The 144,179-nt window shown below is 43.7% G+C and overlaps 2 protein-coding genes across 2 annotated transcripts; both read right to left on the bottom strand.

Moving 5' to 3' along the window:
* Window positions 1-49,716: 49,716 nt before the first annotated feature.
* CARTPT (CART prepropeptide) lies at window positions 49,717-50,793 on the bottom strand. Its single transcript, XM_074994230.1, has 3 exons — window positions 50,644-50,793; window positions 50,349-50,432; window positions 49,717-49,824 (listed from the first exon to the last, which is right to left on the bottom strand). Exons 1-3 carry the CDS (start codon window positions 50,791-50,793, stop codon window positions 49,717-49,719), a joined length of 342 nt encoding a protein of 113 aa, XP_074850331.1.
* Window positions 50,794-62,165: 11,372 nt separating this feature from the next.
* On the bottom strand, window positions 62,166-140,398 carry MCCC2 (methylcrotonyl-CoA carboxylase subunit 2). The gene is made up of 17 exons (XM_074995414.1): window positions 139,987-140,398; window positions 131,187-131,253; window positions 127,564-127,648; window positions 127,197-127,298; window positions 123,849-123,976; window positions 119,814-119,926; window positions 106,572-106,685; window positions 95,227-95,291; window positions 92,741-92,840; window positions 87,680-87,775; window positions 85,097-85,169; window positions 84,788-84,868; window positions 79,553-79,615; window positions 79,199-79,355; window positions 78,546-78,660; window positions 69,226-69,311; window positions 62,166-62,553 (listed from the first exon to the last, which is right to left on the bottom strand). Exons 1-17 carry the CDS (start codon window positions 140,116-140,118, stop codon window positions 62,436-62,438), a joined length of 1,695 nt encoding a protein of 564 aa, XP_074851515.1. The 5' UTR covers window positions 140,119-140,398; the 3' UTR covers window positions 62,166-62,435.
* Window positions 140,399-144,179: the final 3,781 nt, after the last annotated feature.

The following is a 144,179-nucleotide window of genomic DNA, read 5'->3' as shown; positions in this document are numbered from 1 at the left end:
CCATTTCCTGTGAGAATGAGTTACCAGCCTCACTCCCACACAACAGCCCACGGAGGAATAAGTGGGTGGGATCCTGAGTCTCCCACCTCCCAGAGGGTATCCTAACAGCTAGCTACAGTGTCACCCACACACTTTCTCAAGCCCAGTGACTCTTTAATTTACTACCCAAAGTAGAATGCATTCAACAGGAGAGATCAATGGAAGCCTTTAATAGAGTACACCATAGCTCAGTTGTTACAGCAAAAAAAGTATTAGACCCCTGTTTAAATCTTCAGGCACAAAGAGGAATTGAACCTAGGCTCTACTACGCCCAGGTGAGTGCCCTAACCACTAGGCTAAAGGAAACAGAGTGAAAAATCACATAAGCCACTTCTCCCTGATCACAAACACAATGGTTCTGATTTTGCACTTAGTTACTCCAGCATAGCGCCACTGACTTTAATGGGGTTGCACAGGCGTAAATAAGTGTTGTATTACAGCCTGTGTGAGAGACTGGGGAGAAGTGAATGTTATTTAAACAACAATTCAAACTGACTACTGCTTTCATCCACAATTTAAATAGACCCTGATTTCTTTTAAGAGTTTTGATTATTTTCATATATATATCTGCACTGCCTAATGTTGGTCAAAATCAGACGTATCAAACCACAGTGCTTAAAGAAAACTTTTTTTTTGGGATCTACTTGCAGGCTGGCAAGAGCCAGGAAATACTGGAAGCCTTCCGGACCCATTTTGTGAGACTGCCAGACCAAAAAGATGCTGTCTTTTTAAAAAGAATTACTCTAAGCTCTGGGATTTTTCAACACAGCTTGTCTTCTTGGCATCTCCGTTTTAAGCCCCAATCCTGCAATACATTGTGCATTTCAGTGAAGGAACACATTGCAGGATCAAAGAAGTATCTTACAAGACTTCAGGACAGCGGTTGTCTTTCTTGTATGTCCTATGTGACAGAGAACCTCCCCTCCCCACCCCACCCCCACCACTCATTCATCTGACAAAGCAGAACTTTGCCCATGAAAGCTTACGCTCCAAATTATCTGTTAGTCTACAAGGTGCCACTGGACTTCTTGTTGTTAATGAACTTACTGTCAGCTCTTAAATTAGATCAACAGAGACACAAGCAGATTAATACCACATATATGTTTAAAATGTTGTTTGGCAAATAATGTGTTTAGGGGCCCCATCCTGCTACCATTTAATATTAATCGCACAACTCCCATTAACTTCAGTGGCTACAGGATTGGGACAGTAACTATTAAAACTAGGGGAAAAACAATCATTCCACTATTACAGACCAGGGAGGTGTATAAAACAATTAGGAATATTAACAGGAAATGGCAACCGAAGCAGATGGCGATCAAAGATGAGAACGAAATGCTCATGAACAGAACTAAGATTGTGCAGCAATGGGCGAGATATTGCACCGATCTATACAAAGCACAGTTGGACCCGAGTGTCTCAGAGGGACTGACTGAAGAACTGAAAGAGATCTCTCCACCGAGCATCGAGAGCGAGACTGACATTTCGAAGGAGGAAGTAGAAAAAACAGTAAAATGACTACAGAACAACAAGAGACCTGGAAATGATAAGATCACGTGAGAGATGATCAAATATGGTGGAGAAAGCATGATTCAGAAAATACACCCACTATGTAATATAGCATGGAAAGAAGGGAAGGCACCTAAGGAATGGACAAGATCTGAGCTAGTGACAATACCCAAGAAAGGAAGTACATTGGAGTGTAAGAACTACAGAACGATTGTCCTCATGAGTCATCTAAGCAAGGTGCTGATGATGATACTGACTGAGAGACTAAGATCACAGATAAAAGAACATCTAGCAGACAAGCAAGCAGGGTTCAGAAAAGACAGAAGTATCATACAGCATATATTGGCACTAAGACTGATAGTGGAAAAAGCGACAAAAGAACAAGAACATATACACTTGCTTCATCAATTTTCTAAAGGCATTTGACAGTATAGATCAGAAAGTGACTTGGCTGGTGTTGGAATCATACAGAGTGGATAGCAGACTGATACAGTGGTCGAAGGATGTCAATGACAATGCGGAGGCAGCGGTGAGAACATGCAGGGAGTTGGGAAGTTGGTTTAAAACAAGTAGCAGTATGAGACAAGGAGATCCAATATCACCAAGTATCTTCATCGCACATCTGGAGAGAGTGATGGACAAGATCAAGGAAGAGGTAGAAGGGATATTTGTGCACAGGAAAAGAATTAACAACTTGAGGTTCGCGGATGATATAGTTATCATTGAGGAAGATGAGGAGAAGCTAGTGAAAACGGTGCAGGTGTTAAACGAAGAAGGGAAGCAGTATGGACTAATTATGAACATTGATAAAACAAAAACAATGGTATTTGGAGATAAGGAAATAGGAAGGAAGATCAGTGTCGACGGTATTGAACTAGAAAATGTACAGAAGTTCACATATCTGGGGAGGAACATAACGTATGATCTAGACTGTAAGAAGGAAATAGTGACTAGAATAACGAAAGCAAGAGAGCGTTTGAAGGCGATGGATAAGATCTGGAAAAGCAAAGTGATTAGCTTAAGAACAAAGCTGAGCGTCTTGAAAATGTGTGTATTCAGCAGCATGTTGTAGAGATGTGAGACACAGGTGATAATGAAAGATTTGAAGAAAAGAATATTGGCATTCGAAAGGAGTTGTTATAGAAAGATTCCGAGAATAGGATGGATGCAGAAGGTAACCAATTGGGAATTATATAGAAAGATACAGCCGAAAGAGAACCTGCTGCAGAAGATTATAAAACTGAAGCTACAACTATCCGGGCATATTTGCAGAATGAATGATGAACAAATAACCAAGACTTTGGTATTCGGCATAACGGACGGTTCGAATAGGAGAGGCAGACCCCTCAGAGAATGGATAGATGATATAGTAGATTGGTTCGGAGCTAGTCTACAGAAACTAAGCCTCTCTGCACTGGACAGGGAAAGATGGCAGGAAATAGTGAGAGAGGCATCAGACACCAACAGGGCCTGAGCCAATGGTTATTGATGATGATAATGATGGTGATTGTTTTTGCTTCGCATTCTTCTCAGTTGGGGTAAGAGAACCAGTCTAGTCATTTCCACTTTTATTTCTAATCAGGATCACACAAGTTCCCCTGCACTGACCTTGTGCTTTTCTGTTAGATTTGGAGATGCTAGAGAGCCAACTTAGTTAGGTTTTTCAAAATGTTACTTTATTAGATTTTGCTTTGGAGTAGATCCGTGGAAACATTTCTAGTTGCCTCATGTTTTGAAACAGCTGCTACTTCCCAAACAACTTCTAGGGCAAACTTGACCTAGCAGTGCCTTTGTAATTACATGTATTTCTCCTGAACACACACAGGGCCAAGTGTGTCCTATCACTTTAGATATAACAAGGCGAAGTGTCACTGTTCTGAGCACATTTCCTGTGTGGTGGAGTGCAACAGAAGATTGAAGATTCACACGATGGCATCCAAGATGGTGACTCATAGCAATCACCATGGGAAACTCTCTAGTCATTAAATTTTGCAGCATGGAACCAATACAGCCAACACAGACTTCCATTAGTGGGTCATAGGAAGGCAGCATGTAGAGTACTGTGATGAGAAAAAGATTATATTTAGAATGGTTGCTTTTCAGGTTACAAATAATGTGCTTGATTATGTCTCCCACAATACAGGTTTACTTGATGGTGAATGGGTACAGGTCTCCCTCTTTACCTTATGCCAGGGCAGGGGAACTTTTTCAGGTTGGGGAGGGGCAGTGACCCATAGGCAAAACAGCTGGGGGGCCATCCAAGTGAGAACCAAAAAACTAGAAAAAACAAAAACCCTTCACTGATGTGGTCACTGCTGTAGGGGTCCAGAGCTATGGGATCTGAGTGGGAAGAAGGGAGCAGGAGCAGGCTGGAAACTGGGGGCCTGGGTAGGTGGGAGGATTCAGGAGCAGGCTGGGGATGAGTGATCTGGGTTAGAGTGGGGTGTAGGTGCGTGATCTGGGCAGGACAGGGTGTAGGACAGGGCTGGAGGTGTAGGTCTGGGGTGGACTAAGTTGCAGGAGACTTTGGAGTGCAGGGTCTGAGTGGGAGGGATCAAGGTGAGGGGGAGGGAGAGGGAGAGGGCAGGAGCAAGGTGGGGTGGGGATTCAGGGTGGGCAGGAGGGTGCAGAAGGATGCGGGGGCACAGGAGCAGTCAAGTGGCATGGGGTCTGGCAACAGGGGTGTAGCCTACCTGTTCACCCCCAGATGCATATGGCTTTGCTCCCACTCCCTCTGCTTCCAGGCACTCCCCTCCGCTGCTCTGATTGGCCAGAATCTGGAGTAGAAGGCAGCCCCAGATTTCTCCCAGCCTCCCGGGGCCACCACAGCAACACTCCTGAGAAGGGAGACAGGCCCCTCGTAGGACAGGAGGCTAAACTGGTGTTATGAAACCCACTGGGGCAAGAGAGATTGTGGGAGTTCTCCCACCAACGCCCTTGCTAGCCTAAGATGAAAATGACTCAGCAGGCTGTGACCCTTGCCTCTAGAGAGAGGCTACACTGAGGGTCGCAGTGAGCCCCTGAAGCAAGCTTAATCTGCCAAGAAATACAAGGTCAGAGCCTCATCACAGCAGTTTATCATCTATAGCTATATCCAAGGTGACTAACACCTTGGAATCAATGGTAGGTAACTGATAAGCTGAATAGTAACAAGTCTCCAGGACCAGACGGCATTCACCCAAGGGTTCTGAAAGAACTCAAATGTGAAATTGCGGAGTTATTAACAGTGGTTTGTAACCTATCCTTTAAATCCACTTTGGTACCAAACGACTGGAAGACGGCCAATATAACACCAATATTTAAAAAAGGCTCTAGAGGAGATCCTGGCAATTATAGACCGATAAGTTTAACATCAGTACCAGGCAAATTAGTAGAAACACTAGTAAAGAGTAAAATTGCAAGGCACATAGAAGAGCACGAATTGTTGGGCAAAAGTCAGCATGGTTTCTGCAGAGGGAAGTCGTGTCTGTCTAATCTATTAGAATTCTTTGAAGGGGTTAATAAACATGCGGACAAGGGGCACCCAGTGGACATAATATACCTAGATTTCCAGAAAGCCTTTGACACGGTCCCACACCAAAGGCTTTTATGTAAATTAGGTGGTCATGGGATAGGAGGAAAGGTCCTTTCATGGATCGGGAATTGGTTAAAAGACAGAAAACAAAGGGTTGGAATAAATGGTAAATTTTCACAATGGAGGGGGGTAACTAGTGGTGTTCCCCAGGGCTCAGTCCTGGGACCGATCCTGTTCAACTTGTTCATCAATGATCTAGAAAATGAGGTAAGCAGTGAGGTGGCAAAGTTTGCAGATGACACCAAGTTGTTCAGGACAGTCAAAAGCAAAAGGGATTGTGAAGAACTACAAAAAGATCTCAGCAAACTGAGTAATTGGGCAGCAAAATGGCAAATGAAATTTAATGTGGGTAAGTGTAAGGTAATGCATGTTGGAAAAAATAACCCAAATTACACGTACTACATGATGGGGTCAAATTTAGCTACGACAGATCAGGAAAGGGATCTTGGAGTTATAGTGGATAGTTCTCTGAAGACATCCACGCAGTGTGCAGCGGCAGTTAGTAAGGCAAATAGGATGTTAGGAATTATTAAAAAAGGGATCGATAATAAGACAAAAGATATCATACTTCCCCTATATAAAACTATGGTACGCCCACATCTCGAGTACTGCGTGCAGATGTGGTCTCCTCACCTCAAAAAAGATATATTAGCATTAGAAAAGGTTCAGAAAAGGGCGACTAAGATGATTAGGGGCTTGGAAAGGGTCCCATATGGGGAGAGGCTAGAGAGACTGGGACTTTTCAGTTTGGAAAAAAGGCGATTGAGGGGCGATATGATAGAGGTATATAAAATCATGAATGGTGTGGAGAAAGTGAATATAGAAAAATTATTTACCTTTTCCCATAATACAAGAACTAGGGGACACCAAATGAAATTGATGGGTAGTAGGTTCAAAACTAATAAAAGGAAATTTTTCTTCACACAGCGCACAGTCAACCTGTGGAACTCCTTGCCCGAGGAGGCTGTGAAGGCCAGGACTCTATTAGGGTTTAAAAAAGAGCTTGATAAATTTTTGCAGGTTAGGTCCATAAATGGCTATTAGCCAGGGATAAAGTATGGTGCCCTAGCCTTCATAACAAGGGCAGGAGATGGATGGCAGGAGATAAATCACTTGATCATTGTCTTCTGTTCTCCTTCTCTGGGGCACCTGGCATTGGCCACCGTCGGCAGATGGGATGCTGGGCTTGATGGACCTTTGGTCTGACCCAGTATGGCCATTCTTATGTTCTTATGTTCTTAGGTGTCATACAAAATCAATTATTGTCACCCTCTCACGAATACGTTTCCCCATTCCATTCTATTTCCTCCTCCACAACTTTCCCACGCTGAAAAGCCCTAAACCTTCCCAACAGAAAACGGTGAGGCACAGATGTTGTGATAGGCAGAATTTAAAGAGCTCTATCGTTAATCACAGTGAGATTTCCACCAATAATTTGGATTGTGACTATCAGTCGAAAACCACAGTCATTCAAGCTTATGTGTGGAGTTAATTAGGGGCTGGTATTTCTCTTCTTCAGAAGAAACACTGATCTAGTGGGAGATCTAAACTAGAAGTATGGGGTTTAACCTTAGTTCTGTCTGGGAACTCACAATGTTATGAAAACTTTAGACCCAAGTTTCCACCTTAGGCCTTTCTCTAAGCCAAACCTCTCCAGAAGTTGAGACATGTGGTTCTCTTCCAACCCTTATTAAAATTAATTTCCCTAGAGAGTCATCGCTTGGTGATGTCAGAATTTTTTCTGACATTACTTTCCAGGTCTCTTTTCTTCTCTACTCCCCTTGGAAACAGGCACTGCCCAATATTTTGTCCAGAGAATAATACTATCACTCATACTTCCATAACCCCTCAGTCTGCCACGGTGGCTATGGCTGTCGTGTCTGCATAGTATTCATCACCATAATGCCACACAAAACTTTTTACCATTGTCTGGGCAGGACTTGGCTCAGCTCCTAAGCACATTCTTCTTAAAAGTCTCTGCAACACAACAGAGTGCAGCAACACCAGGTAATAGCCCCAGATAAGTCAGTGAGCATATTTCTAAGGAAGTCAGTGCATGTTTCTAAATGCCCAAAAGACTTTAGGGCCAAGTTTTTAACATCTTAGTGAAGAAAAGCCCCTTCTTTAAGTTATAACTACTCAATGCTTTAATTACAGAATGTGAGCATGAAATAACCTGTTAGAAAATGGCAGCCAGTGTAAATTTATTTAAGATCATAAAATGGAACTGTGTCTGATGCTTCTCTTGCAGATTTCAATTCTGCTGCCTGTGGAGAAGCTGCTACTTACACCTCAGCCCTACTGAGAGTTTGTGTTCTGCAGAAAAGAAACTTTAACAACCATCTACAGAGAGAATGTTCGGAGCTAACATTTATATTCAAATTTGACATATTAACATATGGTTTGAACAGGGACAGCAATTACCTGACCCACTATAAGGCCTCTTTTACATACTTTGATGTTTCATCTGACACTTACTTCCCCCCTCTCCCCACCCTTGCTCTTCTATCTGATTTGCCAACAATGATAATTTTTCTGATTTGTCAACCTTGATAACAATTTTTGGACCTCTGTGCTTTATACATGGAGTCTGTTCTGGTAGGGCTGTAGATCTGAAGAAGTAGGTCTGTCGCACAAAAGCTCATCACCTAATAAATTATTTTGTTAGTCTTTAAAGTGCTACAGGACTGTTTTTTTGTTTTGCTCAGCCCTACTGTTGTCAGTAATACACAAGCTGTGCCACTGAGAAAGGAAGTGAATGGTTCTTTTACGTTATTTGAGTTCTACCTAACAGCCAGGCTTGCGTGACTTTTCTGTGGGACTTCGGTGTTCTACTGAAGCCTTGTATACAAAGAATGGTGCTGTTTCCATTGCTCTGCCTTACAGCCATGTCATATGTTTTTAACAAATGAAACTGAAATTCACATGGCTTAGGTTTTAGGAAACAAAATCCTAGCCCAGGTTTAGGACCTGCCTCCATTTTCATTTGCCGGCCTATATTCCACCTGTGCTTGTGACTTTAAAGTCACTCACTCAAGGCAACTGCCCAAAAGCAAACTGAAAATTCTGTGTATGCTACTTGATGAAGACAGGAGGAGACAAAATATGGAAAAGATTTGCTTGTGCAATGAGTTAAAGGATTAGAACATTTCCCTGCCTGACAACCTCTTATATCCATAGCTATTGGTTTGTTTAAGGCTGATTAATCTTGCCTTAGAATTCAGCAGTTATCTTGACAAGTGACATACTCCCATCCCGTTTCCAGAGTGCACCCTGGCCTGGATCCACAAAGGAACAATGATAACCATCAGAACCCCTAACTTTTAGGCACATAGAGAATCACTGGAACAAGAATGGGATCCACAAAGCTTGACTTAGGCACCAAGGGTCCCTATATATGCAATGGGGAGAGACAAGTTCCTACTACTGCAATTACAAAAGCCAGCTGGAACCCACTCTCCTAGACTTAGGCAGCTTTGGCAGCTAAGCTGTTTCCTGCAAGACATGCCAAGAGGTAGTGTGCTACCTCCTAACTCTTTCCCTAGGGGTAAGAGCACTTTCCTGGGATGCGGGAGACCTGCATTTAATATCTCTCTGTCTTATTGATGTGGAGAAAGGATTTCATGGGATCTTCTACCTCTCTAGCCCTTGAGCTATGAGCTGTTCTGATGGAGGAGAAGGCCCCCTCCATCTCACATACTGAAGCTGTTCCACTGGGTCATCGAGAGAGAGAAGGAAGCAGTGAGACTGACTGGAAAGCCTGATGGTTAAGGCATCCACTTAGGAGGTGGGCAACCCAGGGTCCAATCGCCAGCTCCAGTACTCAAGTATTTGTCCAAAATGTATCAGCTTCACTAGCAGAGATTGAGAGAGTCCCACACCAGAATCCCCCTTGCTCTGGGGTTAGAACATTTTCAGAGAGGTAGGAGACCCCTATTCAAACCTTTGCTGCCATTCAGGGAGCAAGGGGAACTGAACCTACCTCTCCCACATCCCTAACCAACAGTAACAAAGAGGTAGCCATGTTAGTCTGTATTCTAACAAAACAAACCAGCAGTCATGTAGCACTTTAAAGGCTAACAAAATAATTATTAGGTGATGAGCTTTCGTGGGACCGACCCACTTCTAAGTGGGTTGGTCCCACGAAAGCTCATCACCTATAAATTATTTTATTAGTCTTTAAAGTGCTACCTAACCAACAGGTTATTTTAAGGAAGCACCACCATCAGCTCTAGCCAGATTTTGAATAGGGCCCAAGAGCAGCCATGCTTCCACCAGGTCTGCCAGACAAGATGAGCTTTCCCCTGACTATTGTCCCCTGAATTGTGGGTGGCTGTGGCATATTGTATCTTAAAATAGCATTCTGTGACACACACACACACACTCACACACACATTCACCACTGATACATGATTATATGTTTGATACAAAATACACCTTGTGAGATATCCTTTGAAAAATCATCTGTTGAACATTATGAGACTTGAATTATATGTATTGCCACTGTATTGAAATTAGGCTAGTACTGAGTTTGGAAGATGCCCACAGCAAAGTTTCAGTGGCAAAGGGCAAATAATACCCACAAGATGGAGTTATATCAGAACTGGCCAGGCATGTGTCAATGGTACATTAACGAGACTCTACTCTCCCAGTGGGCTTCTCCCCAAGATTCCTGAGGGAGCACCCACAGGACGGAGGTGTCTAGCCCCTGGCGTGAGCCAGAAACTTGGGCAGCTAGGGAATTTAGAGAATGAACATTTAGGCCTGGAGTGAAATTAGGCAGTAGCTGAGTGAGGGTTGCCATGAAACCTACAATCAAAACAGGTGTCTGTACCACACAGTTAGGTCAACATAAACTGCTTTTCATTGACAGCTATGGAAGTGTACCCCCTGCAGTGTTCATCCCACCACTTGAAGACTCCTGCTACACCGCCCTAATAAAACCACCTAGCTTTTCGGAAGTGGCTGGGTACACACCGTGCTGCGCATGTCACCTTAAACTGCGCCCAGGAGGTGTCCTGAAATGACCCCCATGACTGCTCTGGTCACCATTTTGACCAGCCCAGAACATAGGCAAAGCAGGCCTCTCTCCCTTTAAAGCCCCAGGGAGCTGTGAAATTTCTTTTCCTGCTCGTTCAGGGTGGAAAGCAAACATAACTGTCCAGATGACCATGCTGGCTCCATGCAGCAAAGGTGCCCCTGCCTGGAGTATGCAGGAGATGGTGGATCTCCTGGGACTGTGATGAGAGGAGGCCATGCAGGCATAGCTCCAGTCCAGCTGCAGGAGCTTCAGTATCTATGGCCAAATTGCTCTGAGCATGGTGGAGAAAGCTATCACAGTGACATGCAGCACTGCTGTGTAAAGATCAAGGCGCTGAGGCAGGTGTAAAGGCAGGTAAGGGAGGCAAATAGCTTCTGTGGTGCAGAGCTGCAAATATGCCATTCCTGCCAAGAGTTGCATGCCATCCTCAGCAGCAGTCACCCTACCAGAGGCAACTAGTGCACAGACTCCAGGGGAGCACTGGCCATGTGCCCCCACCCCACCCCTCCCTGCCCATGCTCTGAGCATACCCCACCCTCTTCCCATGCTATGTCCTCACCCACCTCCTCCTGCAGAACCACTGCACCACTGCCAGGGAATGCTGGGAGACAGCCCCCACCCCTCAGGTAGAGTGGCACAACCCAAGAGCAGCGCAAGCTAGGAAGCGCGCACTGCTCTCAGGCTGCGCCACTCCATGGGAGGTGAAGGACTGGCCCTGCACTCCCTGGAAGCAGCATAGTGCCAATAATGAGTGTGGGGAGGGGAGGCTGACACTGGGGGGGGGACTTGGGGCCACCTGTATATCCCCCAGTGGGGCCAACAGCCACCACAGGCCCCAGAGCAAGGTGGGAGGGGCCCCAGCTCTGAGCCCCCAGAAGGGGCAGGGTCAAGGGTGGAAGGGGTGCGGTTTAAGGCAATTAACCCTAAGCACTGTTCAGACTCACACACACCCCTGCCCTTAGAGCCGCATGGAATGGCACAGCAGCAGCCCTTCTTCAAAGTGCCCAGAGCTCCAACCACTGCCGCTGCTACTTTGGCAGCACTGGCGGCTGAAGCTCAGGGCCCAGGGCAACTGCCCCCTTTTTCATCCCTGCCCCACTGATCACCACCACTATGCATTGCTTAGGGACTCTATCCTCACTGCCAAGACCCCCACAGATACAGAGGGACAGTTTCCATTTGCTTCTTATTCCCCTCTTTGGCTAGACAGAGGGAGACCTTGGGAACAGTTTGTTTATGCACACCCAGACTGTCACATGAATCCACCACCACAATCTCTGAGAACCATTTTGTGGAAGGGCTCCTTTGTCTGGCCCTTCCTGCCCCAGTAGGAATCTTTGCCATGCCACTCAGCAATTCCTGCAGCAGAACCATGCCAGCATATGGTTCCTGTCTGCAGACACATGCATGCAAAGATCTGGATGCTTGCAGCCTCAGTTAATTGCAGTCCTTTATAGCAAGAGGCAATTAATACCCTGCACATTTGCATCACTTATATTCAAGATGGAATGACTACAACTGAACACAAATATTCAAGGTGAAGGTGTTCTATTTGCAAGATTTCATTCACAGCTTTTGTAGATTGGCCTTTTTTTTTTTTTAAATGGACTCTACTACCTGCTCTTCCTTTACCATTTCTGCACTAAAGCAGCTCTTTTCATTGAGTTGTCCACAGTGATTCTCAAGTCAGACAATAATTATATCCCAGCTGCACGAAACATGCATAGTATTTAACTAACACACAAAACACTGTCAAAGTAATTGAGGCGCATCATAGTTGGGGTGCTTGTTTTTCTCAGTCAAAGCCTGAGAAGCTGAAAAAGTGAGCTTGCTTTATTCACTATAGGAGATGTCTCTTGCATGCAAAAGGAAATGGTTAGGGCAGGGCTTGGACCAGTATTACAATTATAGCAAGTGTTACAAAACATGTTAGTTTAAAAGCTCAAATTCTTCTAAAAATAAACGTGAGCACCCCAAGGATACGTCTACACTAGCCAAAAACTTGGAAATGGCCATGCAAATGGCCATTTCGAAGTTTACTAATGAAGCGCTGAAATATATATTCAGCACCTCATTAGCAGGCGGGCGGCCGCGGCACTTTGAAATTGACGTGGCTTGCTGCCACGTGGCTCCTTTTCGAAAGGACCCCAGCAACTTCGAAGTCTCCTTATTCCTATTTGCTCATAGGAATAAGGGGATTCTAAAGTAGCCGGGGTCCTTTTGAAAAGGAGCCCTGTCTGGACGAGCCGCACGGCGACGAGCCACGTCAATTTCGAAGTGCCACGGCCACCCGCATTCTAATGAGGCGCTGAACATATATTTCAGCGCTTCATTAGTAAACTTCGAAATGGCCATTTGCATGGCCATTTCCAAGTTTTTGGCTAGTGTAGACATGGCCCAAATGTTGCAAACAAGTTACAGTAGTTGAAAAAGTGGTGTTTTCCACTTACTTATGTTGTGAGCATGGGTATAAATAAGTATTACCAGCAGCTCGGCTTTGTTTTTAGAGTAATCTATAGTATCTTACAGTTGTGAAGATTTCACATTTCTATGCAGTTCATTGAGTGGGTGGTAACTACTTCTTGGGACACATTGGTCACAATTTACATTAAGATGCATTTTTGAAATAGTTTAAAACACTTATTGACTCTTTATAATGAATGATAAGTAGTTACAGCCTAATAGATGAATGGACTGTCTATAAGCTCGTGAGGTGTTTCTAGCCATCAGTAATACATTGGTCGTGTTTGTAACATTGTTATGACACCCATCATTAATCCTTTAGGAGCTATTTATAAATGTACCCTAATGATAACAGTGACTATTAGGTTTGTTTGAGCCTGTATAAAGTGTAGTGTTTTCAGCAAGCCAATAAAGAAGCTACTCAATCTGCTATACTGTAGGGAACAGTTTTACACTGGTGGATGTATGCGGGATGGTTATCAGTGATTACCACACTTCTGTGAATTAAGAGCAGCAGTTTGGTACATCCAGAAACGAATTCAAGAGACAAAATGGTCCAGGCGCAGAGCCTGTGGGGGGTTTACTCTGCCTGACATTCACTCAGGAGAAAGGGGCTTAAGGCCTCCAGAATTGGCAGTTCTGTTATGGGGAGGACAGGCAACTGCAGAGCAGGTTTCCAGCAGGACTCCACGTGCCCATTCACTGGGAGATCTGGGCTCCCTTCCAATTCTACATAAGCCACCGCAGAGTTAAAAGGTATGATCCTACACAAGAGCCCTGCTGATTTTAATAGGGCTGCTTATGCAGCACGATACTGCTCAGTGTGAACAAGGGAAGCCAAACCTGGCCTTCGAGTAGTCCCAGTGAAAGCAATGGATCCACCCATAAATAATCATTTTGGAGGATACAGCCGAATCTTTTCTCCAATTCGGCATAAAGGATTCTAAGTCTATGATAGTGCAGAATAGCAAGTTAATTACAAACTTAATGAAAACTTAACAAGCTGTCCTGTAGTACCTTAGACTAACAAATGCATGCATTAGGTAATGATCTTTCATGGGTAAGACCCACTTAAATCTCACTGTGTGTGAGGGAATGGTTTTTGTTTTAATTTTATAACCTTTGTATTCAATTTGCTACTATTCATATGCCAGTTTGGCTGTACCTTGTTAATGTTTATAGTCAAGTTCTCCCCCATCATTATATTTTAGATTACTCCTACTTTCCTAAACAGATCTATCTGATCAAAAACACTTAACATGTAGAACAATGAATACATATACAGAGATGGGCTGCATGAAACTAGCAGTGAAAGAAGGGCTGTCTTTAACAGCCAAGTTAGACGGACCCCTTGCCATCAAAGACTGCAAACCCCGAGTTAAGAAGAAAAGAGATATATTTGTTCTTATTGTCTCTTATTGCCACTGTTTTTCAAAGAAGTTCTGCACTAAGTACTTTTTACTAGATCCAATACGTAATTAGCATTGCTGATAAGTATATTACATACAGAGTAATAAAGAAAAACAAGCACTTAGTATTTCCTCTTGAGATATTTTGACCTAGTCTAAACAAGTCACTTAAATTCAGCTGTTTATTTTATTTAAGGACTTCAGCCTTGTGAGATATACAGTATACTACTGGTTTTAATTATGCGAGTAGCCTCTTGCTGCCCTTCAGTGGGAGATACTGTTGCAGCACTAGAAATAGCTGTTTTTGTTTGCAGGAAGAAAGCGTTTGCTAACAAAATAAAGTTTTCGTCATACCAAATACTATGCAAAGCACTGAAAAGCTAAAGCGTGTGTTCAGATTTTAGAAACCATCCATGTTCATTGCTAAATCCACTAGAAAACTAGAACAGGAACATCTTCCACAAGAACTCTGAGCTTCAATGTGTTATGTTTCTCCTATGACCGCTCTATAAGCTGTACTTCTGAAAAAAAGCACATTTGATTTCACGGGTTACACAGTTTCCTAATAAAATCCAATACATTGATGTTGACCAAAAACAGTCTTTAAGAGAACCATAGTAAGTGTCATGATGTCTCACAATAAAGTGAAAGCAATATGTATTTTAAAAAAAAAAAAAAAAATGTAGATAAACTGTTACATAATCCGTACTTTGGAAGATTTCATTCTGAACAGGCATACGTTATATTGTATGAAACGGAGTGTAGGCTCCTCATTTGCTCCCACACTACAGAAGTTCCCTGCACTGGCATGAAGCACCACTGCAGTAAATATCCCTCTGTCCCCACTTGATACACAAGCCATTGCTGGATCTTTACTGCCTAGACCTAAAAGCCTTTATGGAACTAAATATTGCCACTGAAGGGCTTGCAGAACTGGAACCTTAGGTGGATGTAATTTGTTCCAACATGAATTTCTGGGTAATTCATAAACTTCCGTTTTGCTAACCTCGAAATCTGGGAACATTATGCACTTGATTATCTTCATCTGTTGGCACAACAGAATTCTAAATTTGTTAATACTAGGATGCACGTCCCTGTGCAGCCATGGAGGATTTAGAAAAGAAAATAAGACCTCCTCTTCCGCAGCCTGTCCCAACAGAGACCACATTGGTTTTCCTCTTCCCCCGTCCCTGAAAGAAGCCTTTCCACTGGGCAGCCTGTGTGCTCTAGGAGGTGACAACCTGAGTGTTAAACCAAGGAGATGCCCTGGACAGCTACCTCCACATTCTCTCTAACCCTCTGGATTTTGCCATTTTGGTTGGTGCTGACCTGTCAACAGCACCTTGCCCACCTTTCTTCTGTGCTGTGGAGTCTCCTTTGGGGGAAAGGATGGCTCACAGATACCACTGTAGGGCCAAAGGGCCTCCACATGGCTAACCCCATGGATTCAGTTAGTTCTAGGGATCTGGAAAACAAACTCATTGCTTTATTGTGGGAGTGGATACAAGTCATGTGCTTAACCCAGAATGACAGATATTCTACAAAGGCGAATTCAGAGTTCTGGCCCTGTGCAGGAGCAGAGAATCAGCTGCCAGGTGCAGCAGGCCTTAAGGAAAACCTGTGGGCTCAGCCAGGCGCAGTAGGTGCTAAAGAAAGCCTGTGGGCTCAGCTAGCCTCGCTCTGTCATACCTACAGCCAGTGCTAGGCCTGAAAGAGAGAGAAAAGTTGGGATCTGAGTTTAGACAAAGGGTGAGTGGTAAAGAGGCAGGAGCTCTGTCTCTGCCCAAAGGCACAGCAGCAACCTGTCTGCCAATGCAGCTACTGGGAGCAAGGTAGTCTCTAGGTGTCAAGAGGAGTCTGCAGACAAGCCTAAAGGGTGAGGAAGTTGGACTGGCAGGACTATGGCCCTGACTAAAGGAGCAGCTCAGATACTGACTCCTGAACCCATCATGGCAGGGAGTAAGATGCATCTCTCCTGCCTAGGGAATATGTCTACTCAAAGGTTCGATCTCCCAGAGTTTGATTTTGCACATCTAGTAAAGATGCACAAAACCAACCTTTGAGATCTGCAGTCAATCCCCTGTACTTCTGCTCAAGGAGCTGGGGGGCGGGTCAACAGGCAAAATGCTCCCGTTGATCTCCTCAGTGAGGACAGGCCTTACAGTTGACTGCAGATTTGTCAGTTCTAGCTATGCAATTGCCATAGCTAAAATTGCACATCTGCAGTCATCTGTAAGGTCTAGTGTAGTCCAAGCCTAGAAGTATGAGTAACCCAGGACTTGAGGGAAGTTTCTCCCTACCAACCCCTAACCAACAATCTGTCAGTTGGGCTGCCTGGGTATTGGAGATGTATGACAGGCGCCTGCACTGATGTAGCCTCTGCAGGAGCCACTATTCTCACTGCAGCTGCTGAGGAGGTTTTCAGATTAAGGTTTCAATTCAAAATGTGACTTTTTTCCTGATTTTTGGTGACACCACAGATTGCGGAAAACATGGAGAATAAAGAGAAAGCAGCATGAACATTTCCCCCAAAATATAATCGAGAAAAACAAAGCTTAACATGCACATTTAAAAAAAAAGCCCTCTCTGGGTATTTCACAGCAGCAGGTTTTTATAGTGCTTTACCATGTGTGCTGCCAGGACTGCAGTGTCACTGAACTACCCACCACACTTGACCAGGATTGAGTGTTGGGGCCAGATACAGATGACCCAGAATGCACTGCTTCTAAAAAAAGGGATAGAACAGACAAAAACAGGTTCATGAGTGCCAGACAGGTGCTGCTGTGTTTAAGTGCAATACCCAGGCCAGTCTGCCCCAAACTAATGCTCTTGCAGGATTCAGGAAGTAACAACCTAGGGGGTTTTATAAGATAAGGGGAAGTAGTCCTCAAGGCCAGACCTGCAATTTGTTTTCCTTTCAAGAATCATACAAGTTCTGTAGCTCTGCCACATGTGGGGTGGTATAGTCCTAAGCCTGTGGGCGGGTGACTACAAAACACCACTGATCGGTGACTACAAACAAGTTCAGCAGTTCCTGTTCTGCACACCACCTCCTCACAGGAGCCATGGTATAGAAGTAAGGTCACATTCCTCTGACCATATAGGCTAAAAAGGACTAAAGGAAACTATTTGTTCCACCAGTACTAAAGCTTATGGCCCTGTTGAGAAGTTCTCATTCTAGCCAATATCAAAAACACGGACATGATTGCAGTCCACTGTGAAGTGGAGGGATGCTGAGTCTTCCTTCTCAGCTGAGAAGAATTGCGAACAGTTGCCTGACTGCCATTTTAGCCATAGGCTTCTCTCTAGACTCTGCTATGGCCCCAGAAGATGATTTTTGTTGGACCAGGCCTGCTTCAAAACACCCATTTCCCCATCCTAACGATAACAAGCCTCCAGATATGTTACTTGTTGTGCCCTTGTTAGGTGTAGGAATAGACAGAATGAGCTTCTGTCATGTGAGGATTGATAGAAACACAACTGGGCTTGGCTCAGCTGAGCAGAAGATGGTCCTGGTGATATATAGTACGCTCCAGGGGAGGGGGAGGGCGTTGAGATGGAAGTCACCCACAGGCTTCCCTTCTGCTGGGCCTACAGTCAGCAGCTTCAAACACACAGAGATGCTGACTGGGGAGAGGACTTGGACAGCCCAAGATGTACTGTTCAGTGCATTCCTTGGGCAGCGTCAGCTAAAGGGAGTCACTGTGAGCCCCGTATACAAACTAAAGCCGCTCCGCCTGGCAGATGATGCAGAGTAGGTTCTAGTGCCAATGCTGCATACCTTCCCTGAGAAATAAATCCCCCTTCTACAGCAGCCATAGCTAAAATGGGGTAGGGGGAAGGGGGAAAACAACTTGCATCCCCTGCCTCAACCAGGACGAACTGAGTCAACTGAGCGGTCACAGTACAAGTACATCAACTGAAAGGAAGATTTCCCCTTTAAAAACCCCCTACAGTTCTAAACCAAAGGCCCTGTTCAGCAGAGGCATCAGGCCCCTAGCTCCACTTGCTTTGCCCTATTTTGATTCATGCAGCAGAGTCCCAGCAAGCCCATACAGCTATGTAACAACCGTGCACACGAAAACACCTAGGCTCAAGTAGGTCCCCTGGAGACTCCTGCAATGAAATCGAAGGAAACTGACACTGCATTGCCGCCCTACCACTGCCCACACTTGGTGGAACACACCCTCCCTGAATTAGATACAGTTCTTCACTTTATAAATTTCTTGTAAGAATAATAGGTTGGGTCAGGGATTTCTCCAAATAATCCGGCCTGGAGTCAGCATTAACCACATCGGCCTGTTAATTGTTGGCGTGAGGGTTAGGACATCAGCCAGCCCTGCTGACATTCCTGGCTTGGAGAGATCCCCTCACCGCTCCCTGCTCTGCACATGCCAGATCACTGGGTTAAACGCCATGCCCATGTGTTACGACGCTGTGCCCCAGTCACAGTAGGCCAGTTCCACGAGAGTTCCAGCCAGGGAAAGACAGCACAAAGCTGCCCTTAGCATAGTCATCCATTTACCATCACTCTCCTTGTTGGCAGCACCACCAGCATTTTTCCACCTGATGACAATTGCTGCAATTAAGGAGCTAAAATCATATTCCAGAACAGTGAAGTATGACATGATAGAGGCATAGAAGACATTGGAGGGTGCCAGCAAGACAGACCGTATCAAAACAAAGTCTCTGGGAAACCTGTGAGGAACATATGGGGTGGCAAACGTATGGGGGACAAATTTAGTGCCCACAGGCATAATTTGCAACTAGCGAAAGCCCCTGGCCAATGGGGACAACAGCACAGAGTTAAGGGGACAAAGCAAAAAATGCAGCTTGTGCATTTGTGCAGAGAACCATACCACTAGGTTTAGAGCCCCAGTGGACTCCCTGTTTTATTTATTGCTATTAAATTAGCATAGTAGGATATCTGCAATGAGTGGGATCCGCATAGAGCTGGGCAAATAGGAGAAGAACTTATTCAAGAACATCTTAAACAGCTTCTAAATAGAACTATTTCAGGAGGGATCGTGCTCCGCTCCATTTCACTTTCCTCAAGCATCAAGCAAGCAAAGTTCTTCCTGTACAAGTATATGCAGGAAGCAAGTGACAGGCTCACAGCAGAGGTTCATTTAATTTAATAAGACTGGATTAGTGTCAATGTACAAAAAAAAAATCAGAATGGAGGGAAGCCAAAGTAGCTTCACCACACATTGCACAGGCATAAGGCCCAAATCCTCTGGTTACTAAGAAAGCCTCGTCCCCACTGCTTAGGGGCGGAGACTCTGCTGATTTCCGGCTCCTACTAGAATGAAAAAGAAATCCTAGCGCAAGACCTGCTGCTTTGATTAAGGCTTTTAAAAGCAGACAACTACAAGAAAAGACAGACCCAGAACATAGACGTTTGCCCCCTACCAGCTCTCCAGGCAAAACAGGCGTTAATATTAACTGACTAGCCTCTGAGCTCCCCATTCCCTATGCCACAACAGTCTGTAGGTTGTACAGTTCCTTACTGGCAAGGAACCAGGCTTACATGCTGACAAACCCTTTCAATTTGCCCTGCCTAGTCTTGAGTCACGGTAGTAGAGGCAAGGGTAGGGTGACCAAATCTTCCATCGTCACATACGGAGGGGGTGGGTGCTCCCCTTCCCCCTTCTGAGTCCCAGGGAAAAGGCAGGGCTGGAGCAGTTGAGGTGTGCTGCCCCTCCCCACCCCAAACCTCAGGGAAGTGGCTGGGACAGAGCCCTCCCCAGAGCCTCAGGGAAGGGGAAAGTAGCTAACCTGCTGGCTCCCTCTGTTGTGGGGAGCACATACTGACGTACTCCTTTTTTGGTGTCCCAAGTACGGGACCATCCCACCAAAAATGGGATGGATGGTCACCGTAAGCAAGGGTGGAGGGTTTTTTTTTCCTTCCAGAGATCTTTGAACAAGGCTTCGAAACATCCACCTCCAAAAGTACAAAGGGCAAAGGACTAGTATATCCTATCAGACACTGAAGTAGTTTAGAAAGGTTGGGTCATCCAATCAGGGAACAGATACAGTACCACATGACTTGGACATCAATCATACTGCTCAAACTTTGGATACTTTAACAAATATTCAGTGAAGCACTCAGAAAAAAATCCTCATCCTGAAATCTCTTCACGTTCATGGAGCAATATTGAAGATAAAATTATGAAGATCCTGGTGCATTAGTGCATTTTAAGGGCCCAGAGCAAAATTCTGAAACCAAACCCCTGCCCTCCCAAAAATGAGAGCTGAGAGGAAACTGGTAGAGTGGGTGTTGGAGAGAGCGCCAACATCTCATTTACCCTGCAACATCTGCCCAGCTCCTGTCCTGTCAAGCTGGGCCCACCTTCCTGCTCCGGGTGGTGCAACTTAGCACGCAGGGTTGCTGTGCCACTCAGGTGAAAGACCACCTGGCCAAACCCAGAGGGTCCTACAACACCATGTCCCAGATTGCAATCCCAGTTTGGGGGCCATCCCATCTGAAGGTGGGGAGTGGGATTCTACCCCCAGAGGCTCCATGGTTCACAGACATCTAGAAAAAACAGGGAATGCTAGTGTGACAGATTGTTTTCTTCTAAGATCACCTCCATCTTACCTTGGTTCAGCTTCAGCCAAGTGCTGTCTAAGCATATGTCTACACAGCAGCCTTATTTCAAAAACAGACTATTCCAGAAGAGCTCTTCGGGAATAGTTTATTTTGAAATAATGCTGCTATACACAAATGCATTTAGGAATAGCACTTAGCTATTTCAAAATATATCCAAACACAAACTATTTTGAAATAGTCATTGGCCACACTATGGCTTATTTCAAAACAGATGCTATTCCTCAGAGTAAGGTTTACCAATTTCAAAATAAGCCAACCCCATTTCAAAATTTTGAAATGGTGGTTGTGTTGTGTAGTGTAGGTGCTAAGATAGTTATTTTGAAATAACTTTGCTTAAATGAGGGTAGGTCTACACAGCAGTAGGATAGTTGTGAGGTAGATGCTGCTACTTGTAAAGGAGATGCAGAACTAGAATAGGGATTCCCAACCTATGGGTCAGGACCCAAACACAGGTCACCATTAGATTCTGAGGGTCACCAGCTGGATGGTTCTCATCTAAATGTGGCTCTTTAAGGAGCCATTTGAGGCCCTCCGCTGCTGCCACCGCTCACTCCCTCCAGCTCCCAGTCCCTGCCCTGCCATGCTGAAATGGAACTCAATTTCATTGGTCTGATGTCCAGCAGGAGGAATCCAGACATTAAACCAATTAAATTGAGTCCCATTTCAGTGCAGCAGTGATGGGAAGGGAGTAGGAGAGCGGGGGAAGCTGTGCAAAGGAGACAGCAGCAGCCTGGTGAAGGAGCAGCAGCGACAGTGTGCAGAGCTTGTGTGAGGTAGGTGTGGGGGGGGGCAGTTTGGGGCTGAGAGGGGTTTAAGTAAAGGAGTGGAGGATGCATTTTGCCCAGGGGAGACCCTCCCCCCATTTTGAATTGCCTTGGGTCATAAAGTCTTACTGAATTGTTAGACTGGTTCCCCATCTCAAAAAGGTTGGGAACTGCTGAACTAGGAAGATGGAAATGATCTATCTTCTCCCTTTCCCACTAGTGCCCCAAGACAGGTAAAGTGCCCAGAGCACTATATACAAATATTGTAGAGCTTACTTGAAGGAAATGTCTCCAGTGCCCCCTTCTCCTAGTGCAAAGCACACTCCTTTGACCATGCCTTCTCTAATGTGTGTAGTTGGGTATGAATTCAAAAAACCCTGTCAAAGCAAAAAACACACAGTTCTCCTCAGGAGAGAATAAGAGAGCACGCGAACTAAGGTGCTCAGGTGATAAGGGTGTAAAGAACCTATAAAGAATAGAATCATCTGGAAGCTACTCTAATTTGAGTCCAAGGTGTTAGCTTACATGCTCTCCTTTTATCACCCATCCAAAAACCCAACTCTGCAATTCTGGCCTCCCACATTTAAACTGGAAGGGGTGCAGAGAAGGGCTCCTCAAAGGAACTGAGAGCCTGCTTTAAAAAGCTCAAAGACTGAGGGGATGTATTCAGCTCTAATTAGAGAGGGATAAACATGAGGGAGGGAAAGGAATTAAGTCAGGGTCAATGCCCACACAAAAAAAACAAAGCTCACACCAACCAGCCATCAACAAGTTTAGGCATGAAGTTAGATGAAGAATTCTAACCAGCAGAAGAATAATGTTCTGAAGCAGCTCCCCAGAGAGGGAAAGGGAAGGGCTTGTTTTAAGACAGCTAATTAAATTTATGGAGGGGTTGGTGTGAGGAGGTTGTTCATCATGGCTTATGATCCAGCAATGACTGCTATTAGCAACTATCTACAATGGATGGAGGTGGGACACTAGAGGGAATGGCTCTGTATTCCTAAAAAGAATTCTTCCCAGGGGGAAGACTGGTATGGCTTGTTCACATGGTTAGGATTTAAGTAATCAACATATTTGGGGTCAGAAAGGAATTTTCCTCCTATGTCAGATTGGCAGAGGCCCTGAGTGGATGGTTGTCTTTATCTGCAGCGCTGTACACAGGTCACTTGCTGGTCTGAACCAGAGTTAATGGTGAATGCTTGGTAACTTGACATTTTTAAATAAAGCAAGATTTGAGGACTTAAGTAACACAGCCAGATGCTAGGGGCCTATTAACAAAAGTGGTTACTTAGGTTCTGTAGCCTACAATCTTTCAAGAGATCAGAGAAAATGGTCATGATGGTCCCCGAATCACTTTATGCCCCTGCCAGCACTTGGGACTCTCTCTCTGCATCTTCCAAGACCCTAGTGACTGTTGCTGTATCACTCCCAAGTCCTTCTAGGAAACTGGCCTTCTCCTGCAGTTCCCTCAAGTCTCTGCCTATCTAATGCATCCCTCCCTGTGTGCCACCTTAAGCTTAGAGATAAAACAAGCCAGCAGTCCTGTAGCACTTTAAACTAACAAACTGCTTCATTAGGTGATGAGCTTTCATGGGGCAGACCAACTTGGTCTGTGATTTTGTGATCTGAAGTAGTGGGTCTGCCCCATGAAAGCTGATCACCTAATGAAGCATTTTGTTAGTCTTTAAAGTGCTACAAGACCTCTGGTTTGCTTTGTTAGAATACAGACTAACACAGCAACCTCTATCAGAGAGGTAGCTGAGTTAGTCTGTATCTTCAAAAACAAGTAGTCCTGTGGCAGCTGATAGACTAACATATTTTGGAGCACAAGTTTTGGTGGGCAAAGACCTGTTACTTGTAGAGACAGACAAATGCTGCCATCTGTTGTTCATCTTAGAGTATGGCTGCCTTCCCAAATTGGGGAGACAAGAAAGAAGCAGAGACGAGCAAAAGCTTAGCCTCAGAAGGGAGCTAGTTCAAACATGGAATGTGTTCTTATTTCCCCACCTGACCTGCAGTGAGAGAGATGGCTTCCCCAGCTCCCCGCTGCCAAAAAAGAATCCCTTTCTGTTGGGGCTAGATCTTGTTTCCCCCCTCTAAGTCACCCTGCCCAGTTTGGCTTAGCAGAGGCAGCTGCTGGTGTGCTGATATATCTGCGTTTCTCTGAATAAGTATTCGTGGAGGTGGTCCTGATGAATTAAGATTGTTTGAATTACCCCTTCCTCTCTACTTTAATTACAGCTCTCACACAGACCAAGGGAAGTGAACAAAGGAAGAGCTTATGAACATCAGCTATCCTGCTGCTTTAGCTATTTAACACTGCAACCGGGACCTGTGAACAATGCCATTAGCAGACCCAGTTTAAACAGAGCAGCAGTGAGTGCCCACTTCAGCATAGCAGAGTATCGCTTCACAGCGCAGCAGAGAACACCAGCAATCCTCCTGCAACAAAGAGTGGACATCGAACCAGTGGCCATAGGAGCAGCACCCTCCTGTTTTATGCAATGTGGTGGACTCCAAATGTACAGTGCCAGTTCTCAAGTCTGAATACTGCACATTATCTGGATACTTCATCGCTCTGCCCTCCTGGCGTGGGGGTGGCAGGGAGGAGGGTGAATCTGATCATACATACTTCCATCCCCTGCAACCCACAGGAGGGTTCATGGCTGTAGGATGAAGCCACTGCTGAATCATGGCTGGTGCTGGGTCTTTGTTTCATCTGGCTCCTGATATCCACAGTTTCCTCACGTCGTTCATACATGGCCATTTCCCAGTGGCGCTCTGCACTACTGAGGGCAACCTTGTTTTGGCATGAACCAACTAGCCAACAAGTGCTACTCCTATCATGGAATGCTAATTATATATTCAACCACTAGGGGGAGCCCTGTGTAACAGACCTTACCAGCCCTGAGAACAGCCATGGCTGGTGGCACATCACATGGTCTTAAAAAAGCAGTCCAGTAGCACTTTAAAGACGAGCAAAATAAGTTATTTTATTAGTCTTTAAAGTGCTACTGGACTGCCTTTTTGTTTTGATGGTATATAGACTAGCACAGCTCCCTCTTTGTTGCTATTCCACATGGGCTTAAGGAGAACACATTTTTGTACCTTGCTGGGGTGGGAGCTCTGTAACCACGCCATAGCCAGTACATCACATGCTCTCTGAATGCCAAGCACTTGTCACCACAATGACAGAGACAATTCAGACTAGTACCAGGGCTAGTCAGGGCTGCATTCTGCCACCTCCTTAGCTAGAGCCTGGAATTGCTGTTCCACGTCTCACTCTGTTCATCTGTGGCTTCAGACAAACAGAATCTGATGAAGTGGGTCTTACCCACGAAAGCTCATTACCTAATAAATAAGATTGTTCGTCTTTTAGGCGCTACAGGACTGCTTCCCCCACCCTCGCATCTCTGATAGCGTCCCCTGAAGCTTAAAGTTCTGCGAGATATTTTACTAAAGTTTCTATACATCTCCATCAGAGGCCCTCCCATTATATCTCCTTTTTGCTCCTCTGCCTGTGGAGACTGGCAAGGTTTGGAGTCTTCGGGGAGAGACTGCTGAGATCTAATTGTCCAAGTGTACCTCAAAGGACATAAGTACACCATTTTCCTGTCAGGGATTAGAACAGAGGGAAGCATCTCCCTTCAACCTTTAAAAGCAAGGTTTAAATGGCAACTTTTATCTCTACGCCTTTATTCCTCTTCAAAAAGAAAACTGCTTTCCAGCTGATAAATTCCAGGGAGCCGATTCTCAAAGACCCTTTCTCTCAGGTGGGCGAAAGCAGAGCGTGCACAGTTCAGACAATGCTGAATTTCTGCACCAATGTTGACTTTAGCAGAAAGATGACTTTCAAGGTATGGGAAGTGCTCCCCACATTTTCTAGCAGTTTTCCATTGACTTCAATAGCAGGTGCATGAGATTGTCCCATCGATGAAGGTAGGTGGAGCGCTTTGGTCCTTCTGATGTTCAGTGTGAGGCAGAGAGTCTCATATGCTTCAAAGGCACTTAAAAAAAACTGTCCCACCCCCCTAAAAAGCTACCAACCCCTGCCTCTTCTGTGATAAGACCTGCAGTTCCAGAATTGGGCTAATCAGCCACCAATGGCCTCACAAATAGGAGGTGACATGAAGATGTTCTACTTGTTATCAAGAGACCACCAAGAAAGATTCAGGGATGCTGAGCATACTAACAATGGTAAGAGGCTTATCAGTAAAAATAAAAGTTTTAAACCATTTGGGGTGCTTGAGTGCATAGCGAGGAGCCGGGCTGGGACAACAGAATGTTACCAGGGATGCCCTTTATATTTTGGGATGTGGGAACATCGGAAAATGCTAACCTGCTTCAGATGCCTCAGTGGATCAGTTACTTTCTTAGCAGACCAGCAGATGGCAGGCCTCTGCAAGAAAGCCCTCTGTTTATACGTATCAGAGGGGTAGCCGTGTTAGTCTGGATCTGTAGAGCAACGGAGGGTCCTGTGGCACCTTATAGACTAACAGAAAAGTTTAGAGCATGAGCTTTCGTGAGTTAACTCACTTCTTCAGATGCTGATCCTGATTCTTCAGCATCTGAAGAAGTGAGTTAACTCACGAAAGCTCATGCTCTAAACTTTTCTGTTAGTCTATAAGGTGCCACAGGACCCTTCATTGCTCTGTTTATACATTAGCCTTCTTTTGTCATCCCCTGATTAAGGCCCATAAATGCCTGTTGGGGAGTGGTCAGCTTTGGAGGGATATTGGGGCAGCCTAAAAATTTGAAGAACCATTTGGAAAGGCTGCTTTGCTGAGTTCTGTTAACCAATACCATAAGCCAGGGGTAAAAAATTCAGGCTAACAGCCAAGTTGCTGAACTGGATGCAGGCGAATCCATACAACACACTTGTTCCTTTCCATCCCACTCCATACCTCTGCAGCAGTTCGGAACCCATCCTGTGCTTCTGAAGTGCTGTTATCCGTACACTGCAGAAAGGCCTGGGCTGACTTCCTGTGGCGGTGGTAACAGTTTGGACCACCTCTTCAGATGTGGAACTGCTGCTGCCAGTGAGACAGGAAGCATGCAGCTTGCTATGCACCCCACAGTTCATTGTATGCTCCCCTGATTCTGTATTCAGGCAATTACTATGCCAGTTTGTCACATGTGCAGCAATGTGCTGCAGAATAAATCCATCTGAATTACCAGCAGGGCTGACAACGACCACAGCCCCAGAGGCAAGTTGGCAGGGTGGGGGGTCCGGCTCCCCACCTCAGAAGGGGTGGGGTCAATGAAGGAAGGGACAGGGCTTAGGGCACTCAGCCTTGATCCTTCTCATGCTCCCTCAGAGCTATGTGCGGAGCAATGGCACAATGCTGCCACAGCATTTCAAAGGCACCCAGAGCTCTGGCCACCACAGCAGTCAGAGCTCCAGGTCCCTGCGAAAGGCTGGGTCCCAGGGTAACTACCCCTTTTGCTCCCTCACTCCCTGGTCGGTGGACCTGAGAATTATTACATGGATGAGGTAACATCTTCCATTGGAACAACGTAAGTGGAAGACAGTGTTGGTGGGAGACAAGTTGTCAGTGCATTCTTGGGGTCTGTGTAATGTGAAAGCTTGTCTTTCACCCAGAGAAGTTAGTCCTGTAAAGAGGCATTACCTCACCCACTTTGTCTCTAATATCTGAGGACAAATGCTGCAAACAAATAATCAGAATGGCTAAAAATTCCATTGCTAAGAATCCATGTTGGAGTTGGGAGCATTGACCAGCAGAGGGGGAAGATGGAGGTTATTGTGCCCAGCAGGGAATGCAAAGGCTCCCTTAATATATGCTGTGGGAGGCAGAGGATGATAATTCCCCACTCTTGGAAAAATGTTTTTGCAGTGATCCAGAAGCCAGGCTCCTGGCCTATGTGGGTGGGGGTGGTAATGGAGGTTCCACTATGCATAGCAGTAACTGAATCCAGCCCTCCAGACATGAAGGTTGCTGGTTCTCATGCCCAGAAAGGAGGGAAGCTACAAGCAGCACCTACCTGCCCTCTACCACACAATAGCTTCAACTGCATTGATAGGCCCCCGTGTCACTCTGTCCCACCCCAACCATAAGAGGAATGGGAAAATGAGTCTTACCTCAGTGAAGTGATATAGGTTCCTCTGTTACTTCCTCCATCTCCTCACTTCAGTCCCGGATGTGGCAGAGTAGCTGTCGTTCGCAAGGAAAAGTACCAGCATTACCTCACTGGAGCCCTCTTTGGGTGCTCCTGGGAGCGGGGTCTAACATGGGTGCCAGAGAACCTTGGCTGAGCTGTTCATAGTACAGTGAACCCATCAGTGCTTAACCAAACATGCAGTTCTAATCCTTTGCCTGACAGTATGTGATCTTTTCCCAGTACTAGTGGTGACCAGGCCAGTTGCTCCCTTCAGACAGTTTGAGCTCTTCTTGTCTATCTGCTTATTTCTTAATGTTTAGGTCCAAGACTAAAGTCCCACTGGCATCACCACCACAGTTTGGTGTCACCTGCAAGCCAGGGAGCCATAGGCTAGAGAGAGAATTTTCTACAGGTTGCCATCTGATGCACTACCAAGAGAGGTGGAGGAATCTCCATCCCTAGAGGTTTAAGTTCTGGCTTGACATCGTCATGGCTGGAATGATTTAGATGGGGTTGATCCTGCTTTAGGCAGGGGGCTGGACTAGAGGACCTCCTGAAGTCCCTTCCAGCCCTAGAATTCTATGAAGTATAATAGCAGAGCAAGAGCAAGTATTACAGATGTGGTGTGCAACATGTAAGTAGGATCTGACCCTTGCGGTGTCATTTATACTTAACTTTCCATCCGGAGGCAAGAGAGGGGATAAACAAATATGCCTAGTCAGGATTTGAGGCACACTCACCCTGCACTGAGCCAGGGAGGGGTGGGTGGGATAGCATTGCACTGAGGGCTGAGCAAACCACACCCCTTCCATCCTAGTGGGCATTCTCCAGCTGCCCAGGTATAAAAGCAATCAACTCAGTTCAGCTGAGGCTGGAGGGAGAGGATATGCGCTGCCTGCTCCAGGCAAGCTGCAGCAGCACTGCAACCCCAGCTGATGGTGAGAAGCTCCCAGAGGCCTTACAAGGACCAGAGATGCACAGGAGTGGACACACACTGAACCAAGGAGGAGAGATGGAGACCACTCAGTAGCTGGGGGTGGGGGGTGTCAGTGGAGGAGGTAGTCCAGGGAAAGGTGCTAACTGGTGAGTGAGCCAACACCAGCAGTCAGTATGTTTCATCTGAAGCTTTTCCCTGCTGACTCAGTGGCTGGAGCTACAGCCATTATCAGGGCCTAAGACAGGGATCCAGTAGAGTGGAAGGGTCTGGACTCCCCTGTGAGGGATGTAAACCCTCTCCCCTCCCATCTGTAACTGGTGAGTTATATTGCCCTACAAAATGGGCCAAACTTACTGACTCTGGCCATCAGGCAGCACTGCCTTGCAGATCAGTGGGAGCTTAATCATTTTGGCCAGGGGGACTCACTACGCTGCAGATTCAGATAAATGTAGTGACTTTGGACAGTGTCACCCAACCCTGCAGCTGTGGGTGGGGAGAACAAACCAGGGAATTACACACACACAGTAACGGTGCGCACACCCTGCACAGGGTGTGGTCTTCCCCAGCTACATCACAGGAAGTTCTAGCAGTGGCAGCTGCAAAGTTTTCTACATTATTACCTCAGCAGCACTCAAATCTCATCCACATTCCCAGCAGGCTAGTTACCTGAAGCTTTAAAGCACCACTTACCAAAATCTCTAACTTACATGGACAAAAGTTGACTTGGAGCACACAAGTTATACTTCAAATTAAAGAGACAAGCCCTCCAGGTGTACTGCTGTGCTAGGTGTAACAGCTGGGGTCTCCCGGGCTCCAAACCAAATGCACAACTATATTCATAATCATAAATCGGCAACAAGGGGTAAATGTGACTCACCCTCATTGTCCAGTTCCTCCCAATCTAAGGAGTTAATTTCGGACACCACTGCGATTTGAAAGGCCAAAGAAAATAGTCTCAAATAAGCTTGCGGGACTGAATGCAGATGGAAGAGAAAAGTCTCTTGTCTTCCAGAATCTGAACCAGATGCACTTAAACCATCTCAAGTACTAACAGACTGGAAAGAAGTCTGCCAAGAAAGGCAAGGGAACAATGGAAAGGCTAAAAGCTCTAGTTGGCTGCCACTCTGGTGTGACTAGTTTTGTAAACACATGCTGTTAGAAATTCTGCCTTGAGCTCCCAGAAATCTTGTCACTGTATGAGTGAAAAAATCCCCAGCAATCTGGCATTAAAATGGTCAATGAGGAGCTCATTTATTAAAAACAGATGGCTAATAAAGCATGCAGTGAGAACAGCAGCATGCAGTATCTTACATTTTATATTGTGGCTTTGTCCATAAGGGTTTAAAGAACATTGTTTAACCAGCTTCACCTAGCGCTAGAATGCAGCCAGACACGATGCAGAATCTAACAGCTGTTAGAAAGCCTGCACAAGCCCAAGGAGTCAAGAATACCAGGCCAGATTCTGAGTAGAGTGAAGGCATTGAGGCAGAAAGAAGTTGATCCTGGGGACAGTTCTGTGCCAGACTGGTCCCTTGCCTAGATTAGAACCGTTGGAAGGCTGTTGTAAGCTACAGTGTACATGCACAGTCCTCAGGAGCCATCCATTAATAGGCAAACAGTGGAGCATGTATATCACAGCAGCCCCCTATGCCTTCCTACCATTTCCTCAGTTCCAGGGTGACTAGCAGCTACTACAGTTGTTTTATAACACCATAGAATTTCCTAATGCACAAAGGAGTCCCCTACCAGGCAGTTCTACTGGCTTTAGGGCCGTTTGGCATGGCCAGACCTGCATAAAGCTGCTCTAGTGGAGCCAAGAATCACATGCGCAAAATGGAAGAGGGAATTTAGATGGAAAGCACGAAGTGACTGGAATGTGCAGATCACATTGCAGTGGGAGTGAATAGTCCTCCATACCAGACAGGCCATAAGTTCTTTGGATGGTATACAACCTCCAATTTACAGAGTGCCTCCATTAGTACAATAGCTTCAATACCATTCTGGGCTACTCCTGAAGTGATGACTCAAAAAGGTACAATATCAACTCCAGAATTACCTCTGCCACTTTCTGCAGCTTTCAAGCATCCTTTGGATCTTTCCCACCTGAATCTGGCCAAGCCCTATACTACTTAATTCTTGTCTTCACTGGAAATGTTAGAGTGGTACAGCTGCACTGCTGTCATGCTTCAAATGTAGACATTCCCAACACTGTTGCTAGCAGAAGGAATTCTCCTAGTGTAAGAAATCCACCTCCCCTAGCATCAAGTGAGCAAAAAAGACTCTCTCCTGAATTTTTCTTCTGAGCTTCCCATCACCTCCTCTCTGGCCTCATAACCAAACTGCCCCTTCGTCCAACTAATGGAAGTTTCCTTGAAGGCAAGTTCAACTCCTGTGTTTTCCGCCATTTCTTCAGCAGCAGTGATGGCATCTTCAAATTTGTAGCAGGTTAGGGCATAACAAAGTCAAAGCAGCTTCTCAAAATAGCAGCAGTCTCAATGTCCATCAACTGAATATGTAATGCCTTGCTTACCATGTTTCCTTGGAACAGGATATCCTGCCAAACCACGAATGAGACCAGAAATTTGAAGTCTAAGCTGCTTTCCCAGGCTTTGTGCCTCATGTCAGATAATACACTCTAGCACTGTTTGACTGTGCCAGTTCCATTAGGGCAAACCTCTGTCATATGGTAACTCACTGGCCTTCCACTATCAAAGTGGCTCTCCCAGCCAGTGTCATTCAGTGGCTTCACAGTCAGATTTGTAACATTGTCTGTGAGGATCTTCCACCTAACAGATGCTGAAAACAGGAAAAATATGTCCTTCACAGCACGCTGAAGAAAAAGACACTGAATCTAAAGATGCTGAAATTTAATGTGGGTAAGTGTAAGGTAATGCATGTTGGAAAAAATAACCCAAATTACACGTACTACATGATGGGGTCAAATTTAGCTACGACAGATCAGGAAAGGGATCTTGGAGTTATAGTGGATAGTTCTCTGAAGACATCCACGCAGTGTGCAGCGGCAGTTAGTAAGGCAAATAGGATGTTAGGAATTATTAAAAAAGGGATCGATAATAAGACAAAAGATATCATACTTCCCCTATATAAAACTATGGTACGCCCACATCTCGAGTACTGCGTGCAGATGTGGTCTCCTCACCTCAAAAAAGATATATTGGCATTAGAAAAGGTTCAGAAAAGGGTGACTAAGATGATTAGGGGCTTGGAAAGGGTCCCATATGGGGAGAGGCTAGAGAGACTGGGACTTTTCAGTTTGGAAAAAAGGCGATTGAGGGGCGATATGATAGAGGTATATAAAATCATGAATGGTGTGGAGAAAGTGAATATAGAAAAATTATTTACCTTTTCCCATAATACAAGAACTAGGGGACACCAAATGAAATTGATGGGTAGTAGGTTCAAAACTAATAAAAGGAAATTTTTCTTCACACAGCGCACAGTCAACCTGTGGAACTCCTTGCCCGAGGAGGCTGTGAAGGCCAGGACTCTATTAGGGTTTAAAAAAGAGCTTGATACATTTTTGCAGGTTAGGTCCATAAATGGCTATTAGCCAGGGATAAAGTATGGTGCCCTAGCCTTCATAACAAGGGCAGGAGATGGATGGCAGGAGATAAATCACTTGATCATTGTCTTCTGTTCTCCTTCTCTGGGGCACCTGGCATTGGCCACCGTCGGCAGATGGGATGCTGGGCTCAATGGACCTTTGGTCTGACCCAGTATGGCCATTCTTATGTTCTTATCTGACGTCCCAAGCTCAGATAAATGTAGCCACAAGCCAAAGCAAACTTTTGGATTCAGAGCAAGGATCCTTGCCTGAGTGCTACTGTTTCTTCTCTTCATAGCCACATCGCTGTCAGCCTTAGTTGTAGCAGTCTTGAAGTTTTATTTCATTTCAATGGTTCTGTTAGGCTTTTCCCAGAAGAGTTGTCCATGGGCTGGAAACAGATGAAGGGTTCCTTTGAGTTCTGCCACCCTAGTCATCAATAAATCTTACAGTAAATGACATCTTTCCACTGTGACTAATGTCAGGTATGCAGCCCACTATTACAGTGTAGTGTCTCACTTTGCTGAGCTGCATCACTTTCCTTGCCATAAGATCAGCCAATTTGTTGTGAATTGTTTTGCTGCACTAATGAGCCATGGCTTCTTGAAGAACTACCACATTTAGGTGCTCAAACATGACGCTGTCACATTTCTCAAGGCACTCTACCTGAGGAAATTACCATTATGTTCAGTGAACTTCTGTGACAAGCCCTTTTCTTTGCAAGGAAGAGAGTAATTAAGCTCAGATGCTTGAGCACATCTCTCCAATGCTGTATTTCTATATTAACACTGATTTTCTGCACCTATGCCTTTATTCGGTTTAAGCCTGAACTTTACATCCATCCATCCATCTTGAGCATGCTGTAAAATGGCTGGGTGACTTTTCCTGTTACTTCAGAGCATCAGCTAGCTTATGCCAGTAATTGCACCCAGAAACCACAAGTGACAAGTTGGCAGTCTTATCAAAAAGTTTTGTAACAGGAATAGGACACTTTGTCCATTAATTTCAAGTAAACTAGCCAATGCCATTTCATTTGCTCACCAGTCTTGAGCGTTCTTTCACAGTCTGTTTGAGAAATGTCACTTCTGCTAATTTACTGGAAATCTTGATTTTGCCTAGCATGGTCAAAATTGTTTCATCAATATATAGCCAGAGTTTAGGATCTGACCATAAGGCAGAATTTTACATACACTCCGTATATATATCCACAAGGGCATGGCTGACAACATTCTAAAAGGTTCAAGGGAAATGTAGTTCTTCTGAAGGTTCCATAAGATTCTACAGTGGTCCAGAACATTCTAGAAAACTGGTGAAAAATGAATCTACAGAAGAAATATCTGAATCATTTTCCTTCAAACATTCTATTTTTTCTTTTGAGTCTAATAACAAAAACAGCACCTCAGGTTGTGTGCGCCTGCTCCCTGCAATCCTGGCACCCCAGGAAGTTGCCTGGGTCACCTGTCTCTAAACCTGGCAGTGGGGCTATGCATGGCCATGATCTGCACCAGCTCTCTAGTCAAGACCACTCGCCTTATCCTTTGTACATCTGCAGTACACAATGGACTGTGTCCTCATGCAGAAGTCACCACTAATATCTGTATTCCCTCCATCAGCTCAGTGTCCCAGAGCAACTTGCTGGAGCATTTCAGCTAGCAAGTCACTTTTGGTGAGCAAACCATTACTCTATCCAAGCAAATGGGGACTGACGGCACTCAGAATGAACCATAGCCTATCTGAGGTAAACAACAGTGTAAATCAAATGCTCCAATTTTTACCCAGGCTGTAGGTACTTGAGTTATTACTTTATCTGAATCAAGCACAAATTTCGTTAGACAGGTTATTTGCTTTTAAAGGAAACTGGAATTATCCTTAATAAAATGTCTGTTCTTCACACAGTAATTTCTCAGTTACACGTCTGTCTGACCAGATTTTTTACATCCTCCTCCCAACCCATGCCCACCCCTCCATGAAATCTTTGTTGCGAGGAAGGAGAGGCCAGAGTTTCGTTTCCAGTGTGACATATTGAGAGCCGAATCAGGCAGTGCCTGGCTGAGCAACAAGGAATACAGGAGGGCACAAGGAGGAGCTGCCTTCTGTCCTTGAACCCTCTGCCCCTTGACACAGGCTGCTTCCTCTAACATCCTGGATAACCACCCCCACCCCCGACTTCCACACCACTACACATGTCCTGGCAAAGTAGCAATGCCACACTATTCCAAGGGAGGTCCATTCCTTCATGGAGTTTCCCCACAGTGTTTGGGAAGTTACAAGACCTATTTCTTCAGTGTTCCTTTATGCTGAATTTTTATTAAGCATTAGTCACTTCTGTGTCCCTTGACTGAATGCTCCCCCACCACTTCCTCCAATAACCCTTACATTTATTGTGCTGCATGCTGCTCCCTTGGTGCTGTGAAATCCACTTTCTTGGCTCTCCTACAATTGCTCTGAATAGGGATTGTTGAGCTTCAAGCCTCTTCTATTTCTTGACTTCAGCTGAACAGAACGAATTTCAGTGATGATTATTTTTATTGTTGCTGTCACTGATTAATATTTCTGAAGAGCATTTTAAAGAAAAACCCAGACTATTTTAAGGATATCGAAGGAACAGTTAATGAAATTTTATAATGAAACATAGCATATCAGTCCTGGCTGGATGAAAGTGTGGTGTTGTCAAGTGCAAAACTGAGAGCAGAGTGAAAATAACTCCCTAATAACGTTTACACCACTGTTCCATTAGGTATTATACAGAAGAAAAATAATTGCTTAAAAACTCAGGAAAGGTAACATGTTTACATGGTCAGAGCATGAGACTGGAAGTCAGGAGACCTCAGTTTCTGACTCTGATTTGCTCAGAGCGAATTACAAGCCATCTGTGTCTCAATTTCCTACTTAGGGTGGGGATGATGATCCTTGCTCCATTCACAAAACTGAGTGAAAGCATGCCCCTGTGGCAGTCATGGAGCACTACAGGTAAGCTGTACTATATAGTGCCTCATAAAAAAAAAAAAAGCAGTCACGTAGCACTTTAAAGACTAACAAAATAATTTATTAGGTGATGAGCTTTTGTGGGACAGACCCACTTCCTCAGATCATCATCTGTCACTTATACTGCCTTGTGACTGAAGGCACTGTGGTAAGGCTAACCTTGTTCATGGGCTCTGGGCCTCTGTTTAGTCCACTAGTCCCATGGCCAGGATGCTGTTGCCCTTCTTGAGGCGGAGTGCAGGGGATGGTGGTCTCGGGGAACCCAGGCTCCACCCACTTGTTCCTGGTTCCAGCCCAGGGACCCTGCGTGGCTGCTACTGGTCGGGAAGGACTCCCCTCACCATGGACACTGCACGTCTCCTCCCTAGGCCACTTCCCCAGATGATCCTCCCCACATACCTCCTCCAGATAGTGGCAACAGCAGCTCCACCACATTCCCCCTCCTGGACCAGCTCCCTCCATACAGTCAGTCTGTTCCAGCCTCATGCCGAATCTCTGGGCCGCCTGGGTAGGGGCCTTAGCCCCTTGCTGCTGAGAACTCCTCCCTTTCTCTACTGTTCCTAGAAAACTCCCCTTGCTTCTCTACACTTGCCCCCTATACTCTCCTCAATCACTACTGAGCAAAGGGTTTTTTTAAAGGCAATCTTAAGTGGGACCAGTTAGCCCCAATTGGCCCAGGGCAGCTTCCTCCCCAGTGCTCCCACTCCATTTGTTTGCCTGCCATGCTTTTCCCCTTTTGTGCTCACTCCCCTGGCCTTACCCTGTCACAGCACCCAGCACTATATAGTGCAGCTTACCTGGACACAAATCACTATATAGCCAGCCATGCCTGGGTAGCTTTCACTATATGGATGGTCAAGCCTGTTAGGGGAGAATCACTAAAGTTACGCAGCAGGGAATAAAGCCATAAAAACATAGGCAAAAGACAAAACCAAAGAAAAATATAAAACAAAGAAATGACTGTTCACACTCTTCATTTCCATTTATGTCATAGGAAAATGCAGGGAAAAAAGGGGAGATTAAATAGCGGTAACACCCAGTCAAAGAGTCCCAGAACTGGATAAATAAATGCAAGTCTCCTTTTCTGCATGGGCAATTACCTCAAAACCTGTCAATGTTCTCCTTTGCTGGTCTGTAAAAATACCAGTTCTTCCTCAGTGCTCCTGATGGCTGGTAATAGACAGCTATGGGAGTTTGAAGAACTGTGGCAAGAGCAAAAAGCTCAGCATCCCAGACTTTGTCTTGCTTCATTTGGCTTTGGAGCAAGTCCTTCACAGGACGGCAGACCAAGACTTTGAAAGCTTCTTGATATTCAGTAGATTTCATCACATTCACAGCAGCAGCCCTGATGACAAGGTAGTAGTCTTCAGACAATGCAGTCTCTTTGCTGTTAGCCCCAAAGAGGCAATTGCCATCACCAATAATCTTGTCTGGATTATATTGCAGACTCAGCTTTGCCAATTTCTTCTGGAACTTGTGTTGGTTGGGCAAGTGGAATTTGTAGCTTTTGACAGGCTGATGTTTGCCAAGTGGCAGAGGTGGGAATGAAGGGCTTGAGAACTAGGAAGAGGACTCATGTTTTAACTCAGTCTTTTATGAACTCCTAGGAAAACCCCCCTTCTTAGAATGTACGACAGTGCAATCTTATAAAGCACTGAACCAAATTTGCAAATCAATCACCAAAGGCAGAAAACAGGCAATCCCTTCATAGGCTGAGGTAATCCTAATTAGTAAAGCAAATTAATGTTTTGCAGGGGTTAAGTAAGTGTGTCACACACCAAAAATAAAGGTAAAATATAGTTATTTCTCATCCCCTCCAAGTTTTGCTTAAATACTATGTTGGAGTGATCTTTCCAATGAGCAGTGAATCACATAATGGAGTGGAAACACTTCCTTGTTTACCATTCTTGTCTGGGTATTTGTAGGATACTCAGCACTGGAGTCTATGACATGCAGTTCTTCATAGCAAATCAATCATTTGATGGGCTGTGATTGGCAACTTCAGTCAGAAAAGTCCTTTCAAATAATGTTTCCTCTTGCCTGACACTCTTCAGTGGTCGGAAATTGAAAAGGAAGTCCGAAGTCTCAGGAAAAAGAGTCTTCATATTTCATGTCACAGAGACCTTCTTTTCGTCTGCAGATGAGTATTTGTTTATAGCCTAGGTTATAAACCAAACATGGCAAGTAGTTTCTTCAGTACTTGCAGTTGCAAAACTAGAGATGAATCAGTTCAGCGATAGAAAAAGTAAAGATATGCCAGCCTAGTTATTTTTTATCAGTCAGAAATTTTCTCTAACAAAGTTAAGCTTGGTCAGAGGGAATTCTGGGGCCATAGAAGCCCTGGTTCAGCTGTTTACATCTATTGAGCAGCACTTAAACATGGAATGAGCTTTAGATCTAAACAAGTTCAAGCATTCAGCAAATTTTCTTTAGTGATTTTAACAACAGCATGGGGAATATATTTATAAAAGTGTGCTGATGGCACCAAACTGGGAGATACGGCAAGTACTATCCAGGATAGAAATTTAATTCACAGTAAGATAAGTTGGAGATCAACAAGATGAAATTCAAGAGAGACAAGTACGAAGTGTTACTTTTAGGAGACACCCCCCCCCGCCCCACCCAAAAAAAAAATTACAGCTGTAAAAATGGAGCCTAGTTGTAAAGGCAGCAGTGCTCTTTAAGACAGATGGACAAATTGGAAAGTATACAGAAAAAAAAAAAAAGAGTAGCACAAGTGATAAGAAGTTTGGAAAACCTGATCTATGTGAAAAGGGTTCACCTTGAGAAAAGATTGTCAGGGTATTCGATTAGTCTTCAAATATGTGAAAGGCTGACATAAAAGAGGATGGTGATCTATTGTCCTCCATGTCCACTGAATACAGAACAAGTAATGCTGAGACTAATTTACAGTAAGAGAAATTTAGGTTAAATATTATGAAAATTATCTTTAATTAGGAAGGTTATGTACTAGAATGGGCTTTCAAAGGGGGTTGTGGGATTGTAGATATTGGGTGTATTTAAACAGGTTAGACAAACATGCATATTTGATTCCATGTCATTGCGAAACTATCTCAAGGTCCTTTCAGTCCTACATTGCTATCTGTTTAAGCATTTTATTTTTATGGACTAGTGATCTCAAACAGTGCTCATTCTGGCCCAGTGATCTAAATCTAAGTTCTGTAGAAGATGACTCCCCAGACAAAATATACCCAAAGTCTGTACCAAACCTACCAACACCCCCCTACTATAGAAGGCACTCTAATCAAAAAATTGAACACTTCCATATGCCAGGAAATACCAGCAGGCTGCTGGAGAGAAGACTGACAAGTAGGTCACCCCCTTAGTTTTCTGACACACCTCACAATTTCGAGACTTTTGATCATATTTAAAGAACATGTATTTTTATATTTACCTTGTTTTCTAAACCCACAAAACATGGAGATATTTATTAATAATAGCACCATCAACAGAAAGAAAACAATTAGCCAATCCCCAAGCCACTTCGAGTGCAGGACTGTAGCCAGTCAAGATACACTACATAAAGGGGGAAAAAGCCTTCTGAGCTACAGCTACATTAGTGATGTCAACCTCTCATTTATATATTGAATCAAAAATAAGACTTGTGTCTAACAATCTGCACTAAAACCTCACATTACCAGGATATAACATTCTACCAAAGAGTTAGTTTATATACTAATCTACCAGGCATGTGTACTGAGTATCCTGATACATAGTTCTGAAGCATGAACTGCCTACTCAAACCAAGAGAAAAAAAAAAACTCAACAGCTTCCATCTTCGCTGCCTCTGCAGAATTGAGAATATCTACTGGCAAGATAAACTTTCAAATGAAGGTGTCCTGTCAAGATCTGGCATACCCAGCCTCATAGCAATCCTCAACAGCAGAGGACGACAATTACTTGGTCATGTGATAAGAAAGTGATGAACGTCTTCCCAGAGAAATCCTCTTTGGTGAACTGTCATGTGGGTAGAGAACAAGAGGAGACTAAAGCTAAGATTCAAGGATACATGCAAAAAATACTCAACGTTGATCCAAAAATCCTGGGAACCTACATCAGATCAAAATACCTGGCAATGATTGCTACAACAGGGCACATCATCCCTTGATAGTATATGTGCAAGCCATGCAAAAGAATTTTGTCTTAGAAGGAAAAAAACTCAGGTTCAAGAATTTAGAAATGACTGACGTGGATATTGCAATCGCCTGTGCAAATCCACTATTGGACGGAGAAGCCCCGAGAGAAGCTGCAGACTTAAATACTCCCATTGAGCCTCAGTGCCGCTGCTAACCACGGTCTCTCGAGATGAAAAGGGGCCCTACCATATATATTGATGCTAGTCTGAGAACTTTTGTATAGTTGTGTGGAACAATAAGATTGCCAGTACCGCTGGATGTGACTTTACTTGTATGTGATTATATACACATCAGTACGATATCAAATTGAGCTGAGTATACATACTGTTTTAAAGCAAGCACCCTAGGTTCTTGTCCCCCTCTCTCTTCCAGTTTAATCACACACTCTAAATCTACTTTAGCTACAGTATATAGTGATCCAGGTTTGTCTCCTCTTTAGGGCATAACCCCTAGCTGAGCAGCAGTTTAGTCTGCAAACAGACCTCCCTCCATTTTAAATTTCTGTGCCAAAGCCAACTGAGCTATTTCCTGGCCCTGTCAAATAGGAAGAAGCAGATAAACTTATTAAAAGAAGGAAAGAGGGAATGAGAAGACAGAGGGGAAAGGGCTGAAGTATCACATACACTTTGTATAAGAGATTAAATCCTCCTTTGTATTTCTCCTAGAATTCTCTTGGAAAAAAGTATTACTTCAGATTGCCCATCACAATGACTATCTATATATTTTCTGGGGCACCTATATCCAAATGCATTCAGAGAGGGTGAATTCATGTACAAAACAAAGTATTCCTCACATCCCTAGAAGTCAGTAAAATGTTATTGACTTTTACTAAACAATGAGCAGGCCTCAGACATGGCAAGTTCAGAAAGGTTACTAGTCAATGACAGAAGTTTGGTCCTGTTTCTTGAAAGTATAGGTTGGCAGATAGCCTGATTAATTGTCAGATTCTTCAGTCGGTGTATGTGTAGTCACACATACTGAATTCCACAGGTGAAACAGTGGTCTTTTTGAAAAAAAATGGGAATTTTTCCACTTAGGATTTTAGCATATGTGCTGAGACTATGGCCTGCCAAGCCTAGAGGTGCTGGGGCTCAGCTTTGACAAGCCCTGGCATAAATTAAGCTCTGCCACCCATCCACTTTTGTCTCCTCTTTCACAGTGCTTCAGGCTGTGTTATCTTAGGCTGCAGTGATGCTGCCCTTGTTACAGCTCTGCACTGGGATGCCAGAAGGCTGATGTTTGCTTCAACAGCAGAGGGTATTTTTTCCATTGATGTAGGTTAGTCACCTGTGAGGAGCAGCACCTAGAGTTACACAGGGTTTAGGCTGACCTAACTACCATGCTCCGTTCAAGGCATGACTTTTTTTCACAGCAAGTGTTGACTGGGGCGGGCGCAAGGGGTCACACACTCCCCAGCAATCAGGCCATCTCTGCTCTCACTGTTCAGTGCCATACCCCTTCCAGTGAGTGTGAGACAGTCCTGCCCCTGCCCTGGAGCAGTACAGTGCAAGAGCAGCATGCGCTAGAGCAGCTTATGCTACTCTTGGGCCACACTGCTCTGGAGGTAGGAAGGGACCAGGCCCACACTCACCGGGGGAAATGCAGCGCTTCCAGAAGAAGAGGTGAGCATAGGTGAAGAGGGGCAGGGCAGGGAAGTGTCAGGGGGGGGGGGGGAACATGACCAGTGCCCCCTGAGTTCTCACAAAATCTCCTGTGTTCACAGCCCTGAGTGAGATGGACCTAAGCTGAGGTGCTGACTGAGCCTTAGGAAGGAGGCCATGCAGTTTCAGGGTTCTTTTAAAAAAGACTGGGAATAGGCCTAGTGCTTCCTTTCAGCCGCAAGCCATACACTGTGTAATCAGTCAGTCAGTTTGATGGCACTCGGCCGGATAGTGACGAAAATAGACCTGAGGGGGTAGTAGGTGTTGAGAATCACTGATCTGTCTTTTCCAGACAACAGTACCTTTCCAGGAGCCTGATCGTCCTGCGTACCCCAAACAAATGCCCTTAAACGACTTGCTTACACAATCCGACAGAAAAGCTCCACCGCACAGGAAATGGCTTACTTTGTTTTTTACCATTTAATTTAGAATAAATCAGTTGGAATCTAAATATTATACTTCCATTTCAATGTGTATACAGAACAATAAAGACTACAAGTCATGACATTTTAATTTGTACTGACTTTGCTAGTGCTTTTTATGTGGCCTCTTGTAAAACTAGGCAGTGAGCTAGATGAGCTGATAGACTCTTGGAAGAACTCTGAATATCCCCAGGGGCACATGTATCTTGGGCTAACAACAACCGATACTGATCATTTGGTGTAAAGGATGAGGGGCAAGAGATTTTTCTTTTCCTAGAAAAGGAGCAGGTATTTTCATTTTCATCCAATAAAAATCAAAGTTTTATTTATCAGAACAGCAGTATTCTCTCCCTATCAGTTATGAACTTAACATTTACCTCTATTCAGCAACATACACTTTTTTATGCAGAGATAAAAGTGTTTCATTTTTCCCTTGGCTGGTTTCAAAGGTGATGTGTATTGCTCATTAGTGTCATCTTCACAGATCCATATCTATAGTTCATGGTCTAGGGCTTAAACACATAGTGACAGGGACAATAGATAGGAAGATACATTGCAATGTAAAATAGTACCAGTGTGGTTCCACTCCCCTTATCTTTGCCTTCTGGTTTATGCTACTTTTTTTTGACATCACAACCAACATCTCGTCTGTTGCTCTATCCAACTGGCAATTCATTTGTAAACCCACGAAGTAATGAGCAGCTAAATAAACTCCAATTTCAAAAGCAGGAAACATTTAAAATTGTTTAGTTGTGATCCACATTTGACAGTATAGAGCAGAAAGTGACTTGGGCAGTGTTGCAGTCATACGGAGTGGATAGCAGACTGATATGGTTGTTGAAAGATATCGGTGATAATGCGGAGGCAGTGGTGAGAACATGCAGGGAGTTGGGAAGTTGGTTTAAAACAAGTAGAGGTACAAGACAAGGAGATCCAATATTGCCAAGTATCTTCATTGCACATCTGGAGAGAGCGATGGACAGGATCAAGGAAGAGGTAAGAGGGATATCTGTGCACAGGAAAACAATTAACAACTTGAGGTTCACAGATGCTATAGTTATCATTGAGGAAGATGAGGAGAAGCTAGAGACAATGATGCAGGTGTTAAAGAAGGGAATCAGCACAGACTGATTATGAACATCAGTAAAACAAAAACAGTGCTTTATGGAGATAAGGAAATAGGAAGGAAGATCTGTGTCAATGGTATTGAACTAGAAAATGTAGAGAAGTTCACATATCTGGAGAGCAACATAACATATGATCTAGACTGTAAGAAGGAAATAGCGACTAGCATAGCAAAAGCAAGAGCGAGTTTGAAGGCAATGGATAAGATCTGGAAAAGCAAAGCAATTAGCTTAAGAACAAAGCTGGGCATCTTGAAAACGAGTGTATTCAGCAGCATGTTGTGCGGATGTGAGACACGGGTGATAACGAAAGATTTGAAAAGAAGAATATTGGCATTCGAAAGGAGTTGTTTAGAAAGATTTTGAGAATAGGATGGATGCAGAAGGTAACCAATGAGGAATTGTATTGGAAAATAAGCCGAAAGAGAACATGCTGCAGAAGGTTGTAAGAAGGACGCTACAACTATTTGGGCATATTTGCAGAATGAACGATGAATGAAAAATCAAGACCCTAGTATTCAGCATAATGGATGGTTCGAATAGGACAGGCAGACCCCACAGAGAATGGATAGATGATGCAGTAGATAGGTGCAGAGTTTGCTTTGGCTTGTGACTACAGAAACTAAGCCGCTCTGCACTGGATAGGGAAAGATGGAAGGAAATAGTGAAAGAGGCATCAGACACCAACGGGCGCTGAGCCCATGGTTATTAATGATGATGATGATGTGATCCACAAAGGGTCTCCAAACAAAAAGCAAATAAATGAACAGTCTGTACAAGTCCTAGACAGGGGAGTTGTGCATATTGAGTTTGCACCTCCACAGATTCAGCTTTCATTCTCAGTAAGGTTAATAAACTATTACTGAGCAGAATTACATAGATCATGGTGTCAGACCACCAGATGACTGATCATTAATAATTCAATTTAGCAAGTGCAGCTGCTTTATGTTAATCAATAGGACATCCCAAATCACCAATAGGATAATAAATACGCCCGATGGAAAAAAGATATATACAAGTTGTTTAAATGGGTGGCATGTAACAAGTCACAGAAAACAATATGTTGTATTTCTAGTAAATTGATGAACCCTGAACACCAGCTACCCAGTGTCTCCCCCTTTCAGACAGCCTATGAAAGGGTGACTATGGGTAATGTGACTGATGAGAACTGAGCAATTCAGTTTGACTATTAGGAAGCTTCCTGAACTAGAGGTAAAGCAAGACCTAAGGACTGTAGCTGGGAAATCAGTCTAGCCTTTTTAGGATTCCATGGCCATTGGATCTATCAATCTGCATGCTCATAACAATCTGGGAGAGGTTTTCTTCTCTAGCTAGACAAAAGGTGCTCCCATAGTAGCCAGTCCAAGGATGGTAGAAACCATATTGGAGACACAATTTATACTCAGGAATTCAGAAGGTGATTTCATACGCAACAGGCTCCCCTCCACCAGTACATTTCAAGCAAATATTTGTTTTCTTGTTTCAGGAAAAGCTATACCGCTGTTATTAAAATGTTAGTCTAAGTAATGGGAAGATGGCTGTTTGAACAGTCTAAATGAGACATTGTGTGAGTGACTTTTATGACAACTCATTGACTTGAAGTAGGGTTGAAGTGAAATAGAAATTGGTTTACCTTTGTTTTGATTCTGTTAATCACACTTTAGAATGGATGGCTATGATTATTCAGTAATAGCCCATTTACTGTACTGCATCCAGCCACCCTCAAGGGCTTTGGTCATCTATGAACAACATTTTAACAATTTCTTTCTTCTACACCACCTCAGCAAAACTCTTACTTCCTTTAAATGCCATTGTAATGGCCTATAACTTACCTCTCATAAGTGCCCCACTCCAGTCAAATGCATATGCTGGCACTCGCTCAGTCTTTTCCTTTTGGCTACTCAGCCCTCTGGCTGAGTCACATGCATCTGATGAAGCAGGTCTTTGCCCATGAAAGCTCATGCTCCAAAATATCTGTTAGTCTACAAGGTGCCACAGGACTTCTTGTTGTTCTCAAAGCTACAGACTAACACAGTTCCCTCTCTGGTACTTGTCACAGTTCAGGTGTCATTAAATAAACTTTCTGGGGAACACAGTTAACAGGGCTCATCTTGGTGCTCTCTATGTTAGTCACCCCACTCAGAGTGAGAGTGGTGTCGCCAGGACTTCCCTCCTGTAGGCTATTGCTGGCCCGTATCTCGGGGCTTTACCTCTGTTCACCAGCATCTATTCTCCACTTTGAACCAAGCTGAGTCTCCAGGGCTTCCCCTCCTGGAAGGGGAGTTAGGTCATTGCAGACTGCTGCCTTGGGTCTGTAGTCTTTTGCCCTTTTCTCAGGGCTCTATGGCCCTCAATAGAGTCATTGTCCTTCTCAGGGCTATACCAGAAGTGCATCAAGAGTCAAGACTTGTGGCATCCTGTAGTGCTGTCCAGCTTTCCAAAGAGAGCATTCCAAGAGCTGTTGCTCCCTCAGGTAACCCACCAACCCTGGTCTTCACTCTTGGAGGGCACCTGCTAAACTGAGTTGACTCTAGTGCTGCAGCTCCTTTTTACAGGCCTGCTTGGTTCCTTATTGGCCATTTTGTTTGGCTGACTGCCTAGCCTTCTCTGGAGGACCTCTCTATGGTTCCTGGGGCAGGGCGTGGCAGCACCTCCACCAGCCTCTCACCTTTCATTCACGCTTTTCCTAAGCCACTCTTTAGATAAAGGTATATGGCCTCTTTTGAATAAATTGCATGTTTTCTGAGTTTTACACTATCCTTTGTGATATTTTATAAAGTCCAAGAAACAAGAACACCCCCTCACATCCAGAATTCTTCAATATAAATAAAGACAGATGGACGCACTCCTAAAGGAGGCTGTGCATTTAAAAATAGCCTAATTAGCTTGTTATCAACAGGACTTATCATTGCAATGGTCATTGTGTGAGTGCCTAGAAGGAGAGCATATCAAAGCTATGTAACTGGAAAGAAATGCTCTAGTTTCTCCAAACTAGTCACTAGCTTTGTTCACTGTCTTGTTTACTTTTGGACAAAACAAATTTCTTTCACACCATCAGGCATGAAACAGAGCCAGTCACGGCCATAGTTCTCATTTCCAAATCTGGAGAAGGAGAAAAATATATTCAGGCCTGTAGAATTGCCCTTGTCACCTCCTGAGAATCAGCTTCATGTTCCAGCCTGTGGCTGCGTTCCAAACCCTCTCTCATGTGGAAGGCTGTGGTGCTCTCTCTTAGTGCCCAGCAGAACTTAGAGGCACCTCTTCCTGTTGGACTTAGTCGGTTCTATTATTTATGTAAAGAAAGGAGGAAATTCATGACGTTAATATCAAAAACTATCATGGCTGAGCTTACCGTGGCAATTACGAAGGGAAAAAAAATTACAGCCCACAACCTAATGGTTCATGGGTTGGTAAGCTATTTTATAAACAGCCATAAAAGACAGTGTGCCTGAGGAAACTCTCTGAGTTGAGTTTGCATCTTTACCACTGATCTATGCAACATTAATAATAGTAAAATCTGTACTATGTGGCTGTCATCAGCACAATGGTGTTTGACGTACATTTACATCACTAAGCCAGATCAGTCATGAATGTGTCACTTTACTAGGAGAGTTTCTTAAACATGGTGTGAGGCCTTACTCTGGGAGCAGTTGGTCAAACAGTGTCATCTAGTGGGCAGGACAAAGGCCCATGTTCTGCAGGGTGATTATTGATAGGGGAACCCAGGTCAGCTTCTCCCCTCTGACAAAGAGGGATTCCCTATGCTGACAGGCAGCCCTCTCCTATCAGCAGAGTAGCGTCTTCACCGAAGTGCTGAAGCAGCAGCCACAAGACTGTATTATATTTTAAGCTATAACCAGGCCCTACAAAGCTGGAGGTTGCTAGGGTTTAAGTGTCCTGGGTGGCAATTTCATTTGAGAGGCATGTGATGAAAGTCTTTGGCAGGGGTGGGGGGCGTGGGGACTAGCCATGAGCGCGTTTCCCAAGCTGGGAGGGCCGTGGGGCAGCAGGAGGCCAGGGCTTGGGGACTGCTGTGACAGGAGGTGGGGTTGTGGAGCAGGGGACTAATTAGGGGTGGAGAGTAGGGAAGGCAAGAGAGTTTGGGAGCTCAGGTGAGGGAGACATTATGCTACTCAGCTCTGCCAGTGAACCCCCAGCTCTCGAGGCCCCAACATTCTGTCAGTGTAGTCCAGTCTTCCTGTACCCCAGCCACCCTGCAGCTCCCACTTTTGCCTGTGCACCCCAATCTTCCTGTAGCCAGAGCTCTGGCAGTGGACAACCTCCCCAGCACCCATAGCTCTGCCAGTACTACCCACACACACACCCCATGCCAAATCTGCCACACTTGCAGACCAGGACGGGCATGAAGATGCTGTTTTCCCTGCTTGGGGTGCAGGGAATGGGCCAAGGGCATGACCAGAGTGGTGTGCTGAAGCAGGGCTGCTGAGTGCCCAACTGATGCATGTTGGGGCTGGCGGACAGACTGTCTGGTTTAGTGTGGGAATTGCAGGACATAATACATACAAAAGAATATATTGGGAATGGCAATAATTTTTGATAGTGGGGGACTAGTCCAAGAATTTGGTAAGTGGTCAGTTCTTCAATGCTGTTAATGGGGGAGGTGCAGGGTCTGGGATGGAGGCTAGCTGCAGAGGGGAGCTCAGGATAGTGGATTGAGGGGGCAGAAGGAAGTATGAAGTTTGGATGAAGGAGGAGTTGTGACATGGGCCAAGGGATGGGGCTTATAATGGGATGCAGGGTGTGGATGCAGGAGTGGATTCTGATCGTGGGGAGGAGATGCTGGGTCTGGGGAGAGAATGTGAGCTGGGGCAGGTGTGCAGGCAGGGCTACAGAAGGTTTGAGTTGTGACCTGGGACAGGGAGCTGGTGTGCTGGAGCAGGTGGTGTGCCAGGTGTGGTAGGTTTCTTGCTTGCCATGCCCCCACACATCACCCAATGCAGCCAGCAGCTGGGGCTAGCATGTACACCTGTGCGCTGTACGGTTCACGGTGGGGGAGAAGGGCTCCAGGAGCTGCCTGCACCCACAAGCACAGTCCAGGCAGCTCCCATTTTCCTATTTCTGACCAATGGGAGCTGTGAGAATTGTGCTGGTGGTGGGAGCAATATGTAGAGCCTCCCTCACAGCGATCCACATATGGGTCCCTGCAGCTGGCTGCTTTGAGTGGCATGTGGGAGTGTGGCAGGAAGGAAGCCTGCCCACTGGGTTGTGGGACGTTGGTGAGACAGCGGATGGTGGCAGGCTGGATCCAAAGATTTGGCAAGCTGGATCTGGCCTGTGGGCCATATTTTGCCTGCCCCTGGCTCATATCATTGCTACTAAGTCCCATCAGTAACCCAGCCTTTCCTGGTTGAAAACCTGAGGCCATTCAATGGCAAAAATCTATGTTAGTGATGAATCCAGGCTGCTTGTTGGTATGTCAGCCACTCCTCCCCTGCCTTGCAGAATGCTGAGTTGGGCAAAACTCCAGTCAATGCCATGCAACCTTAACTTTGCCCTCTTTCAATAATGTCCAAGTGTAAGCTATTGACATACATACCATTAGGCAACCCACGCAAATGTGGCCATAGCCTCAGGGTAAGGGTCTTGTAAAAGTATGTGAAGCATTATTAAAGTGTACACGTGATATTCTTTCTGAGGCACTGACTAAATATATGAGTGTGTGCCAGGCCCAGGAACCTGCAGATTTTATAGTACCAAGGATCCGTATGACTAGGTGTGACATGCATATTGAGGCATTGTCGGTAGAACTTGCTGCTATTTGCCAGCAAACTTTTGGAACCTGACTCTCATCTTTGTAACTCAGAGCTCTGGCAATGTGGTCCAAAATGAATTTCTGATGCAGCAATTACCAGAAGACAGCTAAAATCTTTTACGCTGTATAAAGGAAATTCCTTGCAGTGCTTGGTGACAAAAATTGAAAAATAAAAACAAACAAACTTTTTTTTTTCCAAACAGTGTCCATGTCACAATGATTTTATTAACAGAGACTAAACAAAGGTTGAAAACACATTATGACTCTGTGAAACCTTTAGGACACCATGAAATAGAAGCTTTACAACTGTTTGTTATAGAACTAGGTGACTAATTTGCCTTGTGGGCCTCCGAAACATTCTGCATCATTTGGTAATGCCGCTACACAGTTTCTGGCTGCAGTAGCCTTGGGAAAGCAATCGAGTAACCAGACAGGAAGATGTTGTTGTCGTCAGTGAGTCCCACCAACTTCATGCAAGTGTTTAATAGTGTAAACTGCTCATCCTTAAAGCTGCAGGGTGGGATAAATGCTACCCTCTATTCTTTGCTTATGCTGGTGCTTCTAGTGCTGTGTGCACTTAATGAAGCTATGGGTCCAGAGTGTTTTGCACGTAAAAGTACCTCTGGATCGCTAATTACAATGACAGGATTCTCCCATATTTTCCCAGTTTCTCCCCTCAGACTCTTATACACCTTTGGGTTCGTAGTCAAAAATGCAATCCCCTTTCTCACCAAGGGGTACAGGCGAACCCTCCCAAATGTACTGCTTTATTTTCCCCAGGAGAGCTGTTATTCAGCCAGGAGGCTCGTCCCACCCTCTGGCAGGGCACATGGTGCACCCAAAGAGCTACCCCTCTTTCAACTGAGATACCAAACCTCCCAGTGAGCCCCCCCCACCCAGCAGCCAGAGGCACTGCTCAACAGACGTCCCTTTCTCCACCGTTCTGTGCAATGGTGACTAGCTGTACAATTCCTCCAGCATGAAGCAGCCCAAACCCAAGAAGACATTAGACTAACAGCAGCACTCTGTATAATTTGTACATGTTGTGATTTGTTTGGTTCCCACCCCCCAGTTTGTTTGGGGCCAGACCTATAACTGACATGCTCTGGCTAGCTGGGATTTGGGGCCAGGCCTGTAACTGACACGCTCTGGCTAGCTGGGATTTGGGGGCCAGGCCTGTAACTGACGCGCTCTGGCTAGCTGGGATTTGGGGGCCAGGCCTGTAACTGACGCGCTCTGGCTAGCTGGGATTTGGGGGCCAGGCCTGTAACTGACGCGCTCTGGCTAGCTGGTGTGCCACATACAAAAATACAATTTCCAAACAGAAGAGCGACTCCCTTGCACGCGAGACACGGATTTCCACCGACAAAATGAAAGGAGGAGGCGAGAGCAGGTGCCGCCCCCCAGCCCCGGCGTTGCACGGGTATCCGCAGCCTGGCTAAGGGACTGTCTCTGCCTACCAGACCGCAACAGGGTTGTTCCCCGCTGTCTGGCGAGGCGCACGGGGGCTGGCGGGTGGCGGGCTCCGGGGGCGCTCCGCGGGGGTGGAGGGGGGGAGCTTCACAAGCACTTCAGAAGAAAAGAGTTACAAGATGTCCCCCGCGGGCAGTCGCAGAGCTTCCCGATCCTGGCGCCTTTCCTCACCGCACACTGCTCGCCGGCATCGCACTGCAAAGGCAACACACTGGTAGGCGCAGGACGGGGCGGGGGGCTCGCTGCTCCGCTGGAGGGGCGGGGGAGCGGCATTGGCACAGCCAGAAAGCTCAAGGCTGCCCGGGCAGTCGTAGCCAACCCCGGGGGGCGCAGAAACGCCCCGAGAGCGTTACCGACAGCTGAGCTGCTCCGCGCCCGGCACAGGTGAGCGCCCCCCCCGAGGGCAGCAGCTGGGAAGAAGGCACAGAGCCGGATCTCAGTAAACCCGGGTGTAAAGCCGAAGTGTCTCCACGGAAGGCACTGGATTGACTCCGGATTTACATCCTTCGCCGGTGTAGTTGAGATCCGGGCCTCCCCCAGGCCTTTGTGAAGCAGCTGCATCACTGGGTGGCCCGGCCCGGTTCCCTTGCTCCGGCGAGCCTGGCAGGTCCCACAAAAACCCAGGGAGTTTTGCGGCTGGATCGGGGAGGGCGCACTTTGGGGCGGGGGGGGGGAAACTTTTCCAGCCCCAGACTCGGCGGGGCTCTGCACCCACTCACCATGGGGACTTGGCCGAACTTCTTCTCGTAGAGCGGGAGCCTCTTGCTCTTCAGCTTCTCCAGCACCTCCTGCAGCGCCTCGATCTGCAAACACGGCAGGGGTGAGAGCGCCGGGCGCTGCCCGCCCTCCCCACCCGCGCCCGCCCCGGGAGCCCAGCGCCCTCCGCCGCCCTCCGGAGCTGCAGCGGGGCTAACCCAGCCTGGCCCCGGCGATCGGGCTCCCCGCAGCCCTGCATCGCTGCTCCCCAGCGCCCGCCCCCGGGACCGGGGCCCTCGCCTCAGCTGCGCGACCTACCAGCTCCTTCTCGTGGGACGCGTCGTCCCCGGCGGCGTAGAGGTCCAGTGCGCGAGGCTGCAGCAGCTCCGGCTCCTCCTGGCCCCGCGCCCCGAGCAGCAGCAGCAGGAGGCTGGCGCCCAGCAGGGCGAGCAGCCGGTCGCTCTCCATGGTGCTGAAGCTCCGCGCTGCCGCCGGGCTCCTTTATAGAGCGCGTGGCCGGGTGGGCGGGGGGGTGCTGGGGGACCTGTTGCCAGAGTCCTTGCACTAAGCTACGTCAATGCCCCCCTCCCCCCCGCGCGGGCAGGCTCAGCCCCCAGCAGCGGGCGGGGCGGGGCGGGGCTAGGGAAGTGGAGGGAAATCTAAAGGAAAATTCAGATGCCTCCAACTACTGGTGAGAGTCCCGAGGCGGCTAAAGCAGCAGGTGTCCGTTCCACAGGGCCCCAGGGGTGACTGGAAAACTCCCGGGTGGTATTGGCTACAGACTCGCTGCACAGCGCATGGACTTGTGTGCAGCCGCTCTAGTCAATTACCATCCCAGGCCTTTACTGGTGGGTGAATTTCACCGCCGTGCCTGGACGAGCCTCCGAGCACCCTTTCAAGCATGGAGCAGCTTCCACAGGCAATGAAGCTGAAAGGATTCGTCAGCATTAGGTTTTCCAGTGCTCTCCTGCCTTGCCCCTTGAGCTAACTGCTCAGCTCTAGTTTTAGTCGTCTAATTTCAGAGGTCACATTTTACATAGTGACCGATAAGCAGCCAGGTGGGGTGGGGAAAGGCAACTGAGCAGAGTGAAGTAGTGTTGCAATTAATGCCGCTGGTGAAGAGCTCTGGGTGAGCACCAAAGTTTGTCCACCTCACCAACAGAAGTTGGTCCAATAAAAATAAAACATGTCACAGCCCTTTGCTAAATGCTGGGATGAACAGCGCTGAATGAGGCAGGGGTCCCGTGGGGAAAAATGGAATGTAATCCTATAACGATTGTATCATAATACTTATACACAAGGGGGCCAAATTAAATTTCATGGGCAACCTTAACGCACGCAATTCTTAACTGACTTTGCAATCTTAATATTTGGGGGGGAGGTGAGCGAGAGAGAGAGATTTTTAGTGGCCAGAGGCCCCAGTCAGTCCCATTTTTCTACAAGCACCAAGATCATCTAGGCTAGGATGACACCTGCAGAGCCTGGATTAGAAGACCTCACAGGACCTCTTCCAATCCTATGGTTGTATGTGCTTTGCCATAAAGAGCTCACACTAAAAAAGAAGCAATATGGTACACATTACGAGAGAAAGCTACGTTTTTAATAGTATTTGCTTTTTTCCTGTTTGTTTTAATTATATAAATAATTTCCTCTATCCCTGACTGCCTCTCAATACAGAATTTAATTTAATGACTTCTTGTAGACCCTGCAGAAGACATGGGGAACAAGAAGTGTTCTCCATAAGCTGTGTGCTTGTGAAGCTGCTTAGGAGAGATTCAAATGCCACCCAGCTGATTAGCAGAGCACCCACAGCTAGGATTTTTGTGTTTCTAATGGTGGTGCACATTTGCAGGTTCCTCAGTGCACATAAGAATTTATCCCACAGACTGATGGAGAAGATGAGAGAGAGCATTGATCAAGAATATGGCTAGCATCTTGCCTATGTAATTTCTAGAGTGCATTCCCTGCACTAGCCTATTTGTAGTTCTAGCCTCTAAATAGGTTTTGAGGGTTGGGAGATTGGTTAGTGGATGGAATGGGACAGCTAACCACCTCAGCTTTGCACTGTTGGGGGAGATGCTGTTAGTAAGTTGGGGTAGCAGGACAATTATGTCAGCTAGAGTGACATTTACATAAAGAAACGTCCACAGTTAGGTTGACCTACACTGCCTTGTGCGGACTTAACCATGTAGGTTAGATGTCTTCCCCTCTACATCAGGGGAATGCCTGAGATGGACAAGGAGAAAGACATTGACTTGGGCTGCCATGTTCCAGAAGACCATGCAAACCTGTTCTGCACCAGAGAACTAGCACAGAGCCTGGAGGACCACTCTTGCAGACAGCATAGACATAGACAGAGGGAGACAAAAAAGGCACAGGAAAAGGAGAGAACATGCAAGAGGATATCTTGTCCTCAGGCAGTGGACAGATGCAGGGACCATTGAAGAATCACAGCTGCTCAGAAGCTTGGCTGTGAAAGACATGGTTCCTGTTTGTGCATCAGATGTAGAAATGACCCTTCTGCTTCAGAAGTCTGGTCTCCTACTACCCGTTTCATTGTTAGATTTTTTTACTTCCACAGTTACCAAATCAATTTTTATTTTTTGAAATGTAATTCATCTTTTATTAGTTCCCCACTTATGCTGGCTGGTGTTGAGCAGGTTTAACACTCACCGCTTTCCTTTAACTTCATTTTGTCATAGAACTTATGACATCATTCACAGCCAATACTGACTGATGCATTGGGACTGTGATAGTTCTGTGCACGCACATGCGCGCACGCACACGCGCACACACACACACACTCTCTCTCTCTCTCTCTCTCATTATAAGGTTCCTACTGGTCCAAGACAGAGCAAAGACAGACAGAGCATTCTACAGCAATACACACTACTCTGGGCTCACTATTGAAATGGTCTTTCAAAGCCTCCCTGAGCTGTTTGAGTTCTTCTTATAGTCCTGGTATCTGGCCATTCATAATCAGCAGATGACAATTCCATCTTTGCCCTCCACCCTGGTGAAAGCTTCTCCCTGTTTTCTTCATAGATATTAAGCAAGATACAGTAGCCATTCATATTTTTCTTCACTGAAGTCCAATCTCATACATAGGCTGCACCAGCAATCCTTCAAATGACGAAAGGTGCATTCAGTGGTCATGCTGCACCCATTGAGATGGTGACCAAAGCTCTCTCTGGTGCTGTGGAAAGGGCAAGTGTATGTATTCATAAGACAAGGGAGCAAGGAGTATGGGAAGATGCACCTATGGTCTCAGTCACCCCTGAATGACATGTTTCGGTCCCATGTGGGATTACTAAACTTCTACACACACCCTGCACTGGATGGTGGCAAGTTGCACAGTGGGATAGGTACCCACAGTGCCCTGCACGCTTCATCAATTCAAGCACTCCTGGTGAGGGTGCAGACCACTGAAAAAAGCATAGTGCGGACACTCATGAGCAATGCAATGATTACAGCAACTGTATGTAAATATAATTGAGGCCAACATAATTTTCTAGTGTAGACATGGCCTAAGTCAAGGAGTTGGGTCACAGGCAGCCTCAGCAGCATCTCCATAGCTTCAGACTAAAGTGCCTTTAGTGTATGCTCTGCAATTAATATTTTCAGCCATAAAAAGAGAGACACCATCTCAGCTCACTGGCCGATGGGAAGTAGCTCCCAGAGAAGGTGAAGTTGGGTGGACAGGAGAAAAATGATTTTTAAATGGAACAAATAGCAGTAGCTAGGCAGTCAGTGTGGAACCGCCTGCAAAAGAGAGAAAGCAAATACAATAGAGAAATAAAAAGGCACAAAGCCTCAGGTTATTTTTTTCCAAGTGGGCAAGAAAATATTAAAAGGAGAGCTCAGAGAGTTATGGCTTGACTAGGAATCTATAACAATTTAAAGTTGAATGATTTGGAACCATTAAATCACACACATTGCTTGCTGATGCAACTGCATGACCTCACCACTATTAACTTTTTCTTCTTTCCCATGCTCTTGTTTGCTTACCACATTTATTTGAATCTGGCTCTTCCTTGCTTTTTGGAGCAGGGACTATGTCTACATGTGTGTATACAAAGCACCTACCGGCATTCACAAGAGAAATCTGCAATATAGCTGAAATACGCAATGCTGTTGTAGTAGTTCTGGGCTCAGAATAGAGAGAGATGAAGGGGATGAAGTAATGCCTTTTATTGAGCCAACTTGTGTTAGTGAGAAAGACAAGATTTTGAGCTTACACAAGGCTCTTCTTCATGTCTGGGAAAGGTACTCTCTCTCAGCTAAGTACAAAATGAAAGACTGGTGTGGATGGTCTCTAATTTTTTGCATCCATGTGCAGAATACATTTTTATGGGCAGTGTGTGCCACCACTAGAAACACATGTTGCTGGCTGTCGGCCCTCTGCTAATCAGCTGGGCTGCTATTGATTCTCTCCTGGGTAGCTGCCCAAGCACTCAGTTTACAGGGAACCCTGGCTAGCATTTTTATCTAATGCATATTTCAAAAGCTGGGTCAAGGTGAAGTGGCCTGTTAACACCTCTTTAGTCTTTGGGAAAGGAGAGGGGCCATCAGTGGGTTATACATCAGCTTCACCAATGGAACCCCACAGACAATCATATACAAGAAAGCCAACATACACCCACTTAGCTTCACAGATTCAGTGACCACTTAAACACATCAAGTTATTTGTTTCTACAGCCAGGCCTGTGGGTACCACAAAAAGTTCTTTGAAAAGAAAATCTGGGATATACACCTTAACACATGTAAAACCACTTTCACCACACATGGACATGTCACCAGAGAAGCAAATCGTATCAAGGAACAAGCCACAAAATACCCTGAGAGAACCTGCTTCCATACAGATAGAACCCCCTCCCCCCCGGCCACACACCCATAGTTGTTACCTAACACCTGATACCGGAACCCACATGAGGTATCATCAGACAACTACAACCCATACTTAATGGAAATCCCATCCTCAAAGAAATCTTTCCTGAATTATAGAGGTTAATTGTTAACCTGCAAGTCTCAGCCAAAATGGATGAGGCTTACCAGTTAGGTTACCCAGTAGGAGCTGGAGCAGCCCCACACCCACTGCAGGCACGGAGCTGCTCTAGCCCTGCTGGGCCCACTGTGGGTTGGGATTCCTCAACACTGCCAGACCAGCCCCCATCTACTGTGTCCGGGGATGGACTTCAGGTGTGGGGAACTCCAGCACGGGCAAGAGCAGCCCTTGTGTGCGGTGGTAGAGGTAGGACCACTCCAGCCAAGGTAGGTTGGAGTGGTCCCCCCAAGCCTCTAAATAGGTGAACCAGTTAAAGTTTAACCAGGTAACTAATTAAACAGGATTTTACATCCCTATCTTGAACTCCAGTTTTTGGCATTCAAACGATCTCTAACCTCTCTAAGCTTCTCATCAGAAGCAACGCCCCCAAAGACCAGGACACACCAACTAAATGCAGCACCAGACCCTCCCAGATAAATATACGCAAAGTCTGCAGGCATAGCTTCCCCGCTACAATAATCAACACTTCCCACAACACACCTTTCAAGAACCCTAGCTCCTACACATGCCTATCACAACATGTACCGTTATCCAGTGCACTACATGCACCAACCACTATGGCAAAACAAGCCTATCCCTATACATTTGAATGAACACACAGGAAAGCAATAAAAGACAAAGACACCCTATTACCTGTGGATGAACATTTTCCACAGAGCAGTAACTTTGCATCTGATCTCTCAGTCCTCCTCCTTAAAGGAAACCTGCAGAGCTCTTCAAAGATAAATCTGGGAGCTCAACTTCATAACTTTTCTAGACACTGAAAATCACAGACTGAATAGAGCCGCTGGTTTATGGCTTCTGACAACGTCTGTATGTGACCCGCTAAAGCCTTCCCAGCATCTCCCACCATGTTGTCTACACTTAAAATGCTGCACCTGTGCTGCTGCAGCACTTCAGTGAAAACATTATGCTTTGCTGATAGAAGGGCTTCTCCTCCCATCCAAGAGTCAGGGAAAGGTACTTAGTGTTGAATACCTAAGCTGAGGGAGAATTCCCACAACAAACTCACGCTGTCTACACCAGGTGTTAGGTGGGTTTAACGGCATCACTCACTCACCAACAGAAGTTAGTCCAGTAAAAGACAAACCCACCCACCTCGTATCTTTAATGCAACTGATGTAAGCCTCTAGGATGGGTGAGTCACTCACAGCAAATTCAGGATCACACTTGTGAGCACCCAAGAGGGAGGGTGAAGGGGACATGTCTCTTCCCATCCCACCCCACCCCAATTTTTACTATCCCAATTGTCTCCCTGATTGCCGGTGTAGAACTAATGCACTCTCACTCCCAGTTCTTTGCTCCCCCCCACACTTTAGCATATAATTAAAACGAAAAATGATGAGAGGCTAACTAAACAACACGGAGGGGCAGAAAATCAGCCTAGTTAGAAGTAAAGGGGAGCAGTGGAATTTGAGCTGCCCTTTGGTTACCAATTTAAGAGCCAAACTGGACTTGTATTTTGAAATTAGAGCATACATTTGATGTGATTAATATAAAAGAAGGAGGTGGCCAAAGACCCCAAAACCTTAGCTTTTTTCCCTAATAAAATATTTAAAAACTCCTATATTATTTTCAGGTTAGGGACTTGCACTATAATCTAAAAATTGAAATTAGAATTCATATGTCTCCACATTCAAGATTATGAGTTGCCCCAAATTTATAATTACAATATTACCTACTGCTGTGTCTAGATTCATACTGAGCTCTTTTTGTACATTGTGAACGTATACCACAATAAAGACTGAAGAGTTGTGTGCCCAGTTCAAAGGGAGGCGTATATTCAAAATACCAAATAAAACAATCAACAAGCATCAACAATGTATGAGCAACAGAAGCCCCAGGACAAAAATAATATAAATGTCATTCTTCATAATGCACAACTATGATAAGCAGTTTCTGGCACTGTATCAAGAGCTAATGAGTCCTGTCACTAAAAATGCAGTTGAGTGCTGTAGCAGCACAGACCTCCTTATCGCCAAGTACTTTGCATTCAGTCATTACGGACAGACATGGACTACAAGCCTTTCGTTGCCAAATACTAAACACCAGAAAGATCAAAGTCATTCATACAGCCTCATGTTTACGCTACACCCATTGCAGATAAAATGTGAATAGGAACTACATTTAATGACCAGCAGCTTTTGGATACCAACTCCATTTCCTGTTTATCCATTGTTTAAGCTTCTCATAAACCTCTTCAGTTAGAAAGCAATGCAAATTGCTGCTCTACAATCCTAACCTCTTAAAGTAGAAACGAAAGTAACTTGATATTTATCCAGTAGTTTGGTTTCAAGCATTCATGTATTATTCTCCAGTTTTCCTTGAAGTACATTACACAGCTGGACTTGTTTTTAAGAGTAGGTCTTAAACATTAAAGTTAAACATATCCTCAAGTGTTTTGCTGATCAGAGCCTTGAAAATCACACTCAGCTATAAGCACATGCTTCAATGTTTTGCTGAACAGAAATGGACTTGCTTAAGTGCGTTGCAAATTAATCTAGCAACCTCATTTTTAAAAAAAAAGAAATCTTTTAAATAAAATGCTCTACTGTTGGCTTTCTGAATTGGCACAGCAAAAACGGACTTATGTCACTGAAATCTACAAAAGTAAATTTATTTTAAATTGAGGGTTGTTGTGTTTGAATAATTGAGACCAGATGCAAGCAAGAAAAATAACGTCTACTTTAGTAAGAGACATTAATTCAACCACATGAGCAAGAGAGGTGCAAAACATACTTGGTATAAGAGAGCAGTTCTCATAAAAACTAAGAATTTTCAAGTTGCAAGCTTCATATCAGAAAACTCCTGAGGGAGAAGCCCAGGATCCAGCAGCTTCTCCAAGTAATTTACACAAATTTCAGAGGGATAGCCCTCTTGGCCTGTATTTGTAAAAGCAATAAGGAGTACGGTAGCACCTTAGAAAGTAACAGATTTATTGCGGCATACGCATGAAAGCTTATGCCCTAAATCCAGTAGTCTCTAATGCAGTGGTGCCCAAAAGAAATTGAATAGATCATCACATGCCCTGCCCCAGCCAGGTGCTGCCCCCTCTCCCCTGCCCCGAGATTACTCACTGGAGCTGCACCACGCAAGTCACACCGCCCCATGGCTGGAGTCACTGCTGCATTGGACCGCAAGAGTCTGTGGCTCAGAGCGGTCTCCGCCACCACGCGCTTGTCCCAGGTGGTGAACAGGGAGCATATTGGACACCACAGCTCTAGGTACAACAGGACTCCTCGTGGTTTTTACACAAATTTGCTATTCACTTGTGTGCACAAAGCCACCACAATGTATTAAGTCTTGCTTAAGTCTTCCAGACAGCCATTTAGGCTCTTTGGGAAGGAATTAATTTTCTCCCCTTGTGACATTTGTAACAGACTAAGTAGTTTGAATAGGTGACCGCTTCTCCATTTTCTATAGGAACCTAGTACTAGAGAAGGGCAGTATGTAGACTTACAACTTCCGTGTGAACGCCACAATTTCAGGGAAAGGGGGATCCAAAATGGAACATAATCGCCCTCCACAAAATTCAAAATTTGCCATTAAATAACATCCCAATTTTTGGTTTGGTTCAGACATACTGTTTTGATAAACCTGAAACAGTACATTCTAGCTGTAACTTTCTTCAGAAGTCTTCATTTTATATTTTGAAAAGCATTTCATTTTGAAAAGTCATTTTGAAAAAAAGTTGAAATGTCTTTTTTTTCTAACTGAAATTTCATCAAAATCAACATGTTTTTCTAAATTTTGGACAGCTGCGTGGAGATCTGATTGCTGGCCAGGCTTAAGCCCAAGGTCAGCTATTGGAGACTAGGACAAGACTGGTAGGAAGAACCCAGGAGAGGGAGCTGCAGGAGACTTTTGAGACAAAACCCTGAGGGGATGGCAATGATGGTGCAAACCCACGAGGAAGTGGCCTAGAGAAAGAGAATAGCAGCAAAACCTTGAGAACTAGAACTCAGTGGGTAACTGCTAGTTACAGGGTCCCTGGGCCAAGACCCAGAGTATGGGTGGGCCTGGGTCCCCCCAGAAGCTACTGGAGGTGGAGACAGAAGCATGATCCTAGGCAAAACAAACAAAGAGGCATCTCAGAAACCATCCAGAGGCCATAGCAGTAAAAAGGGAAGCTCTGCAGGGGTTATGGTGGCACCAGGCATGTACCATTCACACAGGATGAAAGAACAGCCCCCAAAAGGGGTTGCACTGGCAGGAAGGAGAGGACAAGATTACGGCAGTCAAGAAATATATTTCAGTGTGTCCATTGTTTCTTCTGCCAGAGGGACTCCTGTGACTTTACACTTGCATTTTAAAGCCATTATCCAGTAACAGAATCCTCCCAAAGGAAGGATGTGGGACAATGCCTGTCTTCTTCATGAACCATCTCTTCTAGAAAACTTATTTCTTTACCACTTAATTTCAGGCTCTCATGTTCTTTGCACCACAGTTACATTAATTTCAGTACAAATTATGCATATTCCAATAGTAGGGATTCAGTCCCCTGTGTAAACATGCCTCACATGTTACAGCATGAAAGATGAACTCCAAGTTTCACAGTCCGTGGTCTCTGGTTGACCACACTCTGCAGTCTCTCTCACTCAGTTTTTTAATGTTCTAGCCAGCATGTAATAAATGTCCATGTACAAACTATAGGAAGGTAATATGAAAAGAATTACCTAAGAAGCAATTTTGCACACAGTGGGAAAATAATTATTTAATTAGTGTTCAGAGAAGGTTCATGTTTTCCTCTTGACAGACACACGTTGGCAGGACTTGTCAAAGCTTGTGCTGATTAATTCTATAGTAGGCTTGTTTCAAGAAATATGTTCCATTCTAAAAAAACAGTCCCATTTATCTTCAGAGACATGTTTTGACTTGAGGCTACACATATATTAGATGGAAGATACCACAAAGGAAGTAAACAGCTATTCCTTCACATTATAACAATCAAAAGGAAGGGAACATTCTCTTAGGCAAGAATCCATATAAATGAATCCACTTTCATTAGCTACATCTCAAGATTATTGAGTACTGTTCCCTACTCGGAATTATTTAATTACTATTCTGTCTGTGGAAATACTTCTGTGCATAGTATATTATGTCGAAATGATCCCCTGCTATTCGAATAACTGGTCTACCAGATCAGGTGGCTGAAAGACAGAACATCTGACAGAAACAGTTAAAAGAAGGCAAGAGTCCAAAAGCCTGAAATAATAGAGCCATTTGAGCAATCATTGGTACAATATATTCACTTGTACTTTTGTTCTCAAGCATGTTTGTTAGGCTTTATTTTATACACAGTCTTCCTTGCATTTTCATATGGATTTCAGGAGAGCCTCTCCATATATTCAGAAACAAGCTGCTTGGGGCAGAGCACATCCAACCCGGCTGTGCAACAATAAGTACAATAACAAATAATAAAATGCAGCTCTTTGGCCTAGTGCAGTTAACTACTAAAATATTCCTCTTATAACTGCATATCTGAGGACCAAAACACAGTCTGAAGACTGCCTTTGAGGGGACATATGCAGAGCTTTGGAAATAACCTTTAATGACACACAATGAACAACTTCTTACAGAACCAAAGGAATTGATATCTGATCACTTGCAGATACAGGTAAAAGGAGAGTTTTGTGCAAAGCAGAGGTATGCATAGGTCCTAATATTTGGCCAGTTAGCCTACATGCATTCAATATTCAGGTCAATCTCACTAAGCACCCACTTCTCCAGATAACCTGCCTGTTTCAGTTTGCTCTCCCATTGCCCAGGGAGTTCAGAGGAGTAGCTGACTGCTGAATCGCTACGCCTTACCTCACTGGAACCAGGGGAAAATCTCTCCTCTAGTCCACAAGCCAGAGAAAGACAGTAATGGCATGCTCTCCTGGTGGTTTCTTCTAGCTGGCAATCCTTCTTCCTACCACAGCCAGTGTAGGGATTAGAGAGGATCATTATCTGAGTATTTGCATTATGCAAGTATTTGGTCCCCAGTCATGACTCCTCCTATTTGGCATCCAACTACCTGAGTTTGGGTACTCCTAGTACCAAGTGAACGAAAAATTACCTTTCCAGTGACACATGGCAAAATCTCCAACCCCTAACTCTGAAAAGAGGAATTGCAATATTGACAGTCAGGATCCGCAAGCTACATTTTATTAAAGATACACAGAAATATGTTAGCCCAAGAATGCTACCAAAGCATCACATTACATTGAAATGTCAAGCCCTGATTCAACAAAACACTTTAGCATATGCTTAAACCCCATAGTCAATGGATTAATGGCTTAAATTTTGGACTTGTGAGCCACGTGGATAGAGTGATGAGCCCCACAATTACCCATGAGAACCACACTGTCAGGAAGAGGGTTTTAGACACCTAACAAGAGGCCCAGTTTTCAAAAGTACTGAGAACTCAACAAGTCTCTCGGTCTCCAATGTGCCACTGCTCTCTCCCCCAACTGGTATAATGCAACTTGGCTTGTGTCCATCATATCAACTGTTCACTGTTTTGACTTCAAGTGAGAATACACAAAAGTACGGTTTTTGCTAGAGATTAAAATAAAAAAAAAACAAGCCCAAAAACTGGACTGTTGATGATTAATAGGTATACAATATGCAATTTTATGCAGTCTTGTACCCAAAGGATGTCTTCACAGTAATTCTATTTGTAGAGAAGTAGCACCTGTGGCAGCAGGGTGCGGTTTCTCCCACTGCAACATCAACGTCAACATTTTGGAGGTAAAATGTGGACTTAAGAAAGGGCAAACAGAAACAGAACTCATTTCATGGACATAATTTTAATGACTGAGAGATTATGGTAGTGACTCTCTGAGAAACATCAATGCTGACAGTTAAAATTTATTCACTCAAATGCATGATTATTACAGAAGCAACTTATGCACTCATCCCAGAATATAATTGAAAACCACTAAAGCATGGTGTGAAAATTGTTATATTAAAAATATATGAACAAAGTATGAACTTTTCTCAATTAGTTGTGTACATTTTATCTTTAAACTTGATTATAAGCATGTCAGGTGCTCTTAAATCACATTCTGAAAATTCCAAATTCTGTCCTCTTGGTGGGTGCATTTAGTGCTGCGCTAAGACTCAGGCCCAAAACAAGTCTTGTATTAGCAGGGTCAATAATTCCATCATCCCATAATCTGAAATTAGATCAAGCAATAAAAGAAGATTTAATATTAACAGTTTAAAAGAGAGAGGCTTTCTGACACTTAACAGTAAATAAATATTTCTATTGGGGGGCAGGGTGGGCCAGATTAAAAAAGAGACAAATTCTGATTTAAGACAATTGAGCTTTTTTTTAATTTATGTTGAGGCAACAAAGAAGAATTTCATGCTTACTCCTTTATTTGCATAGTTCGTCTTCTAGATGTAAGCATACACAGCTCCAAATAAATTACTTGGATAATCTCTACCTACTTTAACTGAGATTTTTCGTACTATTTTTTCAGTATGAAAATGGCATGAAAATTGGTATTTTCAATTCAAGAGAAAAAATTTTAAAAAAGAAATAAATGGAAAAAGACAACAATGTCATGAAAATGACTCCCCATCCTGGTGGTAATTCTGTTCTAAAAAGTAATTAATATATGTTATTTGGCTTAGCTTTAGCTGTCAATTCAAGATGTTTAGTTATGAAAGCACAAGGATTTAACTTGCTGGAGTATTAATTTTATGGATTGCCAACAATTATTTCACTAATCTTCTTTACTGAAGTTTATTTCTAAAGAGCTGTAAATTAATCTGTACCATAGTGACGTCCCTGAAAGCTATGAATCCATAAAGCTACACCACAAGTAACAAAAAACCCCTCTTAATTCCAAACAACTAACTCTGCTCCCCTCAAATGGACAGACAACGTGGCCATGGCTTAATATTAAGTATGCACGCAGCCCAACTGAAGTTGGGTACACATGAGGCTGCCTGCAGGATCAATGCCCAAAAAATTCCATCTTGTCCCAAATGTACTCTGTCTGCTATATATCTTAGACTGTGTCTGTCTGACTGCCTTCCTCTCGGTGCTATGTTTGCTCAAGAACTCTTAACCCACCAGACCTATGACCACGAAATTTGGCATACAGCTTCCTCTTACTCTAACTTAAACCAAGGTCAGGGTTTGATTGTGCCTGGAAAGTGGGACATGCCTGAATCCCAGGATTCCCAGAATGTAGGGAGGGAGGGACACAGAGAGGAGGGCTGACATACTCCAGACTCACCACTACAGGCAGTGAGCGCAGGGAACAGCAACTCCGCAGAATGACAACTGGAAGCAGCCGCAGCAAAAAAGCAGTGGGCCCATGGAGATGGAGCTGCTGAGCCTGCTTGCCTCTGGATCAGTAAGCGTCCTCCCAGGGCACTGCACAAGGGGAGCCTTGATGCTCCTCTACAACGCACACCTCCCAATTGCTGGGGCTAGGAAACCATGCCCTGCCTGCCCCCCATTAAGCTCACAGTGGCACGGGAGCAAGCAGCCCAGCCCTAGCCCAGCCCCTGTCACATCCCTGCTGCTCTCCCTGGGCTGGGCACAATGAGAGTGTGTCCACTGACTTCAACGGAAGTTAAGTCAGACTTTAAACTCTGAGAACAATGAGCATGTCTCATATCTATGCATAAAACTCCTGTATAAGAAAATGTCATTGGGATTGTAATCTAAGATCTACATTGCCAACATTTTTAACATCACAGAATACGTTACCAAGAGCAATGCAGCAGTTTTCACCACAAAATTTCACAGAACAATGGATTAATTTTATTTCATTAGCCATTGGAACCTGATTAAATTTTGATCAGCTTAGTTTCTTGGCACAGTGCAATATTCATTGGGATAGCTCAGTGAACTATTTTTGTGAGATCAAATTCTCAGTCCTCCTGCTCCTCGTAATCTTAAAAGGATAATAAAATGTAACATTATAGAGTGATTTCTCTTTGTTACAACTGCTCATTCATCTCAATTTTCTGATAGGTGCAGGTTTTTTTGGTCCCGCTGGAAGGAACCAGAGTATTGAGATGTGCCTTTACAGGTTGCATCTCCCTTGTTTGGCATGGTCAGGACCTGACAGGTCCCAAACAAGAGAGTTTGCTGGATGAGGGGAGATCCAGGGCTTTTGTCCCCAGATAGCCCTGAGCGCCTGGGACTGCTGCGGCTCTAGCCTCCTTCCCCCCAGGACTCTGGCCCCAATCTAGGTGTCCCGGAGCTGCCATGGGGCACCAGCCCCTGCTCCCCAGCTGCCACAGGGCAGCCAGGGGACTCTGATTCCATCTCCTGGCCCCACACATAGCCCCAGCCTGGTACTCTCTCATCCTGAAACATCTGTGGCCTTCAGGGATGTTGTCAGACAAGAGCGTACAGGATTTGAGGGGGTGCAACCTGTATTTGGTATTATGATGTTTCAGTCTTTTAGTATAGCAATAAATTAATTCAAAAGATTTCATTCAATTTTAAATAGGTTTAAAGTAACTGTATTTTTGTGAGATAAGTGATAGTAAGAAAGTGTTGCTGGCTGAAAGCAATTAACCTCAGGTGGCCAGCCATATAAAAAGCTAGTTCTGTAATAAAGACATTTCAAAACTTAACACATTTTTAATAGCATACTTGTTTTTTTGTAATGACAAACTAGCTTTTATTGACAGCCTCAAAGATTTTACACTCTATAAGATAAAGATTGCCTTTGAGATCAACTCTATGTTCTGCTTTTCTTTGTTTATAAAACTGTCTTCCATATTGGGACACAACATTAAACACCCCTTTAAAAATCCGTTGCTAGAATATGACTCACATCTATGTTCCTAAAATATTCAGAACAAGGACTCTAAATAAAAGAAACAAACAGACCAAAAAGAAAATGGCCCATGTAATTTGTTACAACGTAAACTGATTAAATTCCATTTGGAAACCTGTAAGCAGATTAATATAGCTCATTAAAAAGGGAGCTGGCTAATGACTCTTGTTAATTAAGACTGTTCACAGTGAAAGGCACTATTCAGACAACTGATTAAAAATGTGATTAGAAAATGCAAGTAAGGGGAAGTATATTGACATTCTGAAGATAACAAATTATAATTTATAAGCAAAATTGCACACACAAAGTAAATAGGGAAACGTGCTTCCATTTTAAGACCATAAAAGCAATTTTTTTTTCTTGCCAAAATTAATTCCTCAAGGGCCTCAAACCCACTGAAGTCAGTTTAATGTGCCCTGTTGACTTCAGTGGGCTTTGAATCAGGCCCCAAGAGCATGGACAGAGACTGTATAATTTCACACACATTTACGAACAGGACAGTGCAATGAGGATTCAACACTGCCTGTCTCATGGAGCAATCAAAATGCATCCAGGCATTATCTCCACCTACAACCCCATTTTCCTTATTGCAGGCATCTTGCTGGTTGATAGTACAAGACAAAGCTAGGTTTGGCAGAATCCAGTTTTGATTTCGTGACTTGATGCCCAGCACTTGGCTGAGTTGATTCTCACTTGACTACCTGGGTTTGCCCTCTAATTTTTTCCACTCACATGCAGAATGAAACTCTTCATGTACACCAGCAGGGAGGTGATGTGTGACAAATTGCTTCCATATTGGTACACATAACAAACTTAGTGGGATGGGACCAAGGGATTCAGAGTGTGGGAGGGGGCTCAGGCTGGGGCAAATAATGGGGTATGGGGGGGTGAGGGGTCTACCCGAGGGTTTCAGGTTGGGGTGTGGGAGAAAGAGGGCCCCGGCTGGGGGTGCAGACTCTGGGGTTGGGACTGGGACGAGGAGTTTGGACTGCAGGCAGACTGCCCCAAAGGCCTTGTAAGCAATCGTCTGTATCCTACTTCATGCAGAGGAGATGTCAATTTCTGCACTGCTTGTAACAATATTTAGTATCACTGGTGACTGGACAAGGCCACCAAACTGCAAAAATAGGAGAGTAAAGCTTAGTCCAGTATTCCCAACTGAGATCTTACTGAGGAAAACAAAGAGTGAGGCAGCTTTCAGCAAACAATGACAGGAACTGTATGAATAGTGGGTGCAGGCAGAAGACAACCCTAGAAAAATGCCCAATTCTTCCCACAAGAAAAAAAGAAGAGGTGAAAACTGAGGGCTCCCAGACCATGTATATTGAGCATGTCAGACCAAGCCTATATTAGAGACTTACCTGGGTGGAACTACATTGCTCCATGGCAGGCCTGACAGCCTCACTGGGCAGCTGGAACAGGCAGTAGGAGGGGTCCTGCTCCACACCCCTAGAAGGTGTGGGGCTGGAACAGCCAGTCCTCAGCACTGCCACAATAGTAGTAACAGCAGCTGGAAGCTCCAGGCCCTTTTGTATCCCCAGGCCCTGGGCAGTTGCTTTCTACACTGTCGGTTGGCAAGCCTGCTCAATGATGTGAAAAATCCACCCCTGAGCAAAGTGCTATGGCAGAGGGAGAGCTTCACCCACTGACACAGCTATCGCCTCTCCCAGAAGAGAGAAACTACACTGAAAGGAAAAGCTCTCCCACTGATGTAGCATCTTCACATAAGAGCTACAGCAGCACGTCGTTTGGATGAGGCGTTTGGTCTTATTTTACAATTGTGATGCTCCTAACTCTTTCTGGCAAAGTATTTCCTTAACAAAAAATACTAAAGAATTAGGTGAAGATTTTTAGGGCTTTTAGGGTTTTGCTTCTGTTGTTTTTTTAAAGGATGAGCACTCAGATCCCACTGAAATTAGGCTACTTATTTTGGTATCCAAATATGGTTTTGGGATTAGATTTTCAAAATAACGTTATTTTAGGTACCCAAGTTGCAGAAGACTGATTTTCACACAGTATTGAGCACCCTTGAAGACATCACAAGCTAGGCAGCTAAACACTTGATGCTTTTGAGAACGTAAACATCATTTGAAAAAAATGTGTGTGCTAAGTCTATATTTAAAACCCTCTCCTGATATGGAACTATTGCTCTAAATATTAACAATGGGCTGCTGGCTGTTTTGAGGAAATTGTCTTGTTTTTTACATCATAACTGTACACATGGTTCACGCCTAATAAATCCAATAATTTTTCCATCCTCAAAACAAAGTGATTATGAATGAGATTCCCATGGATGTGTCAAAAAAAGAACAAATTAACAAAATCAGAGAGTTCATTTTCCCCTCCAGATTAAAGATTCAGTCTAACTACAGACACCTTGACTGTAATTTTTAATGTAATTATTTCAGTGAAAAATTCTACTGCTTACAATCCAATTACAAAATATGAAAATCACTACCGTAATTTTTCTCTCTGCCTGAGGGATCAATATGTGGCTTTGTAAGAATGAAATAGAGTTAGATGCTCAATTGGTACAAACCAAATTAGTTCTACGGTCTTTAATGGAGCCACTGATTTAAACCAGCTGAGGACCTCGTCCAAAGTCACCATCTATATTCGGGGCATACCTTACAAAGCTTCAGTTGGGTAAAAAAGAGATGAGGCATACAAGCCATCATGTCACTGATCAATACAACTCAGGAACAGTTTATGACTTCATAAATAATAAACTAACCTGGCAATAAAATAAAAACAACAGATTGCTTTGTATCTGCATTATTAGTAGGAGCTGACATATGGATAGAGAGTAGTAGTGAGGAATCAGTTCTCATTTTTAAACAAATCTGTTAAACTTTAATTAATGTGGTTAAACAGATCACATTTACAATTTCCTAACTGCAATTCATCTCTGACGACAGTGTGCATCTGCAATAAAGGAATTCTAAGTATGTGGGGATTTACAAAAACGAAATGTTTTTCTAACTTTTCGTACAGTCTATATCTTTATTCAAATCTATTCAATTATTTACTACCATAAACAAAAGATGAAAACAAATACAGTGGTTAGGTTCATTGCCATTAAAAATTATACAGTAGACAACTGTTCACTTAAGGTATGGTGTAGGAGCCATTGTTGAGTAATTTGCTCATATCTTTTTCTCGCGTTTTATGTAGAGATTTGAAAGCTGACACTAGGAGTTATGGATATAGTCCTGTTCTAGCCAGCTATTTAAACAGAACCTATAAGACTTAAGGCATAGACTATCACATTGTGGAATAACACTTATTGTAAACTGTGGTACAATTCTTTTTATAAGCTGTGAACATGATTATTAATGAATTTGAGAACAAGGAGAGAGGATACAACAGTAAAATACATCCACAAAAAGGAAGAAGGAGGGTAGAGCATGGTTAGGAACAGTAGAAATGAAAACAGATGCCTGGTTTACACCTAAAAATTAACCTAACTATGTCATTCAAAATAGCGAAAAATTTTGTGCTCAGTGTTAGGCAAACATATTAATGTGGACCTTCTTTTAGCATACATAGTGGCCGCTGTCAAAGACAAGATACAGTAAACTCTTTCATACCCGGCATTCTATCATCTGGAGCTCTTAAATAACTGGCATTTTAACCATAAATAAATTTTAGTTACATTTTTCCATATACCAAGTACCATATAGTGAAAGTAAATACAAATAAATACAGTAGACGTTTACAATGCACAATACCATTGTTGGCAAATAATGTACTCTGCATACATTTTTGTTTGTTTCTTAATATCTAATTAGGTTTTTCTTTGGTGTTATGCCTTGCTAGGTATACTTCTCTATTGCCCAGAATATTTGAATATCTGCCAGATATAAAAGAGTTTACTGTAGATGGAACCATAATTTGGATTGCATTTAATGGATTACATGGAAACCGAACTAAACCCTTGCTCCAGATTGTTTTAAAACGTATAAAACTGGTCTGCTGTTCAGCACTGAGATCTAAAATTTGTTAACACATTCTGGTTCTTCATTTATATGTTACCTTGCACTGGCATAATAAGGGTTTCCCTCTTCTTCAAACCTCCTGATGATCGGCTCCTTCAAAGCTGCTTCATCTGCCTCAGATAACTGCAAGGAATAAAGTGAGTAGTTGGACGCTGTCTATTTAATAATTGTTCAAAATTCCAACATTCCACAATGATATAAGATACCCACCTCAAATATCAGCCAAGAAGTGACTTACTAAACTATCTCAAGAGACAAGGCATGTGAGGTAATATCTTTTGTTGGACCAATTTCTGCTGGGGAGAGAGACAAGCTTCCAAGCCCCACATAGCTCCTCTTCATGACTGGAACAATACTTCCAAGCATCACAGCTACATGCAAAGCCGAATGCTCTTGTTTGGTGCAGATCGTTTTAAGTTTATTAAGGCATATATCCATGACTTTCTTCTTGGAGCATATTCTGTGGTACCTGAGTGCTTGATTGTAGCTAACCGATTTCTTGGTGTGTTTGGGGTGGTTACCACACCTATGAAGGTAGGTGTGGTGAGCTGTGCATTTCTTGCTTATGATTGCCTGCAGTGTTCCATTGCTGAACCTGTTTGTGTTGTCTAGAAGGTTGATACTAACATGGTAGTTTTCCAGAGACAATTTAATGGGTGAGTGGACGCTGATGAAGTTGTGGTGAGACTATGAGGGAACTTCAGTGTCTGGCCAAAGGATCAAAATATCATTGTTGTATCTCAGGTATATCACTGGCTGCATGATGCATCTGTTCAGAAATCCTTCTTCAAGGTGGCTAATGAAGAGGTTGGGAAGCCATCCTAATACCACAGCTGTACCCCTGGTTTGGAGAAAAAGTTTCCTGTTGAACATGAAATTGTTTGGGTGAGGAGGGAATGTATGAGCTTGTATGTTGTTTGGGACGTGTCCATTTCCCTGTAAATATCTGAAGCAGGAAGCTATGCTATTGGTGTGAGTGACGTTGGTGTAGAAGGGAAGTGGCATCTATGGCAGAAAGGATGATGTTCTGCGGGTGGTTGTTAATGTTGTGGAGTTGTGGAGGAAGTCAGCTGTGTACTAGAAGAAGCTGTCCCTTAGCATGGTGACTGGTTTGAGGATGATTTATATGAGTCCCAATATTCATTCAGTAAGAATGCCAGATATGATGGGTCCAACTGGCTTTTCATGTCTGTGTATCTTGGGAAACATGTAGAAAGTCCCTGGAGCAGCTTCGTGGGTGATGAATTTATAGAATTTCTCCTGGACTTCTTTGGGGAAGGATTTGAAATCTCAAGTTCTTGGGTAAAATATGGTGCTCAGTCTTCTTTCTGTTCTTTATAGTAGGCGATGTCACATAGTTGGGCTCTTTTAACGCAGCATCACAGTTGAGGACTACAATTGTATCACCTTTTTCTGCTGGTTTGATCATTATGCGGTGATTAGATTCCAGGGATTGGATGGCTATCCCTCTTGGCAGTGGAGAGATGTTTTTCAAAGATTTCACTTTTTCTTTTCTCCCCTGAAGCAATCAATGCAATGATCAAGAGCTTGGTTTCATCTACTCTATGAAGTCCAGTCAAATGATTCCTTTTTCTTATGCTTGATGGAGGGGATGAGATTATTGTGAGTGGTGGCATCATTGTGAAAAAAAATTCTTTGAGACAGAGACAATGGAAGAATTCTTAGGCCACGTTTACACTAGGGGGGAAAAATTGATTTCAGATACAAAAATCCAATTATGAAAATTGTGCAGTTGGAGTCAGCATATCTTAAATCGATTCTTCCACCATTCCCACAGCTGGAGGTTGATGGGAGAAACTCCCCCGTCAACTTCCCTTACTCCTTGTGACTGCTAAGAGTACTCTGGTCGATGGTGACATTCTGAGCATTTGATTTAGTGTGTTAAATCGGACACTGGAAGATTGACTGCCAGTTTGTCAATCTTCCAGTAAGTATAGATATGCCATTCCAGTTTTCTACATTTTAGTATAAGGTTCTGTGGTGAGACAGTTGCTCAGTCTCAGAGAGCACAAATCAGTTCCAGTGAGTGGTAGTCTTCACAAAGTGATGAAATTTGGGTGTCGTGTACTGGCTGTGTGTTGGGTATGGGAGCCTTTTTCCTGGTGGTTACAATCTGTGATTTGTGGAGTAGTTGCAGTTGGTTCCAGTACTTATTTCTGTTTTGGATGGCTATTATGGGGGTGAAGGTGTGTAAGATTATAATTGTTCTAGGCTTTTTCCTCAAATGTGTCCTATGAATGTAGAGATGTTAACATGCCGCTCTACCTTAAATGGTCACTTAGAATATGTGATAACTACTTAGGTTAATGAATCTGTTCCACCTTACAGGAAGTGTGAGCTCATGCTTTTCCCAGACCTGAAGAATAGCTGTGTGTGGCTTGTCTCTCTCACCAACAGAAGTTAAAGGGAAACATTTCAATCTCCCTGGACATTTAATAAGGGATTTAAAAGTAGCCATTTTTCTACAAGAATTTTACCACAAGATTACAGAGGGAGACATCTGAACTACAATTAATTTACAAGTTTAACATGTTCAACCTTAGCCTGAAAAGAGATCTTAAGTATTTTAATTTCCCCACATTTGATATTCAGAGGAATGAGACACTTCTTACTTAATTTGCATCATTAACTGGTCCTACTAACAATAGGTAACCCCACTTTTTTCCTCTCCTGCCATATAAATCCTGGATTCTGTTTTCCTCTCCATTTTTCATCTGAGGAAGTTGGTTTTGCCCACAAAAGCTCATGGTCTGAAGAAGTGGGTCTGTCCCACGAAAGCTCACCTAATACATTATTTTGTTTGTCTTTAAAGTGCTACTTGACTGCTTTTTTGTTTTGATAGTATATAGACTAGCACGGCTTTCTCTCAGTTATGGTCTAATAAATGTGTCTCTAAGGTGCCATAAGACTGTTGGGTACAGCAGAAGTTAGTTCAATTAAAAATATTACCTCATCCACCTTGCCTCTCAAATATCCTAGGTCCAAAACAGCAAGAACTACCCTGCAGAAACCATCTCCAGGCATTTTTCATCCTACTCTGCCCACAAGTCTCAACTTCGCCTACCTAGCAGCATGCATTAAACTAATCACCTTTACAATTTTGGGGTACAAAAGAATAAAACAATTCTATCCTAATCCATGTCAAAAATTTCTAAAAAGCTCCATTTTCAGGTGCTTCTTACTCATGTATTCATGACATTAGTGCTGAAATTTGAGATTAGCTATTTTAAAATGATAGAAATGGTAAAATATGCCAGGTTTCAAACTCCTCTTTCAGCTGAGATTTTGCTTTAAGCCACCTTTGCACCCTCCTACCCTTGCACTATTCCAGACACAATGTAATTTAAACAACCGTCCATCTTTCCCTGCCCCAGCCTGCAGCTGTTAACAGAAAAACAGGGCCCTGCATGGGCTGTTCTGATTGGTGCGCAAGGGCGCGACAGGTAGGGAGAGCAGAACTCTCTTCTGAGACAAGTCCTGAGCCAGCAGGTTGGATCCAGTGGGTTAGCGGGCCGGATCCAGCTCTCAGGCTGTATTGTGCCCAGCGCTGCACTACAGCTTGTGAGCAGATGCTTGGCATGCAGCTTTACAGCTTATCATTTACCCTGCCTGTAGTAGGGAAATCCTGCCCTGGCCAATCCAGGTTTTTAGGGCTTGTCTACAGTTACCAGAGAGTCAAACCCCCAGAGATCAAAGGTCCTTCAGGGTTCAATTTAAATGATCTAATAGGGACATGCTAAGTCAAATGCTGAGGGTGCCCCTGCTGACCCTGTATTCCTTGCAGTCAGAAGGAGTAAGGGAAGAGGGCTGTGACTGCCCACTATGGGGGGATGGCACAGAAAATTGATATAAGGTATGTCGACTCCAGCTATGCAATTTGCACAGCTGGAGTTGTGTACTTTAAATTGATTTTAACCCCTTGCGCAGACCTGGACAGAGAGTCCCAGTCTGTCACTGCAAGCTATTCACATGGTATAAAGGGTCTAAAACAATCTTTTAAAGCTTTCATTAAATGTAAATGTCTAGCTAAATTCTCAGTTATAATAAATCAATGTTGCGCCTTCAACCTCAGGTAACGGGACTACTCCTGCATTTCAGCTTTAGCATGTGTTTAAATTCTTTGCTGGATCAGCTGAGATGTATATCCCTACTGTCAACCCAAAATATTTTTATTTCTCTTGAGCCAACATGACTGGAGTTCATTAAGGGTCAGGATCAACGTAGCCACTTCCAGGAAGACATGTAAGATGCTCTTCTTTGGGCACTTGTTTCACGACAACGTGGATCTTGACCCAACAAAACACTTGGCTGCTGGCTAATTTTAAATATGTGCACAGGCCTATTAAAGTCAATGGTTCAGATTCTCTGCTGGCCTAAACCTCATATAATCATTTACCCCGGTGGACCTCAAGCACATGCTCAAGTGCTTTACTCAACTAGGATGTCTGCCCTGAGTTCCAAGCTAACAAACAGCAAGAGAGAATATTTTCCCTCTTACTGTAATGCTGACATTCTTAATTTAAGCCATGCAAGGCAACTACAGCATTTGGCACCAACTAAATGTTAATAACTACAAAGTTCTGGCTTTCCTTAACTACAATCACACACACATCTGACACATTTCATTTGAGGGTCTCAAAACATTTTACAAACTAACTTTAAATCACTATCACAACTTTTCTTCATGATATCATTTCAATTCTACAGTTGGGAAAACTGAGGCAATGAGAGGGACATGAATTTCAATTTACTCATATTCAGCCCAAGTATTCAGGCTATACATAATTGGAATGCTAAGCAGATGGGCAGATAAAATCCACAAGCCTAAGTATCCTGATTATGTACAATGAAAATTCCTGAGTATGATATATTACAATAAAATTACATTAATGCAAAATACAAATTTAATAGATAAGGAAACGTTAATAACTAAAAACCATGTCCATTTTCTGCATCATTATTAATATCCAGTCTCTATATTTGACTTCAACCTATTCTGTAACACACAGGAACTGGATATTTCACTTCTAACACATTCCATCTCCATGGCAACTATAGGTAATCTCCATTTTATATTAGTGATCAAGATGTCCTGACATATCTATAAGAAATAAAAAACAGTCATGAGTGGTGTTTTCCAAGTCCTTTGCCTATGTATTAAATCAAAACAATTACAAGTTTATTTAAACACCACAAATTTCATATAAAAATGGTGACATCAGGTCAGGGTCCCTTGCAGAACACTCCGCTGTTTCTAGTAGTGGTTTCAGAATGCCGAAGTGCTAGATAATATGCTGGTGGATCAGCCTCCCATGAAACTTCCCTCTGCAAACATAATTGCAAAGAAATATTTTGTGCTCTCAATTATCCCTCATAAATCTCCCACAATGGGGGAATCTCCAAATGCTAAGCTGAGGCAGAACTGAATATCTGACCCTAGGGCCCAAGGAAACAGATAACCAGAAAAATGTCGCCTAAGCCAGTGGAAAAAGAGCAAGTCACTAATAACGTTCTTGCTTTACGGAAGACACAAGCACTAGCATTTTATAAACATGACCTGATAGTCACGCCACTGAGTGGCATCAACAGAAGCCTTAAACTGTTACTCCTGGGGGAGTTCTGCACTACTGCGTATGTGCATATTTTATGAACCCTGAAGATTTTTAATTTTTCACAGAAAAAGGCTTCTGCCAAAATGTTGCTGCAGTTGCACCTTTTGTCCACGAGAGGGCAAAGTGGAGCACGAACAGCACTAGCTTTCAGCAGAGGGCACTGCGGCAAGCGAACAAAAGGTGCAGCTCACAGCTGGTGAAGGAAGACCGGAAGCTTAGGCTCTTCACAGCGCCTGTGGCCAAATCAGGAGACAGGGACTGAGAGATGCAGCGGCAGGGTCAGACAAGGGCTCATAAGGGCTAGTGGGGAGAACAGACAGAGGCAGGATTTGGATAGAAGCGGAGGCACTCGGCCATGGAGGGAAAGAGGTGCAGACACACATGGGGCTGGAGCAGTGTTATAGGTCTTCACAGGTGCAGTGGATTGTCTGGATATGGGAACAGAGACACATGGGCAGATGTGCCCGACTAAATGGAAGAGGCTAGGGGTCAGCCAGGGTCTGTATGAAGAAGCTCCTTAACAATCTCTCCCCTGGTCCCCCTACCAAAAGAGCCCTCATAAAAAAAACACGTCTCACACTTTTCCCACCCAAGTGCCACAAACCCTCCTAGTTGACACCCAGGCTCCTTCTCAGCAATTTACTTTCCTCTCCCTTAACTCCTCCTGACTCCCTCAAGCCTTTCCACTGCTCCTGCAGGGAATCAAAAATATGGTTCTGTACTGTAGTTTAAATGACTTATTACTCAGATCACCACAGTAATATCCCTAGTAAGGAATCTATTTGTCAAAAAACATTTCCTGAATCTTTTTTGTTGTCTGTGTTATGGATACATATTTGCTGATAAGTATTTTGAAATAAATGACCAAAAATAATTGAAACAGACAAGATTATATTGCATTATTCTGACAAATAAAATATGCAGAATTTTGTAGAATTTTAAAATATTGTGCACATTTTAAATGTTTCGGTGCTGAATTCCACGAGGAGTAAACCAGTAAGTGTCAGATTTATGGATTCCAAAGCCAGACAGGACCACTGAGATAATCTTGTCTGACTTCCTGCATAAATCAGGACATAGAACTTCTCCAAAATCCCTCAAGCTTATCTCTTAGAAAAACATCCAATCTCGATTAAAAAAATTATCAGTGATGGAAAACCCACCCCTACCCTTGGTAAATTGTTCGAATGGTTACCTTCATGTTAAAAATGTACACCTTATTTTCAATCTGAATTCATTTGGCTTCAATTTTCAGCCACTAGATCATAGTCTACCTATCTCTAGACTGAAAATTCCATTATTAAATATCTGTTCCCTACATAGGTACTTATAAACTGATCAAGTCACCCTTTAGTAGACTCTTTATAAAGCTAAACAGTCTCAAAGAGTGTAGTCTACAACCATAAGCATGTTTTCGAACCCTTTAATCATTCTTATAATTCATCTCTGACTTAACATCCATCTTGAACTGTGGACACCAGGACTGGACACACAGTATTCTAGCAGTGGTTGTATCAGTGCTGCCTACAAAAGGTAAAGTAACTTCTCTGTAGTTATTCAAGAATCCTGTTTATACATTCCAGGACTCTATTAGCCCTACATAGCATTGCACTGGGAGCACATGTTTAGCTTACTAGCCAACCTTCAACTTTTTTCAGTCTCTACTTTCCAGGATAGAATTCTCTCTCCTGTAACTATGGGCCACATTCTTTCTTTCCAAATGTACACTTTTACATTTAGCCATACTAAAATGCAAACTGTTTGCTTGCATTCCACTTACCAAGCAAACTAGACCACACTGAATCAGTGACCTCTTTGTTATCATTCCCTCAAATCTTCATGTCATCTGAAAACTGTATCAGTGACGATTTTATGTTGTATGTTTTCTTCCAAGTAATAAATAAACATGTTAAATAACAGAGGCCAAGAACGGATCCCTATGGGACCCCACTTGAAACACAAATGCTCAATGAACATTTCCCATTTAAACCTAAACGCTCAGACTTATCAGTTAGGCTGCGTCTACACTATGAGATAAATTTGATATTTAATAAATTCAAATATTTAACCTCAATATCATGAATTTGAATGAAGTATCCACAAAGCTTCTTAAAATTCGACCCATCTATTTTCTGTGTCAAATCTCTACGTCCCCATTACCCCGTGAAAGTGCGATAGCGTAAGCACTGCATTGTGAGTACCTATCTCACAATGTCTTAGCCCCAGCTGCTTGTGGGTGTTTCATGTTGGAATTCCAAGCACTGTCCCAGAACTCACTGCATCACTAACCACACAAAAGAGAGAGTTACCTGTTCCGTAACTGGTGTTCTTCGAGATGTGTTGCTCGTGTCCGTTCCAATTTGGGTGTGTGCCACGTGCATGCCCAGTTGCCGGAAGCTTTTTGCCCTAGCCAGTAGCCTTAGGGTTGGTGCAGCACCCCCTGGAGTGGCGCCCGTATGGCCACCCATATATGCACTGCCCGCCCCCCCCCCCCCCCCCCCAGTTCCTTCTCCCCACGCTGTCGCTGTCGGTTGCTGGAGCTTAACTCTTGGTGAGAGTCTGCTGGTAGCTTTTGTTGTTTTAATTAGTTGTAAATAGTTTAGATCGTTATCTTTGTAGGCAAATTGTGCCTTTAACCCCCTCGGCGCCTCGGAGCCAGGTGATGCTTGGCTCTCTGGGTTTTAAAAACTGTTCTCAATGTGGCAAACGTATGCCCAAAAGTGACCCACATAAAGCTTGTCTGGGCTGCCTCAGTGAGACTCATCTCTGAGAGCACTGCTCTATCTGCAAGGCCTTCAAACCCAGGACTCTAGAAGACACCATATCCGCCCCGTAGTATTGATATTTTGTAATCGGTATTATGTCTCAATATATTGAGTTAACAGTATTACATGTAAAGACAGTCATGTTTTAATATTGAGCTAAAGCCTTGAAATTTGAATTTTATCTCATAGCGTAGACACAGCCTTAGATCACGGGTGCACAAAATGGGGGGCATGGGTTGGGGGGGCGCAGCTTGATCATCTACTTCCCTCAGCTTCCACTGCCTCACCAGCCCTATCCTTTCTCCCACGAGGCCTCTACCGCTGCTGTTTGCCAATGCCCCCCTCCTACCCCACCTGGATGGGCCAATGAGAATGCACAGAGGCCCTGAATCAAGTGGCGGGGGCAGCTGGGGAGTTCCCAGCTTGATAAGGTATCCACTTGGGGTCCCCCATTGGTACCCTCCTGAGATCCTCCCTCTGAGCACCCCTCCCCCTTCAGGGTACCCCAAAGAGCCTCCTAGTATGTACTTCCTGAGCATCCCACCCCTTTCTGAGCACCCCCCTGCATCCCTTCCTGTGGTGTGCCCACAGGTTGGGGGGTGGGGGTCCCAGCTAATTGCAGGACCAAAAAGTGGGCCTGATGTAAAAAGTTTGCTCACTCCTGAGTTACTACTACTACTTAACCCTTGTACTCCGCATGGAGCATAGGTCACCTACTAGTCTCCTCTACTTCACTCTCAACTTTTAATCCATTTAACAGATCCCATGAACATTTTATATTGGTTGTGTGATAGGACTGTACCAGGTCAAAGCAAAGGTATTACAATGTGAGCCAGCTATAGTGTAAGATTTGAGGAGAATGATGGTGCCCACAGTACAAGCAATAGACCAAATGTCTGTATTTTCATTTTGCATTTGCCTAGATCTGCCCAAAGGTGAGCAGAAGAGAGTGACAGTACCTGTTTCCCCTCCCTTGCTTTTTGGTCCTTAGTTACTGTGGCCAGGACAGTTGCAGCTTGTTCTCCTCCCATCACTGAGATGCGAGCGTTTGGCCAGATATAAAGAAATCTTGGACTGAAAAATACAACAATAAACAAACATAAAACAAAATCACAAAGATCAGCTTTGTACACAGAATTACAAAGTACACTGTTGAAGTGAACAACCCTGTTATCTTTGTTGACAGGATTTATTCTAAAAGTGCTATTTGAACTATGTAAACCGAAACTAAAGAATGAACAAAACATTTGGGTCGATCAACAAACATTTCTCATACAAACAGACCCCTGCAGGCAATGGGACTTTCACATAAATAAGCGCTACTTCTGCGAATAAATCTAAACAAAACCTAGCTCTGTTTTGTTTTTAAAAAGCTAGACATTTATCTTCCTGAGACTTTCCTGCTCCACTAAACTTTAAGAATAGTTAAGTAATGAGCCTAACAATCTCCACTACAGCTATTATTGTCATCTGGTTGCACCCACTGGCTGCATGGTGCTTTTTAAACCGAGAAGGGACAATTTTGTCAGAGTTAAAACTGATTTCTGGGTAATGAGATTAGAAAGTCATAAAAAAATCTTTATTTTCTATTACAGTCAGGAGTGAGACTTACCTATATGCCCTTCCACACATACCATAGTTTCCAGCACCATAGGACCCTCCAATAATTATGGTTATTTTAGGTACATTGGCACAGGCTACAGCAGTTACCAGTTTGGCCCCATCCTTCGCTATTCCTCCAGCTTCATAATCTCTACCAACCATGAAACCTAATATATTTTAAGGTGAACAAAATTTTTCAGTTACTAAATACTGGCCACACAGCACTTAAATTATTATTAATCATTGATGGGAATAGGCCTGTAGGTTCAGACAGGCAGGTTTCTGAGCAACTGAGATACAGAGAATGCACCCATAGGTGAAAGACTAGCAACCAAGTCTATTAGCTAGTTATTAGTTTACTCACCTGTGATGTTTTGCAAAAACACAATAGGAATATTTCTTTGGCAACATAATTGAATAAAATGAGCTCCCTGCAAACAGAGTAAAGACAAACTGTTAAAAGATGAATGAGTGAAGTGGTGTTTGCAGTCACTCTGCTGGATGTTACTGTCACTATTTCCAATGGGAAATTTGCCAGAGGCTTTAAGTGGGAAGAAGGATAAGCCCTGCTTTATCCCCTTCACCACAGTGCAAGGCTGCCATTTCGGGAGGGCGGGCAGCAGTGGTCGCACAGGATACCGTTGCTGTTTCTCCTGATCCCCTAACTATTGGGGAGTGAGGGACAAGTGCACAGATCCCGTGAATTACTCTTCTGCCCCCTCCCCTCACCAGCCAGGAGTGAGGGGCATGCAAACAAGCGGCATACTTTCCTCTCGCTACCTGATAGTCAGGGGACCAGGAGGAAGAGCAAGCAGCATCCCAGTATGCAAGGCTGCTGCCTCCCCTGCCTTCCCAAAATGTTGCCCTTGCTACAGGGGACTCATTGGAGGCAGGACCTACTCCTCTTCCTGGTGAAATCAACAGCAAAACTTCCAATGACCTCAACAGAAACAGGAGGCAGTGAATGATGTGTAGGCTCAAAGATCAAGTGACACAATTACAATATAGAAATAGGAACATTCACAGTTTTAGGGACTCTCAACCATCTTGAATGGGTCAATATGCTGATAAAAATCTGACACTGAGGAACCAGAGAGTTTGATGTGGAACTCAATAGGTTTTTGTAATGGAAAATGAACAGATGAAACACACAGTTGTGAATAAAACCTAGTTTTTACACTCCTAGTGAAATCTACCCAAACTCTCAGTGCCTTACCTTTATTATTTTTCCAAACCCTTGAAATACTCAATTTCTCCATGATTTCCAAAGAGGAAAGAAGAAATGTTGTCTTTATTAGCTCTTCTTCACTCTCTAACTCATTTTCTAGTGGAGGGCTGTTTTACAAAGTGAAGAAATGGTAATATATTCCTCAGCAATCAGTCAGACTCTCTGTCCCACTCATAGTACTTCCAAAGGCCAGGCTGTTCAGTGGGTGATCCAGGGTTCAGTTACAAAACATTACATTTTGAGGAATCCCACACAATCGGTTGAACTTGAAAAACTTACTGAACTGCTGACCCACCTGGACAGCAGGTCAGAAGAACAAAGAACCCACTAGCTCACATATTGAGCATGGCCAAGATCAGTGAGGCAGGGCAAAAACAGTGTATTTATAAAGCATCAAAGTAGCGACATAGTCCACAAAATTATTTATGCTTGTGAATCACTGCCAAGGATTTTCAGCCTGTTACATACAGTTACTTTTTATCACATGTGAAAATGACATGGTTTACATTCTTAGGTAAACCACAAAAAATAAGTAAGCTAAAGTGACTTTGCAATATTTGGGAGGGGGAAAAATCTTACGTCTGTTAACACAAAATCTATTCTGTGATAAGAGTAAAAATTAAACTGAAAGGGCATGAAGCAGGTATTCATACTGATACTGGAAAATGTAAACCTGAGAAAACTGAAAGACTTGGCTTTTCAGTCAATATTACATGTTATCCCTTCATTTTCAAACCTTATTTATCCTCTACTGATAGTGTTTAAATTAATGACAGACTATAAACCCCTGAGGTGTGCTATAGCAACTGAAAAAATCCTGATCTTTTTACAAAATCCTAATAAGCTCTAATTGCTAGCAAAGGAGGACAAAAGAGCAGTAATTCACACAAAAGCGCTTGTAAGACTAATGATTGCTGTAGGGAAAAGCCACAGTAGGCCAGGTCTGCATATTTTTGGAACTGTTAAAAGCAATGTAATGGAGAATGCACACACTATCAATTTATGACCTTTCAGAGGACAAATAACATGTTGTACAGACTAACATAAAAATAAAGCAAGGGTCTCACTTAATAAAAAAAAAAATGGAGAACAACAGCTCTGCCAATAGTTAAGGTTAATACCAGCTTTGTGTTTGCAGTTTGACTATTCCAAATGCTCTCATCTGTACACATAAAACAAGCAGCTCCGTAGCACCTTAAAAACTAACAGATTTATTTATTCGGTAGAAAGAGATACTACTCGAATGAAGAAGTGAGTCTTATCCACAAAAGCTCATTACCTAATACATAAATCTGTTAGTCTTTAAGGTGCTATGGGGATGCTTATTTTTTGTGAAGCTACAGACTAGCACAGCTACCTCTCCGAGACTAATCTCTATAGTTTATCAGATCGCCTTGAAATTTGGTGTGCCTCCTGGGGAAGCAGAGAGAAATCCAAATTTGGGGCCACCTGAAAAAGAGGTTCCCAAGACACAGCACATACAAAAACAAACCAACAAACAAAACAGCTTTTCTTAAAGTTGACATGTTCTGGCAACACATACAGAGTCCAAACCAGGGCTCAGAGCATCACACCAGGATCTCAGATGCTTGAGGGTTACCGCAACAGAAGTGCATGGAAACCACAATCCCTTTGAAGAAAATCAACTTAAAGCATTTTGGAAAGAAAGTTTGATTCTCCAGTTAGGCAAACTATGGGCTTGTATTTACCTACTGCTGCACCACTCTATGGCTTTAATGCAGACATTACTCAACCTACAGAAGAGCTTCTCTTGTCATCCTAACTAATCCAGCTCCCTGAAGGACAACCAACAGCAGAAATCTACAGTTAAAAAAAGAGCAGGCATATGCCAGTCTGCCTCTGTCAAAGGAGAACTTTTATTCCCAGGGGGAATTAAGTTCTTCTTCCTAACCTTCCATGTGAGACTGAATCTGAGGGTTCCTGCCATTCCATGGTCTCTGACCCCTGCTCTCCATCCCCATGTGTGCTCCAGGACCATCTACAGGGATATAAGATAACTTTGCTGTTCCCGTCCCTATGTGAATATGGCTCTGCAGGACTCTTGCCTTTCTGGAGGTGAGCATCCTCTCCCTGTATGTCCCCAGATGAACTACGATCTGGAGAATCCCTGCCCCTCTGGCTGGGAGCTTAGAACAGGCATGCTCGGGTCATGTATCAAGAACACACTGCTGAGACTGGGAGAGAAACTAAGAAGAAGCATCAACAACTCTTACTGAGTTCACAGATTTTAACAGCTCTGAAGTTTGAAATATAAGCTGGGCAGAAATCTGAGAGCGATGAACAACAAAATCTGCCTCTGTCCAGCTGTGCTGGAGGGGTTGCTGGTGTTTTGGTTTGAGGTGAGAGAAATGTAATCTGAGTGCAGCTGAATATTCAGAAGATGATGCAACAATTTAAAAAAAAAAAGCATACATGTGAATGTTCATGAGGCGGGGAGAGGTGCAATTACAGATGCAAGAAAAGTTTGAGTTTGCAGCAAGGAATGGGGATATTGTGGGGAGGGGACAAGTAGGAATGGGTGACTGTGCAAGGAAGATCATTTAAGGGACTCAGATGAATGGGAAGCACAGGAAGTTCAGGGTTTATTAATGGGGGAGATGTCAGCTCTGAATTCTTCACTTCTGTATGTGCACTGGGATCTGGGACAGCCTGATCCCCATGAAGGACACTGAGCCCCTCTCCCTAACCACTTTATGTTCTGGGATCTCAGATATCTTGTTAATCTTAGTCTCAGTGGCTGCACACAGCCCATGAAATTTGAACATTTACCCATGATGCTGCTGTAGATTTTTTACTTATTTCCTGTGACTGCACCATCTGACTCCAACTTAGTGCCCTATAACTCACACAGTAAAGGAAGATAATTCTCAGGAGCTATTGCCAGCTCCAGAGTGCAGAACAGAGGTAGTAGGGACATTTACTTTAACTCTTTATTTTCCTGGGTTTCAGAAGTCTTGAGTTGTGCTGAACTTGATGTTCTGAAGGTTATCAGTTACTGCGTAGGGATAGGTCTGTGTTAATTAAGTTTTTTGCCATTGAACAGGAGAATATGAGCTGGGCAGGTCAGATGACTGAAGTGGCTAAGAGCTACCACCAAGTTACAAGGGATGATTCTGAACAATCATTCCATTGTTCTGAACATGTACCCTATTTAGGTTGATAAACTACTCTTATGGTGTCCCATGGAGGAAATAATAGGGGGAAAGAGAAAAAGCATTCCCTAGCTTTCTTGCTGATAGGAAAGCTTTTGCAATACTAATCACCAGAGAGTACTGAAGACATAAAAGGGTAATGAAGTCTTTACAAGCTGCAGAAAGCTGTAGAAAAGAAGTGTCACCAGAAAATGGTCTTATTTATTGCAACCCTTAAAGTTCAAAGTATTCCCCATTAAATGCAGCTCAACTTTGTGCCTTGTTTCATGCCATCTAGGAGCCAAGCAAAATCTTTTCCTGTCTTCAACTCTCTCCCCAAAACTCTCTTATTCTCCCAGTCTTCCTGCACTAACTTTCTCACCAAAAGAGACCAAGATATATGATTACTACTGCCCTCCATTACACCGAAACAAAAATTTGGTTTGGCCTTCCTACTGGTTTCTTTAAAGTACCCAGAATTCCATATTTAAGTTAGCTAGAACATCCAATACCCATCTTCTCATTGAAAGTGCCTCTCTGTTCCCTGAACCTTGTGTAAAAGCAACAACATATTTACAACACTTTACCAAAGTAACACTTTTCCTTTTAGAAAAAGGAACAAAAGTACATTGCATCAAAAGTGTAAGGAAGATGTAAACATTTATATCATATATATATGTTTTAGTTAATTTCAGGAATCACCAAAGAAAAGTGAAAAGCAAACTTATTGTAAGATAAGAAATTGTGTATCTGAATGAGAAATAAGGATACACTAGAAATTTTGACTGAGAATGAATTCTTAGCAATAGCTAGAAAAAATGTGATTTACTGTATCACTTCAATTTAAAGGTCTGGAATTTCATCTAACAATTATTTTCAAAGCATTTTTATTGACTTCCCTTTAACAGGTAGATGTTTTAGAATTTACTACTTCAACTGTTTCATATCCACCCAGCTTTGATTGCACTTCTTGTAAATATAGTTTCCTCTCATGATGTCCTAAAACAGTTATGGAAACATCACCTTCTATAAAACAAAGTCAATTACTTTCACAGAATTTTGGTTATTTTATGTACATATCAGATAGCCAGACAGACAAGTCTTTCAGTCATTTCAGTAAAAGACTATTTTTTCCTCGTGGACATTCCAGTTCAAAAGTTTCGTTCTCAGCCAGAATATTCAGTTCAAATTTGAAAAGAGGCTCAAATGCACATTAAACTTGCCTTCTTTGCTGACTCTGAAAATAGAACTCCATTGTTTCCAATAATTCCTACTGGATAACCAAAAATTCTAGCAAATCCTGAACAGGGAGAAAAAAATAACAACAAAAGTTATGCATTTTCACGACATTTATTTCTCCCTAAAAGGAACAGCTAATACTATTTTCTTGATAGCAAATGTATTTCAAGGAAAGAAAAACCTTTACTATTAAACAGCTTGAAATTTCAGCGCAATAGGCAAGACCAGCAAAATGTAAAACTGGGAGAAATATCAACAGAATATTTTTTAAAATATATGTGCTAAATACCTGTGATTAATGTATCCCCATATAAGGCTTTGAATTCATCAAATTTACTTCCATCGACAATTCTAGCAATGACCTGAAGGGGAAAAATAAAGAAAATTAGGCTCCCCTCCTTATTTTAGTTAGCACTTAATTTTTTTTTTTTTTTTTAGAAAGACAGAGTATTTTAACAGTTAACTTGTCATCTGGGATTCAACCCTCCACGCATTCCATTTAGAAGCCATCAAGCACCCTCATTTACGTATTTATTTTGATGGCAGAATGTAGCGAGGTGCAGTGGCTTCCCCCTGACTCGGAGACAGAGGAGGCTGCTGCAAGACCTTGGTGGGCGGGCCCTGAGTCGGAACACCTGTGCCCCGCCCCTCAGAGAGCAGCACCTGGGGCCACAAAGACCAGGGGTGGGGCTCGAGGCCCATTAAAAGACTGGCCTCCAAGTAGGGCAGAGGGGTCTGACCAGGCTCCTGGGGACACAGCGCCGACAGGCGGGCCGGTGAGAGCCACCCACCAGCTGCCCAGGCCTGGCAGCCGCAGCCCAGCCTGCCACTGACCAGTACCCCAACTTCCCAGATCTACCGGGGCCCTTGCGCTTGCGGCTGGCCCCCTCCCCTGAGGCGTGGCCGGGGCCAGAGAGACTGCCCGTGGCCAGTTACCCTGGGGTCCCAGGTGAGCATGGTCCAGGAGTCCTGCCTGATGCCCACAGTGCTGAGTCCTCTGACCGTCCAGAGCCCACAGTCCTGCCCCCAGTGGACTATCCGAATGACACTGAGAGGTCCGACTGGCCAGACCTGCCGAATGCTACCTACCTGGAGGAGACCCACCTGCCTGAACTTTTTGACCAAGCCGAATGGTACCCAGCACCAAGGGAGGTTGAGGTAGGAAGTGGCCTGGGGGATGTTCCATCTGAGCCCATGGTGGTGTGCTGTGGCCTGGATCCCCACTACGAAACTCCAGGTGAGAGTGATCACTAGGCCCCCGGCCCAGGATGCAGTGGTGTGGAAGGGCCTGCATCCCCCTACCCCACCCCCCAGGAGAGGCAGCCCCACACCTCTCCCACGCCACCCTATTTGGTGGCTGGCTGCTTACCTGCTGCCCTGCATTGAACTGAGGGCTGAGCTTCCAAACTGTTTGCCTGCTGCCCTGCCCTGAACTAAGGACTGGGCCTCTAAGTTGTTTGTCTGCTGCCTTGCCCTGAACTGAGGCCTGGGCTTTGGAGCTGCTTACTGACTGCCCCACCCTGAACTGAGGGCCGGGGTTCCTAACCGCAGGCCCGCCTTGAACAGTTAGTCCATTAAAGGGGACAAGGACCCAGGGCTGGCCAGATGCTGAGGGGGGCAAGCTGCGGAGGCCCATGCTGCCTAGAAAGGGCGACTGCCATGGGCCAACGGCGCTACAAAGACAAAAGTTAGTTTGGGGGCAGAAAGAACCCATTTCCCTTACAAATTACATTTTCCCTCTATTTTCATGGAAAGAGTATATTTTAAAGGGTATTAAAGAACGAAAACATTAGATCACAAATTTTACTATCTTCAAAGCAGACTCTTGTTAAGCAAGTTCTTTTATTAACTCGCGGGTCATATAGAAACGCTGTTTTTTCCCAGGCATATTAACCACAAATGATACACTCACTATAAATTTCAAAGACTGAAAAAGCTACACACGTTAATTGGGACTTGTCTTGCAACAGAAGATGACTGGTTTTTAAATTACTTTGTGACTTAGCATGTAAGCAGCACTGGCAAGACACATGCCAAAAGAAATTTCATTGTTAAATAATAGGAAATTGCAGCATTAAATTACTTCAGTGTCCTTATAATGAAAGTGAGACTTCATGTCTCCAGGCAAAGTATTTAAAGGAGACTTCAAGCTAAGACTCTCAACTATAAAACAAATACTGGTCTTGCAGGCAAAGTCTGAAAATAGGCTTTGCACATAGGACTTTGTACCGGGAGGGTGTGGGTGCATGTGGTGGAATGGGAGCTTGGGAGAATGCATTCCTCCTCCACCGATAAATAGCATGTGATGTGATTACAGCCCTCCAGGGACATGCTGCGATCAGTAGATGCACACAGTAGTACTACATATTGTGGAGCAGTGCTCTGCAGTGTTGGAACCCTTTGTGGGGCTGGCAGAGCTGAACTGCGTCTGTTATGTCTGAGGCCTCCATAAGCCTTAAATCGGGCCCAAAGCCTCGATATTTAGCACTACAGAATTAGGCAGAAAAAAAAAGCTCAAACATTGTATCCGAGCAGTAGCAATGCAGTGTAGAGGATGTGCAAACATATTAGTTAAATGCAAGTCTAAGTAACCTTTAAAAATACCACAACCCCCTAACATTTGTTAACAGGTTTTTTTCAACAGAATAAAAAAATTAACATTTTTAACAATGTGCTGACATTTTACTGGGCTTACAGAAAATGAGAACATTGAAAACATTAGAAGCTTGTATAATACTAAAAGATTCATCAAACCCAACAGCCGTATTCTGAAGACAACTCGTGAGAAGTAAATGAAGCATACTCCATACAGGAAAACTGAATTCAAAAAGTACTTTGTGTATGTATTTTGCAACTGCATTCTTATCCATACCTCTTTGACATCAAAGTTTCTTTTAAGCTGATCCCCAACTATTCCATATATTTCATCAGCTGGATATAAAGGCTCTTCTGGTGGTTCTACAGTCACCTGTAGCAGCAATTGAATAAAATTATTCAAGAAACCATTTCACAGCATGCATAGCCAAAACAGCCTCATGAATTTCCCAACCACTCTGTTCACATAGCTAATATTTCACCATTCAATATCAAAATCATTCTTTTGGCTTCTTACCTCATTTTGCAACAGGTTCAAGTGCCTTATACTGACACGTCTGAACAGCATCATGACTCGCCTTTTCTCTGTCCCTAAAACCTACTACTGCACATCACACACCTGCCCACTGACAATTCCTTCCACTTTCCCAAAACTTTTGCAATTTTCTCTCATTTATATATCTGCACCCTGTCGACCTAGATACCAGAGTGAGTAACACACTATAAATATCAAGAGCCATATCCTCTCCTCCTTCAGCCAGTGCATTCTGTTGCCTCAAACAAACCCTTCAAAAATCAGTTTAGGCCAATTCCTCCACTTTAACTCATTCACCCTTTACAGCAAACCCACCCTATTATTTTAAAAGCAAGAGGACACACAACAAACCTGAATTACTAACGATCTGGCTTTTCCCCCACTTACATTGGTCGTTACTGTCTAAAAGCCAGATTCAAGGAAGTGCATGTGCCTGACATTAAATCTGAGGAGTCCCACTGAAATCAATGGGACTGACTCCTCATACATTAAAATATGTTGCCAAATTGGACCTATCTTACAGTAGTTCTGAAATAGGTACCCCCATATACCAACTTACTTGTGCACAGAGTTCCATCCCTTTCACTGGGACTGCATGTATAAGCATACTCTCCTGCAAGATTACACCTTTTGATGGAACCATGTATTTTTAAATGTCTAAAATATATTTAATGTCAGACAAACCTATCAACTATATAAATAATAAGGAAAACACAGATAAATAAGGTAGGTGAGAATCTTTCATTTTGCGTTAACAGAGCTCTACTTTAGCTCTCTCTTACTTAAAACTTCTCTCTTCTACCAACAGAAGTTGGTCCAATAAAAGATAGTTCCTTAAGTCTCTCTAATGGGCCTAACATACCTATGACACAACAAAAACAAAAACTCTACAGCTGGGTCTACATGTAAGCGCCCTTTCGAAAGGGCAAAAGTCGAAGTTCGGCAGTCGAAATAGCGGCCGTCGAAAGGCAGCATGCGCCGCCATTATCGGATCTGCATTTTAATCTGTTCTTTTGAAGTGCTGCTGCAGGTCTTTCGAAAGAGAGCGTCCACACGGCTCCAAGCCCTCTTTTGAAAGAAGGGAGAAAGGAAATGCCGCAGACAGGGTCCCATGGCTGACAAGCCCTTCCAGGGCCACAGCCAGCTGCCCCCTTTAAAAGGCCCCTCCCTCCATCCTCCCCGCCTCACAAGCTGAGTGCTGCTCAGCCTTTCCCAGCCTGGCAGAGCCCCCCCGTGCCCACGATGGAGGCCCAGCGACAGCTCCTGCAGGAGGACACTCTCATTATGGACACCCTGCTGGCAGTGCTGTGCACCATCGCCGCAGCTGCACCCAATCTCATTGAGTGGCTGGGTGGTCCACTAGGGCCGTGAGGCATCCCCCCCGGGTGCTCCAACGCCTCTGGACCCACCCCAGCAGCACCGACTGGTGGGAGCGCTTGGTACTAGGAGAGTGGGGCAAGGAAAGGGGGCTTCGGAACTTCTCAAAGGTCTGCCTGGACATGTGGGAGATCTGCCACTGGCTCGCCCCCACACTCCAGCACCAGGACACCTGCATGCGGCCGGCCCTCACACTGGGGAAACGGGTCACGATCGCCATCTGGAAGCTGGCCACCCTGGACTCCAACCGGTCCATGGGGCAGCAGTTCGGGGTGGGCAAGGCCACCATTGGGGCTGTATTTATGGAGGTAAGGTGGGGCCAGGTGGGAGGGGGGTCCGGGGCAAGGGGAACCCTCTGCTGCAAGGGGCCAGATGGAGCAGATGCTGGACGGGAGGGGGGCAGAATGGGCCCGGGGGGGGGGGGGAAGATGGCTGCCACACTCGCACAAGAGCATGTGTCCCCCTTCCCCCCGACAGGTCATCAGAGCCATCATTGAGATGGTGCTCGATAGGGTCATCCGCTTGGGGGATCTGGACAACACCATCGCCAGCTTCCAGGACCTGGGCTTCCCGAACTGCATCAGCGCTTTGGATGGCACACACATCCCCATCCATGCCCCGCCACACAGCGCCAGCCGGTACGTCATCAGGAAGGGCGACCATTCGGTGGTGCTCCAGGCCCTGATGGACGCAAGGGGATGGTTCACCGACATCTATGTGGGCTGGGCCAGCCGCACCCACAATGCCCGGGTCTTCCTGAACTCCGGCCTCTGCCAGCGCATGGGGGCCGGCACCTGCATCCCCCCAGCGGGAGAGCCTGGTGGCGAAGGACAACACCATGCCACTCTCCATGGTGGCAGATGCGGCGCACCCTCTACAACCATGCTCATGAGGCCGTAGATGGGACACCTCAAACCCACCCGGGAGGCGTTCAAGTCCATGGCTCGACCAGGCCTGCAACATTGTGGAGCAGGGCCTTCGGGCAACTAAAGGGGCGATGGAGGTGACTCCACACGCGACTGGAGGTCGGAGTCCTCAACATGCCCCAGGTGGTGGGCACCTGTTGTGCCCTCTACAATGCTGTGGAGGGAAAGGGGGCCCTATGTCCCCAGGGAGGGCCCTCTGGCCAGCACCTGCTATGAGCAGCCAGGCACCGCTTCCATCTGCCAGGCCCACCGAGACAGCCACCGCATCCGGGAGGCCCTCAGGCAGGCCTTTGCCGACTGTCACTTCTGACCTGCATGTACGCGCACATCCCACGCACATCTGCCACCCACCGTCCCCACCCCCACCAGCACCGCACCCGCACATCTACCACCCACCATCCCACTGAGGAGCACAGCATGGAGTGGTGAACAAGAAAATTAACATTTATCTACACTATTCTCGTTAACTATGTACAGAGGGTGGGAACCTAACCTGGAGGGAGCCGGGGAAACTTTGAGGTGGGAGGGGGAACTTAACTTGGAGGGGGCAAGGTACTCAATCCGGGGCAGGGGTAGTGGGCCATGAGCCCCATCAGCCCCTGGAGCCCCTGCTTCCCTGGGTGCAGGGTCCCTGGCGGGGAGGAGAGGGTGCAGGGTAGCACCAGCAGATAATGCTGGAGAGTGGGCCTGGTGGGGGTGGAGGGGGCAGGCTCAGTGGGGGCAGACTCAGCTGGGGGGGGCCAGGAGACGGGCCACAGTGGCTGCATAGTCCCAGAGGGTGTGGCCAATGTCCTCCAGGCTGGTCAGCAACCTCTCCCAGGCTGCCCTCCTCCACTCCATCTCAGCCTGGGCGAGCCTCAGGTGCTGCTCAGCCACCTCGGCCTGGAGCTGGCTGGCTGGGTCCTCCTTGGCCTGGCAGGGGGCCCTCTGGCCACAGTCTCAATGGTGCGCTGCCTGGGGTGGTGTCCAGGCACCTCCGAGGGCTGAAGGGGGGCTCTCGGGGATGAGTGATGGCGCAGGGCTCTCCCAGCCTACGGATGGTACGGCTGTGTGGAGAGGAGGACAGCATCTCAGTAATGTGCCCCGAACGGAGGGGATCTGGCTGTGGCCCACCCACCCAAACCCACCCCATGGAGCCCCCACTCCCCCCAAAGGGCACTGACCCCATGGGCTGGGCCTCCTGGCCCGGGAGTGTGGTCAGGGGTCTCTCTTGCAGGTGGCCCTTGCCAGCCTGAGGTGTGCAGGCCCCAGGTGCTGTCCAGCACTGACCGGCTGCCACCCCTGTGTGGCTTGCAATGCTGTCCACTGAAGGCGGGTGCTGGGCATCGCTGGTGGGCCACCGCGGGGTGCCGCATCCCATGTGGGGGGTGGCCTGTGTGCGGCCTGGGACCACTGGTCCTGGGTGCGGGTAACTAGCCATTGCGTCAACCCCACCCTGTGGAGAAGGTGTGCGCCCCTCCCCGTACGTACCGGAGGGTCCCTCGGCGACATCCAGGGATGTCTGGCTCCCGGTCACCCGGCTGGAGGAGCAGGAGGGGATGACGACGGTGAGGTCCCACTCCTCACTCAACCACTCAGTGGTCCCCTTGCCCTCCTGGGTCCCCAGTCTGGGCTGCTGCTCCTCCTCCTCTGGCTGCAGCTCCTCGGCTAAGGTGTCCAGGACTGGCAGGGGTGGGGAGCTGTCCTGGGGCCCCAGGATGCCCCGGAGCTCCCAGAAAAAGGGGCATGTGGCTGGAGCTGCCCCGGAGCAGTCGGCCTGGTCCCTGGCCCAGGCATAGCCCTAGCAGAGCTCCTTTACCTTGGAGCGTACCTGCTCCATGGTATGCTCCGGGTGGCCCCTGGTGTGGAGGCCCTGCGCCAGGCGGGCGAAGGTAGCAGCACTGCACCGCTTCACCCCATCTCATACAGGAACTCCTCATCCTTCCAGAGGCTGAGGAGGTCCTGCAGCTCCTGCTCCATCCAGGAGGGGGCCCCCTTTTTTTTCCTCCTCCTGGGAGCCCAGTGGGGGCTCAGAGAGGGGGCCGGCTGCTGGCCATGCTGCGGTGCTGGAGCTTGGGGCTGGAGCACGTGCAGAGGCTGCTCCTAGCACGCTCTCAGCTTCCTGCCACGGGTCTCCTGAATGCGTGAAGCTTTAAGGCAACCGATCGTAGGGACCATAGAGCCCCGCTGCTGCCAGCTCGAGTGGCCCCATGCTCCAGCTGACCGGCGCCATGGCGGACCTGTATTTCGAAAAAGCGGACTGTGGAGCACCTACACATGTACTCTTTTGATTTAGTATTTCAAAAGGGGCCAACCTTCCTGATCTGGGATTGGGGTTCAGATTTCGAAGTCTGCACCCCATTCTTTTGATTTTCTTTCGAAAGACGGGTTTACAAGTGTGGACGCGCCTCCCGCTCTTTTGGAGAAGGGCCACTTATTTCGATTTTTTGTGCACGTGTAGACATAGCTTATATGTTTTAACTTAGAAAATGTTTTATGTTAAGAAAATTCACATACTTACATCTAATTTCTTTTGGTAATTTAAGCTCCTCACAACTTTCCTAGCTAGATGAAGTGCATGATTGTCATCCAAAGCACAGTGATCAGTTACACCAGACTTTCTGCATAGATGGGGGAAAAAAAAAGGGTATATACATATATACACGCAAAAACTGATAGATAGATACTTTGACAAACATTTTAAAAATCAGGTACCTCAAATGAGGCTCACAAAGCCATAGTTGGGAATTTAATTTCATGCATACAGTTTTTCTTTAAAAAAAAAAAAACAACAACTTTTTCTCCTTTCTTATACATTTTTACACTGTTTATGTCATTTCTCACATTGATTTAAAATTAAAAAGTGTTTCAATACTTAACATAAAATCTAGTTTGAGCAGTCCAGCTCTATGAGTAAGGGGCCAATACAAGCTAATGTGAGTTAAAGAATGTTTAAATGTTTATTGTTAAATGTTTATTGTTCAGTAAACTCTTTGATATCCAGCAAACTTGAGAGCAGGAGGTTGCCGGATATTCAAACGTGCCAGATATGAGAGAGGTTCCAATATGTTCTGGGCAGGGCGCCGTGCGGGGACCCTCTCTGGCCAGCATGGCACACGGCTGCACTGCATGGGGACCCACTCTGGGCAGCTCGATCATAGCCGGGATGCATTGGGAGCCACTGTGGGCAGGGTGTCATGCCGCACGGGGAGCCGCTCTGGGAGGCTCGAGTATGGCTGAAATGCGCGGGGAGCCGCTCTGGGCAGGAGAGCAGAGGAGCTGCTGGCTACAACACAGAATGCTGGTTAATAGAGAAGTCAAGTTATTTGAATGCCAGTTAAAAGAGAGTTTCCTGCACACTGTAAACTTACACTGTATTTGCTGAAGCAAACACTAAGCTGCCAGAGGTGTGGGACCCTCATGCCATGGCCAGAGCTTTGCCAAAATAGTCATGTCAGTTTTGATAGAAGAACTTCTAAAACTGTTCCTTTTATTACTGGCCATTTTGATTTTGCTTACAATAAGCTACAGTCAACCATAAAAGAAACAATCCTAGAAGGTACAAAGATGTATGACCTTCTAGATTTAATAACATAAAACACAGCATACACAATAGAAGCGTACCTATAAATATGCACGTCATTGCATTTGACTGCATATCTAATAAAAACAAAAACTTGATTCTATAGGATACTCTCACTGCCATACTTACAAAAGAAGGAATCTGTGATACTTGTTCTTATAATACTAGCAATTCAATAACCTTAAAAATCACCAACACAAAAAAATATATAAAATCTTAAAAAAAAAAAAAAAAATCTTCAATAGCCAATGGTAACATATTACCATACAGTCTGGGGGATGTGAGGCCAAACATGGTACATACAGCCTACCTAAAGTTGTTTTTACTTTTTTTTTTTTTTCAGTTACTGCAAGGGGACCCCATTTTCAACACTATTTCTACAACTCTCAGTAGATGGGAGCTATGGACATTAAATGTGTATGTTTTAATAACTGGATTGGTAAATTACAGAAGTGGTTTGTCTTTCTCTGAATAATTTCTTGCTGGTCATTGCTGGCTTAGGGTACATAAGTACAGTGAAATCTGTTACCTGATACACAATGAACCAGAAAGTTGCATTAGCTGATCCTTCTGATATCTCCCAATACAAATCTTCAGTCAAGTAACCCGAACTAATACACTGCCCAGCTAGATATACAATTGCATAGTCTGCACTCCACTTTTATGCAAAAGGAGAAGGCAAGTAAGCCAGCTGAAAGCAGGGATTCAATCAAACAGCTTCCAGACTGTGTCACAGGGTTGTTACAAATTCAGCGCAAACTATAGTGACAACTGATGTTGAGAATGATGAGCCTGAGGTACCTCAAGATCACGATGTGCCTTCTGAATCATCAAAGAAAGCATAGATAGTGTCCAGTAAAGGTTTGGTGTTGAGTGCATTTTCAGTCATCTGGGTGTATGCCATGCACTACCCATTGTGATGTTTAGTGTCCCAAGACAACTTTTTGTAGAGAAAACTTTCTGTACAGTAACTCCCAACAGGGAGGCTCGAACCTGAGACCTCTGCAGCTTAGTACAGGCATCTCTACAGATTGATCCAGCTGGATCTCAGCTTAGGCTGTAGAGGAAACATTCTTTCTCTGTGAAGTGGTCTAGGTACCACTACATGGGACAGTTAACCACACATATGTATGTGGATTACATACACACCAAGAAATCAACCTGTATACTATTTTATACTTTATTCATTGTATTGTATTCTAGTTCTTTGAAAACTGGCATTGGTGAAGTATAACTCTAAGTTAATCAGAATGTTTGAGTAACCAGCACCCCCAATTTCTCCTAATATACCAGATAAGAGCATTTACTACACATGGATCAATCTGCTACAGAAAATCTTCTAAGCAATTAATTTTAAGCCGCATTAAAAACTAAAGGATAGGGAATTTGAAAATGACAAACCCTAGGGGATTTTGTTTGTTTACCGGCAGTGAAGATCAGCCCCTCCAAGATCCTCAGCTGATACTGCCTCACCAGTTGCTGCTTTAACCTACAGGTCACAAACAACAGAATCAAAATAAGAGTTTGCACTTAACTCATATGAACGCTTAGGAAAGTTTAATAAAAAAAAAAAAACAAGTTCCTCTCAGAATGTTTCATCACTAATTAGACTCAGTCATGTTTCTGCAACATTTCTTCCTGGTGGTATTTAAAATGTGCTAAGATCTTTTTTAAATGACTCATAGTTCAAGGAATTCATAACTTTATTATTCAGCATTTATACTTAAGTTTATACAAAGTTCTTTCTTATACTATTGTATGTTGTATCTGACCATTAATTTTAAGACTAAAACCATCACCTTATCAATAGATTATTAGCATAAATCTAGCTACAGTATTCTGTTCTCTTTCACAATGCTAATAAACTAATGTCACATAAGAATGGCCATACTGGGTCAGATCAGAGCTCCCCCAGCCCAGAATCCTGTCTTCCAATAGTGACTAATGCCAGGTGGCCCAGAAGAAATGAAAAGAACAAGTAATCATCAAGTGATCATCTTCTGTTGCCCATTACCAGTCCTCACTGAGGCTGGGGACACCATCCCTGCCCATCCTGGCTAACAGTCATTGTGGACCTTATGCATATGCATAGGAGCACCTCATTAGCATCTGCCGAAGTGGCTCATTAGCATCCTCCTGTCGAAAGTGGGGTGCTAGTGTAGCCACACCCGTAGAGTGTTGCAGAATACTCAAAAGATCTGGACACTCATGTAGTAGCAGCTGTTGTCATGTTTGGATCCCATCAGTGAACTTTCAAGGCATAACATGACATCAAACCTGCTACAAAGCTGCAGATCTATAGCACCGTGGTTATATCAACTTTACTGCTCAGCAGTGAAATACAGGCGCTGTGGAAGGCTGAAGAGTAAAAGCAGTGATGTTTTGGATTCTTGTCATCCTCATCAGCTGCTCCACATTAAGTGGCAGGAGAAGAATAGCAATGAGGATACTGTAGTTGAACTCAGTAGTCATCTTTATCAGCACCAGCTACCAGTTTTCTTAGTAAGCCATAGCAAGACCAGTAACCAAGTGTACTTTTGAATGCTGCTACGTGGCCAGCAATCACATGGCCACCAAAAAAGTCGGTGGTGAACTAAGATTGCCTTGTGATGAGCAAAAAGTGAGTATCCCCACAGGCCACCTTCAGAACCTACTTACAGATCCAACGGGATGGTACTCAATCGGAACAGATTAAGATTTGCCAAGAGAGAATTGTGCACGTACGTGTGTGCGAAGAGACTTCTTTGACTTTGGAAACCTCCTTATTACAAAATGGGTGTTGTGAATGTTGTCAGAATAGCTCAGTGAAAATTCTTCAAAAATAATGACTAGAAAACTCATGCATGTGAGATATACGCTCATTCCACATGCATCTACTAGTGATATACAGATAATAAATTACAGAACCATGTCACAGATTTTACTTTGCATCTATTTAGATAGTTTATCACACAGGTCTCTTGAGATAATTATGTGCTTTTAAGAGTATCACTGAACCTCTACCCACTGAGCTATCTTTGCCTGGAGTATCACCAATATTCCAGATGTTGAGAACTTATTTTAAAAATGAACCTGCTAAAGAACCTTTTCTTTCACCAAAAGTGAAATTCTCTCTCCATAGTTACACTGGCCCAAGACAGATGAAGTGCCTGAAACATGTGACTTTCTTACTACTCGATATCTCATGCGCATCTATGGCATCATATAATATTGCATCCACTAGCATATGATGCTCTGTGATATATTAAGCGTTTACAGCGAGTGTCTGATAACACACAAAAAAACCTCACATTTTCCACCTTTGTTCCATAAACGTTAAGTGCCTACCACTATAATGCTGTCACATTACTTCTTGTGTTTTACACCAGGACCACCCTACAATCCTGAAGAGTGAAGACCTCTACTGAACTACTACTATATAGGTCAAGTAGACTACAGGCAAGCACTGAACATTTTCTTACTCTCCCCAGTAATGGAGGTGTGGAGGACCTGTTCCAAATAATCTAGTTTCAGAACAAACCACTCAGTGCTTGACTTCCGAGTTCCTAGAACTGGTCAGAGTAGTCCTCCGATTGTGTGACTATCTGGATATCGATTAGGAACTTTGCCAGATTACATCTAACTACATAAAAGATAAAGGCAGAGCTGTTCCACGGTTTGGTATATTGGGATGACTGCCCCAGGGTCTGAACTTTGGGGGCTCCACAAGGAGGTGAAGGGGGGTAAGAAGGCAACCAGAACCTTCTTCTCCCCAGTGTTGCCTCCCTGCTGGTAGGATCCACCCATCAGTACCTCCTCCTCCCTCCTGGTACCTATTGCCTTCCATGGATCAGATGTTCTGCGTACCAGGAGGCACTGGGAGGGTGGAGGAGGAGGAGGAGTGAGAGTAAAGAATGCTAGGAATTGGGGCAAAAAGCAACGTGGGGGTGGGGCCTTGGGGGAACAGTACTGGGGAGCACTGCCTGACAGATTAGAAAGATTAGACCCCAAAGTTCAGAGCCTGGGGCAGTGATCCCAATATACCAAACCATGGAACAGCTGTGCCTTTACCTTTTATGTAGTTAGATGTAATCTGGCAAAGTTCCTAATGGATATCCAGATAGTCACACAATTAGAAGACTACCATGACCAGTCCTAGGAACTCAGAAGTCAAGCACTGAATGGTTGCCCTGAAACTGCAGATTATTTGAAACAGGTCCTCCACACCTCCATTGCTGGAGAGAGCAAAAAAACTTTCAGTGCTGCCTGTAGTGTGTCCTGGATCCCAGGCGCCCCTGAGAAGAGCCCTACGTAAAGGCATTATATCCCAGTGCCAAGCCCTCAGCGAGTTAAATATTTAGACTCAATGTTAGCCCATGACAATTTACAGCTTCAAGCAAAATGCCAGTTAGATCTTTGGTTTGTGACTGCTTATTGAATCAAAATGTTCAGTAATAAATGCTTGCCCTCAGTGCCTAAACTCAACTTGTTAGGGGTATTTTTAGTTCTGTATCCATCACACTTCAGTCTTTGTTTTGCAATACAAGTTATTTTTCTTGGATTCAAGGCTTTTTAAATAAAATCCTCTTGAAAGGTTAGAGGACATAATATAACTATTAAATATTTGCCAACCACACATGGAAGACCTCTTGCCTAGCCTCACCTAGCTGACACTCATCGACACAAAACTCAGTGGAGAAAACTCAAATAACCTTTGAGTTTGTTCAATTTTTTTTTATATATACACCACAATGAAGAAGAGCTGCTCAAGAAGTTAGCAATCAGCATACCGAATCGTATGAAATAAAATGTCAACACACGCTGCAAATCCAACAGTTCTTTGATCCACATAACTGCATTTTCACTATTTTTTCCTAGAGATTGACAGCCTACTGTCATGATTACGAACATGTTTTTCATCATCTTTAATGATTTTGTGGGAGCACGAGCACCTGGTGGCCGGGCCTCACTCGCAAGGCAGAATGACCATACACTCCATCTTGGAACGCTATCATACAACGGCGGGAAGGTCTGAAGTCAGGCCAGGAGAAAGAAATCAGAAAGTTGACAAGTAGTTGGTGAGTCCCCAAAGAGAACATCCTGACAAGCAGATAGTAAGCCCCCAAAGAGAACAGCTGGGGCTAGCAGGTGGAAGCCCCCCAAAGAGAACATCTTGGTTGTACAACATCAGAGGGTCCCAGGGGAGGTTCAGAAAAAGACCAAGGACAGAGGAAATCTTGTAACATGTTCTGACAGGCCGGGAGGATAGAAAGCCCAAATTAGGTAACAAACGCTTTAATTGGCCAGGTATCGAACCCCCAAGTAAGAAACAGTATAAAAGGTGATTTAGCAGGAATAAGGGTGTGGGCTCCTGGACACAAGGCAGAGGCTAGCAACTTCCAGTCCAGACAGCAGACCCCGGCCTGATCACCCGGACGTCACCACCACAAAAGGTCCCAACCAAGCCGTATCTCTGACTTGAAGGGCCGCTGTAACGTAGTTATTGGTGAGATGTGGGAGCATTGGATGTTATTGGTAAGTCACATGTAATTATATATAGTTATACGTAACCTAGTATTTAGCTTATGCCAAATAAATAACTATATATATATATATATATATATATATATATATATATAACAAGTGTTAAGTAATTGTAGTTACGAATAAATGAATAAATCACTATTGGTAAATACCACTAGCTGGGTCTGTATAGAGAATTATTGGGACTTAGAACAGCCACAGGGCATTGTGGTGTTCACAATCGGAGTGTTATTGTTCCTGGTACTCATAATACTGTGGAAACCTAGGTTTTAAAGTGGATACACTGAATCACATATTGCTGCTACACTATATCAGGCTGCTATAAAGGTGGGGTGATTGGTCCCGGGCCACCCGACTCCCCCCGCTGTATCACACCCCACGCGCACCCACGGGACCCGGAGTAGGTCGGCACATCGTCAGATTTATTCAGTGATGAGCTTTCGTGGGACAGACCCACTTCTTCAGATCAATTTCCAGATTGATCTGAAGAAGTCGGTCTGTCCCACGAAAGCTCATCACCGAATAAATCATTTTGTTAGTCTTTAAAGTGCTACATTTCTGCTGTTTTGTTTTGCTGGAGTACGGACTAACATGGCTACCTCTCTGTCACTATTCATCATCTTCAATGCCATCTATAAAACAATAAAATGTGTTTGTGATTGTTTGGTTCTTCATGTTGACTGCAGCCTGAAAAGTTTGGAGAAGGAAAATTTAGTTCCTTTCTACTCTACTTTCCTGGAAGACTATACAGATGATTGTTGAAGCAGGAGGTTGATAACATCAGAGAAAATATGCAAATGAAACCTGATTGTAGTGGTAAGTTATGCTATGTTTATAAAGAACTGAGGAAACAGTAACTAGAGGAAAAGGCTTCTTGTTAAACATTCAGCAGTTTCATCCCATCCTTTAGAGTCCCGAAAAGCCTCCCATACACATCTCTAAATCATCAAAGAAATCCTCCAAGAGAGGAAAGATCATACTTGACTTCTTTATGTATCCAAGACAAAGCATTAGAAAAGCCTTTAAAAAAATCCCCAAACTACTAAAATCCTTAATACACCAGAAAACAACAAACAATGGTTGCAATCAATCCATTTTACACTTAAACTCTATGGTCTACAGACACATACCCTCTCATTTTATGCTGTTTTTCTTGCAATTTCAGCTCCTACTCTTGAGTATTTATTTTGATTTATAAACAGCCAAAAGAACTCATCAAAACTCTCTGCACTTCCACAAATATTATAATAAAATCAAGGCCTATAAAATCATTGAAAAACTCGCAAAACACATGCTGCCAAACAATACTAGACCACCAACGTAAAAAGCTAAGATAAACCACTAATTTCACTGTATAACTACAATTACTCGCTCCCAAAGTGCCAGAAAAAGAAAAATGGGACAAACGAAGCATTTACTGGATACCTAATTATAGCTAAATGCGTATTCCAGACCTGAACATTAACAGATTAATCTTAACTTCCATGGGAGTTGCTGAATGTTTGCATGTTTTAAAAGGTCACTTTTTAGGTGGATACATAAAGATTTAATAAGCTAATTGTGAGCCCCTATTTCTCAAATTTGTGATCTCAGTATCTTGTAACATATATAAAATAAAAATTTACGTGGGAAAGTTAATTTAATATTATAATGGCACTTTTAATAAAACAAGCCTCTCATTGGAATTTCATGTTATTGAAATCAAATGAACATTAGGACAAAAGGAAGAAAATCCTGTTGTACCTGTGAATTTTCATCCCAGGACCCACCATGTTAGCCTTCACAAAAGCAGATTCCCCATCGCTACATCTGCTCAGGGCTCATAAGATCTTGGTTCTGAGCACCATTTCTCAGGAAGGGCCCTCTAAAACCATAGCTTCCAGAGCTGAAAAAAATACTACTTAAAAGTGTCATTCAACAAACCCTTAACAAGAAATTTAGGAATTTCCTGGATGGACAACCAATTCCCTTTCAAACTACTATATGAGTGAGCAATAACGAGAAGAAAACGCTGAACATAATACAACCCTCCACGGGAAGATTCAACTGCCTGGCATGGAGGCTCCTCAAATGAAAATTCATAATGATAAGATATAAATTTTTTCTCCATCTCCTCACTCTCACAGAGTTCATAAGGGGATATTGAAAGCATATCATCCCTAGAGGAACAGGATGGATTCAATTTACCTATGCAGGACTGAAATATCCTTAAGGGTTATTGTGGCACCCTTAATATCCTCCTATTGAACTGTGCATCAGTTGAGGTGAGGACTTTGAAGCTACAGTTTGAACAAGAGTAGATGAAAGGCCGTCTCCCAGCCTAACAGCTCTGCTCATAAGATGCGACAGAGCTCTCTCCGCCAAAATCACTGCTCTTTTCACATCTAAATGAAGAATATTCCCTTAGGATGTTTGGATTCATCCAGAAGTACAATCCTGCCACTTTCTATCACAGGAGGAAGATTTTGCTCATCCAAGCGATAGACACCTGCCTAATTCATAAAACGTGACAAAATATGTAACAGAAGTTTCATTGTCAGCACACCAGGCTCTGGCACATCACTAGACAGGGAGGCAAAGAGGATGGAAAACACTCTAAGTGAAAAATAGGAAGATACCTACCAGCTGCACAGCTGACAAGTGGCTTTATTGGTATACAGATGGACATCATGACAAGAATATTGCCAGAGGACTGACTGGCGGTCCTCAGAAATCTGTTATGTGATAGGTTTCTTACAGAGCAATATGCCTGCAGTTATGGACTTATCTTTCCAAGAAGTGTTGGCTTTGGACCCCAGGGTCAGACTATCTTGTAAACACAACAGAATGTCCTTTGCATCAGTTCACTTTCCCTTCATGTGTGTTCCTTGTAACACTGATCTCAAACTGAAGCAATATAAAGTATCTCAGAAGAAATTGACAAATGATATCTAAGAGGGAGTTATCTTATACTGTGTGATTGTAGCTCCTTCCTCTCAACTTCCCAGCTGGCAAGTTAGACAGCACCAGATTTTGGCTCAGGAAGTTCCTGGGTGCATTCTGGATCAATGAGGGATTGTGTCTGCACCTGGCCTGCAACCTGGGGTGCCTCACAATGCTTTGGTGCTGTCGCTCCCAACCTAGGCTCCTCACAAACAGCCAAACCCCATACAGTCACATCCTGAGTATCTGCATACAGATGCAGCCTGCCAGCAACCTTAACATCATTCGTTAATATCTGTAAGGTTGTGTCTACACTAGCCAAAAACTTCAAAATGGCCATGCAAATGGCCATTTCGAAGTTTACTAATGAAGTGCTGAAATACATATTCAGCGCCTCATTAGCACGTGGGCGGCCGCAGCACTTCGAAATTGACGCAGCTCGCTGCCGTGCGGCTCGTCCAGATAGGGCTCCTTTTCAAAAGGACCCCGCCTACTTCGAAGTCCCCTTATTCCCATCTGCTCAAAAGAATAAGGGGACTTCGAAGTAGCCAGGGTCCTTTTGAAAAGGAGCCCCTCTGGACGAGCCACGCAGCAGCGAGCCACATCGATTTTGAAGTGCCGCGGCCACCCGCATGCTAATGAGGCGCTGAATAGGTATTTCAGTGCTTCATTAGTAAACTTCGAAATGGCCATTTGCATGGCCATTTCAAAGGTTTTGGCTAGTGCAGACGTAGCCTAAGGGAATCCAACACATTCTCAGTTTCAAACTGTCCCTCCAAATGTTTTGCACTGTTCAGCCCTTCCTGGACAGTCCCAGCATTTTAGGTCCATTGCTCCATAAGGAAACAATATCCAACCGTTTGCTACTTTAAAGGGAGTCATCTAAACAACTCCATCTGAATGCAGCATGGTATTAGTTTGATTTAAAAAACGATCAAACAGGTTAATTTAACAACAAAGATTTTTAAGTAATTATAATTCAAGGCATTAAAGTCTGAAATGGTGACAAGATAGTATGTTTTCTAGTGCTAAAACTCAGACTAGACTTGGTTCAAAATCAAATCCTTACCCCATGCCTACAGAAACAGGCCTGACTAAATTTCAGGTCAGGATTTTCTCCCAAAGTCATACGCCTACTTCCTTTGTGTTCTTAGGTGGAAAAAAATAGATAGTGAGAAAAATCCTTAGACGGCCTTTACCCCTCACTTTATGGCCCAGTCACCCTTAAAATGCATTTTCGACAGGATTACCTCTAAAGTTCATTCTCACTGGCTGTGTCTACACTAGCAAGTTCTTTCAGGAAATCCATCCCTTTTTCAAAAGAACACATGGAGTATCTACACACAAAATGTGCCCTTTTGAGCCGAAATTGAAAGAACATGGATCTTCTTCCAGAAGCCTCTTCTGCTCCCAGATCAGGAAGAGCGCCTTCTTTCAAAAGCTTCTCTCGAAAAAAAAAGAGCTTGTATATGCTCCGTGGGCCCTTTTTGCTAAAGAACAGTCCACACAGTGCCAGATTTTCAATCCCTGGCCCGGTTCTTTCGAAAGAGTGGGGGCTGTGTGGATGCTCTCTACTGAAAGACCGGATTGATCTTTCAACATGCTTTTTTGTGTGTGGACATGATCTTTTGAAAGAAGTTTTTTCAGAAGAAATCTTCCAGAAGAACGTCTTTCAAAATATCAAAGTGCAGACATAGCCACTGTGAGGCTGGAGTCATGGAGCCTCCTGTGAAAGAGATCCCATGCTGTTGTTTCCTAAAATTTAGATCGATCTGCTACCGTCCCCCTTCTTTGTCAGAGAAAGGTCAATTGACTGTAATTGTAATTAGGAGAAGATGGAATAAATGTACATAAAATTCTTAGTTTTGAGGAAAGTTCTCAGTTTATATATCATTAATAAGCTTCCAATCTGATGAACGGGATTAAAACAAAGCACAAAAAAGAAAAAAGACTAGGTTAATGCATTTAAAATGACATAGTGACTGAAAAAATTCTAAAAGGAAATGAACAACAAATTAATTAGCACTAAATGGCACAGTTTCGTCACTCAGAATTTGCTATCGATTATTACATTTGCTTATGCTGAGCACTTTCTTTTCTTCAAACTGGAAAATCTCCATTGAAAGAAAAACAGGAAATGACTTTTCCAACCTAAACAATAACATGATTTTGTCCTTTGTTTCCCCCCAACCCATGTATTTCAATTACAGCTTTGCTCTAAAAGGTTTGGAAAGCATAGTTGGCATTGAGCAAAAAATATTTCAACTAAATAACTACATATATACTTATGTCGAACCCAGTCAGAGTTATAAACTTCTGCGTTTATGGAGTCAAATCAAGTAAAGTTACAAAAAGCTAAAGTACCTGACTGATAGGACTAAATAAAACTAAAGTGAAGGGAAAGGCTTCAAATGCTGGGCTGCACAGTGGGAACAAGAAAAATGCCATTCAGCTAAACACAGAATCCCGTAAAAGGTGAGAAAAAAATGGCCAGTAGCACTAATTTTGGGCTGGCAGGAAGAAAGTTATGGAATCACACACAATGAACTGGTCAAATTTTTATTTAAAAAAATCTTATTTCCATCTAGCTATACTTAGAAATGACATTGCTATATGTTCCCTGGTCCCTAACTGGCTGACACAAGCAAACACCCTCACTACAGTCCCTCACTCGTGTCACTCTATGAATTGGGTAGTAATTGGCAATAGAATAAAACAGCAGATATTCCCATTTACACATATTCAAATGCAAGCACTTTTGAGAGATTAATTAGGTTCTACTAATTTTAGGCTACTTTCACTTGCTCCCCATATCCGTCTGGTTAACGGTATAATTTACAGCAGAATAAACTACTGCAGAAACATTAGAAGGCTTCCTGAACATGGAATTTATTCCAGAAGAAGTGACTTTTATTCTGGAATACAATGTCCCTATCGGCAGCTATTCCAGAACAGCTATTCTGTTCAGCTTCCCCATGTAGACAAGCTTAGTTCTAAAAGTCCTACACATTGGGTGAAATCCTGGCCCCCTGAACCTAATGGCAAAACTCTTAGGCTACGTCTACACAGCACTCCAGCCAGAGCCACTGCCGGCAGAGCTATGCAAAATGAGCTTCTCGGGATTGCAAATGGCGTGCCATTTGCATACTCCTGAAGCTCATTACCATAGCCCCACGAAAGGTCGGTGGAGAAGGATGCCAGCAGCAAAGAGGCCACATGGACGTGTCCCTGCTGGCAAAAAGCCCCTCTGTTGCCAGACCAAGCTCTTGCACAGCTATGCTAATAAGCTGCGGGACCATGCTAATGAGCATCCGTTTGCAATTTCAAAGCTGCTCATCAGCATGGACCTGCCGGGAAAGCAGAACCGTGTAGACCAAGCCTTACTGATTTCAATGAGGCCAAGATTTCATCTTTTGTTGTTTGTAGTGTTCTATATTTCCAGTCCCTCTTGTAGTGTGGGGAGTCTACCTTATTCCCATTTTAAATAATTATATCTTATTGATTTTTAACATTCAATATTCAGTGCACAACACATCTTAACTTCTTTTCTAACTTGCCTTTGCAGTCAATTGGAAGTAGAATTGTGTGTGTGAGGCCTGGCCTACAATTAAAATTTATATGAGCAAAAGTGTATCAGAGTTCTGAATTTTTTATTATTATTTTACTTGATTAGCATACTTACACCAGTATAAGACCTAAAGTATAATGGCAAAAAAGTGCTTTTCCCAGGATAGTTCATTTCCTCTGTATGAAAAACTTAACGTGATCTCCTTTATACACTACAGGTTGAACCTCTCTAGTTTGGGTCACTCTGGTCTGCCAACAATGGGGACCCCGATGGTGCTCTGGGGTTGGTGCACTCATGTGGAAAAAAATGGTACAGCAGGACCACAGACATTGCTGGAACAAAGAGCTGGGCTGGGAAGTGGGAGCAGAGGCCTGAGGCAGGGGGCCAGCAGTTGGGAATGGAGATTATCAGCAGGGGCAAAACCAGGGCCAGGTGCTGAAGCCGGTGGCTGGAGCCTAGCCAGGGCTGTAAGCAGGGAGTTTGCAGCCAGGGAAGATGAGCATTGACCTCCCCTGGTCCAGAACCAGTGTGAGTTCTTGGGTATGCTGGACCAAGTAGTGTTCTACTGCTACTGAAGACAAGTATGAGACTTAAGATTTCAAAGAGTCAAAACCAATCTTAATTAAGTTATTCATTTATTTGGAGCAAAACAGGTCATAGAGAAAGGACGAGTTGTTTGTACAGTTGTACTATTTTCAGACATGCAAATACAGAAATTATTGTAAATTATGTTGATGAAAAGATATGTCCACTTACCAATGGAGGGCCTCCCAAGAAAATTGTTCCCTGCTTGACAACTATTATACTTTCATCAGCCATGGCAGGCACATATGCTCCTCCCGCTGTACAGGATCCCATTACCACTGCTATCTGAAGGAAAAATAGTGAGGTATTTATTAATTAATTTGAGAAATCTTTTTGAAATTCAAACGGCACATGACCATTCATCTGTATTGTACAGATCTTGGCAAACATGCACAAAAAGTGACATGAGATCCTTAACGTCCATATAGAGCAGATAGAATTTTTGGCTTTTTAACACTTCTTTAGAAACAGGGAATCTCTTTAGGTATGTTTAGCACCACATAATCCTAGCATCTGAGCACTTCTCCGCCATTTAAACAAAGAACCAGATTCTCAGCTGAAGAAACTCAGCATAGCTCCACTGAAGTCAACAGCTGAGAAGAGCTGATATAGATAAGTACAAAGTCCCCAGGCTTAAGTACCTAAAGTGTAAGATGGTGGTGAAACAATTGCTTGCAATTTGCTTTGGTCAGTACAGACTCTCAGGTGCAAAAAGGTCCCAAAGCTCCCCACAGCACTGAGGGTCAAAGGCTAGGGTGGGAGAGGGTTTACAGACAGACTATACTGGACCCCTACCAGTTGGCCCAAGGAACAACAAGGATAGTGCGGTAATTGTAGCTCTCTTTACAAAATGGAAAGAAGCCATCCTAATAAAGACTAACACAGCTTTGGCTACAGCCCAGCAATGTTTAATGTAGTGTTTAGCCAGGAGGGCTGCCCAAGGAAATCAATTCAGACCCAAGCCCACATTCCACTGGAAAAACTATGCAGGAGCTGTGTAAAATACTAAGCATTTAGCAAAGTTTCCACATTGTGGGAGACACCCCTGACCCCCATCCTCAAGTGAACAAACTAACTGTATGCTACTGTGCTAAATAACCAGTGGATGCAATCCCCATTATCAGAAAACAAGTAGAAAGTAGCAGAACAACTGCATGTTAACATTAAAAAAACATAAAAATCTGGCCTTGGTAAACAAGCTTGATGAATGGAAGGCTGGAGACCAGGTGCTGAATCAGAAATTAGCAGAACAAGATCATTCCTTGGGTATTAAATAGGAAGGCCCAGTAAACATTGTAAAAAAAGGCCAGCCCAACAGTATACCAGGTAGAAATCTGGTCCAAATGATTAAACAAGCCAAAGTTAAAACTCTCCTGCCTTCACAGCTTAAACCATGCAAAGGGAGTTTCAAGCAGTAATGTTTAATTAATTCTACAAAGTGGAGGGATTGAGGGGTGGGTGGAATGCATGCAGAAAAACACAAATGACATGGACACCATAACAAAGGAGACACTGTCTCAAGTGTCTATATTTTATGCTGTATTCTGTACGTCTGGTAGCCAATCCTATTAACAAGCCTAGTAACATTCATGCAGTAACCATAACGAGAAATTATTTCTAGATAATGGTACCATGTTGGATTGATTAATCAGTATTCAATACACCAGCTGTTGCTTGAGTTGGAAAAAAGCAGGGGGCTGCTCGTTACTATAGCATAACAGCCTGCAGATTGTCACCAGAAGCCCCATCCTGATATAGGTTAGCCTTAATGGCTGCATACTCTCACACTATGATGGGAAAGTGTACAGGATCAGAAGCCACAATATATAATATCGACTGCTGTAATGAAACATTGAATTATCTGATGAGGGTCATAATACAAGAACTTGGGGTCACCAAATGAAATTAATGACTATCTTTTCTGTTCACTCCTTCTGGGGCATCTGGCACTGCCAACCGTCAGAACACAGGATTCTGGGCTAGATGAACCTTTGGTCTGACCCAGTACAGCCATTCTTATAAGCTCACCTGAAGTCCACATTAGGAAAACTGGTTTCCCTAGCCGACAGCCTGCTCGTTATTCTAGGTTGTTTTCATTTCAAGATAAGACCATGCAGAATATAGGTTAATTAATGACTCAACTTCACTTTTTTGTAAGTCCCTTTGCCAGCAGGTACACAAAGTCTCTGCTAACCCTTCTGGATATCTCCGTACAGTATAGAGGTTAAAAAAAAACTGAACTAGTAAGTACGACTGCAATCATGAATATAATTTATAATCACCATGGTGTTCAAAAAACAAACTGGAGTTTGGAAACTGATACAGTCATAATACAGGCATACACTAACCTACCACATAAATGAACAGGTGTCAATAGCCAACCTTGCAGCATACAAAGAAGGCAATGGCAGTGGCTTTGTGGGAGGTGCAAGCTATTTAGAAGACTGAGTGAAAGATCCACAATTATCTATAAAGAGAGAAAATTCTGACAGACAATGGCTCTGTAACCCAGCAAACTTAAGCACAAGAACACCAATGGCTGAAAGCTGAAATCAAACAAAGTCAGAGCAGAAATAAGATGTCATTTTTTTAAACAGTAGGGGTAAACAACTATTGGCTCATAGGTATGCTGTGGATTCTTCATCACTGTAGATCTATAAATCAAGACTGGATATTTTTCTAAAAAGATAAGTTTTTGCTCAATAAAATATTATAAGGCCACATACAGAAACCATTTAGTGAAATTCTGAAGTTTGTATTATGCAAGAGACCAAACCATGTTATCATAGTCAGGACTACATTTAGGGGCAGGCAACCGAAGTGACTGTCAAGGTTGCCAGGTTCAGTATACACTTTTTGTTTTTTAGCAACAAAGGGGAAAATAGAAGGTCTGAAGTAAAATGTTTCAGGTTTTTCATATTCATTTTTCTTCGTCTCCTAGAATATTTTGGATTTATGTAGAATGTCATGAAACCTTCCAGACTTTCTAAGAGCTACATTTGCCTCAAGCTTCCAAGAATAGGGTTAGTCACGACCTTGCAGGTGTATAAGGAGCAGATTAGTCAGGGAGATATAAGAACAAACTGAAATGAAGTGGGAGTCCAGTTGCAATATTATGAATCTTGTTTTACTGTGTAATTGTGAAAGTACACTTGTGTTTTAAGACTTCAAGGGTGAAAGACTAATCAAGAATGTACTTAAATGAGACACCAGAAATATCTATCAAACCCCCATCTGTGCAACACCGTAAAAGAAACAGTGTGATTTCCTTCACCACACTTAATACATATTTTCACTTTCTAAGATGGTGGAACATAGACATTTGCTCTCCCTAATACTGTTTTCCCCTGTAAAAAATAAAAGATTCCTCCAGATAAGCCTTTAAGAGCTCAGTATAGGAAGCAAAATGCTGAATTGCAATCTAGTTTGCAGCAAGGGGCAAATGTGATAGGGACAATATTTGAAACGGAACATAGAACAGGCTGAACATAATAATTTCCTTGGTTTGGTACAGCCCCTTGGGAAGTACAACAATGTAATGCAAGAGTATCTACATCAAGTAGTTTGTAAGGAAGCTATGGTCCATTACTGCACCAAAAACAATTCAAAACTTTCTCAACTTACATTATCAAGTGCCTTCCTTGCCATAAGGTCAGAAGACAACTCAACTAAAAACCATGTAACAGAACTACTTATGAACATTTGAATAAAAACAAAAGCTTCAGGACTGCTGCAGCCAAGGCTATAACAAAGCACCAACATGAAGGGAAGAAGCAGTAGTATCCAGCCCAGGATCTTGTGCTGAATGCAAGAGCTTTCTTCATGCCCTGAGGCTGCCATTCCCTCAGCCTGGTTCTTTCCAATGCCTGTTCTTCAGATGAAGTCTCTCTTGGGATTATTACAAAGAATGTATGTCCTGTTTTCAGCATCAACTACCAGGTGGAAGATCCTCAGAAGCAACTTTACAAATCTGACCATGAAGCCAATACATGGATACTAACTGGGAAAACTGCACTGACAGCATTAAGCCAGTGAGGTACCAAGTAATGCGGGTTTATGATGCCCCAATGGAATGGGTACAATTGCCAGGCTGGAATTCAACACAACCCCTGGCAAACCAGATCACTGACTTTAAACCTCTCATTTCAATTGTGGTTTGGTACAGTATCCAGTTACAAGGAAACACTGTAAACAAGGCATTACTAACTCAGTTGATAGTTGACAGACATTGCATTTGCTACTAATTTGTAGAGAAACTGCCTTGATTTTGTGGCCTACAGAGACAAATGTATTTGAAGATGGTGCCAAAAACAGTACAAAACTCTAGGCGTTGAGCCTGTCTTCAAGGAAACTCCTACTCAGCGGAAGGAGAGAGAGTTTAGTTTAAAGGCAGACGTGAGGTGATGGGAAGCTAAGAAGAAAATTTCACGAAACCCCTTTCTGGCTTGCTTGGCGACACTGCTCTATTATCCACTGATGAAAGTTTTGTACAAAATGAAGCACCATGGAAAGAATACAAGGGAGTGTGGTTGAGGTTGCACAACCTTAATTAATAAGCTACTGGGAGACAGGAAACTCATTAGAACATTGAACAGATCTTCAATGGACATTGACAGCTAGGGAATGTTCAAATATTATTGATGATAACCTCCGTCAAATTGGACATCTATCACACATTTCCACAAAGGTAGCATTCTCCATTCCAAATTCTACTTCATTAATGAATTAGAGAGCTGAAAGACGCTTTTCCTCATGAGTGGATAGTGTTGCGTTAGCTTGGAGTATTCTGTTGGTCACAGCTGCCAGAGATGAGCAGGTTTTCGAAGCTCAGATCTTTAAAATGTATCTTTGATTGACACTGGCCAACAAGAGCTGCCCTTGCTTGTTATTTTATTGCTTAAAACCATTGTTGACCCATCTTTGGCTCTCTCTGATGCTGTGCTTGAGTTCGCAAGGGTGAGAAGAGTAACCTTGTGAACAAACAGACTAAGGTTTAACATTCTAAGGCTTAAGTTACTGCAATACTATTTAATATTGGTCCACCGTTCAATTTCTTAATGTTAGTACATTCAGTTATTCTTCACATTTAAATGTTTCTATAAGCTTAGAGGAAATATTATTTGCTTCTATATGGCATGAATAAAGACAGATCTACAATTCTAGCATGCAAATGTATTGTCTTGTAAGACATGGATAACTCAGGCATGTAACGTCATGAAATGGGCTACAAACACAATAAGGTGGTCAAAAGTTTAACAAACGGAATGAGAAGTCCAGAAGACACTCCTAATTTGGGATGCCCTTTGGTGTACAGAGGGCCCTGATTGTAGTAGAACCTTCTACCCTTAAAAAACTATGAATCTAGGAGAACAATTTGGATCCTACTGTGACATCAGTGTCAAGAGAGGTACCAGTGTTGCAAGAAAGTGAAGGCAACATGTGAGCTAAAAACCTATTTTTGAGGATGCTCTTTATTGCCCAAAAGAAAGTTTTGTCTGTCTAACCACAATGAGGTTATGTCTACACTAGAAAGTTTTCTCACAAAACCGGCACTTTGTTGACAAAACCCCAGAGTGTCTACATTTGCCAGGCATTCTGTTGACAATAAATCAACAGAACGTACCACTTTTGTTTACAACGTTCTGCCATCCTCCCATGAGGCAGACCGACTCTGTCAACAGAAAGCCAGTCTGGATGTTCCAGGGGGGTCTTCTGTAGACACAAAAGGCCTCCAGGATGCCGCACAGTTTATCTGGGGGACACCGTGTCCACAGGAAGCAGAGCTCTATTGTCCCCGCCTCCAGCCATTCTTAAAGGAGGAGGGAGCTCTGGAAACCCCACAGCAGGAAGCTGAGAGCATGGAAGCAGACCAGCAGCATGCTGCTCTTCCCTATGCCCGCAGAGCCACTCCAATCTGCAGACCTTGCTGAGATGGAAGAGAGCCAGGCCCTTTGTGACCCCGCAGTCCTTCCAGGGAGCAGTCCGAGGGCTCACAGGATCCATCTTGGTGTCTAAAAGGCAGGTCCCCTCCTGGACCAGGACTGAGGTCCAGGACCTGTTAGACATGTGGGGCAAGGAACAGACTCTCCTCAACCTCAAAGACAAGAGAAGAAATGCCTGTGCATATGCCCAGCTCGCCACCATCCTGGCAGCATGGGGCCACCCCTCCCGCACCATGGAACAGGTTTGGGCAAAGGTGAAGGAACTCCACCAGGGCTACACCCAGGCCCAGGGTGCCAGGAGATCTGGGCAGATGACATGTCCCCTTCATCTGCCTTCATTGACCTCATGGAGAATACCTTGCTTCCTGCTACAGCCAGAGCCCCAGGACGAAGAGGAGCAGCACCCCAGGACCCAACCCCCGCTGTAGTCAGAGGCTGACAGGGGGTTCAAGGCCAGCAGGAACACCCTGGAATCAGCCCCCTCCAGCCAGGCCACTTCCAGGGTGCCCCCAGAGCTGCGCAAGAGGCCCTCCAATAAGTACCCTGCATGTTGCACACCCCAGGGAGTGGAAGGTAGGCACAGACAGGGTGTGCTGTGAGTGTCACTCTCCCAGCTCATCTGGGACCTTGCTCTAAGGTCCCGGCACATGGAACCATGCGCAAGGTAATGTGTCCCACCTGAACCCAGCAGGAAGGCCCCGGGTATGGGAGCCAGCCTGTTGCCAGCCTCACAGGAGGCTGGACGAGCCCCAGGCCCCAGGGGTAGGACTGGTGGGGAGGCCTGCCAGCACCTGCCATGGCTGGAAGAAGCCTAGCCACATGAGTGCTGGTCTGACCCCAGACACACCACCGACGACTGCTATTTCTGGTACAAGGGCATGCCCATAGGTGGGAAGCATCACCCACATCTGAGGACAGTGCTGAAAGCCAGATGTGTGACGGGGGAGCCCAGGGAGGGCCAGGCTGCTTCCAGCTCACCTGCCACCCATGCAGGGACCCCTCTGTGACCAGACATCGCCCTTGGCTGCTAGCCCATTGAGTAGGAGAGGCACTGCACAGTCTCCGTGTGGCAGGGTCCACTGTGCAGGCCACAAATGCCAGTGCTCCCAGGACAACCCCATTCCATGGCCCAGCGGGCTTTGGTTGCTGCTCACAGTGGGGCACTGGGCCTTGGGGGCTGGGTCATGTAGATGACTCACCTTCTTTCCTCCTTGTTTAATAACCAATCCCGTGCCCCTTTTCATTGGGCAGGGGTCCAGGAGGGGTGAGTGGATGAAAGGGTGGATAATGGTGGGGACGGGTAAGGGTGCAGTCCCTAGGTCCCCACTGGGGGGACACTGGGGAAGGTTACTGAGCGCCACAGTATAAGCTCTCCCTCAGGGGCCTTGTGGCTCCACAGCCCCTTCCAGTGTGCCTGGCAGATTGGAGCTACACCCAGCTGCTCACATCCATGAGCCAGTACCTGCTTTCCACCCCAGGAGGAAGACCTCCCCCTTTCTCTCCGCTGTGTTGAGGAGGGCACAACACGCGGCCGCAAATTAGGGGACGCTGTGTTCCCCCACATCTGGACAGGTGAAGAAGCACCTAAAGCGTGCCTTGAGGCTGCCTAAGGCACACTCCACCTGCATCCCAGCCCAGCTGAACCACCCTACCACCCCCCACCAGCAAGGCTATGTGAGGGTGGAAAGGCATCATCCCCTAGAGACAGGGCTTCCCCCGCACCCCAATCCCACTGCTTACCCTCCTGGTCCTGCTTCCCAAGGGTCCTCCTTGGGCTGGACACCCTCCCCTCCCACCCCTGTGCAGGCATGGCAGCCCAGGAGTACTTTACCTCCATGAAGAGGGCCCCAGCGGTGGACTCCGCCACACTGAACTGGTTTCCCATGGAGTGGTAGATGTTGGGGCTGGTGAGCTTCCAGAGGGTGATTGTGACCTGCTTCTCCACAGGGGATGGCAGGCAGCAACCAGGTGTTCTGTCTCTGGATGGTGGGGCCGAGCCAGGCACAGAGCTCCAGGAACATGTCCTTCTGCATGCAGATGTTCTGGAGCCACTGCTGGTCATCCCATTGCCCCATGACCAGATGGTCCCACCAGTCGGAACTGGTATTGTGCCTCCAGATCCACCTGTGCATCCAGGGAGGTGAGCACAGTGGGCCCATGCGGCAGCAAAGGTGTGCTCCTCAAAGGTGGTGCAAGGCTCTCCCTACCTGAGGATGAGGATGACAGCTGTGATGAGGTGCAGCAGATGCTGAAGCACTTCTGGGTTGGGCCATAACGAGCCTGGGGCCTGCTCTGGCACCATGACTAGCTGGAAAATGCTGTTTTTCTCAGGGAGCATTGATGCCCTGATGTAGCACCTGTGCTGTACCTTGTGGAGGTAGACAAGCCTCAGCATGGGCAGGGAACAGGTGTTGGGGGGTGCACTTTAAGAGCATCTCCTGCTGAGGCTCCTGGAAGGGATTGCTGGCTATGTGACCCTGTTGGACAGGATTCTGGTGGTCGTTCTGTTGAGAGAGCAGCCTGGCAGTCTGGCCATGTTCTCTGTCAACAGAACAAATTCTTTTTTGACCTGCTTCACAGTCTGGCCACGATCTGTCGACAAATGTTTTGTCGGAAGATACTTATGTCAACAGATTGCTCTAGTCTAGCCTAAGTTGAGAAAGAGCCACAAATCTAGTTGGTCATAGTGCTTTGCCAAGAAATTTGAAAGTATATTGTTTCATAGCAGGTGGATTTTTTTTTAATTTAACTTAGAAAGGAAAAGCCATGATTGCTGAAAGTGGCATTCAGAATAGCAAACAAGTTCAAAAATAAATTATCTTAATTAGTAACTGCGTGTATTCAACATGCATCCTCTCTGGATTCATTTCAGTCAAAGAGTAATAAGAATAATCAAGTAGAATAAGATTCTGTTCTAGTGTCACCAAAATTAGATTAAATTCCAATAGCAGCAACAGTCTAATTTTCTGCAGAACACAACTTTTTTAGAACTGACACTACCAACCATGGACATCAAGACAAACGTAATGAGCTCCCAGGTCAAAATGATTAACGTGGTTAGAAAAATAATCTACCAACCTATTTCCTCAAGACAAGTCTAAGAAAATGTCTTGTCAAACAAGGAAGATAATCCAAATCACCGCTACGTATTAACAGATTTTCAAAACAGAAACAGTATCCATTGAAATAAGATAAAGGATAAAAAAAGCTTTCAGAGAAAGCAAAGAGGTCTTGACATAAAATCTAATAAGAGCTGTAGTAAAAATGTTTTCCACTTTTCTTCCCCACTGCAAACACTTTCAGAAATCTATCATCATTGCCACATTAAAAAGAGGGACAGACACATTTTGACCCTGCATTCAAGGTTTTGCTTATATTAAACCAATGTTTCCTCTATTTTGACTCCATATAATAGTCAAACTATTAAAAAAAAACTAATGCCATATGTTTTATATTTTGAATATATTTAAGTGTTAGCTGACATTTCAATATTACTTCAGAGTATTAAGTAAAATACTGAACACTACTTTAAAAGATTTTAAAAGGATCCACAGGATGCTGCTGAAGAATCAAGACTTCTCTAGCCCTGTTTTTCTTGCTTTGAACTTTTCCATTTTTGAGGCACTAACTTCAGACTACAATGCTTCTGATGGATACTGACTGGAATCACTTTGGTTCTCATCATCTAGGCGTCCAATGACTGAGATGTAGTCTATATTTACAACTTAAATCGACATAGCTACAGCACTCAGGCATGTGAAAAGCTCACACCCCTGAGCACTGCAGCTATGCCAACGTAATGTCAATGTAGAAGCCAGCAGGGCAATGGAAGAATGCTTTGTAAGGAGGTAGAGTTCTTACAATGAGGGAAAAACACCTTCCACCACTGCTGTGCACCTACACTTAGCATTACCATGGTATAATTATAGTACTACAGCTGTGTCGCACTCAGCATACACACTGCATAATACTAAGTAGTCCATCTACATAAGATGATCATACCACTTTCCACAGCATTCTCATTCTCCCATGTTTGTTGACTTTTTCTATGCTCCCTAAAAGCTTTCTAATCTCTTTCAAGGAATACAAGGAACCCAATAGTAAGAATGATGTAAGTTAAAACTCCTCCAAACAAATCACTCATTGATTCAGAACAACAACAGTGTAACTATTGACTCATGTTATTCCAATAAAGTGGAGGAACACCAGTTATGTCTACAAGAAAAATGTGCCAGAGGCTCTCTCTGCCCTGTTTTCCACAGAGGAAGTACACAGCAACTATGACATGTAGGAGTACAGGAGGAGAATACAGCTCAAGTTGCAGAAAGCAAAACTTACTAACTTGAAGAATATCACCACATTTAGGCTGCCTTTACACTACAGAGATCTTTTGAAGGATGATTTTCCGGAAGACCTCCACAGGAAGATCTTCTTTCAAAAGACCGTGTCCACAAACAAAAAAGCAGGTCAAAAGAGCAACGTGCTCTTTCAAAAGAGAGCACCCGTGCAGCCCCCACTCTTGCAAAAGAACAGTCCAGAGATGGAAAAATTCAACACTATGAGGACTGCTCTTTCGAACAAACAGCTTCCGGAGCATCTACACACACTTTTTTCAGAAAGAATCTTTTGCAAAAAGGTGCTCTTCCTCATTTGGGTAAGGAAGAGGGCCTCCAGAAGAAGCGCTGTGTTCTTTTGAAAAGAAATAGAAAGAGTATATTTTGTGCGTAGATGCTCTGCTCGCTCTTTCAGAAGACAGTCAGATTTTCCAAAAGGACTTGCTAGCGTAGACACGGCCTTAACGTTCTAAAATCAAGACCAGTAGCTGACTACATTCCTCATTATACCTTGGTAGAGCTGAGTGAGCTCCTCCAAGTTCAATCAGAAATGAGTTCACGAGAGAACTGTGTGATTCATAACTCCTCCACCACCTCTCCAAAATGTTAAAACAAAAAAGCAGTCAAGTAGCACTTTAAAGACTAACGAAATAACTTATTAGGTGAGCTTTCATGGGACAGACCGTCTTCTTCAGACCATAGCCATACCAGAACAGACTCAATATTTAAGGCACAGAGAACCAAAGACAGTAATCAAGGTGGACAAATCAGAAAAAAGTTATCAAGGTGAGCAAATCAGAGAGCGGGGGGAGAGTCAAGAATCAGATTAAGCCAAGTATGCAAATGAGCCCCTATAGTGACTCAGAAAATTTCCATCCCAGTTCAAACCATGTGTTAACCCACGTGGGATGGAAATTTTCTGAGTCACTATAGGGGTTCGTTTGCATACTTGGCTTAATCTAATTCTTGACTCCCCTCCCCCACCACTCTCTGATTTGCTCACCTTGATAATTTTTTTTCTGATTTGTCCACGTTGCTTACTGTTTTTGGTTCTCTGTGCCTTAAATATTGAGTCTGTTCTGGTCTGGCTCTGGTCTCATCACCTAATAAATTATTTTGTTAGTCTTCAAAGTGCTACTGGACTGCTTTTTTGTTTTGATAGTATACAGACTAGCACGGCTCCCTCTCTGTTACTTCTCTAAAATGTTGTGCAAGTTGGTTCACACAGATTCTTGGACCCCTGGAGTTAAAGACAAAGGACTGAATTTAAATTAGTCCATTTTTTCCTAAGATAAACTTCTTTGTAATTCACAGCCAAGGTTCTGCTTCAGTTTTGTGCCCACGCACACATACGCTGGAACTGAAGGCTGGATAAGGCCTCATCTTCACTTACAGAAGAACTCACTGTTCTCAAAGAAATGGATTTCCCTTTGTAAAACTGGGATAACATTTTTTACTTCATTATCACAACAAAGAGACACTGACTGCTAAGCAGGGAAAACAGCAAAGGCAATATGGTACTCCTGGTCACTACCCACCAAATGCCAGACGTAAACGTTCTCTTCCAACTTCACCACCTGGATCAGAATACTGAGCTAAAGCTCCATCTCCCTGAGAATCCAAATATAAATAGCTTCCACTGGAGAAAGCTGTCCCTCTTGATTAGAGGGCACACCCTCAGCCAAGAAAGGAGAACAAAACCATGATTTCCACTGTAAAATTTATACCAACGAATCAGGTTAAAAATCAAAACAGGATGCTAATAAGATGCCTACGTAACAATATCCAGATAAAGCAAAAAATAAGCAAAACCCAAACTCCCTTAATATACCCAAGATTCTAGCTGCCGTTTCAATGGGTACGTCTGTAGTCAGCAGAAGAGCAACATACTGGTGGTCTACCTTCTGGGGTTTGATTTAGCGCACCTAGCGGGGCTGTGCTAAACCAGATTGTCCTGGTGCCGCCGTTAACTCCAGTACTCCTCGCAATCCCTGTGAGGAGTAAGGAAACTCAGTAGGACAGTGTCTCCCATTGCCCTTCCACTGTGAGGATGGCAGCAAAATTCGATTTTAGAAACGTTGACTCCAGCTACGCATTCTTGTAACAGGAGTTAGGTATCTAAAATTGATTTCATCTCCTGGTGTAGACCTGGCCAATGTATATGCAAATTTTTCTAACCCAGTGAACTATTCTGCCAAGTTTGTTAATTTTCCTTCCCTCATAGGTACCTTGAATGTAGCAATGAACACAGGAATTAAGGGCTCATATCTAAAACAGGGGTGAGCAATATGTAGTCTGTAAATCAGATGCTATTTGCCAGGGTCAGCCCCTGGAGGGCTGAGAGATGCTTTATTTACCTGCACATCTCCAGGTACAACTACTCACAACTCCCACTGGCTGCTGTTCACCGTTCCCAGCCAATGGGAGCTGCAGGAAGCACTGCAGGCTGAGCCACCACTTCCCACAGCTTCCACTGGCCAGGACCGATGAACCATTGCCAACAAGAGCTGTGAGTGGCTGTACCTGCAGACATGCAGGAAAATAAGATGCCCCGCAATTCACCACGGCTAACCCTCGCAAACCACATCTGGCCTATAGGTCGCTGTTGCCCACCTCAAACTAAAACAGAAAAACCAACAAAAACATTTCTAAATTGAAGGATCATGACCAAGAGTGATTCTGTACATCATTAGTGTATTAGAAAATGACCTCTGTCAACGGAAGTGTAAAAATGGTATATATAAATGCACACAGCCCTCCCCCTTTCAGCTGAGTACATTCCCTACTCGCCATCATGTACAGGGGTCCTCACCTTCCAGGCAATGATTCAGAATCATCAACTGTTGTAAATAATACCCGAAAGCTCTCTTTCACCCCTTCATCTCAGGCTGACAATTTCTCTTTTTTCCTACTCAAGAAGCAGATATCACTAACTTTGGCACGAAGAAGAAAGACAGACAGTTTGTAGACTGGAATACCACTCTGTAAACAATCATGTGTTTATGTGTTCAAATCCCTAGGTGACCATCAGGTCATCAAAACTTTAAGCTGCCAAAAACTTGAGGTGCTGAAACTTAAAACCAAAAAGAAGAAGGAAGTGTGTGAATAGCCATCAATTTTTGCTTTAAGCAAGTTACCTGTGGAATTCTTTGTGAGGACATGAGAGCTTGATTATAAAAAATGCGACCAAAGTGATCTCGATCTGGAAATACTTCTGCTTGGCGTGGTAAATTTGCACCTCCTGAGTCAACTAAGTAAAATGAAAAAAAAAGTATGTAGTGTTCTCTCTCTCTCTCTCTCTCTGCACAATTTTAAACAAAGATATTATTTCATGTTATCTGAAAATGACTTGAAATGTCATGTGCTTGAAAAAAGTTATATTGAAGCTGCTAACCATTAAAAATAGACCAAGCTACTCAGATTGGAAAAGGAAAATTGATGAACCCTCATGAACAGTTGTCATGTATTCCAAATATTTTTAACTAAACTAACAGGAGCTGAATTTAAAAATGCAATTATACTTGGCTGTACAAAACTTTGAAACTCATCTGACAAACACCTGTTACTTTTAGAAGACCTTCCCTATTAGTACGTAAAGCAGGAAATAAAACATAAATTTTCTGTGTTCCAGGACAAATTTTTTTCCTTTCTAAATATATAAAATCTAGTATCTTTCACTGTAGCTGCAAAAATTAAAACTGCACTTAATTAAATCAGTATGTAAGGAAAGACATTCTAAGGATGACACTGCTTAACCCCTCAGTTCATGAGTGGCTGCAAGAGCCTATTGCTTTGCCAATAACTTGATCAGTTGCGGGAGAGAGTATCTTTGGTTTCAGAGAATAAGATCACACAGACTTGTTCACTGGCAACCCAATCATTCTGACAGTAAAAGTCAACAAGCCAAACATTGTTTGTTAAAAGTTAAACTGAAGAATTTATATTGAAAATATATTGCTATCTGTACTACCGCAAGCACATTAGCATACACATTTGCTTACTTAATAAAAGTAATCTCTAAGCATTCTAAAATTAATTTATTCAACCACTGACTTTGACTGATGGAACAAACATGGAGTAAAACATATTGAGATAAAATATACCAAAATAAAAATGTCAAATTTTCAAAAGCTGTTAAACTGTAGATGGAGATTTTACTCTTTTTATATAGGTACATTTCAACAACCATAGGTTACTTTATAAAAGCACCTATCAACTAAAATAATAAAACAAAATTATTTCAATTCCTGTCTTTTACATGTAACTTGAATTACAGTTGATGTGGGCACGTAGCTTTTACCCACTGGGCCACTTTGCTTTGTTTCAGTACACAGGTAATAAAATGAAAGAACCTGTTCCCCTGGGTCTTCAGTTCACTTCACTACCTTCATAAAGGGAATGAACATATAAGCACACCATCAAAAAACAGCACGTACGTGTGCACATTTTTCTGAAATCCCCAAGGGCTGATTGGTCAAATGCAGCAGTATATCAGTGTTAGAACCTCAACAGTTCATCTAGTCCAGCCCCTGCACAGAAGCAGGTCTAAGTATTATCCAGATCATCCCCGACATGCGATTGTCCAACCTGTTCTTAAAAACCTTCTGTGATCCAGCATACCCAGGGCAGCCCTCACTCAAAATGCAAGGACACCGCGCACTGCAAAAGAGGAGAGTACGTATTCCCAAGACTGGTAGGTGACACTGAGGTTAAACTCCCCAACCACTACAGACTGTGCTTCTGATCCTTCACAGGGGTTATCAAGCAGCTTTAAAAAAAATCATACAGTCTCCTTTACTGCATTTCAGTTCTCTTGCTCCCAGTAAGCACTTAAGTGCAGTATAGTGACCTCATAGAATCAAGTGTATTATTAGGTCAAAAGAAGTTTAGATCTTACCCAAAAAACTGAAGGATTGGCTGACAGCATGGTAACTAAAACCATGAATAAAAAAGAAAACACAAAAAGTTGTTAAATGGTAAAGCAATCAAATACATAAAGAAATGGTTAAAGTCCATATACCAGGTTCTTAGCAGCATTGGTGAGTTTGCCGGCTTAAAAGTCCCTCAAACACATCCACAGCTTGGTTGGGTCATTCAGTCCTTTGTTCAGAGCTCCAGTTTGTAGAAAAAATACTCCAGAGACAAGAAGTAGGACTGAAGGCCAAATGGAGATGATGTTCTTGCCTTGCATAGTCTATTGTAATGTTTTTCGTATTTCCTTTGTTGCAAACAAGCTTCACAGCACATGGCATAGAAGCCTTAGAGTTCTCCGTCTACACATATACCGTGTCTTCTTGACTCATCAGGTGTCTTCCTTTGCTCCTTTACATGGGTTCACTTGATAGGCCACCAACCAGAACTAGTGCTGATGCCAATCTGGCTTGGGGTATCATCCAAGAACATAGCATACAGATGTCCCCTACAATTTATATCTCATAATACCAAAGTGATACAAACATAGAAAGCAAGATCACCATACTTGGCAAATTGTAACATTTTCACAGATACCCCACACCGCACTTCGTATTTCCTGTAATTCTTACAACTGGTATCAACAATATTATTGTATCAACAAGGCTACGTCTACACTAGCCCCAAACTTTGAAATGACCATGCAAATGGCCATTTCGAAGTTTACTAATGAAGCGCTGAAAGGCATATTCAGTGCTTTATTAGCATGCAGGGGGGCTGCGGCGCTTCGAAATTGACGCAGCTCACCGCCGCGCGGCTCGTCCCGACGGGGCTCCTTTTCAAAAGGACCCCGGCTACTTCGAAGTCCCCTTATTCTCATCTGCTCATGGGAATAAGGGGACTTCAAAGCAGGTGGGGTCCTTCAGAAAAGGAGCCCCATCAGGATAAGTCGCATCAATTTCGAAGCGCTGCGGCCACCTGCATGCTAATGAAGGGCTGAATATGCATTTCAGCGCTTCATTAGTAAACTTCGAAATGGCCATTGCGTGGCCATTTCGAAGTTTGGGGCTAGTGTAGACACGGCCCAAGTGTCACACCTTCAAACAGAAACTCCACAAAAATTACTAGGCAATCTGTTCCAATGCTTAGCCACTCTTACCACTAGATTTTTCTCCTGATGTCTATCCTACATGTTTCCTTGCATCAGTTTAAATCCATTACTTCCTGTCCTGGCCTCAGTGATTAAGGAAAGCAATTTATCATCATCTTCTTTATAAAAAACTTCTATGTACTTGAAGGCTTATTATATAATGTTCCCCATCAGTCGTCTCTTCACAGCTTTCTACAATTTGAGATGGAATACATCAATGGATTTGTTGAATCAGTCCACAAAAAGTCAATGGTTGAATAAACCAGTTTTTAGTATTAAAGTTAGTGTGCTTACACGCTATTTTAGTCAATAAGCATATGTGTGTGCTAGATGTGCTTGCTGTGAGATAACATGCGTTCCTCAGCTCTTAAATACTCTCACCTAAAAGATCACACAAGTCCATTTATTTCAGTCACTCCTCATCTGTCATGTTTTCTAGACCTTTAACCATTTTGCTCCTCTCCTATGGATTCTCACCCATTTGTTCACGTGTTGCAAAGTGTGATGCCCAGAACTGGACACAGTATTGGATTTGATGACTGATCAGAGCAAAGTAGAACAGAAGATTTACTTCTCTTGTCTTGCTCACAACACTCCTGCTAACACCTCAGAGAGTTATGAGCACAATAGTAAAAACTGATCAGTCAACAATGGGCAACACCAGAGACTTCACCAAGAGAAAACAACAAATTCCTTCTGCACAGTAATGTTTCAGAAAGGTATTAAGTCAATATTCAGTTGTAAACTTTTCACAGACCAACCATAAAGTTTTGTTCAGAGTTATGAGCAAGCTCCATTCCCAAGGTATTCCTAACTCTGAGTGTCTACTTCACATCCCAGTCCTATGTTCACTTTTTTGCAGTAGGATTACCTTGTTGACTCATATTTAATTTGTGATCCAGTTTTTCAACCAGTAGTTTACTAACGTTATCATGGGTTCAACTAGGCTCCATGTCTCTAGTTTGTTTATGAGAAGGTCATTTGAGATAGTATCAAAAGCCTTACTAAAGATGAGTACTGTGTTGGTTGCATCCATTTAAAAATATAGTCTTCTAACTAGAATCCCTGCACTTCAACAATAGTCATGTACTATTTTTGTAATGGAACTTACCTAAATATAAACAAGGGAGATGGTTTTGCATTGCAATTTCTTGAGCACGTAAATGCTTCTTCACTGTGATTGGATAGTAGGTACCACCTTTGACAGTTGCATCATTAGCAACAATTAAGCACTCCACTCTGAAAAGTAGAAACATCATGAATACCAAACATACTTCCACGCTGACCTACTTTACCAATGTAACCTTCATATTTGCAATAATTTCCATCAGTACAAGTCACTGCACACCCATTAAATATTTATCACCGTAAAACTGTTCCATTGTCAGATACATCCCTGTAAAGGGTGAAAAAGTGATTTCACATCAGATTTGTTTCAATTTTGTCTCAAGTTTTTAGATAATACACTATTAAAAAGAACCGTCCAAAATCTCTCATTTTAAAGAAATTAGCACCTATTTTACTAACCACAGCTTGACACAAATTTAACAGAAAAGAAAACAATTGCTTGTTAAACATTTTCTTTCTCTCTCTAAATGTGCATACCCTTCCTGAAAAAATCCCTAGTTCTGTACTGACAGCATTCATATTCTGAAGACAACAACAAGAAGTCCTGTAGCACCTTGTAATCTAACAGATATTTTGGAGGATAAGCTTTCGTGGGCAAAGACCCACTTCCTCAGGTGCACTCATGCCCATGAAAGCTTATGCTCCAGAATATCTGTTAGCCTATAAGGTGCCACAGGACTTCTTGTTGTTTCTGAAGATACGGGCTAACTTGGCCACCCCTCTGATTCTGAAGGAAGTGACTTGTAGTGACAGTCCAGTGTCAAAATATAAAGCAGTTTCCAACCTTCTCTACAGTTGCATTAACTAAAGGAACAACCTTTATAGTTTCAATTGTTGTTCATGTGGCAAAGCTACTGTTCTGTTGGCTAAACAAGTACAAAAGCCAAACAAAAATTAGTTGATTGTCTATAATCCAGAACTTCCATACTGTCAATGTCAACAGTGACAATACATTTCAGCATAAGGCCACAAGAAGTTTAACAAAGGGATTGTGTTTATTTAACAGAAAACACATGCTGAGTTTAAAACCAACTGTAGGTATGAAAAAATACTTGGTTATCTGCAATTAGGCACCTAATTCAAATAAAATATATGCTCTCATTATTCCTGATGAAACTGGAACTAGTAATCAACCATTGTGACTAGCTAGAATGCCTGTACTCACTTTGATGGCAGAAATGGAGGCTCTCAGTGTTAGCATCAACATGGGAGTTTTGAACCAATGAACTATGACTGTGTAATGTGTTTTGTAAACTGTTTCTTCCCAAGTAGGTTTCTTATTTATTTAGCGAATAAGAGACCAGCTCTAGACACAGCGCACCTGAGCAAAGCGAGTAGTAGTGAAGTAGAAAAGATGTTTCAAAGACACCCTTCAATCACCAAGGGATGCTCTAACTACGCTGTGTGCAGGCATCCCTCCAGGACCACCGCACTAGTCTGGAATAGTGGAGCACCAAGTGATGGACCCTTCCATTCAGTACCTTAGCTGAGGCTGAGAATCTGACCTGAAGACTCTCATATATATTTCCACTGACTTAAAATTTTGTTGACGACCTAACTCTGACCCATTCTGTCTTTGCAGCAACATCTCCTCATGCTAGACAAGCCCGAGCAGCTCACCTACAGTAAGTCCATGAACTACCCAGCCAGAATGAAAGCAAAGCAGCAACAGCTGCTCACTAATCAGCCAACTTACATTAGAACAGAGTAGGTGAACTCAAAAACATCAGAAATCCTGCAGAGTGAGCCAAGTACTTCAGGCTGAAAAAAACCTCCTCTCTGTTATTAGAAATGTATCCAAAGAACAGTTCCTCCTCAATGGAACCCCCTTAAACGCACATGCCATTTGAATGTCCTGACTAAAAGATATTATTTTAAATGTAAATGGTTGTTGAAGATTTTTTTTTTAAAGTAAGAAATACGGGAGCAGCTTGGCCATTAAGCCATATGTTTTAGGTGATACTTGATATAACCATTGCCCTCCATCCATATATCTCTTTCAGCTTCCTGACTCATCATGCTCAAGGTAATCCCCTACCAAGCTAGTTTTAAACTTTACAGAAACTTTAAATGAGCAAACTACATTCTTAATCCAGGACACACTTCCATACTTTTGAAGCTGCCTTTCTACCTCACCATCTCCTTGTACAATTCACTGCTTAATCCTCAAAGATAACAATGAAGCCTCCAAATGAATTAATAGGGATGTTTCTACATGTATTGTCTAAGGTCTGCCTGAGACTAGAAAATTACATCAGTTCAACTACATTAGTTAAGGATATGAAAAATCCTTGTAAAACCCTAAATTCCCTGTGTAGACAGCACTAAATGAACAGAAAAAAAAAAGTTGCCTTTCCTAACTGTTGTTCTTTGAGATGTGTTGTTCATGTCCATTCCAGTATCCACCCGTAGCGGGCAAAAAAAAATTCTTCTGTCAACCTACCTCCTGCCTTTCAGAGAGATGGATTACCTCCAGCAGCGGTTCCCAACCTTTTCGAGAGGGCGGCACATTTTGACAAGTCAGTAAGACTTTGTGACCCAAGGCAATTCAAAATCGGGGGAGAGGGGAGTCCCCTGGGAAAAACATTTCATAAATCCTGATTCCCCTTTCCCTCCGCCCCCAGGCTTCATACCCTCGCAGCCCCAAAATGCCCCCCCAGCTGCTTCACACAAGCACCGCTGCTGCCTCCTCGCTCCTCCTTTGCCAAGTTGCTGGCACTGCCGAATCCTTTGCACGGCTCCCTGCCAGCCGTCCTACTCCCTTCCCCCACCTGCAGCACGGGCAGTTCCCTTCCCTGCCTCCCTGAAATGGGACTCAATTTAAGTGGTTTAATGGCCAGATCCCTCCTGCCACCCGTTAAACCAATTAATTTGAATTCCATTTCAGCACAGCAAAGTAAGGACTGGGAGCCAGAGAAGTGAGCAGCAGCTGCACATGGCTCCTCAACGAGCCACATGCGACTCAGTGCCACTCAGCCAGCAACCCTTAGAAAATCTAATGGTGACCCATTGGCTGAGAATCCCTGACCTCCTCTCTCAAAGGCACAGACAGCCCAGGTATGCCACTGTAGCGTTTTAAGGGTAAACAATCCCTAAATATGGGATGTTTTAATAAGAATCCAGATGAATCCTTTCCCCAAAGACAAAAATAATAGACAGAATTGCCATTTAATAAGTCCACTGGATCATGAAAGAATACCAAAAAGCTTCAACTTAATACTGGAAACCAGGTGCCAAGCGGCTCCCAAAGCTGGAATTAGGAGCCACACAAAAATATCCCCTCTCTCTCTCTATCATATACGTAGTATCTAGACCACTGGCAAATGCTTACCCTGACACCCGTCCAATGCCTGTGATAATACCTCCTGCCGGTACCTCTTCATTACCATACAACTGGTAACCCGCAAACTGGGAGAACTCCAAGAATGGAGACCTAAAAGAGGGACAAATATTTTCATAGGATTATTAATAGGCAGCAGCTTCACATTAACCATTATTTTCTTTTGATTCTCACTTATAAAGTTCATGGTTTTAAAATGTGTTCTTGAAATACAACTTCTGAACAATAGATATGTCAAGATTTCAAATCAACACTATTTGCAGGTAACTTTAGGAAACTTCAGAAAAATCACAGTTCTGTCAGCTTACACAACACATAAGAGGACTTGATGTTGTATAGCCAAAATTAAATTACACACCCTGGATCTATGAGTCTGTCAATTCTCTCTCTGGGTAACAGTTTTCCTCTGGACGTATGACGCTGCCGTGCCTTTTCTCCACCCCCTGTGACACAAGGTCATTCATTAGATCTACTATACACACAAATATGTCACCATTAGCATTTAACATAGAAGGAAAGCAGACCTGAATTCCCAATTACAAAAACAGACTCTTAAGAGACAATATCTTTGTTAGCACTTACATAACTGACATAAGATGATGAAGAAAAAAAAATTCTGAAAAACAGAATTTTCTTCATACTTTACCAATGAAGTCTGAAAGCAGATAGGTTCATTTACCTGAAAGCCTCTAATGCTGCTGTCTCAGATTGTCATTCTGGCTATGAACTAAGAGAGCAGGCTGCTCTCAAAAACTTATTGTTCTGGGATCACTGCAATCCAGAGGGGCTGAGAGGATTGCCCGGTCCCTGGGCCATAAGGAACTGGGGGCAGTTCCATGGTTGTGGAAGGACTGGAACCTCAGGTGGGGCAGGACAGGTGGCAGCCAGCCTTCAGTCCCACAGTGACCACGCCGTGCCTCTTCACCTCACCGGCCTTCAGCAGTGCCTGGGCTCCCACAGTGATTTAAAAGGCCTGGAGCTCCAGCCACAACCATAGCAGCAGTAGCAGCAACCAGGAGCCCCAGGCCCTTTTGAATCACAAGGCCCTGGGGCAATTGCCCCTTTTGCTCCCTGCTGTTGGCCTGCTGCAGTCAGAGCTGGACAGCAACCTATTGGATCATATTCATTTTCCTAGAGTATATTCTAAATTGCTTTGCTGCATTTATGTTAAATTGCTCAAGTGATGGGGATTCTACCACTTCCTCAAGAGATTATTCTCCAGTGTAGAAGACACCACAGTTGGGTTGAATAGTGTTGAACATTCACCACACATTTTCTTTTGTGCCTTTTCATCTAGTACTTCCAGTTATTTCACTTTGGACTGCCGTAAATTATACCTCTCATTCCTTGGTGTTTAACACCATTCCAACACTTGTTGCCAACTGATATCTTTCACCCTCTTAGTAGCAGTGACATGTACCATTTTATATTTCCTCAGAAACTAATCCCACAGACGTCAGTCAAGACTAGATCACCCTATCAGCAAGAATATCTCACACTAAAAGAAGGATGCTTAGCCTTTAGAACTATGCCAGACAGCCATCTAATCATTCTTAAATTCCTTTATGCCTTTTCATTACACTATAGATTTCACCATTTCAGTGAATTTCACAATCTGAAGGGTAAAGTAACACCCAGGAAGAATTTAAGTGAGCAGGATAAAGCAGAGTGACGCTGCAATACTTTGCTTTTCTCCTATCCCCATCTGGTGAAAAAGCACAGGAAGATTCGCAGAAAAAAACCAGCCATATCCTATTAGCCCTGAGCCCCCTTCACATCCATTGAAACAAGACAAGGAATAATTTGGAGCCCAATTCTGCAAGGAAGTAAAGATCATATTAAACATGCAAACTTACCTCTGTTTCCTTCCCAAGTTGTGGAAGAAAGTAAGAGTTGAGAAAGAGCAATTTAACAAACTCTCATTTTGCAAACAAACTAAGGGACAAAGTTAAAGTTGGACGTCCAGTCTTGTCAATTTGTTGTGCAGCCTTGATGTAGTTGTTTAAAACTCAGATTCTTCACTTAGCTGGAATTAGTTAATTTGGATTTTACAATCATAAATTAATTCCTGCATTTGTAATTTTCCCATAGGACAAGGCATGGCTAAGTTCTTCAGAGGTCATCTCTGCAAACTACGGATATAGCTACACTACTGTGGCAGTGCTATGGCTGCAGGATTGAACTATAGATGCTTCTTACATTGACAGAGGTTTGGGGGCGGGAGGTTTCTGCCTAAGTAGTAAACCCATCCCTCCAAGATGCAGTAGCTAAATAAACAGAAATAACAAGAAGTCCTGTGGCACCTTATAGACAAACAGATATATTGGAGCATAAGCTTTCATGGGCAAAGACCAGCTTCGTCAGATGATTATGCTCCAAAATACGTCAGTCTATAAGGTGCCACAGGATTTCTTGTTGTTCTTGAAGATACAGACTAACTCGGCTACCTCTCTGATAAATAAACAGAAAAATTCTTCTGGCGACCTAACTGCATCTACACCAGATATCAGGTCAACATATCTATGTCTCACAAGAAACACACATCCACACATTCACCAAAGCCCTTAGCAATGTAGCTAGAACAATATAACTTTTAGGTGTAGACAGGCTTGATACAAGAACAGACAACCTGAAAAGATGTGTATTTGTCCAGCTGACTGGTTATAAAGGCAAAAAGCATAGCAACAGACTGGAACAAAGAGGAGAAAACCCGTGAAGTGAAAAACAGATCAGTAAAGCTCCTTATTAACAATCCTGTTTGTTTAAAGGAATGTTGTCATGAATTCATAAACACATCACACTTGACCTTCTCAGATCTTAGAACAGATTAAATTATTTCATTTTGATAATCTACCCTCTACTATTTATTCAGTTGTTTATATTTGCCTCTCTCCCAGCTGAGACAATGAAATTAAGATGCAGTTCCATTAAGTCACCTTCAGTTTTCTTTAGAGTCTGTTTCCAGTCACTTTCAGGTCCATAGGCACGAGCACATAGCTATGCTATTTGAATGGCAGACAAGGGTATGCTAATTTTAAAACCTTCAGTGCATTTTTTGTAATGCCACAGAAACACACTACTGGCCTCAGATTTTCTCTTAAGTTATATTATTATTATTGCAAAACCTAGATTTTGGCACCAAATTAGAGCTGACATTATGCCTTCAAAAGTATCAGCAAATGGAGACTAGTAGAGCTATACCCACAGGAACAGCCATGCATTTTTACTGGAGTTCACTCAACACACCGGAGCTGAGAGAACAGTGTAATCTGGTTACAGAACTATTGATTAATGAATCAGCATACAAGGCACCACCATACCATGATCTCCTATTTATTACTGGATACCAACACCAGCCAGCCCCTTTACACTAAACCCAATATCTGAAATTGGGCCAAAGTATTACAGCCCACAGAGGACTAGATTTATGTCCCCACAGGTGGCATTCACATGCACCAGTGTCCAAGGCTCTGTGATTATAGGGAAATAATTAAGTGACATACACCTAGATGATCCTGGCAAGTAACCCATACCCACATACAACAAAGAAAAGCAAAAAGCCACAGGTCACTGCCAGTCTAAACTGGGGGAAAATTCCTTCCTGACCCCACCTATCACATGATCAGTTAGGTCATAAGCATGTGAGAAAGAACTAGGTAGCCCAAGAAGCTTGGGGCCATCTCAGCTCACTGGCCTGCCTCATCCAACATCCCATCTCCAGACGTAGCTATTTTTGATGTTTGAAAGGAAGTAGATCCAAAAAAACTTTCAGAATAATTGTTTCTTGGGTAGGAGGAATATCGAGAGCATCCCTTCCTGATGCCTCCAGGTGGTGGCTCTGAAACATGAGCTTTTAGGACATAAATGACCCTTGCTCACTGCCAACACAAAAATTCCCTCTCACACAACATACCTATAAAATTGTCCAGTGCCCTATGGCCACTTTAAATAAGGTACTAAAAACACACACAGAGAACTTACCTAATCTGATTTTCTCTGCTAGCTCTTGGAGTTCAGTTACTAGTGCTTTCATTCGTTCATAGTTTTCCTAGGTGGGGGAGAAAAATGTGAGCTTTTCAGCTTTAACCAACACGAACAGTATTAGATTTTAACAGAGAATCAAGTCACACAAACATATGTTACTGGTGATATCAAATTGTTTGTTCCTCTTCAAAAAATTCAGTATTTTCTTTACACTAATAGAAGTATTTCCACTTGTCTTTTATCCAAGCATCTCAAAGCTCTAGCGGAGTTAGATTATAGGAAGAATTGCTTTACATTTCAGTCAATCAGAAGTCAGCTTATCCATAAGACAAGGCTACCTCACGGGCTAATTTGGGGAGAGGTTCCCCATGAGTTTTAAATTTTGGTGTTGACTAATCATAATATACACTGAAGGATTCAGTTTAAATGTTAGTACTCCTACTTTATACCAAACAATCATTAGTCCAAACCCCAGCCTAAGGAGAAGTTAAAACTCAGATTCTTTATGCCTATTTCAGCTGACTGTTTAGGTATAAGCTAAAGCCATCATCAAGATGCTTTGTCAAAGAAAGAATAAAAATATCCTGGCATCCTGGGCAACATCCCTTCTTTTAATAAAACAGGCTTTAATGTTTTTGGATGTGAGTAATCCATTAATGAGCTCATAATTGCTGCCCCGTTTGTTTGCCTACAGAGTCAGTGCACTAAATTATTAGTGCAGCAGTTTGTACCTTGGCATAGCTCAGTAATTAAAGATACTATCCAACCATATTGTAATTAGAGCCTTTAAAAGCCAAAAAAGAGTATTTTTAAAATATATATAATTATGGGGTATAGTAGACAAAGTAAAGAAGTCAACAGCAACCATTATACACTCATTCATATTGAGTTATCTTATTGTTTTCCAGTTAGAAAATAAAGAATTCTACTTTAATATCAGCAGAACCATACCAATTAATTCTGAAATGTGGAACTGCCAATCAGGGTTAAGATTTTCCAGTTATCTAATGCCTCTCACAACAATAAGGCTTTCTCAAGCCAATACAATACCCTGACTCACTCCTTTAATCACACAAAGGGCACAAGGGAGTGGAGGGGAAGATGGCAAAAAAAGAGATGAAGTGCGCAAACGTAGGAAAACAAAGGATGTAAGAATGTTTGTTTTAGTTATTTTAATTGCATACCAATTCATATTCTGTAGCAAAAGGTGCATTCTGAATTCTGAAGTTTTTACTAGAAAGTGAAAAATCCGTTGTAAAATATCCTTACTGCCAAAGTTAAAACATATAGTCTGAATACAGGCCTTTAAAATGTTGTCAATCATCTACTAGTCTGAGCTGATATGAAAGATGTGTGGGTGGAGAGTCAAAGATACATTCTGGTTTTAAAAATTCAGGTCTCAACCCCCCATACCATCTCAGGGAAAAGGGTTCATTTTCTTAGCAGGGTTCTCTCCTGGCACATTGCTTACATGGGCCATCTTTATTTACTTATCACCTTTTGGCTAATTAGCATCTGGTAAGTTTGAAGCTCCTACCCATAGCTGCCAGAAATAAGATTCTTTCACATGCCACCAATCTATAGCCTCCTGGGTGCCATGAGAATGGGGCACCTCCACAACTCTATACCATTCCATCTTATTGAGGGGGAAGTGGTCTATTATGCTTCACTCCTCTTGTAGCCGTTTTAATTTTATTATTTTAATCTCCTCACCTTGCAAATAGCTTCAGTACCTGCTTCTACTGTTCACCTCTTTCCTAATTAGTAAGTACACATTGCAACTGATTATTGCTAGTTCCACTGTTGTTAGGATTCCCAACAACAAGCAAGCAACTGACCAGTTAATTTCACAGCTCTACTGTGGCAGCTACACAAGAGTGGTCAGCAAACTAAGGGAGGCAAAACTGCATTCAGTCCACACGCAAATGATTCTCTTTGTTGCCTTATTTATTAGCTTTTTCTTTTTTCATAGACTCTAAGGCCAGAAGGAACTACAGTGACCAGCTAGTTTGATTGACTTCCTGTATAACATATAATTCCAAGAGCATATCTTTTAAAAAACCTCCTATCTTGATATAATATTGTCAGTAATAAATAATCCACCATGACTCTTGATAAATCACTCCAAGGGTCATTTACACTTACTGTTAAATACTAATACCATTTCCAGTTTCAATACGTCTAGTTTCAACTTCCAGCCGCTGGATCACATTATGGCTCTCTCTACTAGGCTCAAGAGTATTTATTAAATATTTGTTCCCTGTGTAAGTACATATAGATAATAATCAAGAAACCTTCTTAGCTTTCTTTCTGTTGAGCTAAATACATTTCTCTTGTTGAGTCTATTACTACAATAAAGCATGTTTTCTTATAATTTTCTGTTTTCTTGTGGCTCTTCTCTAAAACCTCTCTAATTTATCATCATCTGATTTGAATTGTGGACACCAGGACTGAATGCCATATTTCAGCAGTGGTCACATTGAGGTCTAATACTGAGGTTAAAATAAATTCTTTACTCTTACTTGAAATTCCTCTTTATGAATCAAAGACCTGCATTACTCCTTCTAGCTACAGCACACTGGGAACTCAGGTTCAAATGGTTGTTCACCATGACTCCCATATTTTTTTCAAAGTCATTACTTCTCAGATTAGAGTTCTCAAGTGTGTAAACTTCTTTGTTCCAATATGTATGCACACATTTAGTCATATTAAAACACATAATTTTCTTGAGGCCTGTTTAACTAGGAAATCCTGCTTAGACTGCTTCAGTAACTTGTCCTCTTAATTCTTTATCGCTCTCTAAATTAGTGTGTCATCTACAAACTTTATGAATAATTTCATGTTTTTTCCAAATCATCAAGATGATGTTAAAAAGCCTAAAGCCAACAATCAATCCCTGCATGATCCCCCTAGAAATACAGCCATTCAAGGATCATCATTCCTCACTCACAATTATTTTTAAACCTTTTGAAAACTATCAATTAGCCATATTTTAATTCATATAATGGATACCATGTGAATTTTATGCCATCCCTGTTTTGTAAATAAAATGTCAAACATTGGTTTGATAGGATCTATTTTTAATAAACCTATGTTGACCAGCATTACTTACTTTACCCTCTTTTAATTCTTTATTAACCACCATTATGTTGTCCTGGTTCAAAGTCAGCTAGACAGCACTGTAATTACCCAAATCATCCCATTTACTTTATAAATAAATATATTAGGACAACATTAGCTTTGTTCCAGTATTCTGGAACTTCACTGAACTTTTAAATTCTTATAAAAATAACCAGCCCAAAACTGTTTCATTTTTAGCCTAGAAAAGTTAAAACATCCAAAATCAGGGTAGCCACAACTAAGAAAAAATATATTCTTTATTCTGTTTTCTTATATGGCTCATTTGGCTGGAGGGGGTCAATAATCAAGTGTAACTGTTTCTCCCTTACTCAGCAACTTGCTCCACGTGTTTCTTTCACACAGGATTGGGGAGATTATCCTCCTCGCCTTTTTAATGAGTGATGGAGAGCCCCTTAATATTGGCAGAGAGATGTGAAAACTGATAAACTAGCTGAAACTAAACTCATTTGTGAAATTGACTAGATTCTGAGTTAACCATATCCCTGTGAATGGTGCATAACCTGATGACATAAGCATTTGCAAGTTCACAGGCTAGGCATGTAAGTAATTTTATGCATATCAATTATTGGACTTCAGTGGAACTACTTTCATGCATGAAGACATGGGAATACATAACACTTTGAGGGATCAGATCTTCCCACAACCCACCCGTACCTTCCCCTTGCCAATGACAGAAAGGTTTTGCAGGCCATGGATGAATATATGATTTGCAGATGATACTTAGTGAATATGAAACTTAAATAGCTCCATTTTTAATCGTAGTTCTCCGATAAGAGCAGTACATCATTCTACTCTCCAGAGCAGCAACAATAACACTTGTAAATCTTATTGTATGCTTTCAGAAAGATTAAAATTTAATAAATAAAAGGTTGCTCTTAGCAGTCTGCATTAACTCCACATTTCTGCACTTTTGTTATATAAAACTAAAAGAACAAGCAAGTTGTCATATACTCTTCTGTAAAAGAAAACTCTTTACCTTATATGACTACTAGATAGATCTTTTGTTAGTATGATAATTTACAGCAATGCAAATCTAAGGTGGCAGAAACTATAAATTAATCCTGCAATTACTGAAAGGTTGAGATCTCTTCTTGACCTCTTTGGAAACCACACACGCAAAATGGTTATAGTATCTGATCCTTTGGGTCTTGACACAGATTTTCCTTTATTTTCCAGAATTTAAACGTTCCTTTTTTTTAAAAAAATAACCATCTAGTTTTAAGATAGTTTACATTTAGAAGGCCAACCTGTCTTGCTGCATTTACAGCCATAAAGACAAATATTAGCTAAGGGAAGTGTGACCTTCATCATTCACCTTATGCCTTCTTGTGTTTGTACTGTTATTCCATGTAATACATTTATTTCAGACTGTAAGTGCTTCATGGCAAGGACCTTGGGTTTTCTGTGTTTGTAGATCATCATATACACTTATAGTGCTCTATAAGTAATAATTATTTCTTCAAAAAGTTAACATTGTTTGCCACATTACTGCTTGAATGACGTAAATGTACTTGTCCAAGACAGCTGGATGTACCTGGCCTGTCTTGACATCCCACAGGAAACTGCTACCATAATACACGAACATTTGAAAAAGCAGTGAAAATGTTTGTTTTTAAAAAGGTCTGATTTTTAGTTTGAATTCTGAGGGTGGGTGCACATAGTAGTTAAGCTGACTAAAGTAAAAATTAAATTTTGAACATTTAAAATTCTGACTCCTTTGGTTCGTACTTAGATGTCACAGTTAGCGGTTTTGTCACAAAATCTACTTTTTGCAAAATGAAACCTAAGATTAATAGAAATGTCCCTCTAAAATGTTTTCGTTGGATTGTCTGGTTCCATTTCTTGGTTTGGTTTCTAATTCTACTGGAAACATTTTAAAATAAATGCATATTCCCCTGCAGGGTTTGCAAGGCACATACTGAAGTGCTATAAATTGAAAAAATGCATGTACATAAACGGTTTAATTAGTGAAAAGTAAACTGGATCCTATATGTACAGTTTTAATTAATCCAGGTTTACTGGTACACAGCTTTGCTTGCAGTGTGATTGACAATGCCCTTTTAAAATGATACATTGATTAGCCAATTTGCACCAACTCAAACTTCCCATACTTTCCAAAGGAAGATATTTTTACCAATTTCATCCTTGTTTTCTACAGATACTGACTGGCTTCGTAAAAATGTTAACAAGTATCAAAGAGGTAGCCAAGTTAGTCTGTATCTTCAAAAACAACAAGAAGTCCTGTGGCACCTTATAGACTAAGAGCTATTTTGGAGCATAAGTTTCATGGACCAAGATCCGCTTCATCATGCATCTGACGAAATGGCTCTCATGCATGGGTCTTTGCCCATGAAAGCTTACGCTCCAAAATATCTATTAGTCTATAAGGTGCCATAGGACTTCTTGTTTGTAAAAATGTTAGTCACTCCCTCAACTCACATTTAATTTTCAAGAACAGCATTGCTTCCAGCTTTCAATATATCATTAATGCTTTCCAGGGCACACGTTTAACTCTCCACCTCTGTTTCATTAGTAAAGCTATCGACCTAAAGTATTGCTGTCAGATGTCCTCCTGCACAAAACCCCCAACCAGAGGTCTGAATCTGGCTATCAGTCCAAAGAAATCCCTTTGCAGAAGAGTGGTAGCTATGGGAGAAAGGACATTCAATGTGTACCCTTAGACTGGGAGCTGCTTGATGCGGTGGTCACCTACTTCTAGAAGTCAGAAGAGCCACTAGCATGTAGGAGGTGCTATCCCCAAGCACAGGTGGAAAATTATATGGGCCTGTGGTGTCCTGGTCCCTGAAATATTCCCAGGGCCAGACTCTACCAAAACTCATCATCACTTGCCCCCCCTTACACTCCCTGCCAGTCCATAATCTAGCCCCCCAGCCACCCAGTGCAGCAGAGCTGGAACAATTTTTAAAGTGGGAGGTGCTGAGAACTGCTGAAGCAAACTGGAAACCCTGTATATAATGGAAACTATTTCAAAGCGGGGAGTGCTGCAGCATCCCCCATACTCCTAGTTCCAGCATCCATGTGTTCCCCAGACCTACCTGCCACCCCTCAATGACTTAAAATGCCCTGGGTGTCCCTAACATCACCAACAAAGTGGGGTTAACAGCAGCTTCCACTGCTCGATCCTCAAAGTTTCCATACAGACTCGACAGCAACACAAACACCCTGTGCCACAGACACACGTGCCAGCAGCTGCAGGGAGCAAGCAGCAGGACGTAAGAATAGCCGTACTGGGTCAGACCAAAGGTTCGTCTAGCTCAGTACCATGTCTGCCAACAGTGGCCAGTACCAGGTGCCCCAGATGGAGGGAACCGAACAAATAACGATCGCTCTTCTGACAAACAGAGGCTAGGCAGACACCATTCCTTACCCATGCTGGCTAATAGCCATTAATGGACCTAACCTCCACGAATCTATCCAGCTCTTTTTTAAACCCTGTTATAGTCCTAGCCTTCACAGCCTCCTCTGGCAAGGAGTTCCACAGGTTGACTGTGCGCTGTGTGAAGAAGAATTTCCTTTTATTTGTTGTAAATCTGCTGCCCATTAATTTCATTTGGTGTCCCCTAGTTCTTATATTGTGGAAACAATCAAATTATTTTTTCTTGTTCACTTTCTCCACACCACTCATAATTTTATATACCTCTATCATGCCCCCCTTAGCCTCCTCTTTTCTAAGATGAAAAGTCCTCGCCTCTTTAATCTCTCTTCATATGGGACCTACTCCAAACCCCTAATCGTTTTAGATGCCTGTTTCTGAACCTCTTCTAATGCCAATATATCTTTTTTGAGCTGACATGACTACATCTTTACACAGTATTCAAGATATGGGTATACCATGATTTTATATAAGGGCAATAAGATATTCTCCATCTTATTCTCTATCCCTTTTTTAACGAATCCTAACATCCTGTTTGCTTTTTTGACTGCCGCTGCACATTGTGTGGATGTTTTCAGAGAACTATCCACACTGACTCTAAGATCTCTTTCCTGAAGAGTTGTAGCTAAATTAGCCCCCATCATATTGAATGTATAGTTGGGACTATTGTTTCCAACCTGTATTACTTTACATTTATCCACATGAAATTTCATTTGCCATTTTGTTGTCCAATCATTCAGTTTGTGAGATCCTTTTGAAGTTCTTCACAAATTGCTTTAGTCTTACCTATCTTGAGCAATTTAATATTGTCTGCAAACTTTGCCACCTCACAGTTTATCCCTTCCTCCAGATCATTTATTAATAAGTTGAATAGAATTGGTCCTAGGACTGACCCTTGGGGAACACCATTCATTACCCTTCTCCATTCAGAAAATTTACCATTTATTCCTATCCTTTGTTTTTTGTCTTTTAACAAATTCTCAGTCCATGAAAGGATCTTTCCTCTTATTCCATGACAACTTTATTTACGTAAGAACCTTTGGTGATGGACTTTGTCAAAGCCTTTCTGGAAATCCCAGTACACTATATCTACTGGATCCCACTTGTCCACGTTTGCTGACCCTTCAAAGAAATCTGATAGATGCGCAAGATGTGATTTCCCTCTACAGAAACCATGCTGACTTTTGCCCAACAAATTATATTATTCTATGTGTCTGACAATTTTATTCTGTATTACGTTTTCAACTAGTTTGCCCAGTACCAACATTAGACTTACTAGTCTGTAATTGCCAGGGTTGCCTCTAAAGACTTTTTTAAATATTGGCCTTACGTTAGCTGTCTCCCAGTCACTGGGTAAAGAAGCTGATTTAAAGGATAGCTTACAAACCAGGAAGGAACCAGCAAGAAGCCCCTCTAGCCCTGCTGAACTAGAGTGGCAGGCCCCCAGGGCATTTTAAGTCACTCGGGATGGCAGGCTAAACGGCAGACTGCTTGAGACAGCAGACTGGTAGCAGTGCCTGAAGATCCCCGTACTCCTATCGGAGCAATGCCAGAGAGAAGTACCCCAGGTTAAGTGTGGCACCCTGTCCCCTTCCCCGACACCCTTTGTACACCCAACCCCTTCCAGAACTCACCCCCTCGTTCCTCCTGCATTCAAATTCCCTCCCAGAGCCTGCACCCAGCATCTCCTCCTACCCCCTATTCCATGGCCCCCGCTGAGAGCCTGCACCCTGTGTCCAAACTCCCCCCCCCAAGAGCCTGTCACCCATCATCTCCTCCTATCCCCAGTCCATAGCCCCAGCTCAGAGCCTCCATCCTGTACCCAAACTCTCCCCTCAAGAGCCTGTCACCTACCATCTCCTCCTACCCCCAGCCCAGAGCCTGCACCCAGCATCTCCTCCTATCCCCAGCCCACGGCCCCAGCTCAGAGTCTGCACCCAGCATCTCCTCCTACCCCCAGTCCACGGCCCCAGCCCAGAGCCTGCACCCTGAACCCAAACTGCCGTACCAGGGCCTTAGGCAGGTGGGGGGTTGAGTGGGGAAGAAGTGCAGGCTCCGGGCATCCTGGGCAGCACCAAAACACCTGCACACCTGATACCCCAGTCCCCAAATTATGCCCTCAAGTGTCTGATTGTGGGGAGGGGGAAAGCGTGTGAGCGGCCCCACAACAGCACTGCCGGGGCGGGGAAGACTCAGCAGCCAGGAGCCAGGTCCTTCCGGAAGCCGGAGCGGGGCCTACGCAAGCCGCAGGGCCCGGCCTACCTGGTAGAGCGGGGAGCCGGCGTCAGGCTGCGAGCCCACCACGGCCACCCTGTCCCCGTGGTACGCGCGGCACAAGGCCGCGGCCGGGCGGCAGAGCCGCTGCCCCAGCCGCCATTTCAGGCCCGCCAGCATCGCGGCTCGGCAGCGGGGGCCGTAGCTTGCCCGGCCTGGAGCCAGCGGCCCCGCCACACCCCCGCGCCGCAGCCAATGGAAAGCGCGGGGCCGAGCCGCGGCCTCAGGCGCCCGCTTCCTGCAGCTGCTGCGGTTAGAGCCGCCCAGGCGGGCTGCGGCCCCGGCCCGTCGGGCCCTGCTGAGCTGCAGCCCCAGGCACGCTGTAGCACAGGTACTGCCCGGCCACTGAGGTACAGCCGGAGCTGCCTGCAGTGCCAGCCTCGATCCATCTGCTAACGTGCTATTTGCGGGGCGGGGCGGGGCGGGGCGGGGCGGGGCTAGGCGCTTGGCCTAACCCCTGCAGGCCCGGAGCTACGGCGGCAGCTAAGCCCGTAAGACACTGAGCTCACCCTCGTCAATTTCTCCTCCACTAGACTGGTCGAGCACTTCCCCCCGCCCTACCTGCTGTGCCTTTTCTAGACACCTGTGAGTTAGGCAGCACAACGTGAGCGCCTAAGGATCCGTGAATGGAGCCCTACAATAATACCAGTCCCAGGGCAAAGCAGAGATCTCCCTAAGGAAAAGGGAAAGCCTATGAAACTGAGCAGAAGAGACTAAACGTTATCCCACAAGCAAGCAAAGAAACATTAATTTGGGCTCTGAAAGCTTTAAATTCACCTCACCACCCTGGCACTAGCTAGTAGTTGTCCAAGGGTTTTCATGCCTCCTTCCTTCTAAATTTTTCATTATGGCTGAAAGGAGGGGATCAGCTTCCCATAATGCAATGTTCCCGCTCCTCAACTATCTTCTTTCCCCTGATTTTCATTGCTATTTTCAATTTCACTGGCATTTGCAGAGTTCTGAATGATTCGAATAAGCTTTACATACACATAACACCACACTCCAGTATTTTCAGAGTTAAAAGAACTATGGAGAAAATAAGATAATTTCTCAAAGAGTGATTGCCAGAGGACATAGTGCCAGGAAATCAGAGTTTACCTGTTTTAAACCTCTCAGTAACCCTCACTTCCTTTTCTTAGCTAATAAACCTTTAGCTAATGCTAATACCTAGTTCTACAGTAAATTGAATTTGGTGTAAAGTCTACAGTAGCCAGTGGGCTGCAAGGACTGACCTCTTGGAATTGGGAGCAACCGAAATATGATGCGAATTTGGGTGTAAGTGACCTTTTATCACAAAATCCAGGTTGTAGGGATGGCAAGATAAACTAGAAAGAACTCCATGATAAAACTGGTACAGGTTGAACCTCTCTAATCTGGACCTGTCTCATACAGCAAACTCTAAATGACGTGATTTTAGTTAGCCAGACAGCCCCTTATTATTGATGGGGCCAAATTTCCTGTGGTCCCATAATATTTGTTTCCAGCCATCAGTCCTGCCTCTCAGTGCTCTGTACTTTTATCTATTTACCCGTAAATATCTTCTAAGAGCCCTCTAAACAGTAGAAGCGTTTGTACAATGCTAGAAAAGATTGACTTCCTGTCCTCTGGCACATTCTCTCATGTACTCAAGTTCCCTGGGAGCCAGACAAGAGAGTTTCAAACTGTACAGCCAGGGGTCTGCAACCTGTGGCTCCAGAGCCTCATGTGACTTTTTAAGGCTTTCTTTGTGGCTCCTGCTACCAGAAATGCAACGTTAAAATTTTTTTTTTTTCATATTTTAGTAAACATCTAAAAGCCCAGCAATGAACAACTCAGCTAAATATCAAATGACATGCTATCTTGAAACGTTGGATAACACCTCCTTTAATATGTGCAGTGCATTGTGGGACATGTGTGCTGTTCTTAAAATAGGGAGTTACAAAAAGTTTGGTTTGATGTTCTTTATTAAGGACTGTCTCTCATTCCCATGCACTGCAGCTTTTGAATTATTGTGTTTTTTTTTACCAAATTTAAAAAAAAAAAGACTTTTCTTGCTCTTTTGGTTGCCAACACCTTCATACAGAGATCCAGTAGTTAACATTTGGTCAAGGCCTGGTTAAAGCTAATAATAGAATATATCGCCAATTTAGGGTGTCTGCACCTTTTCAGATACTCTGCCCTAAGATAGGGACTTGCAGTCATAAGCCACTGCGCATAGCATGACAAATACATTAACTGAAATTGTTAGAATCTTCAACAAGGGAAAGGAAAATTCATGTCTATTGTAGCTATGCATACCTCAACCCTGGCACTCAGCGCATGCGAAGCTGGGGTTGCCCATGCTTTTCCACTGTGTGGAGTGGAAGGCATAAATGGGCTGGCCCTAAGGCCAAATGGTATGCTGAGGATGGGGTAAGGAGATGCTACAATGAAGCTGTCCAGTTGCTATGGCAGTCAAGTCATATTCACTCTCCAGACCATTTGTTCAAGACCTGATGCAGCAAAGAACATTTCATCCAACACCCTCCTTTTTCTCCTCTTTATGTGGGTGAATTGTTCTGCTGGCATAGTATACCCCTCCTGGCTGAAGTGACAGAAAATACAGAGTTGCCCTTGTCAGCAAAGCTTGTACAAGGGAAGCAAACTCCTATTTAATTAGCTAGTTGGTTAAATGTTAAGTTTAACTGGTTAACCTATTGAATGGGAAAGTGGACCGCTCCAGGGACTGAGGCTGCCAGGTACCAGGGCTGCTCTGACGTACCCCCACCACCTGTGGTGAATCCTGTGGTGTTAATTGCTATGTCTGGCTGAAAGGGAACAAACACTGAAGAATACTTTCATCATTAGTATTTATCTTAGCCACACCTCTTAAAGGAAATAAAACTGACTAAATTGTGAGGGCAAACAGGGTATTTATTTAACAGTTCAACAAGTGAATAAAAGGTAAACCAAGGAACAACTAACAGTAAGTAATGAAGAAATGGAATGCTGACCATGACTCAAGCGAGTTCCTTCCTTCAGGACAGAACTTAGGTTAGGGAATGCAGGTTTTAAGAAACCGCTACCATCTACTGCAGCTGAGAGGACCCTCACGGCAATGAGACAGTTACAGATTCTGTCTTCAGATGCCACTGGCAGGTGAGGAATGGGTAGGCAGTCAGCTCCCCAGCAATGAATTGTCTTGCTCTCCCTCCCTGCATTGTCATGTATGCATGTTTGTCCCCAGGTAGGAGCAGTGGCAGGTGGTAGAACAATGTTTGTCTGCACGTATCCTTGCTCTCCCACAAGCAGATCTTACATCTGCTGCTGGTGTGCTGCTCTGAGCAGTTCCAAAGTTCTGCCACTCAGAAAGGCAGACCCTTGCAACTCGTGAGGCAGCCCTTAAATAGTCAGTTGTTACTTGGCAGAACTTAGGTCATGTGCCTACCTAGTTTCCTGCCAAAATATCCAAAGGGTAAGAAAATACCCTCAGGAAGAAAGAGAAGAACAGCCAAGATGGAGTCCAGGTTGTTGTTTGGACTTTTAAGATGACATACCCTTGTTGCCAAACATTGGAATTATTTTTTCTCTTACAGTGGGACTGGCACTTCTGCTTTGCAGTGCTTGGGCAAGGCACAGTAACAGCACCAGTGCTGGTGATTCTGACGCACCAGTGGGGAGGGAAATGAAGGAATTGCTATAATCCATGCAACTGAATACCGGCAACATTTTCTAGGGATAAGTGGCAATTTTAGCTGATCTCTCATTCCTGAGGGTGCAAGAGCAGAGAGAAGCCAGCTGCTGCTAACGTGCTGAAGATGCCCAAGACTGTATGTCACTAAGCTGTTTAAGACAATGGTGGCATGCTGTCTGGAGTCGCTCACAACTATGCGTGACTTCCTAAGAGCAGATTATCAGAAACCCCACATAAATAAAATGTTCTATCATTAGATTTCACCAGTAACAAACACAAACTCATGGATCACTGTATTAGTCTTACTATGAAGTCACAGTCCTCTTGGGGTCTTCAGTCCATCTTGGTGCCTTGGAGAGCTGGACTTAGTGATAGATGGTCAATAACATTTTTTTTACAAAAATCACAAGGTATTCAGATCATACCATCCCAAGAGGCCAGTCACTCCAGGTTGATTTTTATCTACTTCTCATACAAAAGACAACATTAGTAGCCAACTCTGTAGTAAACTAACTAAGGATTTATTATA

The sequence above is a fragment of the Carettochelys insculpta genome, chromosome 5 (assembly GCF_033958435.1).
Source record: "Carettochelys insculpta isolate YL-2023 chromosome 5, ASM3395843v1, whole genome shotgun sequence".
NCBI lineage: Eukaryota > Metazoa > Chordata > Testudines > Carettochelyidae > Carettochelys > Carettochelys insculpta.
Note: the sequence above shows the minus strand (reverse complement) of the source record. Positions and strands in the feature narration are given on the sequence as shown.

Excerpts from the sequence above, each read along its gene's own strand:
- CARTPT (XM_074994230.1), bottom strand. The coding sequence starts at position 50,793 with ATGGAGAGCGACCGGCTGCTCGCCCTGCTGGGCGCCAGCCTCCTGCTG. Across the intron at positions 50,433-50,643 it reads CGTCCCACGAGAAGGAGCTG|ATCGAGGCGCTGCAGGAGGT; the intron begins GTAGGTCGCGCA and ends CCGTGTTTGCAG. Across the intron at positions 49,825-50,348 it reads AGTTCGGCCAAGTCCCCATG|TGCGATGCCGGCGAGCAGTG; the intron begins GTGAGTGGGTGC and ends TTGCCTTTGCAG.
- MCCC2 (XM_074995414.1), bottom strand. The coding sequence starts at position 140,118 with ATGCTGGCGGGCCTGAAATGGCGGCTGGGGCAGCGGCTCTGCCGCCCG. Across the intron at positions 87,776-92,740 it reads ATTACCAAAAGAAATTAGAT|GTGACTGTAGAACCACCAGA; the intron begins GTAAGTATGTGA and ends TTGCTGCTACAG. Across the intron at positions 62,554-69,225 it reads CCTTATTATGCCAGTGCAAG|ATTATGGGATGATGGAATTA; the intron begins GTAACATATAAA and ends ATCTAATTTCAG.